General features: G+C 36.5%; 2 protein-coding genes across 4 annotated transcripts in view; one reads left to right on the forward strand and one right to left on the reverse strand.

Moving 5' to 3' along the window:
* Positions 1–2535: 2535 nt before the first annotated feature.
* Positions 2536–89264, reverse strand: LOC148956496 (2-phosphoxylose phosphatase 1). The gene is made up of 5 exons (XM_089108372.1): positions 89129–89264; positions 55232–55408; positions 49561–49801; positions 31254–31541; positions 2536–3501 (listed from the first exon to the last, which is right to left on the reverse strand). The coding sequence occupies exons 1-5, from the start codon at positions 89184–89186 to the stop codon at positions 2838–2840; spliced, it is 1428 nt and encodes a 475-aa protein (XP_088964498.1). The 5' UTR covers positions 89187–89264; the 3' UTR covers positions 2536–2837.
* A 13605-nt stretch (positions 89265–102869) lies between these two features.
* Positions 102870–144179, forward strand: part of muskelin (muskelin 1) — a 190692-nt gene continuing 149382 nt past the window's right edge. For 2 of the 3 annotated variants that reach the window (XM_089095659.1, XM_089095670.1), the window contains exons 1-4: positions 102870–102991; positions 110529–110741; positions 140285–140483; positions 142115–142307. In XM_089095659.1, coding sequence (XP_088951785.1) covers positions 102921–102991; positions 110529–110741; positions 140285–140483; positions 142115–142307 — 676 coding nt within the window. In that variant the 5' untranslated portion in view covers positions 102870–102920. Of the gene's footprint in view, positions 102992–103661; positions 103743–110528; positions 110742–140284; positions 140484–142114; positions 142308–144179 lie in introns of those variants that run through there. The other variant, XM_089095674.1, reaches the window with a different exon arrangement.

Raw genomic sequence — 144179 nt, forward strand, 5'->3', positions numbered from 1 at the left:
CGCTGAACCTGATGGTATGATTTTCATTAAGCTTCTATAGCTTTTAAGGGGTGTTTCCCCGTTTTTTCGAAAATCGGGCAAATTTTCTCAGGCGCGTAACTTTGAAACTTATAGATTAAAATTATAAACGTAACTTTGAGACTAAACTTAAAGAAACTTATATATTTGAAATCAGCATTAAAATCTGATTCTTTTGATGTATCTATTGGTATCAAGATTCCGTTTTTTAGAGTTTCGATTACTATTGAGCCGGGTCGCTCCTTACTTACAGTTCGTTACCACGAACTGTTTGATGGTTTTCTCCTTCTTTTTTTGATATTATGAGAAATGGGAACATTAAGCTCGAAATAAGGATTGTTTCTGCGAAAGTAAAGAATTTACAAAACTTAGAAAAAAAAACTATTTTTTCCGATGCACATTCAGCTGCACATGCACTTACACTACATCATACAGTATTTTCTTGTTTACTATACATTTTTGGTAGAGATAGTGGAAATGGATACGGAGAGATGTGGAGTAAATGATGTACCACTTTCCTCTTGGCATTTTTGAATACTTTATGACAAAATTCTTGCAATTACTAGCCAGTTTAAATTTCAATTCTAATTTAAACTAGGTTAAATTTCAATTTATTTTATTCTAGTTAGCCATGCAATCTAGTATCTTTTGTTGAAATTAAAAAAGCTTAAAAATACCTAATAATCTGTTGGTTCTTTTTGGTCTTAGTGAAGATTTGATTATTTTTGCAAGTTTTATGCAAAAAAAATGTAAATTGTAATCTTGAATTGATTATTTTTTTAAATTAGAATAAAATTTTTAATATTTTGACACCCAGCAATTTACAATTTGACCATTCAAAGACAACATAGCATTACTTGGACTGATGAGGAATTAACTTAGATTTAATCTGTAGTCTGTTTGACGGCTGTGACAACACAATGACAAACGGATTATTTAAATACTTCTTCAAGTAAAAGCGTCCCAAAATATAAACTTCTTAGAAACCAAAGATTTCACAAATTTACTCTTTACTTACAAGGCAACAAAAAAAAATTTACATTCGGAAATTTGCTATTTGTATAGAGTCAGATTTTAAATCTTTCTTAATTTGGCTCCTTAGTGAAAGGTCAATATTAATTGCTCATTCAATTAGGGCCTTCGGATAAAATCATAAATAACACAATCGTTATCTTCAAGACATTATTTTAGTTCTTCTTCTTTCTTTTTTATTTTCCATTTTTACAGAAATGAACAAAAAAGGAACAGAGATTAAATAAAAAAAAGCTTTTTAACAAAAGTAAATAGTGAAGCCTTGTTTTGAGCAGATAAAAAAAAACTAACAGAATTTTGTAATAAACAATGGACAAAAAGTTAAAAGAAACAGATATTAGACTTAATAAAAAAAAATAAAACCAAAAATAATCTGATAATGAACCAAAAATAAAACTTCTATTCAACTCAAACTCAAAACGAACAGAAACTAATAGATATAATTATATGAACTGGGAAGTCGTCCCAATGTACCCGAATTATAGTTTAAATAAGCAGACATTAAAGAAGAGATATTAGAGTTAAAATACACAGAAAAAAAAATAATGAACTTATAATGCACCAAAAATAAAACTGTTATTCAACTCAAACTCAAAAGAAACAGAAATTACTAGGTATATGAACTGGAAGTCGTCCCCTTTGCGCCCGAATTATAGCGTCGGTTTCATTCGCGCTTTCCTGAAAGTGTCAGATATTTTAAGCGATTTCAAAGCGAAAGCAAAGTAAAAAAAAATGGTGTTTTCTCAAATGAATACTCAAGACCGTATCCTGAGTGAAGGGTTTACCAGGATTCAGCCCCCCTTCATTTAAAGGTTAAATTGTTTCTCAAAAAAGCTACGAAAATGTAAAAAATGACACATTTTGTAAAGTTTTTTTTTTTTGTAACGCCTCTCAAGCAAAATAAAGCATCCGGAGTGAAGGGTATTACCGGTCTTCAGCCCCCTCCCTCCTCCCCCTGCCCAAAATTTCAACTCTACTCGTAAAAAAACTACGAAAATGCATATAAGAAAACTTTGATGCGTTTTGTAATTTTTTTTTAACCCCATCCTCAAACAAATCATACCCTCCCCCCCCCAAAAAAAAATCCTAGATATATCCCTATTAAAAATAAAACTTTCAAAAACATATTGTTCTCCATGAAATGCAGCTTAGAAGCGTGATAATGTAGTAGGAACTATATAAGATACGTAAGGATTTCCATTTTCATCAAGTTCACCAAAATCTTTAAAAAAAAGTAGATTTTAATATCTACCATCCCTGCCATAATTTGCTTCGGTCATTTGAACACAGTACTAAAAGACTTTCACAAAATACCTAACTATGTACATTTTTCTCTATTATTCAATTCCACAATTTCTATGATATAATCGTTAAACAAATTATTTATTTGATAAAGAAACTTTCTTTATCTTCCAAACGACTGCTTTTAAATTCGGCTTATCCATTTTGTAGTATTTAAAAGCAACATTTAAAAATAATAACAGATAAATAGACACATAAATCTTTGTTTTTGTCTGATATAAGTAAAAAATAGAACTAATAAAATATGTAAAGCATAATTATGGAGAAAAAAAACGGCTATTGAGACGAGGGGATTTCAGCTCGCCTTGTCAACGACCTTCTGAATAACTTCTGCGTTTGACTATATTTTACCTCTTTATCTTTTGGCATTTTTTTTAGCACTTCTCGAGATACTATGAAACAAACCCCACGAGCTCTGCCAGTCCTCTTCAGGTATATACAAGGGAATTACCATGACTTGTAATAAACCTTATTTTTTCACGTTTTTATACCATTTCTTCAAATTGTTTGTTACAAATTTTGAGAAAATTTGACGTTCCAAAGACATTCTTAAAGTCATTTTCGTAATTAGACTTCAATTTGTATAGCGAACATGGCAGATCATCACAATAAACAACATTCTCGGTTACTTCTTCAGCATTAAAAACAAACTTAAGGAAAACTTCGAAATTTTCATCTACATAATATTCAACTAATAAATTAGTGGCAAAACTAGGGGGTAAGCCCCCGTATAAACCTAAGGTGGATAGCAAAGGCTCTAATGTCATATCATGCCCAGAGTAAACAAAAAACATTGGACTCTCTAATTTTTTATGAGCATCAAGACTTTTTACACCATATAGCATAATTCGTTGGATTATTCCATATGCCTTCAGTAAGGCCATTTGCTTGAATACATTGCCAGATAGAGTTGCACGGCTTTCCTTTATCAAATAAGATTGTACAGTGGCTATGTTAGCATTAGTTATGCATTTATCGGATACAGAACATGGCAAGGTGATATTATGGCAAATATACGTCAAAAGCCCATCTTTGACGTGTCTTGTTCCCAAATTTTTTGCACCCTCTGTTCCATAGAGAATATGACCCATCCGTTTTAAAGTTGACTTCTCTGCAGGTCCAAGCAGCTTAGTTAACATCAAGGCATGCCTGAAACAGTCACACAATCAGTTCTCTGATTTATTATTGAATATAATTTTTCATGAAAATTTCCACGTGAACAGCAAAACATACCCCAAACTATGAGAAGCTAATGAGACTCGAAACTCAATCAGTCTTACTAATGAAATGCTCAAAACCACCATGTCTCTCCTAGCAAAATATGTAACTATTAAAAGAACTATACCTGATCTTTCCAATAAACATTAAACGTTGGGAGGCTTTGTTGATTTTTTTCTACAAAAACACTGTTTTGCAACTATATTTCAAAATTCAGGGATTGCTTTCTCAAAACATACAAACGGCAAAATTCACTTTAAAATTCATAGAATGCATTATTATCGATTTAGCAGAGATGTGATTATTCTTTCAATAAAACTGACCAGTTCTGATTGGATCATTAGGCGTACAATAGTACTATAAATCTGAAAATAATAATCGCAATAGCAACAAAACTACAAAACTACACTTTTAAAGCTTGAATTTCTGCAGCAAATTCACTGCTTCTTTCTAGTCTTTTTCGTTAATATCTTATCATATTATGTAGCCTACGCATTACACAGAGAATTCTCGCAATCTCCACTAACAGAATATAAAAGTAATGATGCAGCTTCAATAAATAAATGAAACCATTAAAACGACAGTAGTATGCTCTTAATGCTTCCAATGGTGCCCTGTCTTTGGTTTTAGTGCTTCCGACAGCACCTTACCTGTGACTTTAACGCTTCCGATGTCACCCTGACTGTAGCTGCGATGGTTCCGATGTCCCCCCGACAGTGGCTGTATTGATTTCGAAAGAGCCCTGGCTGTGGCTGTAATGCTTTCGATAGTCACCCCTACCTGTGGCTATAATGCTTCCCATGGTCGCATTCTACCTGTACCCATGGAAAATAGCATTTTCGTTACTTCTAAATGTATCATAGTTATCTAGAAAGACATCTGGAATGGTTATATTGATTGTGTAAAGTTTTCACGCTACTAGTGTTGATCTTTTCCTACTTTTCTTTGTTTTTAGAATTCTTTACGTATGTTTTTACAAATAAAATCAAGTTATCGGAACTCTATTTAGTTACTTGAAACATCCAGGCATGGGTATATGTGAACAGTGTAGATAGATAGATAGATGGATCGTGTATTTCCAAAGCCCAAGAGCCATATAAATAGAGTGCATCGTATGGATTTGCTTGAGGCCCCTGGAATCACTGTGCTATTTGCTTGAGGCCCTAGGAACGTCGTTCTATAGAGGCCCTAGGAATCACAGTGTTAATTGCTTGATGCTCTACACCTTTTCAAAGAGAGTGAGTATCCCCTCACACCTATGCTATACTTCTATGGGTTTATGTTCCTTATAATGCATCAATTGATATGGACGGTACAAGACTTGGCAGATATATTTTTTTAAGTTCAATAACCAAAAACTAGAGATCGTCAAATTGCGGATTCAAAGGTGGTCTCTTTGTAAAGATACTAGTTTTGACCCGAAGGCCTTATAATCATATTTTTTCGGTAGAATTGATTGGCATATGGCTTTATATCATTTTGCGTAAAAGCTAACTCTATTTGCAAAAAAGGGTATAGCATTTGCGAATTGGACTCTATGAAAGATATTAATTTTTGATTGAATAACAAGGATGTGAATGATCCTAATTAGTGATCGGATCGTATGAAGGTGGAAAAAAAGGGTTAAACTCATTAGCAGTTAAGGTAATCCCGAAGGGCTTGTTAACTCAGGCAATTTGTTATAAATTTGGAACAACATCAATCTATTAAAATGGTTAACGATGATAGAATGACCTTGTGACTTGACCTAGCTTTACTTCTTATATGTGCTCTGTATAATACACATGTGGCGTTTGAACAGTGTTGTCAATTTAACATAGGGTCTAAAGTTATAGTATACTAAAAAGTTGATACTCAGAGAGATGTAGATGGCAAAAAAAAGAATTTTAATAAAGAAATTTAGAACAATCCATAGAAATCCTTACAAATCAAGTAGTGAGGTGTATATGAGTATGAACCGTCAAGGATCATAAGCACCATGAAGATGAAGCATTTTAAGAAAGTTTGTTCACATGATAGTGTTATTGTAGCATTGAATGCTGACAAGGAGAAGTATTTAAACTATGAAATAAGTACAAGTGGTAACACTATCTGAAACGTATGCGTGCATTGTAATGACAGTAAGGAATTAAATTTCTTTGGAGTACCAAAAAAATTCAACTCTTATGATGGTGGATATGCGAGATTGATATCTCCGGAGATGATTGCACTCAAAGAGAATGCCAACATAAATATAATAGTTGATGAAGAGGGGCATCTTCTTGCTAGTGCTTGTGGTAACATGTTACAAAGTGTTAAACCATATCGTCAGCTTTCGGGTATTAGCATTCAACGGAAGATCCAGAGAAGAAAGGGCTACTCTTCTACTAATATCATAAACCATATCTTGTCTACGTGCCGGAACTGTTACCTATATAAAAATAATGTTGTAATACTTAGTGAAATTGCTGGAAAAATAAAAAAGGCATCGACAGAAAATATCACTAAGGAATATAAAGATGAATCGATGAAAAACAAAGTACCAGTAAACGTTACTACCATTGATCATACAGTCAATGAACCAAATAATACCAAAGACGAAACGCATATTGAACCTGTCGATAACACACCTGTAAAAATTGTGTATGACTCAAAATGGAATAATGATTATTCTACTGATTAAGAACTAAGAGAAGATGATAGCTATAGTATCAAGAGAGACATTTCAATAAAAAAGACATTTCATTCAAGAAATTATGACAAAAATCTAAGTAAGTAACAAACTCTTTATTGTTTTCACCTCTTGGATACACGATGCAGAATTTTCTTTTAGGAAATTATGAAAAAATTGTAAGTAAGTAACGAACTCTTTCTTGAAGTCACCTCTTGGATACACAATGCAAATTTCATTTAAGAAATTATGAGAAAAAAATGTAAGTAAGTAGCAAATTCTTTCTTGAATTCGCATCCTGTATAAACAAAAAAGACATTTCATTCAAGAAATTATGACAAAATTCTAAGTAACAAACTCTTTATTGTTTTCACGTCTTGGATACACAATATGGAAATTTCATTCAAGAAATTATGAAAAAATTGCAAGTAGGTAACAAACACTTTATTTTTTTCACCTCTTGGATACACAGTACAGATATTTCATTCAAGAAATTATGAAAAAATCTTAAGTAAGTAACAAACTCTTTCTTGAAGTTACCTCTTGGATACACGATGTAAAAATTTCATTCCAGAAATTATAATAAAATGGAAGTAAGTAACAATCTCTTTCTTGAAGCTCCCTTTTGGATACACAATATGAAAATTTTATTCAAAAAAATATGAAAAAATAGCAAATAGGAAACAAAGACTTTATTTGTTTAAACTCTTGGATACACAGTGTAGATATTTCATTCAAGAAATTATGAAAAAATCTTAAGTAAGTAACAAACTCTTGAAGTCACCTCTTGGATACACAATACAGAAATTTCATTTAAGAAATTATGAAAAAAATTGTAAGTAAGTAGCAAATTCTTTCTTGAATTCACCTCCTGGATAAAGAAAAAAGACATTTCATTTAAGAAATTATGAAAAAATCGTAAGTAAACTCTTTATTGTTTTCACGTCTTAGATACACGATGCAGAAATTTCATTCAAGACATTATGAAATAATCTAAGTAAGTAAGAATCTCTTTCTGTAAGTCCCCTCTTTGATAGACAGTACAGATATTTCATTCAAGAAGTTATAAAAAAATTTGTAAGTAAGCAACAAACTTTTTATTGACTTCGCCTCTTGAATACACAATACAGAAATTTCATTCAAAAAATTATGAAAAAATCACAAGTAAGTAACAAACTCTTTATTGTTTTCATCTCTTGTATATACAATACGGAAATTTCATTCAATAAATTATGAAAAAATTGTAAGTAAGTAACAAACTCTTTCTTGAAGTAACCGCTTGGATACAAAATGCAGAAACTTTTTATAAGAAACTATGAAAAAATTGTAAGTAAGTAAGTAACCATTTATTTTCTGAATAAGCCACATGGATAAACAAAAAGACATTTCATTTAAGAATTTATGACAAAATTACAAGTAAGTAACAAACTCTTTCTTGAATTCGCCGTTTGGATGCACAATATAGAAATTTAATTCAGGAAATTATGAAAGCAATTTGCAAACAAACTCCTTATTGAACTCGCTTCCTGGACAGACAATACAGCAATTTCACTCAAGAAAATTATGAAAAAAATTGTAAGTAAGTAACAAACTCTTTCTTGAATTCTCCTCCCGGATACACAATACAGATAATTTATTCAAGAAATTATAAAAGAATTGTAAGTAAGTAACAAACTCTTTCTTGAATACACCTCTTGGATACACAATACGGAAATTTCATTCAAGAAATTATGAAAAAATTGCAAGTACATAACAAACTCTTTCTTGAATTCTCCTCGTAGATACACAATACAGACATTTCGCTCATGAAATTATGAAAAAAAATGGTAAGTAAGTAACAAACTCTTCCTTGAATTCACCTCTTGAGTACGCAATACGGAAATTTCGTTCAAGAAATTAGGAAAGAATTGTAAGTAAGTAAGTAACAAAATCTTTCTTGAATCCAACTCATGGATACACAATACAGAAATTTCATTCAAGAAATTATGAAAAAGTTGTAAGTAAGTAACAAACTCATTGGATATATCAGATAACATACATAAGATCCAAGTTCTATTATTTTGACTTTATGCATCATTACGTTGAATTTAGGTTAGACCGGTTATAGATAGCAGCACACCCGCTCAGACACACAGTCATAGTGAGAGAGACATGCAAAAAGTTGGGTTAATTCAGGTTCACTTAGAGTGGCGCCACTCTAAGTGAACCTGAATTACCCCAGCTTTTTGCATATCTCTCTCACTCTGACTGTGTGTCTGAGCGGGTGTGCTGCTATCTATAACCGATCTAACCTAAATTGAACGTAATACTGCATAAAGTCAAAATAAATAGAACTTGGATCTTATGTATGTTATCCCATGTATCCAATGAGTTTGTTACTTACTTACAATTTTTCGATAATTTCTTGAATGAAATTTCTGTATTGTGTATCCATGAGTTGAATTCAAGAAAGATTTTGTTACTTACTTACTTACAATTCTTTCCTAATTTCTTGAACGAAATTTCCGTAGTGTGTACCCAAAAAGTGAGTTCAAGAAACAATTTGTTGCTTACTTACCATTTTTTTATAATATCATGCGCGAAGAATCTGTATTATGTATCTTGGACGAGAATTAAAGGAAGAGTTTGTTACGTACTTTCAATTTTTTCATTATTTCTTGAATGACATATTTGTATTGTGTATCCAAGAGATATTATAATTTCTTGAATTAAATTTCTGTATTGTGCATCAAAACGGCAAATTCAAGAAAGAGTTTGTTACTTACTTAGAATTTTGTCATAATTTCTTGAATGAAATTTCTTTTTGTTTATCCAAGAGGCGAATTCAAAAAGGAATTTGGTACTAACTTACTTACAATTTTTTATAATTTCCTAAATGAAGTTTCTGCATTGTGTATCCAAGAGGTGACTTAAAGAAAGAATTTGTTACTTACTTACAATTTTTTCATAATTTATTGAATGAAATTTCCGTATTGTATATCCAAGAGGCGAAAAAAATAAAGAGTGAATTACTTACTAGCGATTTTTTCATAATTTCTTGAATGAAGTATCTGTATTGTGTATCCAAGAGGTGAAATCAATAGAGAGTTTGCTACTTACTTACAAATATTTTCATAATTTCTTGAATTAAATTTCCGCATTTTGTATCCAAGAGGGGACTTCCAGAAAGAGATTGTTACTTACTTAGAATTTTTTCATAATTTCTTGAATGAAATTTCTGCATCGTGTATCCAAGACGTGAAAACAATAAAGAGTTTACTTACAATTTTTTATAATTTCTTAAATGAAATGTGTTTTTTGCTTATCCAGGTGGCGAATTCAAGGAAGAATTTGCTACTTACTTACATTTTTTTCATAATTTCTTAAATAAAATTTCTGCATTGTGTATCCAAGAGGTAACTACAATAAAGAGTTTGTTACTTACTTACAGTTTTTTTTTCATAATTTCCTGAATTAAAGTTCTGTATTGTGCATTCAAACTATGAATTTAAGAAAGAGTTTGTTACTTACTTACATACACTTGTTTCCTAATTTCTTAAATGAAGTTTCTGCACTGTGTATCCAAGAGGTGACTCCAAGATAGTCTTTTACTTACTTACAATTTTTTCATAATTTATTGAATCAAATTTCTGTATTGTGTATCCAGGAAAAGAATTCAAGAGAGTTTGTTACTTACTTACAATTTTTTTTCATAATTTCCTGAACTGAATTTCTGTATTGTGCATCCAAACGTTGAATTCAAGAAAGAGTTTGTTACTTACTTACAAATATTTTCATAATTTCTTGAATGAAATGTCTTTTTTTGTTTATCCAGGTGGCGGATTCAAGGAAGAATTTGTTACTTACTTACTTACAATTTTTTTCATAATTTCTTAAATGCAAGTTCTGCATTGTGTATCCAAGAGGTGGCTTCAAGAAAGAGTTTGTTACTTACTTGCAATTTTTTCATAATTTCTTGAATGAAATATCTGTACTGTGTATCCAAGAGGTGAAATCAATAAAGAGTTTGTTACCTACTTGCAATTTTTTCATAATTTCTTGAATGAAATATCTGTATTGTGTATCCAAGAGGTGAAATCAATAAAGAGTTTGGTACTTACTTAAAAATATTTTCATAATTTCCTGAATGAAATTTCCGTATCTTATATACGGTGACTTCAAGAACGAGTTTTTTACTTACTTACAACTTTTTCATAATTTTATTGAATGCAATTTCTGTATTGTGTATCCAAGAGGTGAAATCAATAAAGAGTTTGTTACTTACTACCGATTTTTTCATAATTTTTTGAATGAAGTATCTGTATTGTGTATCCAAGAGGTGAAATCAATAAAGAGTTTGTTACTTACTTACAAATATTTTAATAGTTTCTTGAATGAAACTTCCGTATTGTGTATCCAAGAGGGGACTTCAAGAAAGAGATTGCTGCTCACTTAGAATTTTGTCACAATTTCTTGAATGAAATGTCTTTTTTGTTTATCCAGGTGGAAAATTCAAGGAAGAATTTGTTACTTACTTACTTACTTACTTACAATTTTTTCATAATTTCTTAAATGAAGTTTCTGCATTGTGTATCCAAGAGGTGACTTCAAGAAAGAGTTTGTTACTTATTTAAGATTTTTTCATAATTTCTTGAATGAAATATCTGTACTGTGTATCCAAGAGGTGAAAACAATAAAGAGTTTGTTACCTACTTGCAATTTTTTCATAATTTCTTGAATGACATTTCCATATTGCGTATCCAAGAGGGGACTTCAAGAAAGAGTTTGTTACTTACTTAGAATTTTTTCATAATTTCTGGAATGAAGTTTCTGCATTGTGTATCCAAGAGGTGACTTCATGAGAGTTTGTTACTTACTTAAGATTTTTTCATAATTTCTTGAATGAAATATCTGTACTGTGTATCCAATAGGTGAAAACGATAAAGAGTTTGTTACCTACTTGTAATTTTTTCATAATTTCTTGAATGAAATTTCAATATTGTGTATCCAAGAGGGGACTTAAAGAAAGAGATTGTTACTTGCTTAGAATTTTTTTCATAATTTTTTCATAATTTCTGGAATAAAATTTCTACATTGTGTATCCAAGATGTGAAAACAATAAAGAGTTTACGTAGAATGTTACTTACGTAGAATGTTGTCATAATTTCTTGAATGAAATGTCTTTTTTGTTTATCAAGGATGCGAACTCAAGAAAGAATTTGCTTCTTACTTACATTTTTTTTACATAGTTTCTTAAATGAAATTTCTACATTGTGTATCCAAGAGGTGACTTCAAGAAAGAGTTTGTTACTTACTTACAATTTTTTCATAATTTCTTGAAAGAAATTTCAGCATCGTGTATTCAAGAGGTGAAAACAATAAAGAGTTTGTTACTTACTTAGAATTTTGTCATAATTTCTTGAATGAAATGTCTTTTTTATTTATCCAGGAGGTGAATTCAAGAAATAATCTGCTACTTACTTACAATTTTTCCATAATTTCTAAAATGAAATGTCTGCATTGTGTATCCAAGAGGTGGAATTCAAGAAAGAGTTTTTTACTTACTTACAATTTTTTCATAATAACATATCCAACAACAGATGTTGATAAATAAATTATTTATTCTGATACCTAGATTTTGTCAAGGTTATCCCATGTGTGTGACAATAGATGTATGCAAATTCCTTTTCTTACATCTCCTATGTTTTAATAGACATTCTAAACGTTTGATATGCTGGCATACTCTAAAAATAATAAACACATAACCATGTAATACATAATATATTTTTAATGAAATAATGCCATGTAGAATATTAATACAAAAATATATTATGATACATTATTAATATCAATGATCAACTTTGGACATTTTGAATCTGTTCCATAAAATGGTTCACCATGTTCTCTCTTGATACTATAGCTATTGTCTTCTCTTAGTTCGTAATCAGTAGAATATTCATTATTCCATTTTGAGTCATACACAATTTTACAGATGTGTTATCGAAAGGTTCAATATGCGTTTCGTCTTTGGTATTATTTGGTTCATTGACTGCTTGATCAATGGTAGTAACATTTGCTGGTACTTTGTTTTTCATCGATTCATCTTTATATTCCTTAGTGATATTTTCTGCCAATGCCCTTTTTATTTTTCCGGCAATTTCACTGTGTATTACAACATTATTTTGACATAGGTAACAGTTTCGACACGTAGACAAGATATGGTTTATGATATTAGTAGAAGAGTAGGCTATTCTTCTTTTGATCTTCCCTTGAATACTAATACCCGAAAGCTGACGATATGGCTTAACACTGGGAAAAATGTTACCACAAGCACTAGCAAGAAGATGCCCCTCTTCATCAGCTATTATTTTTATGTTGGCATTCTGTTTGAGTGCAATTATCTCAGGAGATCTCAATCTCGCCAATCCACCATCATAAGAGTGGAATTTTTTGGTACTCCAAAGAAATTTAAATCCTTACTGTCTTGAAAACGCAAGCATACGATTCCGATAGGGTTATCACTTGTACTTATTTCATAGTTTAAATATTTCTCCTTGTCAGCATTGAATGCTACAATAACACTATCATGTGAACAAATTTTCTTAAAATGTTCCATCTTCTTGGTGCTTATGATCCTTGACGGTTTATACTTATGTATACCTCACTACTTGATTTGTAAGGATTTCTGTGGATTCTTCTGAATTTTTTTATGATAATTATTTTCTTATTATCTACTTCTTTATTAGTATTAACATATTAGTATACTATAACGCTGGACTATATTAGTAATTGATAACACTGTTCGAACATCTCTTGTGTATTATACAGGACACATCGAAGAAGTAAAGCTAGGTAAAGTCACAAGGTCATTCTATCATCGCTAGCTATTTTCAAAGATTGATGTTATTCCAAATTTATAACAAATTGCCTGAGTTAACAAGCCCTTCGGAGTTACCTTAACTGCTAATCAGTTTAACCCTTTTTCTTCACCTTCATACGATCCGATCACTAATTAGGATCATTCACGTCCCTATTATTCAATCAAAAATTAATATCGTTCATACAGTCCAATTCGCAAATGCTATACCCTTTTTCGCAAATAGAGTTAGCTTTTACGCAAAGTGATATAAAGCCATATGCCAATCAATTCTAACAAAAAAAAAACATGATTATAAGGCCTCCGGGTCAAAATTAGTATTTTTACAAAGAGACCACCTTTGAATACGCAATTTCATAATCTCCAGTTTCTGATTATTGAACTTAAAAAATATGTCTGCCAAGTCTTGTACCCTCTATATCAATTGATGCATTATAAGGAAAATAAACCCATAGAAGTATAACATAGGTGTGAGGGGATACTCACTCTCTTTGAAAAGGTGTAGAGCATCAAGCAAACAGCACTGTGATTCCTAGGGCGTCTATAGAAAGTCGTTCCTAGGGCCTCAAGCAAATAGCACAGCGATTCCTAGGGCCTCAAGCAAATCCATACGATGCACTCTACTCATATACACACAAGAATTTATGAAAAATAAAGAAATCACCAACAGAACAAATTACGAAACACACAGAAACATGATACATAGCAAAAAATACCTAATGGTAATTTATCAAGAGAATAATAGTAATTCCAAATAACAAATATAAATTAAATTTATAAACTTTTCCTTCTTTCTAATCCCTTCTCTATGTACGCACCAATACGAAATATTGTGGTTGGATTACTGCTTTGTAAAATACCAGGAAGCAGCAAAACAATCCCATGTAAGTATTTTTTCCTTAAATCAGAAAGCACCGGGCCCTCTATGATGAGTGCCCGGTGCACGTTATGCATTATATATGCATAACGTGCATGAGTAGAAGCTAAGAGATACAAACTTTCTATCAGTTACACTTCACTGCATTATACAATGTCCTGTTATGGCAACCCCCATTTGTTGTCCTTAACGGTTCCACCCCGCGTCCTGTCTTAAAAGTGTAATGTGACCTACATTTTATTACATGGTTAGAAATAACTATAATCAAGAAACTGTTTTTCATAATTAATTGGTTAAGCTTAATCAAACATGATCAGTCATAACGAATCATAGTTCAGGACAATTAACCATGCATGGAAGAAATATCTGTGAAATTAGATACAATCATTGGACATGGACATCTTAGGCCAATATATGAAATTAATTTAAATAAATAACTATATTGACATATTTCTGAGCTTAAACATCTTTCTTTGGGACAGCCAAGAATCAAATTCGGCAAGGCAGACAATCAAAACCATACATTGTATTTGTAAAATATATTCTGCTCTGAGTAGTAATATTTTAAATCGTTGAAGAACCTTAGGTATCAAACTTGATAAATATGGTAATTCTGTCATAACACAGATTGTTTAGATCATATTCATCATTTTAGCAAATCAGACTTTTCAATTACAATTTTGGATACTTGAAATGACACACCTGTCACACTAGAGGGATTTAGATACAATCAAAATACTTTTATGCTATTATATACAATTTACTTTACAAAGCAGACTTGTCAATAACAATATTATTAAGGTCACATATTTGTCATATTTTATAAAATTATAGGATATCTCATGCTAATATGTAAAATTTACTGAATTTCATTGACTAGATTGACATATTTTTTGCAAACATCGTCGTTTGCGGCAGTCAAGAATCAAACCCAGCAAGGCGTATCAAAATCCTGCCTGATATTGTCAACATCTTCCACAGTATTACCAGAATCTCACTTGATATCATCAAAATACAGTTTCTTAATTATTCAGAAAACCATTAATTTATTTTAAGCCCCCCCCCCCACCCTCGAGCAAGAAACGTATATACTTAGGAAAATGTTCAAAAAAAAGATTTCCACAAATAAGGTTTTTTAAAGATAAGTAAAGAGCTACATAAACCAAGGAAGAGGATATAATAACGTCAAATAGAAATTAAAGCGTAAGACGACTAGAAAAACTATCAAGAAATAAATGAAACCCAAAACGAACAGAAATTACCACAAAAAGCAGTAGGGCTCAGGCCCACTATGACTTAAAGAGATCAGAGCGTCATTTGATTTACTGAAAACAATTTTTATTTCGGGCTATGTGTTTTTACAGTCTCCTCGTCAGTATATAAATCGCCAAATGTGAAAAAAACACTGTTCTCGGTTGTCGTGAAGAATATGCCTCCTGATTTAGACGGTCCAGGAAAGCGCAAGGAATTTCTAACAAGCTTGGCATTGGGTGATAAAGCATTAGCGGATGCAGTGCTCAGACAAGAAATAAGGAATGACAGCTGTCAGTCTCGTCGAAGCAGGCAGCAGAAAAAGTCTCGGCTGCCCTCAAAAGGACCCATAAAATTGAAAATCGACTTTTTAATTCCCAGTTCATCGGTATAGTGAAACGTCTCCCCAGCAACGTGACGGAGGACCTTCTGAAAAGTCTGTCAAAAGACTGTGAAAAAGCAATCCGCAATTCGCAGTGCGGCAATTCACAATCGTTTAGAATATATTACCCCTCTAAAAAGTGTATTGTCCGCTGCCATAACGAACCCGATTAAAATTGGTTTCGAACTATTGCTTCTAGAAGAATTCTGCTTTTTGCCTCGACGGTGTTATCGGTGCCATCGTGTGGGGCACATAGCAGCGGACTGTAAGGAAGCTGAAACTTGTTGCCACTGTGGGGAAACTGGCCACACAAGCTCCCCTGAGAACCCTTTTGAAAATCCTAGTCGGTGCCTGAATTCCAATTCAACTAGGCACACATATTATCACTATGCCTGTCCTGATAACAGAAAAAACTTGAAAGACGGATCAAGCTCTCAAAATGTGTAGTATTCTGTCTTGGATTATAAACGGGATAGCACTTGAGAAACAGCTCAGCTTGATACTATGAGCCTAACAGATGAAGTAATTTGTATACAAGAGCATCTGCTTTCCGAGGACAATACTAACCTGCTCAAGTTTACTCCAGTGCTTTATTCGGCCAGCTGAACGTATGAAATCCAGAGGTCGGCCATCTGGTGGTTTAGCCACTTTGATGAGAAAGTCTCTTCAGGCTGAACTCTTAGCATCAAGTAAACATTTCCTCGATGTTAAACTTCGCGATACTGTGATTATAACGTCTATCTTCCTACTATTTATAGATCTAGCCTCTCGGACAGCAAGGTCACGGCTGCGTGTACTCAGCTAAGCAGTTTTGTGAAGGCTCAAATTTCTGGGAATACGAAAGTTCTATTAATAGGGGATTTCAAATGTGACCTACTTAATACCGAATCTGAAAGGACTGAAATCGTTATAGGTTCTCTTCCTGATCAGTTAAATGTCGTTTTTAAGGATAAAGCTTATACATTTATCAGTGTTGCCAACACCGTCTCAAATCTTGACTATGGGTTAACGAACTTCTCAGTGAGTGACTAAGTAAAAGTTGCAGCTGGTGGTTCATACTCTGGCCATTTGCCTTGGTCCTTGTCCATGACACTGACTGTCCAAAGTTGTCGAGTCCGTGCAAATCCCAATGGAGAGTATACACTGACTGGAAACAAGTGTCGAATGATCTTTTTGCGGCTACTTGTGACGATATCCTGAGTAAAATAAAAGTTCCCTTTCATCTGAGGCAGAGAAATACAAACTGGTATTGCAGTGAAAGTGAAATACGTCTGCAGATAAACATGTACTGTGAATAAATATCACATGCTCTGAGTGTCGCGGAGAGTGTTGCAGTGTCACATCCGTAATAGATCGAAGGTGAAAGGGTGGTCTAGTAATCCGGAGCTAGCGATGGCTTATGCATCACCGAAACTGTGGCTGAAAGTTTGGCATGCTAGCGGGAAGCCACGGAGTGGAATAGTGAACGAGATTCGAATCCATACTAACGAAAGTTCAATAGAGCGTTAGATGCCCACCGTGGAACCATCAAAGAAAATTTTGCGCAAAAGCTCAGTAAGAATCCGAACCTTGTTTGGTCGCTTCGGTCTAAGCCTGAAGAAGCTAAGCCTACGTCTAATACTTCTGCTAATCAGTGGAGTGCTTACTTTGATACCGAGTTCAAAGCGCCTGATCCAGTTCTGCAGTCTAATTACGAAAATGAGCTGGTTTCTATGCTTACCGATACCTTCAACGATTTCTGAGTGTCACCGGTCTTAATTTTCCAGGCCGTTAAGAAGCTGAAAAAGGTATACTCGAAAGGCTGCGATAGTATTTGTGCTCTACATCTTTCTTTGGGAGGTTATATTCTTTACCATCACATTGCCCTTCTGTTTCAGATTATTTTCACACAAGGTATAGTCCCGAGTTGCTTTAATGTGGGTATGGTTATCTCGATATTAAAGAAGGGGAAGCCAGCCGAACAGCCTTATTTGTATCGGCCAGTAAAGATATCTTCAGTATTTTGTAAACTATTCGAGATTGTTGTGTTTGATGAGATTTATGATAAGTGTGAGATGCCTCCACACCAGTTTGATTTTCGAAAAGCATAAGGCCTCGGGTGTACCCATGTACTTTATCTTCTTGCTAACATATTACATGATGCTCATCTCTCGCGAGAAACTTTCATCTTAGGTCAGTATGATGCCAGGAGAGCTTTTGACTCTGGGATTCATGCCCAGATTTTCGTAGAGCTGTGTAAGCGAGGTGTGCGTTCTTCTTTGTAAGGTCACTACGTGATATGTATAGGAACCTCAAGCTTCGTGTTCGTTTGCAAGATGGTGAGCTTAGTGGGGAGATTTCCGTACAAAAGGCAATTAAGCAAGGGGCTATAGCGTTTCCTACTTTTTATAATAACAGTGTTAATGATGCACAACAGGTTATTTCTCTGAGTTATATTTTCAAGCATATTGACTTGTCACTCTGGGTTTTGTCGATGATCTTTTAAATCTATCTCGGTTGCTTTCTCCATTAGAAAATAATTTTTCGCGCCTTAGAAAAAGTTAAGCTGATATTGGTTTGCAGTTTAATGTAGAAAGGTCTGCTGTTTTGTTTTTTAATTGCCCTGAAGATAAATGCTACAGTCAGGCTTGGTGGAATTACCATAACACCGTCTAGTCACATTACGTACCTTGGCCTGCTGATTGCTCGTAATCTCCGAGAAACCCAGTCTATGCTTATTGAACACCTTTCTAAAAAAAGTGCGCATCACCTATGCGGGTGTTGTCACTACCCGTGGCAATTCAAGCCGTAAATATCTGGTTCGTCTTTATAATGCAGTAGCTTTGCCCCACGTCTTGTACCTCTCTCCTTTTTGAAAGCTCCTGAGTGCACGAAACAAGAAAGACGTATGGTCGGTATTTTTCAAGTATGCCCAATGTCTGCTTCAAGTGCTACCTTTTGTTAGAAACTGCCATATTGTTGCAAAATATGGAATTTCTTAACCTCTGAGTGCCGGGGAGGAGGTAATTCAGAATTACGTGAAAAACCTAGAGCTGCTGGACCACGAGTGGGCCCACCTTCTCAAACTGTAATGTTATTACGTAGTTCGTTCTGTTTGTAATTGTTTTTTCTTGTCAGTTTTGCTTTGTTTTCTTTTCTTGTTTGCTCTGTCTTTTTCTGTTGATTGTAAGACGGATTATTAATAAAATTCATTCATTCATAACATATTATTTATGGATATTCATTCCTGACAGTCTCAAATATTTTGATGTAATCAGAGGCAACGCTGTAGCGTTGCCTATAGTAAAGGCCATAAGGCTCCAATGTTTTATTATTTTTTTTCCCAGAGGCACTTCATGCGGAAGGGGTCGTCGTGGAAACTTAAAAGGGGTCTCATTCGATTGGAAATCGAGAGTTCTAGTGCCCTTTTTAATAGTTGAAAATGATTGGAGGGCAACTAGCCCCCCCCCCGCAAATCATTCCCCCAAACACATCCAATCAAAATTTTTAGATAGCCATTTTGTTCAACGTAGTTGATTTCCAGATAAAAAATATATTTTTGAGGAGGACAATCCCCCACAACCCTCAGGGCAATGGTTTTAGGTTATGCCCTGGGGGCAAATAAGGTTTTTATAGAAGGCGTTGTCGTAGAAACTTCAAAAAAGGCTCATTCGATTGAAAATTCAAAGAGCTAGTGCCCTTTTTCACAGTCGAACGTGATTTGATGTCAACTGCCCCCCCCCTCTCCACCCATCATTTCTCCAAACACATCCAGTCAGAACTTTTAGATAGCCATGTTACTCAGCATAGTTGATTTTCAGATAGGAAATATATTTTTGAAGAGGAAACTCCCCCACAACCCTCAGGGCAAGGGTTTTAAGTTATGCCTTTAAGACAATCCCCCACAACCCACATCCCTCAAAACAGGCTCATTCGAAGAAAATTCAAAGGACTAGTGCCCTTTTTAATAGTCGAAAGTGATTGGAGGGCAACTAGCCCCCCCCCCCCACGCCCATCATTTCCCCACGCACATCCAATCAAAATTTTGAGACAACCATTTTGTTCAGCGTAGTTGATTTCCAGATAGAAAATATGTTTTGAGGAGGACAATCCCCCACAGCCCCCAGGGCAAGGGTTTTAAGTTATGTCCTGGGGACATGTAAGGTTTTTATGGAAAGCTTTGTCCTAGAAACTTCAAAAAAGGCTCATTCGATTGAAAATTCAAAGAGCTAGTGCCCTTTTTAATAGTTGAAAGTGATTGGAGGACAACTACCCCCCCCCCCACCCCCATCAGTCCCCCAAACACATCCAATCAAAACTTTGAGATAGCCATTTTGTTCAGCGTAGTTGATTTCCAGATAGAAAATATGTTTTTGAAGAGGACACTCCCCCACAATCCTCAGAGCAAGGGTTTTAAGTTATGCCTTTAAGATAATCCCCCACAACCCTCAGGGCAAGGGTTTTAAGTTATGCCCTGGGGGCATACAATGTTTTTATAGAAGGCGTTGTTGTAGAAACTTCACAAAAGGCATATTCGATTAGAAATTCAAAGGGCTAGTGCCCTTTTTAATATTCAAAAGTGATTGGAGGGCAAGTAGCCCCCCGCCCCCCACGCCCAACAGTTCACCAAATACATCCAATCACAATTCTGAGATAGTCATTTTGTTCAGCTTAGTTGATTTCTAGATAGAAAATATATTTTTGAGGAGGACACTCCCCCACAACCCTTAGGGCAAGGGTTTTAAGTTATGCCCTGGGGGCATATAAGGTTTTATAGAATGCGTTGTCGTAGAAACTTCAAAAAAGGCTCATTCGATTGAAAATTCAAAGGGCTAGTGTCCTTTTTAATAGTCGAAAGTGATTGGAGGGCAAGTAGCCCCACCCACATCCATCATTCCCCCAAACACATCCACTCAACACTTTGAGATAGCCATTTTGTTCAGCGTAGTTGATTTCTAGATAGTAAATATATTTTTGAGGAGGACACTCCCCCACAACGCTCAGGGCAAGGGTTTTAAGTTATGCCCTGGGGGCATAAAAGGTTTTTATAGGAGGCATTGTCGTAGAAACTTCAAAAAAGGCTCATTCGATTAGAAATTCAAAGGGTTAGTGCCCTTTTTAATAATCGTAAGTGATTGAAGGGCAACTATCCCCCCCCCCTCCCGCCCATCATTCCCCCAAACACATCCAATCAAAATTGTGAGATAGCCATTTTGTTCAACATAGTTCATTTCCAGATAGAAAATAGGTTTTTGAGAAGGACATTCCCCACTACCCTTAGAGCAAAGGTTGTAAGTTATGCCCTGTGGGCATATAAGGTTTTTTATAGATGATATTCTCGTAGGAACTTCAAAAAAGGCTCATTCAGTTGAAAATTCATAGGGCTTGTGCCCTTTTTGATAGTCGAAAGTGATTGGAGGGCAACTACCCCCCCCCCACGCCCATCATTCCCCCAAACACATCCAATAAAAACTTGAGATGGCCATTTTGTTCAGCGTAGTTGATTTCCAGATAGAAAATATGTTTTTGAGGAGGACAATCCCCCACAACCCACAGGGCAAGGGTTTTAAGTTATGCCCTGGGGGCATATAAGGTTTTTATAGAAGGCGTTGTCGTAGAAACTTCAAAAAAGGCTTATTCGATTAGAAATTCAAAGGGCTAATGCCCTTTTTAATAGTCGAAAGTGATTGAAGGGCAATTAGCCCCCCCCCCGCCCATCATTCCCCCAAACACATCCAATCAAAATTTTGAGATAGCCATTTTGTTCAGCGTAGTGATTTCCAGATAGAAAATATGTTTTTGAGGAGGACAATCCCCCGCAACCCTCAGGGCAAGGGTTTTAAGTTATGCCCTGGGGGCATGTAAGGTTTTTATAGAAAGTGTTGTCGTAGAAACTTCAAAAAAGGCTCATTCGATTGGAAATTCAAAGGGCTAGTGTCCTTTTTAATAGTCGAAAGTGATCGGAGGGCAACTAGCCCCACCCACACCCATCATTCCCCCAAACACATCCAATCAAAACTTTGAGATAGCCATTTTGTTCAGCGTAATTGATTTTCACATAGAAAATATGTTTTTGAGGAGGACAATCCCCCACAACCCTCAGGGCAAGGGTTTTAAGTTATGCCCTCGGGGCATATAAGGTTTTTATAGAAGGCGTTGTCGTAGAAACTTCAAAAAAGGCTCATTCGATTGGAAATTCAACGGGTTATGGCTCTTTTTAATTTTTTAAATTTTTTAGATGGTAGCTAGCCCCCTCCCCCCCCCACGCCTAGCCTCCCCACAGACACATCACATCAAAATTTTGAGATATCCATCTTGTTCAGCGTAGTTGATTTCCAGACAGAAAATATGTTTTTGAGGAGGACAATCCCCCACAACCCTTAGGGCAAGGGTTGTAAGTTATGCCCTGGGGGAATATAAAGTTTTTATAGAAAGCGTTGACGTAGAAACTTCAAAACAGGCTCATCCGAATGGAAATTCAAAGGGCTAGTGTACTTTTTAATAGTCTAAAGTGATTGGAGGGCAACTAGCCCCACCCAAGCCCATCATTTCCCCAAACACATCCAATCAAAACTTGGAGATTGCCATTTTGTTCAGCGTAGTTGATTTCCGGAAATAAAATACATTTTTGAGGATGACACTCCCTCACAATCATTTGGGCTATGGTCTTAAGTTATGCCTTGGGTACATAGAAGGTTTTTATAGAAGATGTTGTCGAATACACTTCAAAAAAGGCTCAATCGATTTGAAATTCATACGGCTAGTGCCGTTTTTAATAGTCGAAAGTGATTGGAGGGCAACTCCCCCCCCCCCCACGCCCAACATTCCCCCAAACACATCCAATCAAAATTTTGGGGTAGCCGTTTTGTTAAGCGTAGTTGAATTCCAGATAGAAAATATGTTTTTGAGGAGGACAATCCCCCACAACCCTTAGGGCAAGGGTTTTAAGTTATGCCCTGGGGGCATATAAGGTTTTATAGAATGCGTGATCGTAGAAACTTCAAAAAAGCTCATTCGATTGGAAATTCAAAGGCCTAGTGTCCTTTTTAGTAGTCGAAAGTGATTGGAGGGAAACTAGCCCTACCCATACCCATCAGTCCCACAAACACATCCAATCAACACGGTGAGATAGCTATTTTGTTCAGCGTAGTTGATTTCTAGATAGTAACTATATTTTTGAGGAGGACAATCCCCCACAACCCTCAAGGCAAGGGTTTTAAGTTATGCCCTGGGGGCATACAAGGTTTTTATAGAAGGCGTTGTCGTAGAAACTTCAAAAAAGGCTTATTCGACTGAAAATTCAAAGGGCTAATGTCCTATTTAATACTCGAAAGTGATTGGAGGGCAACTAGCCCCCCCCCACGCCCATCATTTACTCAAAAACATCCAATCACAATTTTGAGATAGCCATTTTGTTCAGTTCAGTTGATTTCTAACTAAAAAATATATTTTTGAGGAGGACACTCCCCCAAAACCCTCAGGGCAAATGTTTTAAATTTTGTCCTGGGGGCATATAAGGTTTTATAGAATGCGTTGTCGTAGAAACTTCAAAAAAGGCTCATTCGATTGTAAATTCAAAGGGCTAGTGTCCTTTTTAATAGTCGAAAGTGATTGGAGGGCAAGTAGCCCCACCCATATCCATCATTCCCCCAAACACATCCAATCAAAACTTTGAGATAGCCATTTTGTTCAGCGTGGTTGATTTCTAGATAGTAAATATGTTTTTGAGGAGGACAATCCCCCACAACGCTCAAGGCAAGGGTTTTAAGTTATGCCCTGAGGGCATAAAAGGTTTTTATAGAAGGCGTTGTCGTAGAAACTTCAAAAAAGGCTTATTCGATTATAAATTCAAAGGGCTAATGCCCTTTTTAATAATCGTAAGTGATTGGAGGGCAACTATCCCCCCCTCCCGCCCATCATTCCCCCAAACACATCAAATCAAAATTTTGAGATTGCCATTTTGTTCACCGTAGTTGATTTCCAGATAGAAAATATGTATTTAAGGAGGAAAATCCCCCCCCCAAAACCCTCAGGGCAAGGGTTTTAATTTATGTCCTGAGGGCATATAAGGTGTTGTCGTAAAAACTTCAAAAAAGGCTCATTCGATTGGAAATTCAAAGGGCCAGTGTCCTTTTTAATAGTCGAAAGTGGTAGGAGGGCAACTAACCCCCCCCCCCCACGCTCATCATTCCCCCAAACACATCCAATCAAAACTTGAGATGGCCATTTTGTTCAGCGTAGTTGATTTCCAGATAGAAAATATGTTTTTGAGGAGGACAATCCCCCACAACCCATAGTGCAAGGGTTTTAAGTTATACCCTGTGGGCATATAAGGTTTTTATAGAAGGCGTTGTCGTAAAAACTTCAAAAAAGGCTTATTCGATTAGAAATTCAAAGGGCTAGTGCCCTTTTTAATCGTCGAAAGTGATTGGAGGGCAATTAGCCCCCCCCCCCATACGCCGCCATCCCCCACACACATCCACTACCTCATTTGCGAGAGACCTGTTGGTAAACATAGTTGATTTCCACATAGAAAATATATTTTTGAGCAGGACACTCCCGCACAACCCTAAGGGCAAGGTTTGTAGGTTATGCCCTGCGGGCATATAAGGTTTTTGTAGAAGGCGTTGTCGTAGAAACTTTGAAAAGGGCTCAATCGATTGGATATTCACAGAGCTAGTGTCCTTTTTAATATTCAAAAGGGAGTTGAGGGAAACTAGCCCCACCTCCACCCATCATTCCCCCAATCCCATCCAATCAAAATTTTTAGATTGCCATTTTGTTCAGATTAGTTGATTTACACATAGAAAATATGTTTTTGAGGAGGACACTCCCCCATAACCCACAGGGCAAGGGTTTTAAGTTAAGCTCTCGGGGCATATAAGGTTTGTATAGAAGGCGTTGTCGTAAAAAGTTCAAAAAATGCTCATTCGATTAGAAATTAAAAGGCCTAGTTCTGTTTATATTAGTCGACAGTGAGTTCAGGGCAATTAGCCCGCCCCAGGCAAATTAGCCCTCCGCAAACATCCAAAGACAATTTACAGTCAACTATTTTGTTGTGCTTAGTTGCTTTTTTGACAGAATATTCATTTTTGATGTGAACAATCCCCCAAAGCATTTGGGGTAAGGATATATTGTTAAGTTCTGGGGGCAAACCAGGTTTTTATAGATGATGTTGTAGTAAAAATTTAAAGACAGGCACCATCAATTTGTCGTTCTATGAACTCGTGCCCTCGCTATTTTCCAAGGATGTTTTAAGTTCAACTCGGCTCCCCCAAGCCCAACATTGCCCCAAACCCATCCAATCAAAACTTTGAGATGGCCATTTTGTTAAGCTTAGTTGATTTCCACAGAGATAATAAGTTATTGAGGAGGAGACTCTCCCACAACCCTTAGGGTACGGGTTTTGAGTTATACCCTGGGGGCAAATAAGCTTTTATAGAATGCGGTTTCGTAGAAACTACAAAAAAGGCATATTTGATTGGAAATTCAAAGGGCTAGTGACCTTTTGAATAGTCGACAATTATTGGAGGGCAACTAGCCCCCCCCCCCCGCCCCTCCTTTCCCCCAACACAACCAAAACAAATTTTGAGATAGTAATTTTGTTAAGAGTAGTTGATTTCCAGATAGAAAATATGTTTTTGAGGAGGACAATCCCCCACAACCCTTAGGGCAAGGGTTTTAAGTTATGCCCTGGGGGCATATAAGGTTTTATAGAATGCGTGATCGTAGAAACTTCAAAAAATGCTCATTCGATTGAAAATTCAAAGGGCTAGTGTCCTTTTCAATAGTCGAAAGTGATTGGAGGGCAACTAGCCCCCCACATCCATCATTCCCCCAAACACATCCAATCAAAATTTTGAGATAGCCATTTTGTTCAGCGTAGTTGATTTCCAGATAGTAAATATATTTTTGAGGAGGACAATCCCCCACAACGCTCAAGGCAAGGGTTTTAAGTTATGCCCTGGGGGCATAAAAGGTTTTTATAGAAGGCGTTGTCTTAGAAACTTCAAAAAAGGCTTATTCGATTAGAAATTCAAAGGGCTAGTGCCCTTTTTAATAATCGTAAGTGATTTGAGGGCAACTAGCCCCCCCCCCCTCCCGCCCATCATTCCCCCAAACACATCCAATCAAAATTTTGAGATAGCCATTTTGTTCACCGTAGTTCATTTCCAGATAGAAAATATATTTTTGAGGAGGACAATCCCCCACAACCCTTAAGACAAGGGTTTTAAGTTATGCCCTGGGGGTATATAAGGTTTTTATAGACGGCGTTGTCTTATAAACTTCAATACAGGCACATTCGATTGGAAATTCAAAGGGCTAGTGCTCTTTTTAATAGTCAAAAGTGATTGGAGGGCAAATAGCCCCCCCCCCATGCCCATCATTCCCCCAAACACATTCAATCAAAACTTTGAGATTGTCATTTTATTCAGCGTAGTTGATTTCCAGATAGAAAATATATTTTTGAGGAGGACAATCCCCCGCAACCCTCAGTGCAAGGGTTTTAAGTTATGCCCTGGGGGCATATAAGGTTTTTATAGAAGGCGTTGTCGTAGAAACTTCAAAAAAGGCTCATTCGATTAGAAATTCAAAGGGCTAATGCCCTTTTTAATAGTCGAAAGTGATTGAAAGGCAACTAGCCCCCCCCCCCACGCCCAATATTCCCCCAAACATATCCAAACAAAATTTTGAGATAGCCATTTTGTTCAGCGTAGTTGATTTCCACATAGAAAATATATTTTTGAGGAGGACACTCCCGCACAGCCCTCTGGGAAGTGGTTGCAAGTTTTGTCCTGTGGGCATATGATTGTATCGTTTAAAGTAGTGCTATGGAAACTTCAAAACTTTTTCATTAGGGTGAAAATTGAAAGAGCTTGTGCTTTTTTCAGGGGTTGAAAGTGATTTGAGAACCCGTAACCCACCTCACACCCATCATTCCCCCGAACACATCCAATCAAAATTTTGAGATAGCCATTTTGTTCAGCATAGTTGATTTTTAGATAGAACATATGTTTTTGAGGAGGACAATCCCCCACAACCCTCAGGGCAAGGGTTTTAAGTTATGCCCTCGGGGCATATAAGGTTTTTATAGAAGGCGTTGTCGTAGAAACTTCAAAAAAGGCTTATTCGATTGGAAATTCAAAGGGCTAGTGCCCTTTTTAATAGTCGAAAGTGATTGGAGGGCAACTAGCCCGCCCCACTCCGATCATTCCCCCAAACACATCCAATCAAAATTTTGAGATAGCCATTTTATTCAGAGCAGTTGATTTCCAGATAGAAAATATGTTTTTGAGGAGGACAATCCCCCACAACCCTTAGGGCAAGGGTTTTAAGTTATGCCCTGGGGGCATATAAGGTTTTATAGAATGCGTTGTCGTAGAAACTTCAAAAAAGGCTCATTTGATTGAAAATTCAAAGGGCTAGTTTCCTTTTAATAGTCGAAAGTGATTAGAGGGCAAGTAGCCCCACCCACACCCATCATTCCCCCAAACACATCCAATCAAAACTTTGATAGCCATTTTGTTTCGCGTAGTTGATTTTCAGATAGAAAATATATCTTTTGAGGAGGACACTCCCCCGCAACCCTCAAGGCACGGGTTTTAAGTTATACCTGGGGGCATATAAGGTTTTTATAGAAGGCGTTGTGGTAGAAACTTCAAAAAAGGTTCATTCGATTGGAAATTCAAAGGGATAGTGCCCTTTTTAAAAGTCGAAAGTGATTCGAGGGAACTACCCCCCCCCCCACGCTCATCATTCCCCCAAACACATCCAATCAAAACTTGAGATGGCCATTTTGTTCAGCGTAGTTGATTTCCAGATAGAAAATATGTTTTTGAGGAGGACAATCCCCCACAACCCTCAGGGCAAGGGTTTTAAGTTATGCGCTGGGGGCATATAAGGTTTTTATAGAAGGCGTTGTCTTAGAAACTTCAAAAAAGGCTTATTCGATTAGAAATTCAAAGGGCTAATGCCCTTTTTAATAGTCGAAGTGATTGAAGGGCAACTAGCCCCCCCCCCTCACGCCCACCATTCCCCCAAACGCATCCAATCAAAATTTTGAGATAGCCATTTTGTTCAGCGTAGTTGATTTCCAGATAGAAAATATGTTTTTGAGCAGGACAATCCCCCGCAACCCTTAGGGCAAGGGTTTTAAGTTATGTCCTGGGGGCATATAAGGTTTTTATAAAAGGTATTGTCGTAGAAACTTAAAAACAGGATCATTCGATTTGATATTCATAATGCTCGTGCCGTTCTTAATAGTCGAAAGTAATTGTAGGTCAACTAGCCCCCCCCACTCCCATCATTCCCCAAAACCCATCCAATCAAAATTTTGAGATAGCCATTTTGTTCAGCTTAGTTGATTTTTAGATAGAACATATGTTTTTGAGGAGGACACTACCCCCCAACCCACAGGGCACGGGTTTTAAGTTATGCCCAGGGGGAATATAAGCTTTTATAGAATGCGTTGTCGTAGAAACTTCAAAAAAGGCTCATTCGATTGAAAATTCAAAGGGCTAGTGTCCTTTTTAATAGTCGAAAGTGATTGGAGGGCAAGTAGCCCTACCCACATCCATCATTCCCCCAAACACATCCAATCAAAACTTTGAGATGGCCATTTTGTTCAGCGTAGTTGATTTCCAGATAGTAAATATGTTTTTGAGGAGGGCAATCCCCCACAACGCTCAGGGCAAGGGTTTTAAGTTATGCCCTGGGGGCATATAAGGTTTTTATAGAAGGTGGTGTCGTAGAAACTTCAAAAAAGGCTCATTCGATTGGAAATTCCGAGGGCTAGTGCCCTTTGCAATAGTCGAAAGTGATTTGAGGGCAACTAACCCCCCTCTCACGCTCACCTTTTCCCTAAACACATCCAATCGAAATTTTAAGACAACCGTTTTATTAAACGTAGTTTCAAGTTCTGGAAATTAGGTCTTTGAGGATTACAACTCCCGCAAAGTCCTCAGGGCAAGGGTTATAATTTAAGGATTCTCTGAATCCTTCATATTATTTCTTATGGAAGGGATGCTTGTATAAACTTTAGAGAGGGCTCATTTGATTGAAAATTGAAAGTTCTTGTTCACTTTTTAAGAGTCAAAAGAGATTGAAGGGCAACTAGCCCCTCTACCTCCTCCATGCCCTAAATGCATCAGATAAAAATTTTGAGATAGAGATTTTGTTAAAATAGTTCAAAGTTCTGATAACAAAAAACTCCGGTGTCGACACAGCCCACCAGGGCCCAGGGGTAGGCGTTGTAAGCAATGCCCTGGGGCATAACTTATTAAAGGGGTTTATAACTTATGGGAAGGGGTTTTGTATGAGAAGAACACATAGGAAATCTATCATGATTATCCAATTATAAGGTTAAAATACATACTCTGTGATACATGCAAAATTGTTTTGGCACACAAATTCCTATTAAGGTCAATTCCAAACAGTCGTGATCTCTTTGTGTCAGCAAGTGAAATGGTCTAAACCCCCTTATTGGAGCTATTTTTTCAATCCATTCATTATTGTGAATAGCTGTCCACAAGTTATGCAAGCTGTCTATTGTTCATATATAAGGTTTTTATCAAAGAGGTAATCGTATAGACTTTGAAAAAAGCCTCATTCGATTTAAATTGAAAGTTCCAGATCCGTTTTTTAAAGTCAAGAATAATTGGACAGTAAGAACCCCCCCATGCCATAAAAACTTGAAACTTTTTGCAATCAAAAACGAACAAAAATTAATTAAAAAAAACTTTCCTAAAAATAAGTTTTTCAAAGAAAGGTAAAGGCCATTTGAAACTTAAGATCATCAGATACAAATACCTCTTAAAATTCAAACTCAATACGACCAAAAATCACTCTTAAAGAATAAATGAAACCCAAAACGAACAGAAATTAAATAAACAATCATAGCAAAAAACATACAACAAGTAATAATATAAATGAATAAATAGATCTTAAAGCGAGTAATGCTTAGATTGAATATGAAAATCAAGCTTAAAACGAAAACAAATATTTTGCTATTAAAGTATAAATGAAACTTAAAACGAACAGAAATTAAATAAACAATCAATGCGAACAAACATACAATATATATTAATGTAAATGAATAAATAAATCTTAAAACGAGTGAAACTTAATTGAATATGCAAATCAAGTTTGAATCGAATAAAAATAACTATAAACAAGAGTTAGGGTATCGTCTCACTGCAGAAGCCTAAAACCTACTGCGTCATTGGCGCTTTACTGAAAACAATTCTTTGAAATATTTTCACTTTTTTAACTTTTAAAAATCAATAACTACTTAATATATTAGGGAATAAATATCAGCATATGTATATTAAATTGACAATGTACATTTATTTCAGTAAACTCATTTGAATTTTTTTCAGTAAAATACAAATTGTATTCTGGGTTTTGGAAAGCAAAGGTACTTTAAACCCTTCTCACATTAACCTATGCTCGTTTCGAGTTTGACTCTAATATTTATTTTAATTTTTGTTCGTTTTGGGTTTCATTTATTTATTAATACTGATTTGGGGTAGTTGTATGCTTGGTAGATTATATGATAGTCCGGACGCCAGGTGTTGAAAATGTGAACCACACCACGACGGAATGGGGCTGCTACGAGAATTAGCCTACCCTGCACCCCCTAAATTGACCATGCGGATTGAAAAATACCAATGGCACTTGCTTGAGAAGCGCCAATGACGCAGTAGGTTTTAGGCTTCTGCAGTGAGACGATACCCAAACTCTTGTTTGTAGTTATTTTTATTCGATTCAAACTTGATTTGCATATTCAATTTAAGTTTCACTCGTTTTAAGATTTATTTATTCATTTACATTAACATATATTGTATGTTTGTTCGCATTGATTGTTTATTTAATTTCTGTTCGTTTTAATTTTCATTTATACTTTAATAGCAGAATATTTGTTTTCGTTTTAAGCTTCATTTTCGTAGTCAATCCAAGCATTACTCGCTTTAAGATCTATTCATTCATTTATAATATTGCTCGTTGTATGTTTTTTGCTTTGATTGTTTATTTAATTTCTGTTCGTTTTGGGTTTCATTTATTCTTTAATAGTAATTTCTAGTGGTTTTGAGTTTGAATTTTAACAGGTATTTGTATATCCTGAGCTTAAGTTTAAAATGGTCTTTACTTTTCTTTGAAAAACGTATTTTTCGAAAAGTTTTTTTTTAATTAATCAAGCGGAAAAAACAACAATATTAATTACATCATAACCAGCCTCAAGGATAAATATCTCAAATGCCAGCTAAAGCATTCATAAAAGCCCAACCAACTAACCCTCCTAGTGCTTCATTTCTTTTTTTACACATACTTCCGAAATTTACTAGGGCTATATTACTGACCATGAGATATTAACCTTTCGGGCAGAAAAAAAACTCAATCAGCAAAGTTTTAGAACTCTGACTAGAATGATTAATTGGTCATTTTACTACCCTGTCTTCCGGGCCCTTAACAAATGGGACAACTTTTTAATTGACTTTCTGGGTGTCTAGTCAATGTTCACCTGCTGGGTGTCTAGCCAATCAAACCACATCATGTTAACAAAAAGCCGGGTTACAACACCATCTAATGAAAATCGTTCGGGCAGCATCTTTGGTAACATAAACGTCAATCCTTTATATTTAGATTTAGAACGCTGGAATAGCTTAAAACACTAAAATAAAATACCTACCTCGATTCAAGCTGAGACGCCAAGGCACATTTGCAATAAGGTTCGCAATAAGTAACCGCTTGATTTTGCTGAATATCAACTTTCATTGATGACATGTTATTTTCGCCGATGAACCCATACAAAAAGGCCCAAAGACTCTGAACAGTTCTTCTATAACGCGTAGATAAGGCTTTCAACGATATCTCTGATATGTTAGATGATTGTGAGATTCTCTTGCTAGCCAATTGCCCTATAGTGATTAATTGGGAAACACCAAGACTTGTGAGATCATTTAATGAGCACTTTGAACTAAAAATAATAAAAGTAATATAAAAACTAGGTCAGATGCAAATATTTGACTAGATGCAGTTAACAGAAGCTTTGATTAGAGGGTTCAGGGATGTTCTCAATGCGAGATGAACCATTTCAAGCATATTAACAAGTGGGGTATTCGTAATCTTATGGCTTTGTGAGAACTATGTTTGTAGCATTTCCTATAAACGGGTCCCTAGTTGTTAGTTAATTGATAAAAGCTGACTAATCAAACAAATTCTTCACTTCTGAAAAAAAAATTTTAATGGTTATAAATTATAGCGAAGAAAGAATCTTATTATTAGACGATATTATTTCCGAAGTCCGGTTGAAGCAAACAACAAATAAAAATAACAGAAATCAACACATATGGAATAAAAAGTAACTCAAGCAAAGAACAAACAAGGAAAGATCTTTTTAAAACATATATCTAGAGAATAGTCCTAGTGTTAAAACCAGAGATGGCAAGTTAAAGAAGATAAATCATAGGCAGTGCAATAGCGCTGCCTAGGTAAAGAACGATGTTGGCACAATGTATTATTATTTTTTTTTTGGATTTAGACCATGGCAATTTGTATCAAAGAAGTTGTTGCAGAAACTTCGAAAAAGGCTCATTTGATTGGAAATTCAAAGGGCTAGTGCTCTTTTTAATAGTCGAAAGTGATTGGAGGGCAACTAACCCCCCTTTAACACCCACCATTTCCCAAAACACATTCAATCAAAGTTTTGAGACAGACATTTTGTTCAACGTAGTTGAAAGTTCTGAAAATTGAGTCTCTGAGGATGACAATCCCCCCCAGAGCCCTCAGGGCAAGGGTTGTAAGTTATGCCCTGGGGGGCATACAAGGTTTTTATAGAAGACGTTGTCGTAAAAACTTCAAAAATGGCTCATTCAATTGGCAATTGAAACCGCTAGTGCCCTTTTTAATAGTTGAAAGTGATTGGAGGGCAACTAACCCTTCTCTCACGCCCACCGATTCCCAAAACAAATGCAATCAAAATTTTGAGATCCTTTTTTCTCAACGTAGTTGAAAGTTCTGAAAATTTTGTCTTTAAAGATGATAACCCCCCACAGAGCCCTCAGGGCAAGGGTTGTATGTTATGCCCTAGGGCATATAAGGTTTTAATAGAAAGAGTTGTCGTAGAAACTTCATACAGGGCTCGTTCGATTGGAAATTGAAAGGGCTATTGCCCTTTTTAATAGTCGAAAGCGACTGGAGGGCAACTAGCCCTCCTCTCACGCCCACCATTTCCTCAAGCACATCCAATCAAAATTTTGAGATAGCCGTTCTGTTCAACGTAGTTGAAAATTCTGGAAATTATGTCTTTGAGGATGACAAACCCCCCACACCCCTCCGGGCAAGGGTGTAGGTTATGCCCTGGGGGCATATAAGGTTTTTATAACTAGTGTTCTCGTAGAAACTTCAAAAAGGGCTCATTCAATTGGAAATTGAAAGGGCTGGTGCCCTTTTTAATAGTCGAAAGTAATTAGAAGGTAACTAATCTCCCTCTCACGCCCACCATTTCCCCAAACACATCCAATCAAAATTTTAAGATAGCTATTTTGTTCAACGTAGTTGAAAGTTCTCGAAATTAAGTCTTTCGGGATGACAACCCACCCACAGCCCTCAGGGTAAGGGTTGTAAGTCATGCCTTGGGGGCATATGAGGTTTCTTATAGAAAGGGTCGTCACAAAGCTTCAAAAACGGCTCATTCGATTGGAAACTGAAAGGGCTTGTGCCATTTTTAATAGTAGAAAGTGATTGGAGGGCCACTAGCCCCCCTCTCACGCGCACCATTTGCAAAAGCCACAATATAATTTGTACTTTACTGAAAAAATGCTTTTAATTGTTTTCGTTTTTATAACTTTAAGAAATCAAACATCAACATATGTTTATTGAACTGACAATGCACATTTTTTTCAGTAAATTCATTTTGAATTTTTTTCAGTAAAGTACAAATTATATTCTGGCTTTTAGAAAGCATAGGGTTTTATAACCCTACTCATATTAATTTATGTTCGTTTTGAGTTTGACTCAGTTATTTATTTTAATTTCTGTTTGTTTTGGGTCTCATTTATTTATTGATACTGATTTGGGGTAGTTTTATGTTTCGTAGATTATTTGATTCTCTTTTTGTTCATTTTTGGTTTAATGGAGTTCTTTACTTTTTTTTGAAAAACTTATTTTGTGGAAAAAGTTTTTTTAATTAATAGGAGGTAAAGAAGATAAGTGGCAATATATTAAAAAAAATTGACCAGTTATTGGAGCAGCAACAAATCTATATATGCGTCAAATCGGCATTTTATTAATTTGTCATTTAACTGTATCAGCTTCTCCTAGCTTTTTCATTCCTCTGAAATTTTTTGTTCTTATTAAACCCCTAAAATACAATGAAAGTATTAAACAATGAAAGGGTCATAAACCACTAGGAATCGCATATCAGAATTTACCGAAAAATTAGTTACCCTCCTCCAGATTTCTTCTTTCTCCCTTTATTTCACATCTTAGCCTGTATTAGCAAGTTACATATTTTATCATGTCTCTATTTGTATGATTTCCCTTCTTTTTGCATGTATGAATACTATTTTTCAAACTTAAAACGAAACGAGATTACTATTAATGTATAAGTGAAACACAAAACAAACAGAAATTAAAATGAAAAATAAAGTCAAACTTTAACGAAAAGAGATTACCACCAAGCAGAAATAAGCTCAGCATCAGATCTACAAACGGCGTTCATACACCACGCAACTCCTGGAAGTGATTAGCAAATGAAGAAGTTTTATTTAATTGTATTTATATTGATTTTTCCAAATATTTGACAAAATTTACATTCAACTTTTGATCAAGAAATGTCATTTATGTGTAACTGGCCCACGAACTGAAGCATGGATAGCATATTACCTTACAAATAGAACCCAAGAAGTTGCAATAGGAGATGCTTTGTCATCCCTTATGCCTGTGATAAGTAGATAAGCAAGGTGTTGTCTTGTGTCGGTACTCTTCGGCCTTTTTATTAATAATTTGAAACATGTTATGAAAGACTCGACAATGAAAACGTTCGCAAATGACGAAAAGGAATATAGTCCAGGAAGGGAACGGTTTGACCGGGTACAAATTGTAAGAGAAAAGATTCTTTCACTGCCCGACTCAAAAAAATGTGCTGATTCCAAATATAAAAAGTTGGCTCATCTATCTGTTTTATAAATATTTTTTTTAGGTTGAGGTTGATTTTGAGGGGGTGAATTTCGTGTTTCATATATAGGCATACAACAACAAAATTGATGTCTAGAATAGTGTAATAGGTCACGGTGATTATGAAAATCCCTTTTATTTGAACGTAAAATTAAAACTTAGGTTTTTTGAGTTTGAGGTTGATTTTAAGAAGCTGAAATTCGTACTTCCAAGTAAAGGCGTACAACAACAAAAAATTATGTCTAGAATAGGGTATTAGATCAAGATGATCATGAAAATCACCTTGATATGAACGTAAAACTAAAAATCAGATTTTTTTAGATTGATTTTGAGGAGGTGAATTCGTTTTTACGTATAAAGGCGTACAGCAACGACATTGATGTCTAGAATAGGGTACTAGATCACGGTGATTATAGAAATCACCTTTATTTGAACGTGAAATTAAAACTCATTTACATATTCCACTAGTGTGAAACCACGCTTAATCTGAAAGAAACCGGTCTTAAAATGTAGAATGACAACTATCACCCAGTTCGATGCTTTAACTAACGATTAAAAAATTCTCGACTTTTTAGTTATATAATATACAAATGGTATAAAAAATCGAAATATCAATATTCGTAGATCTTCGTTATCTTCCAGATCATCAGCTCCGAGAAACTCAGTAGTAACACAGTTAGCACAAATTGTTCCCTTGCAAGGTCCATAGGCCCCGGTGCATTTCGCGTCATTTCTTTTGCAAGTGCATCGCATATTTGAGTAGTCTGTTTTGCAGTTACAGTGAAAAACTGCAAGGAGAGAGTTGTGGGCAGCTGGGAGTTCACCAAAATAGGGCAATATAGTCCATTTTGAATTACCCAACCGAACTGGGTAGGGTCAAGATTGCATCTCAGGGTGAACCATGATCTAACTTGCAAATAAAAAGCAGGTGCTGTAACTTTCTCGATTAATTTGGGATAACAAAACTGATTGAGGGTTGAAATTGAACCTGGGCACTTATATATAAGCATCATTGCTTTCTCCCCAGTCGCTGAAATCTATTGCTTGGTAAATAAAGGCTCCATCGAAACTTTAGCGGAATCGTAACACTCATTGTTTTTTTATCCGAAGCCGTAGTCCCGCTGACTTCCCAATGCCGTAGATATGAGAACTTGAATCGCACCCAAGGAAGGCGTGAACATACAGGATTGTCCTACATATACGAGATCCAAGTTGAGTTTCGTTGCATTTACATACGAAATTCTATTCTTTGAGATTCCGGCTAAAGGCTCAGAGTAAACGTAGATCGCTTGGCTACCTGTCTGGGCTTGATAACACAGGAGTATAAACAGATCTGTGTCGTCTCCAACCAGGACAGTAGGTATAAAAGAAGCAGACCGAACTACAGTTAGAATATTGAGAAGATAAGGGTCACCTTCTGCCTAGTATACCTGGCACTCAGCTTTGGTCAGGTACTCACTGGTCATGGCTATGATTGCTTGCTTATTCTTGAAGTTGCTTAGAACCACTTCCATCTTTGTAGAACAGACCATATTTCTGTTAAAATTGATCTGCGGGCACGATCGTAACCCTTTCCGTCTCTATTCGGTGATATCTTTGATTGAAGGTGCTTGGTTGCATCCGTTGAAAACCACCAACGTCCATTGCAACCCGTATTTCCTTGCAACGTAGTCAGCTTACTTCCGGCAGATACTATCAGAAGTTGAGTCATTTTCCCAAGGGATTCACTGAAGCAATACCCCACCATCGATAACTATATGCTTGTCACTGATATCTTTGACAAAGTCTTCAGTTTTTGGCTGCTGCTCTGCAACTAGACGCCACATCGCATAGGTGAGGGCAGGCTTATCGGCTAATCGTGGAAGTCCGTTTGTTTCAACAAGTGACGGAGGCAGCGAGCACTATTAATACTCAAAGTATGACTCCAAATTATCGTCACTATTTCCAGCGATTATCACCAGCCGCTGAAACATTAATGCTGATTCAACTGCAATTGACTGTCCATTAATAACTGGTGCAGCTTTATTAGCAAGGGTTACGGCCACCAATTTTTTCTTAAATGTGTACGTGTTGACGTTTTTCCTTGTCATGCTATCCATGATTTCTTGTCCGATGGATCTAGCTGTGTCGACGTTGAATTTTCATGAGCCGTAACTCCAGAAGTAATGTTTCACAAGCTTGGGTCTTCTGCGAAAGGGGAATTCTCAGCAAGAAAGCAAACAAGCTTGCTAGTGTCATGGTTATCGTGTTCAATCCTCGACTCTGTAACTTTTTTGTGCTTTTTGCTTGTATCGTATTGGACCTTAGCAAAATTTTGTATCGACAAATTAATTGCACTAAAAGTTGGTGCTGAAAGTAACCAAGTCAGCCTCTGTAACTCATTCATGCCGCTTCCCCTTGTAAGACCACGGTAAGTTTTCAACGAGCGCATTAGTACCTGCTCAATGACTAAATCTGACGACCGATCCGCTAAAAAAATTTCGGATCTGCGGATAACATATCTTCCGTTCTAAAATTGTCAAACACGTCGGGATTGGTAGTTTCCAGCTGTTTCATGTTTTGCAAGTACACCCTGGCAAACTTCTCATATAGGAAGTGTTTGGACGCTGCAAAATAAGGCAACATAGCTTCAACTGCCAGAAGATGAAGATCCCAGTTCCCCGTACGGTCTGCTTGGATAAACTTCTTCAGTATGTCTAACGTTTCCATATATTGTATCCAAAGTTTTGCCATACGCAACCTTTTCGAAAGTGACTGTTTAAGAAACGAAAATTTTTTGGCGACTTCTGCCAAGAACAGATTTTCCTCTACACTTTGTATGTCTGTATGACCTTCCAGTGCACCAAGAGAAATAGTAAAGAACTCCTTAAACGCGTAAGAGGTACTGAATAGTTTTTCCATATCTGCTGAATCAGCACCATCTTAGTGCCGTAAAGCAAAGTGAAGAAAAGCGATTTCAGTGCCCAGTCAATCAGTATGTGTCCCCGAAAAGCTCTGGAATAAGCTTTCCCAGAAATGATATGTTGAACAGCATTTGGCGCATAAATTATTTTCAATGTCTTTTGAAGTCCAACATCTGATCTGCCCAACAGCCCCAAGGTAACTCATGAGTGTGTGGAAACCACCCAGCCGAAGGACAATTTTTTGATAGGACTTGCATCAATCTCGGCAGAGATAATAGTAAGAGCTATCCAGTAAAGTGGCTGATCAAAGGTCAGTACTGGGAGTCACACGGTATCTGGAACACTGTTGGCAAACAAAGCTGTGTGTACAGTAGATACAACTGGGGTCACTTGGTCTCATATCTATCATGGGAATGAAGAGAATGGAGGATTTCCCTGTATAAGAGTCTGACTGCGTATCAGCATACAGCTCACTCATAGCTCATTGCCAGCTAGACAAGGGCGCAGGAAAAAGTCTGGACATCTTTCACTGCAAGTCTCAATATTTTGAGGCATCCAGAATTGAAACTCGTTGTAGCGGATCGTGAATAAGGTTAGGTTGCCCTAGTGTCTGCCTGAGATACTTAATGGGAATTCGGTTCGGTTCAGTTATCTGCCTAGACATAACAAACTTTCTTCTCTCTAGTACTGTCGAAGACCTCAATAGTGGCGTCACAGAAACAATTATGCCCATGCCGTGAAAACTGGCGTTACCATCAAGGGTACAGACGTTGTGGTCAACGTTATCAGCTATGTGTTGCATGTAAAAAGTTCCTTCCGGTCCTTCTATGTTTGTGCTGTCAGAAACCGCAGCGTTACGCCTGAAGAGCTTCGTCTCGTAATATGATGAGCTGAAACCCGTAGCATTGAACATATTAATTAGAAAGCAGCTGCTAAACTGAGAGAGAGAGAGAGAGAGAGAGAGAGAGAGAGAGAGAGAGAGAGAGAGAGAGAGAGAGAGAGAGAGAGAGAGAGAGAGAGAGGGGGGGGCATGCGTGATCTGGCAAGGTCAGATTAAGCATGGTTTAATACAAATGGAATATTTACATGGAAGTATTAATTTTACGTTCAAATAAAGGTGATTTTCATAATCACCGTGATCTGGTACCCTTTTCTAGACACAAATTTTGTTGATGTACGCCTTTATATGTAAAAATGAATTCACCTCCTCAAAATCAACCTCAACCCCTCAAAAGACCTAATTTTTAGTTTTACGTTCATATTAAATGATTTTCATAATCACCGTGATCTAATACCCTATTCCAGACATAAATTTTGTTGTTGTACGCATTTACATGGAAGCACGAATTTCACCTTCTTAACATCAACCTCAAAAAACCTAAGTTTTAATTTTATGTTCAAATAAAAGAGATTTTCATAATCACCATGACCTATTACACTATTCTAGACATCAAATTTGTTGTTGTACGCCTATATATGAAACACGAAATTCACCCCCTCAAAATCAGCCTCAACCTAAAAAAACACAGAATTTGTGAAACATTCAAATGAGCCAACTTTGTATATTTGGAATCAGCACATTTTTTTAGTCAGGTAGTCAAAGAATCTTTTCTCTTGCAAATTATTCCCGATTAAGTCACTTTTTTCACACACTTCCTGGGCTAATATAGATCAGTTATAAATGCGCATTTTTCGCAACTTCAGGGACGATTTCAACTCTCTAGGTAGGTTGTGTAATTCAAACTCTATGTTTATTAACGAAACTAAGTGCAATTGTATGCATTGTTTGCGCAAACTCTTTTAATATTATCATTATTTCAGTTATGGTGGCAATCTCAAGTATGGAGTATTTTCGAGACCTTGGGGTTTGGTTCGACTCGAGTCTGAAGTTTGATAAACATGCTTCAGATGTTCCCGCCGGGCAAAGTACCAATTAATACGTCTAAGACGCACCTTCTCTAAGCTTGAGGTTCGTTTCAATGGCGTCACTTTATGTGTCAACTGCACGTCCAATACTTGAGTATTGCTCATCAGTAAGGTATCCTCTTAATAGGAGAGACAGGGCAAGAGACGAGAAAGGTCAACAGAGGGCCACCAAACTCACACCTTACCTGACATGTCTACCATAACAAATGGAGAGACTGTAGTTACCTAGTCTTCAGTTCTAACGTGACAGAGTTGACCTAATAAATACACTCGGCACTGTTGGGAACATTAACAATACGAATACAAGTCACTTCTTCATCTTCACAGAATATAACACTACCCGTCAGCCCCAGAACGAAATATACCAACCAAGTCCAAAGAAAAGATAAGGTAAAAAATTCTTGGTCCGGCCGCGCGGAACCCTTGAGTGCATTACTGCCATAAACAGTTTCAAATATCATAGTACAGTCTTTCAAAAGTTGATTATCCTCCGCAGAGTTCCATTTAGGGAGGGTTCAAGCCCAAACTAAAAAATATTTTAGGCTCTTTTCAAGCCCTATTTTCGGGAAAAGATTTTCTTTTCAATTTTGACTTGAAAACGGGGTCCCCGTGTTGCAAGGACTTAAGGATAACTTTCAAGTTGATAAAAAAAAATATGTTCCTTTTTTGGGGAATCTGGATAAGGTGGGAGGGCATGTCCCTAAACTAGAACTATTTCTGTATACTTGGGTCTCTGTGTCCCATTATCTTACACTTCCAAAGATTCAAGCTGTGCAAAAAGCGGAAAGTTAGTAATTTATGTCCCAAGTCGGACGCTCGTTTTCAGGGGAAACAAAATTTTTTTTTTTTCTTTCTTCATAGAGGTCCCATTTGCCCAAGGACTTAAAAAAATATAAATTCGAGGTGAGCAGATGTAAAAGTTTTGGTCCTTTTTCAGAACCCGTTTTTGGAGCCTGTGTCCCTAAACAAAGTATTATTTTTGTGGAATAGGTTCCTTTTGGCACAAGGACTAGTGGCTGTAAATTTCAAACGGATCAAGGGCGGTAAAATTCTTGGCCTATTTACGAGCATCCTAACACGCTCCTCCTTTCAATAAAAGGCTTGCTCTACTGAGTCAAGGAAATGATCCAAAAAACATTCGATCCAGTCGGACACCCACAGTGAAATTTGATCTCCCTCCCTTCCTGTATAAGAACTATGAGAAAAGAGTTCAATTTACATAATTTATGGCCCTTGCCAAGAGTGGGTAGGGGTCATGTAATCCCCAGAGGCAATCGGGTCTTTCAATTTCTCTTAAAAAATGGCTTTCCCTTTCAGATTTTTGAATTGATATCATTATTATTATTATTATCTATTACCCGTCAAAAAAAAAAGGTACAAAAGACGGAGGATCACTAAAAAAGAAAAAACACAAACAACAACTCAATTATACACTGCACTGCAGGTCCGTAACATATTTTATTTTTTAAACTCCCAAGTACTGAACAAATATAAGCAATATGAACATCGTTGCATCAAGCCGCAATTGGTAAAAAATTAAACCAAATAATCCTCAGTGAATTAAAAATATACAGTAGATAGTCATATCAACTAGTCTAAATATTACATGAGCCGGTAAAACAACTAAACGAAACTTTCGTCCGCTTGTCTTGAATTCATATCACTCTCAACAAATGGTTCATTTACTCAGATATGAATACAAATTAGAAACAAGGAAATTAATCAATCACGGATTTTTTTTACTTCATCACATAAAACAGAATGCTTAAAAGAATGGATAATTAATAAACGGTTAAATTATTAGTAATATACGCAATATATTATCAGAGAAAAATTGACACCAAGATTGAGAATAACCAGCGTCACATAAATTGGACTCATACGAAAAGAGACTAAATCATCACTCAATAATTGCAACAATTAGAATGTTAATGCAATTACAGCTGACTTAATTAAATAAGCAACCGACGATAAAATTATAAACTCTCACTTCCTAGATTTAATTCAGGAAAGGCTTTCCCCATTTTTAATTAAGTCTTTATTTATTTGTAACCCGTCAACAACAAAAGGAAAACAGACCGAGTATAAACGAAAGAAAAAAGAAAGGAAAAAGGCACTAGGGCTAACAAAATTAAATGGACAGCCATTCACTGCCGTAGCAAACGGTACCAAGGGTGGGAAGAAACTTTCTCGTTTTACCGTTTAATTTGTTCAATTATAGCTGCCGTCGGGTCCGCAATTTTAACATTTTTAACAAGGTGCGAATTTCTTGTCCAAAGCGGGAGCCGCAACAAGAACTTCTTATGCTTAAAAAACGCGGATCTCAGCTTTCTTTTCTCTGGCTCGTCAAAAATACTCCAAAATGGGCTTAGATACAGGAAATGGGGAAGGGATACTGCGTTATAAAGTCGAGCCAGAATTAAACGGTCGAAACGGATTTTAGATGAAACTACTCTATTGTAAGCAAAAGCCAGGCGTTTACGGAGATGATCAATAAGAAGGGAGCGGGTAGTTTTGAGATACTTTCCAATTGGTAAACCAAGGTAAATAATTTTTGGGACAAGGGCTACAGACAGTTCTCCCAGCCTCACAGACGAGACCTCTTCCTGGCACCAGTTGAACAAAAGAATCTCCGACTTCTGTGGGTTAAATTCAAGGCCGATGCGACTGTAATTTTACAGTAGTGTGGAGAAGGTGGTCTCGGTACCTGCGACTGTGCGGCTGGGGTTCAGAATGTCATCGGCATAGGCTATAATTGTAACGTCTATGCCGTGAGCTAAGCATGTTCTCTCGATACTAGACTGTGGCTCAATATTACAATTATTAAAGGCACAAGGAGATGTGACTGATCCTTGTCGAGCACCCTTTTTTACTAGGACTACAGGATTTCCTCCGTAGGAAACGATCACGTCGGATGCATATTCAGTGAGGGCTCGACCATGGCCAGGAAGTAGGAGTTCAGCCTGTAGGTGGTCATACATGTCTTTACTGGGTAGTTGGATGTCCTTCTGTACACCTCTCTTTCCCATATCCAGAATGAGTTGGTCATGGGAAGTGAGTCGTAGGCACGACGGACGTCATGTAGACCTATAACACAATGAATTCCTTCGATTCATCAGCGTCAATCAAGACTGAAGCCAAGCAGAAATGGCGTGGCCACAACCAAGACCCTTCTGGAGCCCAAACTGGGAAGGGGGAGTCCAGCAATTTTCCTGGATTTCATCAATGACCAAAAGTTCGAAGACTTTGCAAAGCGTTGGTGCCAGTGTGGTTGGTCTGAACGAAGGACATTCTGAAGTACTTTTTCCTTTCTTCGGAACTGGTCTAAGGGACCCAGTACTGGATGCCGATGGTACGAGTCAAGTGGTAAAGATCATCTGAAAGAGAAGAGTTAGGTATCCCATGAAAGTTGGGCTGCAATGGCTATGGTGAAGGGCGGATACACGGTCAATGCCAGCCGACTTATTCTTTTTCAACCGTCGGATCGCGGACGCCACTTGTGATTGGGTAACTAGGAAATATGTATCTGGAATTGATGAGAGGAGGGATGAAAGCTTTTCTTGAACAGAAATGTTAAGATCCTCTTATGGGGCTGAAAAAGCATCAAGGTACTAGTTTATTCATGTTAAAGATAGGATATCTGACTCGGGACCCGTTGACTCCTTCTTATCCAACATTTTCCATAACATATTAGGATTTTTAATTACTTTTTCAGAAAGCTCGGATTTCAACTGCGCGCGGTGACGAGCAAGTTCCTTCCCAAACTTACGCTTAGGTGCAACTCTGATCCCTTTAACTACTCCTGAGCGGGGTGTACCACATTCTTTCCATATCCCGTGCCAGAAGGTAGCTCGGTCGCATACTAATTGTAACAAAGGGTTACAAGACCATCCCTTTCTTGAGTTCCTTGTTTGACACGAGACTTAGGCACTTCCTGAGATCCGGCAAACAGAAGAACATGGGTCAGCTCGGCGTAATAAATATTAAGACGTAGACGCGCATCTCTTTCATCACGATGAGAGAATTTCATTAGTAGGTCAAACGGTACGCGAATTTTTGACAGAACAAGATCACACGAATTTTTAAACTTTTCTTTATCAATTTTACGCCGAACCGTAACCTTATGTCACCTCTGAGTGAATCCCGAAGAATTATTCGCAGCGGAAAACGAGGTAGGCCTACTGATAATACACTGAGCTCGGAAATGATCCGAAGTGAAACTATTCGGGAGGACAAGAACCTCACGTACTGGCAAAGAACTAGAGCTAACAATATGGTCTAGATTGGACGTGGATATTGGGACATGAACCAGATTGGTGGATATACGAAAAGTCCTGGTTTTTCCGGTGAACAGTAAAACGGTTCTCAAGTATTAGAATGCACTCATTCCCTATTAGAATGCAACACCGACTGTTTTGGGCACTAGTATTAACTTCTAAATTACAATTAAAGTAACCCATAATTATGCACTTAAGGGACTCGCACTCGGCTTTCTTAAGACAACGGGCTAGTTTGGCACCACTTATAACAAAAGCACTACCAGATTTGTCGTCACGGTAATCCGTTGGAAGATACACATTTATAACTAGCAGATCATCTAGTCTAGTTAAAAGAAAATTGTCGCTGTTATCGGATACTTCGCACGCGAGACGATTGCTAACCAACGTGGCAATGCCGTCAGACGGACGGCCCAGCGGAGATGAACGTTTTGCAGGCACGGAGAACACAGAGTAGGACGGCCAGAGATTTAGGAGGTTTAGATCAGCTTCAGTGACGAAATGTTCTTGCAGGCATATCACATTATATTTGTTTACAAACTGGTCAACCACAAGTGACTGCTCGGAAAAAATTCCGTTTATATCCCAAGAGAGCAGTGAAATGTCAGAGATTTCGTTATTCAGCATGTTTATGAGTTTTCTTTTGCTGGTTTTCCGGACACTTCACGCTATAGCAGGTATGACCCGCTTTCTTGCACGAAACACAAAACATAACACGAGTACACTTTTCTGCATCGTTCTTTTTGGAGACGTGGTCAGACGAGCACAGAGGGCTATTGGTGCACTCGGCAGCTAGGTGACCTTGGTTGGCACGATTAGCAACGACGGGGTAAGAAACGGATGGGCAGTCTTTCGTAATAGATCTTCATATAGTCCTTGAGAAATTTATCCAAATCCGATCGACAACTGAAAAATACCTTCAACATACGGGAACTGCCAAGCTGTTCAGACTTTGTAGCTTTGGGGATCAGTGCAGTTAGCTCATCCGCTGATACGTCAGAGGGGACTCGTTTCGCTACAGCAATGTAGTTAGGACTCTTTATGGCAGCAGAAATCTGCGACTGGTTGGTCTCGATTGACTCAACAATAGTTTCGGCTGTGTCTTTCGAACGAACCACTAGTTTCCAGACCGATGTGACTTTCCTTAACTCAGATATGTCACTAGTATCCACACATACAGAATCAACAAATCTCTTCCTAGCACTCGGGGTATCAAGCGACTCGGGCAACTTTTTCAGGACGATTGTATTGGAGGGCTTATCAGGCTGATTTGAGGTGATTGGCCATTCAATGGGTTTGTTGGCATTAATAGCAAAATGGTGCTTGATAACTCGAGACAATTCATTCACCTTAATAGCTACGGTTGCTGCAGTAGCTTCACTTGTAGCTGGGACTGAGCAGGGAATATAAATAACAAAGGTCGGCAATTTGGTCTTCTTGACATGAACTTGGTGAATCCATCTGCAAATGTCCGTAAAATTTTCTTCATATTTTGCCTGAATTTTACAGCATGTTGTAAACTGCATTAGTTGATGGAACGGTCTTTTTACTTCTAGAATTTCTTCTGGTGTGAAAACGTTGATGCCTGTATCAACTATCCCCTCCAGTTTTTCTCTTCTATCCAGCATACAAAATTCAGCAAAGTATCCAAGAGCCGTTTTTCCTTTGTTTTCGTCGATAACCCGGAAATGATACAGTAGGCTACTGTCGACGCACCTTATGAAAGGGTTGATAATTGCTTGCAAGATTTGGCTAGTAAAGTTTTATTTTAGTAGCCTCCAATCGATAACACTGAGCTGTAATAATTGCCCCCAGGGGAAATAACACCGGTCAAAATAGTCAAACCATAGATAAGCCGATTATAAAAAATCTTCAAACAAGTGTCCACTGGGAAATTACTCACAATGTAAAACAGGGTTTTATACAAAAAAAGAGTTCTTTACACCACACGCTCAAGATCAAGACATTACATGGGTTATGGGAGACGGGTAGCAAAAAAAGGATATGGGAGGGGGCTGTTTCCTCTCCAATTAGTTCCGACGTAAAAAACCCCTTCCATAAAAAGTGGTCGGGGAAACTCTTTACGTTATAAGTTATAACGCTTTACAGACAGCATTTTTAACAACAACAACCACACAGAGGATGATTGCAAGTGTTTTACGTACCAATTACCTTTAGGTAATTCCTGCTCAAAGCATTTGAGCTGGAAATTCTATAAGAGAAAAGGAAACAGAATTACTACTAACGAGCCATTGCAGCACCATGTAACCTAAGGTCAATACGGCTACCCACACTCCATGTCAGTCTATTCAAAACTTGACTCTTTACCTCTTCCAATAGAATTCAAATTCTTTTAAATCCATTCTTATGACCTCTTCCCAACACATTTGGGGACGTCTTATTTTTTTTTTTTTTTTTTTTTTTTTTATTGCACATGGATGGCCAAAAAAGACCAAAGCTGGGTGTAGTTTATTTCCCCAAATATCAGTATCTTTAACAAATGTTTGACCCGTTTTCAGAGGAATTTTCAACACCCATGGTCGTCAATTTGTGGACAATAGTTTGTTCGTATTTATGTAGAGTAACTAATGAAAAGTTTTTTGAGGAGTTTTTCTGCTATGTATTTGAATTTTCAATTGTGTGTTTGGTGTCCTTTCTTTTATATTCGGTGATTACTCCGCCTATTGTATCTATTTTTTGACAGGGAATAAATGAATAATAATAATAACTAATCTTTGGCAATCAGTCATCCTTCATCCGTAAAATAATCGCCATAGCCATATCAACCTTTCTTTCACCATAGCCCAAGAAAGTGGGATAGAACCAAATTTTTACCATAGCTTGCTCTTTGACCTCTGGTCAGTCAAAAGGGTACCTAGTTCTATACGTAGACAGTCCTCTGGAAAACATTAAACAAATCTTCCTTTGCCTTTCGAAGCGTCCACGTTTCAGAAAGATACTGCAAACTGTCATTTCCGTAGCTTCCAATATTATAATCTTGAATTGCCAGCATATCTTCTTGTTCTTCCACACTCGTTTCAACTGTGAAAGAACACCCTGGAACTTGGCTACTCTACTTTTTACATTTTCACCGCATCCACAATCTTTACTAATAACAATACTACCCACGTGAGTAAAGCTATCCACTTGTTCAGTGTTCTCGTTGACCAACATAGCCTCTTCACCTTCTTTTACTCCTTGTCTAAGCGAGTTATTCTTCTTAAAATTTAGTTTTCAAACCTATTCCTGCACCCTGAGCTCTCAAAGGTTCCAAAAATTCTTTCATTTTGCTAACATTTTATCCCGCAAACTCAAATCATAAGCATAATACAAGTCTAAGAAAGTATAAACTTCCCATCTAATCCCATGCTCTCCCAATTCCATAGCCTTTGACGTGTTCCTTAGAAAAAGTTCATCAAAATAATCCATTCAAACTGGGATATGAACACAACCCTTCTTAACTCGTGACTTCACCAAAACAGCTACTAACTTTACTTTCTACCTTAACCACAGAAGCATTGTTCAAGTAAATAGCGCTAATCACACTAATATACTTATCTGGCATACCATATAAGAATAGAACCTTCACTAGAGCTCTTCTATCAGCCATATAAAATGGCTGTTCATGGTCTATAAAACTGGGATCTCAAACTTTATTTATAGTCAGCTTCCTGTTGCAAAAGCTCAAAAAGCAACAGTATTCCCAAGAATTGATTTGAACACTGCGCAAAGATTGTTGATGACTGTGATTGGCAAAAAAAAAGCAAAATAATACTAAACAACTTTCAAGGAGCATTATGAACAAACCAATTAAAGAAATTCCGGAGTCCACTGAGAACAAGCTTATAAGAAGATTATTTTTTTTTAATATTTGGTGTATAGACGGATGAGAGGCAATGACACTGCTGGAAATACAGTTATATTAGTATAACTGTATGTCAATAGAGTCGATACACTGCACTTCCACAGACATGCAGTCGTATACGGCAGTATTATTAAGGTTTTAAATTCAAATAGAGGACAAACTTTTTATAAATAGTGCTTAAAACTTACACCGCTGTTAGTAAAACTTTGCAAGCTATTGACAATTGTATTGGAACAGAAAAACATTTTAGAATTATAAATGATCTGATATATAGCAAGCAAGTGGATATTTGGATTGATAGGGCGGCTGGAATGGTTGTAAGAGTTAAGGGAGCGGATGAATTGAGTGGGAGGAAATTTTGCCGTCCTTTCTGCCATTTTGCCGTCTTTTAGAACTATAAGGTAGCTAAATGGGTTCTTTGAAAGATAATTTTTCCGTTGGACAGTAGATTAAAGATAATAAATCATGCTAAGAACCATTCATTACAAGCATGACTTATAAGACTAGCCACTGAAGATCTGGCTTAGGGCTATTTACACCAGATACTGCACACAGAAGTCAAGTGGCTATTAACTGGAATCCTTATAACCAGATTGTTCGGATAAAAAATGCACAGCTAGTCCTATATGCAGAAAATTCTGTCATCCAACGACTAACTGATTCTAATTTCAGCCTAAATTGGGATATCTCTTTCTCAAATCTCTTTCTTCTCCTTTAGATTATGACTTGCCATGAGTCGGTAAAAAATCTTATCTTTTCTCTAAAAATCAAATGAAATAAGTATTTTTCTTCAAGAGAAGAAGGACCACAAAAGAGAAAATAGAAGGTCAGCTAAAAATGCATGTATTTTTCAAAGTACGCGGTGTAAGCAGAGACCTCTCTAACTTTGCTTGGTCACAGAATTCGTCAAGAAAAGTGGTTCCAACCTACGAACCATACATCCTTGAAAGTGCTATTGCCCACTTGCAAGGTTTAGAAAGAAGCCAAATCGATCGTTTCCTGGCATCGACCCTGATTATATCAACAAATAGTCGATGAGGGACAGCAAGAAAAAACAAAAAACCCACTGGAATGGTGAATGAAACTTTACAAAATCTGCTTGGGGTCAGCTTGGCAGCATTTAAAAAAAAAGATATCGGGATGGAAGCTAGGAAGAGTTTCGGTCTTTCTAGGTGCACTTCATTAAACAATATTGATTAAAAAATAACAATTAAAAACAAACAATACTGATTGAAATTGATAAGAAAATCTCCAGGAACAAAATGGATGATAATGACATGGAAAATTGAAATGAAATACTAAAACAAAATCCTTTTAACATTTCACTAACCGAAGTTAAGACAACCGTGTATTCAATTAGCACTGATTTTCATCTTTTCCAATAAATTTTTTATTTCGAATGATGGCCACTGAATGATAGCTGTATACTTATTTTTTAGTTTTTTTACCCCGACAAGGGTAACAACAGCAAAAAGAGTATGAGGACCACTGCTCCATACCTTTGATATAAAGTGCTGTCTTATCTTCATTAAGTTTATACTCTTCATTTCATAGTGTGATAAAATTTTGTTTACCAATATCAGGTGTGACTCGCACAAGCATTGCTTTGAGTCGAAATTATCATGTTAATTGTTTCTTTGGTCATTTATTTAAAAATAAAAGGTTGTTTGATTGATTGATACTATCTAAATTACACATTTGCTCTAGATTCAATTTAGCACATTTTCCACATCAAGGGAATTAAATAGGCAAATTCTGACTTGCAGAGAGGTCTTGAACAAAAATCTACCAATCGAAGTATTCAATTTGATACCCTTTCAATAAGGAGGAAGCATTCTGCACAAATACCTGCTAGGTAAAGCGGGATAACTGAGAAATGGTCCCTCAAATTTCGCAAAATAACCAGCCGTTATAAAATCCTTCAAAAATGTCGTATATTGCTTAAAAGCTTGGCTTTGCATCTGATTACAATTGATCTGGTTGAGATTTCGTAAAGGACTCAGAGGTCCCCGGGCACCATGACGGAACACTATCAAGGCTCCAATAAACTTGAATCCATTGAATGAGTCATTGTTTTTAGCAGGACAGCCTACAATATACAAAACCCAATAAGAACATACAAATGCATTAATCGAGAAATGAAGTACTGGAACGAAGAAAGTTAATAATTTCTGTAAAATCCATAAGACTGATAGCAAGAGCAAAAGAGAGAGTTAACCAAAAATACTGAGAGACAACCACACATTACAACCAAATCCCAAGATTTTATTTTTATCCTTGTGGTTTTATTCTGATTTTTCTGGCACCCTTTTCCGTTCTTCTTTCTTTTTTTACTCTTTTTTGTTAAAATAATGTTGCCAATTCGGTCAATCAGTCGTAGCTTACATACCAAATTAACAACAATAAAAATAATGGTTTTTGATAAACATAAAGAGCGAATTGAAACTTAAAACAAACAAAAATCAACTGCCTTCAACCCGTTCAGTATCTATCTGTAAAATTGGCATAAAAATCTTTGATAAAGGCTAGATTCCTTTTTTTTACGTTCTTGTAAGACTAACCCTTTACTATAAGCGCAAAACAAAAAAATAGCACTGCAATTGCTGTAAAACTATCGATCAATCAATCGATTTTATTTCGAAAAGCTTTACAAGGTTGTGAAACGATAATTGTCATAAAAAGATAACGCATTAAACATATAACAATTACAGCCATAGCCATCAGCCATCATCATACAAATTTACACATAGCTAAACAGAAAATTTTAAATAAATAATGAACCACGCAATAAAATAAACAGTCAAAGTATAGCTTAAAATATCTAAAATTTTAACATTCTGAAAAAAAAAATCTGAGGGAAACCAACTAAAGTTAATAAAACATTTGAAATCCAAATTAGTTTAAAAAAAACAAAATTCAAATAAAAAAAAAATAACATTAAAATCAACAATGAATAAAAATAATAAACTAAAACAAATATAAATGTAAAAATTTTTACGAGGGAGCGTAGCATTAAAAACCATGACGAACGAGGGAAAAAAACTATTGCATAAACGCATATGTCGTGCTGTTGCCGGCTGAATTTCAGGAATCGGTTCAGCTACTTGTTACGGGGCCCATCCCCGGGAAGGCGCCCCCTGCCACTGGGCACAGCTTTTTGAAACCATTTTAGCGTCTGATGAAGGCAAACAACAACAATTTCGGGAGTGACTATTTCAAACAAGGTACCCTCTTTAACTGATTGTTCGCCAGCTCTATCTGCTGATTCGTTTTCACTAATTTCATTTTGCCGAGGAATCCACTGGATAGCAACTTGGTGTCTTTCATTTTCAGAAAGTGCTACCATCTCCTTATATGCAAACGCTCCATGCTACTTGAGGATTCAGTTTTTTAAACTGTGTTGAGCATTTGAATAGCGAAACGGTTCAAATTCACAGCACCCTTCCGATTTTCAAGACCCCATAGAACAGAATTAGAACTGTAGATCATCCAGTTTTAACAAGGCTGTTTTTGCTTTCCATCCCCCCCCTGGTTGCAATTTTTATTGTAGCACTGAAAAACAGTAATGCCTGTCCAGCGAAGTGGCCCCCTTTCATGAGCCCCTTTGCAACAGGGAAATCTAGCTTTTTGAAACTGTATTTTAGCATCTGAGAAAGGTGGAAAAATAAAGCTTTTCGTTACTAAAAGCATTGTTCAAAAGACGGTACAGGTTCTGAACCATCGATATGGATGGTCTCTCCGTGTTCATACCCTCATCATATATAATTACTACTTAGTTCTAAAAGAGGTAGAAGGCGAAGGAGCATGCACCGAAAAACACCATTATTTTGGGTCGCCTACCTTCACTAGCATTCTTTTTTTAGACTTTTGTTTTCACAAGAAAAAAACACTACTTTGTCTTTAGCTTTTTAATTTTCTTTCAGAAACCTCAAGTCTACCGTTGCTCTTAGTTCAGAATGCTCACTCAAGTTCAAAGACTCTGGTAACGACTTCAAGTCTGCCGTTACCCGTTGCCTCTAGATCTCACTCAGGTTTGACTACAGAGACGCTACCTAGAACCACCACCGAGGATAACGAGCTGTCACTACCGACTTTTTCCCATGACTACAATACAGACGTTGTTGAAGTGCAATAGTCTGATCACTTGACAGGATGGTCGAGGGAAGATATAAAAACCATGATGCAGTAGACGTAGACGACACAGCCAAGCAGCAGTACTACCTCCTCGCTTGATGCCGGCATCGCACCCTCATCTGACTTTGGTTTCGGAGTAATACTCAAAGAAAGAAACCAACTATCGTCGGAAGAAATCGCTTTTTTCTCTACGAAAGACGGAAGCCAAAGAACCAAGCCTAATTTCCAACTTCAATACAAGGGCAAAAGGGGAGTGAAGTTACTTGTCTACTTAATATGGAGCTCCTTGCCCGGTATCCCTGGCTTCTGGTGAGCCGTCACCAAGAGCCCGAGGGACATTGTCTGAGCCATGCCACCAATCTTTCGTACTCGAGATAGTTTCCGTCCCGATTCTACGGAATGCGTAAGATTTCGTACGAGATACAATTTCTCAAATCAACTCGAGTACCGAACGAACATGACTTCTGAAGAAACATCTGGTGTCTGACAATGCTAGAGCAGAGACCCTCATTGGTCTTTGTACCAAAAGATTTGTAGAGAGGCGTGAGTTAATTGTTCAGTTTTGGGATTCCTTCTTGTCGATTATTTCTGCTCTGCAGGAGACGGAAGACTGGCAGAACCGGGAGGCCAGCAGTAAAGCATATTTACTGCGTTCATGCATTGAGAAATCGGAGACGTTGATCATTGCGACTCTTAATCAATGTATAAGTAACACAAGAGGAAATGCAAACCCGTACAGAAACCGAGTTTTGGTCTCTCTGTACAGAAATAAAGAAAATACCAGAAAAAAAAACTGATACTGCCAAAAAAGTCGTCCAACAATGCATAGCCTCGCGCACTGTCCACCAAAAAGGAGTACCGAATATAGATCCCGAAAGTTACTATAGCATGGTGGTATTCATCCCAGCCCTGGATTCTATGCTACTTGATTTCACGGAAAGATTTGGCTCCCATTTTGCTAATGCTGCAAAACTGTCATTATTAATCCCAACAGTTGTCCATAACAAGATCTGGGCTGATCTCAAGGAAAGCTGCAAGAAGTACAATGACCTTCTCAGTGGTACATAGACTTGAAAATGGAATTCCAGATCTGGAAGACCCACTGGTTAAACATTGCAACAGAGAAACCAAAGACGGCCTTTTCGGCTCTCAACACGTATCAGGAGCAGATTTTCTCAAACATCTTTGTTTTGCTCACAATCCTCGCGACAATTCCAGTGTCAACAGGCGAGACAAAAAGAATGTTCTGCAAAGTCGACAGGACGTGTTCTGCAGTGAGAAGCACAATATCCGAGGAAATGTTGGAGCCACTATTGTTTATGCAAACATATAGGAACGAACTACCGAAAACAGAATATGTCGTTGATTCGTTTGCCATCAGAAATGCTCGGACACTGAATTTGCCCTTTTCTTTCTTTTTTGTTTAATTTTGTTTTTACTTTAATTTTCAGTCTTTGAAATTCATAATGAACAACATTTAAAGTGTGGTCTAGGTTGTTGTTAAAGACATGACTCGAACATATCTAATAGACATGTTCCCGTTTTGCTGGGTATCATGATCACTCACTGAAACGTTCTGTCAGACTAGTTTCTAGGTCGTTTCACATTAGCATCACCCACATTCACACAAAAAGACTGGTTTGACGAAAGCGATATCAAAACCCCCACCTAGCATTGGGTTCGAGTCATATTGACACCGTTGGTCCAGTGCCCCCTCCCCAAATAAACGAATTACTTTAGATCTGCCTTCGACCCCCCCCCTAGGAATTTCCAAGACATCGGCATGTCCTAGATAGAGGCTAGAAATTCAGCTCAATGAGAAAAAAAAATTTACTAGACCTCGTCCCCTGGCTCAACTAGAGGCAATTTTATACCAGAAACTTTTGCGGTAGAATAATCAATAACTTCTCAGTCTTCCTTGGTGATCAGATGAATGGTTTAGGAATCCAGAAAGGCCAAATGGACAAATATGTAGAAGATTGTTTTTGTTTTGCGGGGACAACACTTTGGTCGTCTTAAGTCTTTTATCATTTCTATGCCACGGATTTCAGCTTGCTAGGAGAAAAAGATAAGGGTCAATCACATTTTGGAAAGCTCTGCATAATTTTTTCCCGAGACAAAGACGAAAAGTTTTAGATTGTCCTCGAGCCACAGCCGGCAGTTTGTCAGTCTTTAGCTTCTTCAAGCCATGTTCTACTTTTGAGTTGAAAGCTCTGTTCAAACAAGCAAACAGGCACTAATTTCAAATTGAAGTTTTAAGTGTTGCCAAGTCATTAAAATCTAAGGAGAAGATTTTTTTATTTTATTTTTAATTAGGATACAAGCCCCCTCCCCCTAACTAGTGCCCCTGGAAGTTAGACTAAAACCTAGAATTGTTTAAGATTCATACTGGTTCCCTGGCTCCATTGCAGTTTGCTGTGAATTAAATGTTTCATAGTTGAAGCATTTACAATTTTTTCAAAGATTTTACTGATTATTGAAGTGATGCTATTGGGAAGATAATTCGCAACATTGTTCCTATTTCCACCCTTGTGCACAGGCGTACTATTTACTTTTCGCCAATGTTGAGGAACTTGTTTGGTTTTCAATGCTTTTAGAACAGTTTTTTCAAAAGGAGGGCAAGCTCTGCATGGGCGTCTTTCAAAGTCCAAGGGTGAATTCTGCCAGGACCAGCCTACTTATTAGGATTCAGTCTTTTATTTCAGAGAGATAGAGAGAGAAACAAACAAATAATGATAACTTGATAGTCGTTTTTTAGATGCGTGCTAGTCGCACAGCTAGTCATACTGCAAGTGACCCTCCAACCACGTTCAACTCCTGAAAAGAGCAATTTCAATTTTCAAATTGGATGATTGCCTTCTCCCAAGCTTTTACTGCCAACCCTTCTCTAGAAGTTATATCAAACAAATGTATATCATATCAAAGGAAATTGTAATAGAAAAAAAAAGAAAATTCTGGCTGTTTTCACATTGAACCTGAAATTGTAACACTGAAAATACTTAAGGGGTCAATAAACAAGAGAATTGCTACTGTTTTTGAGGCTTATTTAAATCACAAGGTATTATTGAGGGGAAAAAAAACAGTGGGAAGGATCTGGAATGGGCACCTTAAACGATAGTATTATTGAAGTTTAGGAGTTTGAAGTAGAGTTATATTGCCTCACATCTATGGGAGGCAATTATAAGGTAAAGATGTAAGGATACTAGTTATCTTATATGAAAGATTTTTTTAAATAGTACGCTGAGAATATAGCAGACTCAATTTTCTAAGAATCAGAATCAGAAAAGAAAAATTGTTGTACAATCTGAAACAAAAGAGATTTTATCATGTCATACCACTAGTGCTAAATAAACAAAACATAATCAAAGCATGTAGAACAGCTTACTTGCTGGTTTTATCGGTTCACAATGAAATGAAAAAGGTGAAGAATCATCCATATGAAACCTGGTGCATGAGCAAAACTTAGCTTCATTTGCTTTTTTGTGGATTGCTGCCTCTGCCGTGACTTCACTATTATGAGCATAAACATCAATAGAACCTGAGATTTGTAAGATAACCAATACTAGAAATAATAAGAATAGTTTTAATGGAATAACTAAAAACCAGTCATCTTTTTATTGGAGAAATGCTACTTTAAAAGATATATCCCCTAACTGGTTAGAATTAGGATACTTTCAGCAAGACCGGGCGTTTTCCGCCTCACTTGACATTCCAAATTCAGTTGTTACCTGGGACTGGAACTAGAATGTACAGGCAACATTAAAAAAAAAGAAAACCCTACCCGAATTAAAGTGATCATTTTATCTATTTCTTGTAAATAAATTTCAACCTAGCCTTTAGTTAAGTTAGATTGAGTTTTAACCTAAACTGTTGTTTTGACTAATGAACAATAAAGTCTACTGGAAAACTCAGTCATGATCCTTTTTTTATTCTGCAGTAAAACGGGATGAAATTGGACAAAAACTTAAAGCATGCAGGTGGTGAGCCAAGAATATATTTGTTTTTTAAGAATAACTTGTAGAAGTTTTTTAGTCATAATTTTTTGTTGGCTACATCAATTGTCTGCATTCATGTCATAAAGAAACAAATATGAAAGGACAATATGATACTTCTTCAAAACCACCTTAAGATAATTGTCAAAATTAAATTGAAATAAATATCTGTATACACTAAAACTATTTTATGCAGCAACTACTTAACTTGCAGGTTTAGGACACTAAAAAGGTTACAAACCAATGCCTCAGATGGATTAGAAGTCTAGAAGTCATATCTTCTATTCTCTAGTGTTCAAAGAATAACTTGTAAGCGGTAAGGCTAGGAGAAGAAATCAACAAGTGTTTCAAAGGACAAATTTAAAAACAAGATAAGGATGATCCCTTCAGCTTAGCTGATTTTATAGGTTAATAATAACGACTTTTCTTTGAGTTGATATTCTGAAGCATCCACTTAAAGATTAATCAATATTCTCCAGATTACAATAATTTAATCTTAGAAATTTAGTAGAAAAGGAACCCGCTAACATCTTATCACTTTATTTTTATTGCATATATATGGATATTGCAAACCTAAGAATAGGTTACAATACTACAAGAGTGAAAAAGTACAATATTACAAGAACATTATCTTGCGTATTATTTAACCCTATACAATGATGAATACTGCAATCCATAAATACATATATAAACATTTCTTTTAGCTAACAAAAAATGAAAATTTTCAAGAAAAAAAGTTTTACAAAGAAAAGCAAAGAGGTAAATTAAACCTAAGAATGAGCAGAAATAAGGTCATACATTCAGCTTAATAAACTAGAAATTACTATGAGCTGGATAGATCAAACCTATAACAAACAGAAGCTAAAATGAATAATAAAATCGAATATAAAATAATAGACACTACTAAAGATAAATAAATGAGACCTAAAACGAACAGAATTTATATGAATAATCAAGTGAAACTCAAAATTAACAGAAATTACCACATACAAGAGTGGGTTATAGCCCCCAGATCCTCTGGAGGCCATTACACTATTTGCACTTTAAGGAAAAGAATTTGTATCACAAGCAGTGGTAGTCCTGTCAGAATTTTTTATTATTATGAAACTATCCACTTCTCCTCACCCAAAACTCTGAAGTGGTGTCATTCAGCACACAATCCTCAGTCCTAGCCTCTTAAACTTTTATATAAATGATACCCCATTTGTCCCATTAACCCTTATCACTCTTTATGCAGATTCATAACTAGTGGGTAAGGTTAGAGCAGCCCTAAGCCTCTAATCCATACAAAGAGACATTAACAGTCTTGGATGTTAGGCTGACACATTCAAAGTGGGCAAATGCAAAGAGGTAAATTCTGTCAAACACAATCAGTGCCACAAGTTTTACCTTCAAGTTAATCCTCAGTCTGCAGTTTCTAAGGAAGGAGATCTTGGAATCATTACTGATCATAAACTGAAATTCCGAACACAAGCCAAGACTCCATCATCTTCTTTGTTACATTATATCTCTTGGTTTCAAAAATAGCACAATTTCAAGCTGCTTCCATTGATTGTTCACACAAACATAAAAGTACTGGTACACCCTTCACTTGAGGTTGCAATGTCCTTGGCATTCAGAATTTTCAAAAAGGATATAAATGCCCTGTGAATGGTAGAGCTTAGGCAACCAAGATGACCGGTGAACTGCAGATAGTGGTTTACAAGAAAAACCATGTTATTGATCTGAACAAGTATCTTCAAATGTAAAGATTAGTGATTTGGTACAAAACTCCATTCCTAAACTTCCACACTGCATACTACACAGAATTCTTACTTTTCCTATTTATTGGATTTTCAAAGCAACCTCCAACATAGCTCCCCCCCCCCCCCTTTAAGGCCTGGATAAACTCATACTTTATTTGCAAAAAAAAATCTTTCTAATCGACATCGTTTGGCATCAGACACAAACTATTGATGAAAAGCAAGTGCAAAAATATTATAAATTAACAAAATCAGCAAGCTTTTGGATATAACCCAGACTTTTGCAGCACAGTTAGTGGCACCGAGAGCATTGCAACTTTACTCCTCCATGCACACCAATCTGCTGCAATGAGGTGGACCTCATCAACAGTATTGTCAGTCATTTTTTGAAGCTTCTCTGGGCTGCCCTTCTATCTGGTCAGAGGTCTGTCCTTGGGGTTAACCAACCATGCAACAGAGCGTTAAACTCCCAAACATCATTCAAGCAGAGCCTGGTGGTAGCACCTGAAGGATGTACCCAAGCTATCTGAGAGTTCACTGGGCAATCTGGGAAGAACATAGCGATTGGTATGTAGTGGCAAGACACCTTTTTTAGTCATGCAATTGTACCATCAAAGTCCCTTTATTTGATGAAGTTACTTTTCTTTGTCTGACAGACATCTATCGTTTTCAAAATGACGGATTGGAGGGTCCATATATTGGTTGCATAGAAAAGGCTTTGCAATAGAGTTACCAGTTCTGTTTCTATAGACCTTCATGCATCTTTTCTCAACTATCTGAGAAAAGATAGTTGTGAAATTAGCAAAAACTTCAACATGGGCTCCATAAAATGAGAAGTCTAGGAGCATAGCCAGGCACGGCAATTCTATCTCCATTAGCTTTGTTTTTGCCACTTTAGATTAAGCCTGACTTTTTCAGCATCTTGCAGCAGGATATTTAGAGCAACCATCAGCTATTATATGGAGTCAGCAACATGCACTCCAAATTCAACTGCAAGCAATCAGCTGTTCAAGTCATGACATGATCTATTACAGAGCTCAAATATTCATGGGCAACAGAACACCTAGTTGCACACCACCTTCGACGGTAAATACCATGATCTGCTTTCCATTAACTTGAACACAGCTCTTGGTCTCATCAAGTAATTGAGACCAAAGAATTGTAATAGCAGCAATTATTATGCTTGGAACAAGCATTGAATAGTATATTTCTTTTTTCCCATCTTGCAGCATAAATTTACCAACTTTGAATAAAGCCTTGGTATTAGTTTGAATTTTAATTAATAAAACAGAAATCCGATAGAAAAAAAGAAAAATAATCACTCGATCCCCTATTCGGTGTTCATCAAAATATAATAATTACTGTTTTTGCTATCACATTTCACTCCCCCCCCCCGCCTACACCTGATGGGGTCAGATATAGCTCATGGCTATATGCAAAAGTTTGGTGATTTTGTGGGTTTGTTAATATTTTTTTTGAGTGGCTTCATAATGCCAAATACAGACAATTAAATTTTTTTTTAGCCAAAATTCTATATATGGACTTTATCTATATTTGTCCCACTGGGGAGGGGGTTGGCATAGGACACAGTTTGCAACGGCGCTGTTTATTATACTTAAATGGAACACCTTAAACCTTAGTTCCTCCAACGCCATCCAGGGCGCCTAGGGCATCAGTGAGATTTCGCCATTCTTCTCGAAGCTGGGCAGCAGCTAATACATCCGCCCAGTCTGGCACAATAGCAGTGTTTATTGTTGCTCGGTCTTTTTCGTACGTCCGGCGTAGGGTATACATCAGCCTGCCTCTGCGTCTTGAGGCCCCTGGATTCTATTGGAACGTCATCTTCGGTAATCTACTATCCGGCATGCGTAATACTTGACTTTGACTTTACTCAATTTAAACACACAAATAAAACACAACTCCAGGAACTGATCAATGATCCCTAGGGCCTAAATGTAGTCCCTGGAGAACTCGAATATTCATACAAATACTATCACTAATTATTGAAAAACAACAAATTGACAAACAAACAAACTTTGGAAAAAAAAAAAAGACTGATCAATGATCTCTAGGGCGTAAATGTAATCCCTGGAGAGATCGAATATTCATACAAATACTATCACTATGTATTGACAAGCAACAAATTGACAAACAAACAATTTATGTTTGTTAAAACATAAAAACTATTTATTTGTACTACTAAAAAGAAGATGTTTCTTATAATTATATTTAAATGACGAAACTGAAATAGAATCTTTTACTTCCAACGGAATACTGTTCCATAACTTCACTCCAACGTATTTGATAGTAAAGCCTGCTCTTTGCGTGTGACAAATATCTAGGATAAGAGAAAAATGTGTAGATGACGACGTTGGATAAGCATGATAATATGTCGATAAATGAAAAAGGACAAGTTGTGTTAGTCCTGGGGGTGCTAGATTATTCAAGTATTTTACAGCTCTATTTTGTAAGACTTGAATTCTCTTTAAATTATAACAAAAAGAATTAGCCCAAACGTAACAACTACAATGGATATAAGGATAAACAAGAGTAAAATAAAGGGTTTGCAAAACTTTTTGCGGAAAGAAATTTGTATATCTATGAAAAATACCAACTGCTCTTGCAATTTTTATAGATTTTTAATTTACACGCTCTTTAAATGGCAGTAATTCATTAATCATTCCCACTCAATATTAACATTTTGGAACCCTACATAATAAATGTCCATCAGCTGTTCAAGATAGTTCAGTGTTTACATTTTTAATAGTAGAAAAAATCATGTAATTTGTTTTTTTAACATTAATCAATAAACGGTTACTCCTCGAATATTTCATTAGATCATTCAACACGCTCTCCATGGTCTTAAAAAGGGTTTCAACACTTACAGCTCGGAATAATAAAATTGTATCATCTGCGAATGATATTGTCAAACAATCTTTCATAAAATTTCTTATATCCACGGTATAAATGAGGTAAAGGAGTGGCCCTAAAATAGACTCCAGCGGAATTCCGAAAGTTATAAGGTGCTCTCGCGATCTTTTTGGTCCAACTATAGCCACCTGTAACCTATTTGATAGATATGATTCGATCCAACTAACAATCCACGGTGGAAATTTATAATTCTTTAACTTTATAACTAAAAGGTTATGGTTTACTGTATCAAATGCTTTCGACAGGTCAATAAATAAAGCTGGGTTATAAAAACCCTTATCTACAAAATATTTCACTTTACAAATACAATGGGTAATAGCGTGACCTGTCGAATGCCCCTTCCAAAATCCATATTCGCTAGGTTGTATTATTTCAATTTCCTCCGCAATTTCACTTATTTTATCATGTATTATTTTTTCAAAAATCTTCGAAGTAACTGGTAAAACTGAAATAGGGCGGTAATTATTTATCTCTTCCTTATTTCCATATTTATATAAAGGTATAACGCGATTGTTCCTTAGACATTTTGGAAAGAATCCCTTTTGAAAAGACAAACTGATTAAAAAAGTCAAAATATTCGATATAATTCGTAAAACATGTTTTAGAACCAGTTTCGACGGATGATCAACTCCAGAAATCTATGACGGACCCAAAGAAGTCACTATCTTCTCCAAATCATTTGTGGAAACTAGTTCAAAAAAAAAAATACTTCCATTATTATAAAAATTTGAAGAAATTTTACTTCCGTCTTCTATGTCAATATCATTATCAAATAGTGATGAAATATTTTGACTAATTTCAGTAACAAATTTACAAAAACTATCAGCAATAGATTGATAATTTCCTATTATTTCCCCATTCGGGTTAACTATCTCCTTAGGGATCTCATTATCTTTATGTTTATTTGGCCTCAAAATTCGATTAATAATTTTCCATGTTGAAAATACATCATTCTTCACAAGTTCAAAGGCATTAAAAAAATAATTCTTCTTAGCATCTCGTTTTTTCTTATTGACAACATTTCGATAACTATCATAAATATATCGATTTTCATTCGACTGTTTCTTCAACATTCTACTATAAAGCTTGTTTCTTAATTTTATCATGTTTTGTAATTCCTTTGTTAACCACGGAGGTTTAAAATTATTTTTCTTCCTCGATCTCTTCTCACGTGGTTCCTCAATCTCACAACACTTGTGAATTACTTCACGAATCTTATCAAAAAACAAAACATAAACTACTTCAAGGTCATTCTGACTCAAAACATTGCTCCATTCTTGTTTTCTTAAATGATCTTTTAATTTATTTAAATTTGGTTCATTAAAAACAAATATTTTCTCTTCAATTTTATGCTGTACATTTGGATATGATGATAAATCGCTAAACGAAACTGCTACAAATGCAAGGAGATGATCCGAACCTGGCGCAATTAGCACATTTGGTGATTTCAGCCGGTCACAAATATCTTCACTAATTAATATGTTATCAATAAGTGTGGCTGTGCGTTCTGTAATTCGTGTCGGGATGTTAATCGACGGGAAAAAACTAAATAATAGCATAGTTGTTAAAAATTCCACATTCATATTATTTCCTAGCTCCAATAAATTATGGTTGAAATCTCCCATTAGCATACACGGCTTTTTACACGACCCTAAATTCTGACAAAGATTCTCAAAATGCTGAGACATTTCCGTGGGGTTAGAACTAGGCGTCCTGTAAATAATAGCAATCAATATTTCGACATCATACTTTTTTACATTAACAACAAAAGACTCAAACCGACCTTCAACCCAGACACATAAAGTATCTTCTACAATTACAGAAATATCATTCCGCACGTAAATTCCTAATCCACCTTTCCGCATCTGCGTTCTATTTTTATAATAAAATGAATAACCTCCTAGTGAATACAAACTTAAAGGAGGAATTTCACTCAAGAAAGTCTCAGTTAGTGATATTACATCAAAACAAAGATTACTTTCATTAACTGTGGTAAATAGTGTATCAAACGCAGTTTCAAGCCCCTGACAATTATACGTGGCTATGATAAAATCACTCGATTATTTGATTTGCCTCAGATCATAGGGATCAATATACTTAGATACCGGAATATTCAGGTCTGAACTCACTTTTTCATTCCCACCATCACGTTCACAAAGGCCTCGTTCACATACCTTAGCTAAATTAAAGTAATTTCCTGTAAGATCAGATAGTCTACTAGTCAGCAGAGACATCTTGAAACAAAAAGTTCACCTTACTGTCACTCACAAAGCAGTTTAGTCACTGTCTTGTCTGTTAGCTAGAACCCTGGCTTCTTGAAGACGGCTCAGCGATACAACTTCTGATAGGTCCTTAATTCTAACTACTTGATCGCCAGACTTTGCAAGGATACGGCCCTGTACTGACCAAGCATTTCTCATACCCACTACAACCCTAGCAGCATTTAGAACTTCCTGTCTACGACGAGTAAGACTTTCACTTGCAAAACATTTTGATCCCTTCTGCTTGCTCCTATTTTTCAATACTTCTCTTGCAATTGTTGGGTTTTTAAATCCGACTTCAACTGGGGGGGGGGGGGAGGTTCTGCTACCACTGGGCTGTCCCAAATATTAACATCCACAATGCCAGACTCGAACACCGATCGTAGACCTAGTTTGCTTGTTATTAAGTCTAGCACATTATTTATGGGATGCCTTGTTGTTTCATTCAGACCAGGTAGGTGGTAAATAACTACGTAGGAAGACTTACTAGCTTGTTGCATTTCATTGAAGTCATACTGCAGTTTTGACAATGCTTGTGCTAAGAAATCAACTTTAGACTCCAGCGCTCCAATTCGGTCGACTAATGTTTCATGGCTACTTTTAAATTCCAGCATAACGGATGAATAAACAGTTTGTGTTATTTTCTCAAGGTCATCTTGTGAGAGTTTGACCTTACCGAGCTCCTTTGCTATATTTTTCTTAAAAATATCACTAATTGAGTCATTAGCCTGCGAAATCTCCGCTCTCAGTTCAGAAATCTCAGGCCGTACTTCCTTCTCAATTCCAAGGCTAGCAGCAGTTTCCATGTAACAGTTTGGATTTTTATTCAGGTCAGCCATTGCTTTTTTGATCGATGCATGTTTACTAGCACCGCATGCCAGTTTATTAGTTTCAAAGTCCAACATGTTTTAAATCGTAACAGTTGCTGTTTTACGATCCCCGTACTTGAACACTAGAAATTTCTTTCCGGGACTAAGACTAAGAAAGCGCCAGCGTCTATACTTGATTACTTTAGTGACGGGTGGTTGCATGGTGCAGGTTCGTATTTGTTCATTGGTAACTCGGTGGTACCAGCGGACGTACAACAATCGTCGGAGACAGTAATTCTCAAAGGCTAGCAGACGTTTCTCTAGAGTTTGGTCGAGTTTCCAGGTTTCACATGAGTAAAGCAGTATGCTCATCACGTTGCTGTTGAAGAGTCTCATTTTGAGCCTTAATGAGAATTTTGGAGATTTCCATATTGATGAGAGCCGATTCAAGTCATTCTGTGCCATCCCAATTCTGGTCTGGACCTCTTTAGCTATGTTACCTATCTCTTCGACTATGCTGCCAAGGTATCGAAACCATGATACTTGCTCGACTCCTTCGCCCTTATGGAAGATCTCGAGAGGCTGATTGCTACAAACAACCATACATTAGGTCTTCTTTACAATAGCGTGTAGCCCCACTTTTTCGGCTCGGTCTGTTACATGGTTAAATAATTCTTGCAGGCTAGCCTTGTTTTAATCTAGGAGGGTTAGGTCGTCAGCAAGTTCTACATCTGAAAGTTGTTTTAAGTTACTAAGTCTTACTCTTTTGCCGTTAGCATTTCGGAAGATGAAGTCGATGACAATGATGAACAGGAGGGGAGACAACAGGCACCCCTGCTTAACCCCCGAAGCGATTTGGAACAATCTTGTGTCACCAGTACTGGTACGAACGCAGCATTCTTTTTCTTCGTACATGGCTATGATCAGATTTACTATTTTCTCTGACCATAGTGGGATACAGTCTTCCGCAGTGTTTCTCGATCGATTGAACCAAATACTTTTTCAAAGTGTATGAATAAGATAAGCAATTTCCTCCTCCGTCCATTGCTCTCTTTAATCAGCATTCGCATAATGAAGGTAAGGTCAGCGAACACTCTCCTAGGTCTAAAGCCACTTTGTTCCTCGAGGAGGTTTCAGTCGACCTGATTGATGATTCTTTTTAGTAGTATCAGACTGAACAGCTTAGCAGCTGCAAATGAAAGGGCGATTCTTCTCCAGTTTCCACAGGACTCGACATCTCCTTCCTTAAATAGTTTTACTATAATGTCTTTGCTCTAATCTTTGGGATTTCTTTCCGTTTCCCAGACGGTCCTGAAAAGGGTGAGCCAAAGTGTCATAAATATGCCCAATAAAATTCTTATAATTTCAGCCGCGATGCCATCAGCACCAGATGACTTGCCATTTTTTAGCTTCTTGGCTGCACTTAAGATCTCAGTGGGAGAGATTGGGTCTAGGTTAATCGCAGAATCGAATAAAGGTACTTCTGGGATACGGGGTGTCTGAGGCAGTCTAGGCTGATTAAGAATATTCTCGAAATGTTCTGCCCAACGTTCCTTAACGTTCAACGTCCTCTTTCAATGAACCTTGGGCAGTTTTTGCACACCCCTCAATACCATTCGTTATTTTTTAGACGACCCTTGAGTCACCTTTCTTGGCAGCTTCCTCTGCTTGTTCAGCTTTGGCTTCCATGAATTTATGTTTGTCAATTCATGTCTTCTTCTTGACTTCCTTCTGCTTCTGAAGGTACATGACTGAGAGGCGCGTTTGGTGATCACCTTGTGCGCTATTCTTCTGTCTCTTTAAGGCGGTGCGTTCAGCTGTGGTCTTCCATGTTTCATCAGAAATCCATCTTTCTTTAGTTCTCTTTCGGACGTCTAGGATCTCTTTCGTTGATTCTGCATAGGCAGACAAGAGTTTAGTCCATATCGATTCAACGCTTCCTGCGTAATCGGTGTTGGGACTTCCCAGTACTTCAAAGCGTTTTTTAGAGGCAAGCAAAACTTTCTCTTCGTTGCTGCTTCGTTCAGCTTGTCCACATCAAATATCGACTGAATATGTCTCCTTCGTTTCTGAGCCTCAAGTTTTGATCTGGACCTTAGCGATAACTAGCTCATGGTCTGAACCTAACTCAAAATTTCTCATGGTTCTTACATCTAAGAGACTTCTTCTTCGAGCTTCACTCCAAAGAATATGATCGATTTGGAAACGTGGTCTGGGGATGTCCAATGGTATTTATGAATGTTCTTATGTAGAAATAACGTTCCACCGGTTAACAACCCGTGTTCAATAGCAAGATCGATCAATAGCGAGCCGTTTTCATTAAGGTTATCGACGCCATGTCTCCCGATAACACTGGATGCGTATTCAGTGTCGTCGCAAACTTTGGCATTAAAATCTCCGAGAACACACATAATGTCAAGCCGAGGTGCAGCTCTTATCACATCTTTCAAGGTACGGTAAAATTCATCTTTGATATCGCTGTCTGCGTCATTTGTCAGAGCATAGACTGAAACCAGTGTAATTTTAGCGTGTTGGGAAGCAAACCCGGCTGTGGGGATACGGCTGTTAACTGGTTTCAATTCTAATAAACCTTTGGAAGCTTTTGTGTTCAAGAGTAGAGCGAGTCCCTCACGGTGGTGGTCATCCCGTCCAAAAAATAGGAATTTATGTCCTTTCAGTATTTCTGTCCCGAAGCTGAGCCGACGAACCTCGCTCGTAGCTAGGATTCCCAGCTTAAATTGTAATGCCTGCTCGACAAGTTCATCAAGTCTACTATCCTTACGCAATGTCCTTACATTTCAGAATCCAAGGCGTAGGTATTTTTTTTTTTTTTGCAGTCATAAAATCAGTCCTTGGGCATGCAGTGTTTGCCATCAGTCAGAAGTTGGAGCTATCTATCACTGATCTTTCTGTAACCATTAATTTACCCAGGGAATGGGTGGTTAGCCCATGGCCCCCACCCCTCCTCCTTTCTCAACACGGGCTCAAACTTCAGAATTGAGAAATCTTGTGTAACTGGCAGGTAGTTGAATCTTTGACAGGGACATTAAACTCATCACAGAGCATCACAAGAATGAAAATCATTACATTTACTCCAAGATGTAACTTAACAGCAAGACAGTTCTCAACTTTCATTATCAGTCTTATGATTTACTCCCCTGAAGGAACACTATAATGACAAAAGTATGATAAGCCTACAAATCAATTCTCTATCCAATACTGTTTCCTAATTCAATGGTTATTGCTAGGACAAATAAGTCCTAACCAACCTCCCCCTGTTGAGGCAAGATATAATCCTAGACTATATACAGAACATTGCTGATTCTGTTGGTTTGCATTGTTTTTTGCACTTATTTCGCATCAGCAGTTGGTTCATCAAGTAAAATGATGACAATTTGAATGAAAAAAAAAACAATCAGCAAAGTTTTATATACAGCCTACAGGTATATCTGGCTACATTAGTGGAACAGGGGAGAAGGCTACACAATTTTCATGTTAGAAACCCCTAGGCCTATATTTGGGAAAAGTGTTGAATAGGTATAGGACACAAACCATATCGAAAAAAAGAAATACTTTTTGCAAATGAGAAAAAAGGAATTGTAATTTTTTAGATGGGAAAATACTCTTTTAAATACTTCATTCAATGTTCTTCGTAAATATAATAGTTTGCACCATGATCATTTCATTCAGCTTCCCACTGCAGTGCCAGACATTACATAAAGGTTTACTGACTGTGTTCATTTTTATTCAAACAGTCTTTGGTTACTATTAGGATCCAATTTTTGATGAGAAAAAAGCAAAAAGATAATGGTAAATCCACGAAAGTCAGCAAACATTGTACACGGTCTAGGGCTTTACCTGGCCCCATTAGGGGGGACTCGGGTGCAATTATGGTGAGAGAAATTACTATTCTTAGAGGTAGTATTGAACAAAGAATCTAATAAAACGTTTTTTCTCCTATCTGATTTCTACCCTACACTGTACCTTTACCTAACAGAGAATCAAACAGCACTACTCGTTTGCTATTATTAATTTAAAAAAAAAACTTTCCGAAAAAGAAGTTTCTTAAAAAAAAGTAAAAGCTATATTACACTTAGAATCAGAAGAAATAGAAACCTACAATAACTCAAACTCAAAACGACCATAAATTACACAATCATAGCAAAAAAACATACAACAGGTACTAATATAAATTAGTAAATAAATATTAAAATGAGTAAAGCTTATGTCGATTATGCAAATCAAGCTTTAAACGAACAAAACTACTTTGCTATTGAAGCATAAACGAAACCCAAAACGAACAGAAATTAAATAAACAATCATAGAAAACAAACACACAATAGGTACTAAATGAATAAGGAAATCTTAAAACAAGTTAAACTTAAATTGAATATACATATAAAACTTGAAATGAACAAAATCCCTACAATCAAGAGTTTGGGTTTCGCCTCCTTCTCTCACTGTAAAAGTCGAAAACATGCTGCGTCATTGGCGCTTTACTGATAGCTATATATGTCTTGAACAGTCTTGGAAAGTACAAATAAAATCAAACTGAATATTTAATACATAATGATATTAATTGTTGAAACATTATCAGTTCAAAATTTTATTTCACTGTAATTATTATTTTCATTTCTGTAATAACTGGGAAAGAAAATATTCGTGATCTAATTCGTTTTCAGTGAAGCACTAATGACGCAATTGGCTTTAGACTGTTACAGTTAGGGAAGGAGGCAGCATCCAAACTCTTTTTTGCAGTGAAACTATATTTTTCTTGAACATTCTTGGAAAGAACTAATAAAATTAAACTTAATATTTGATATATAATGATATTAATTGCTGAAAGCTCATCAGTTCAGAACTTAATTTTTATGTCTATCTTCAATATTGTAACAAATACAAAACAGAATATTTGTACTGTAATTCGTTTTCAGTAAAGCGCCAATGACGCAGTACGTTTTAAACTTTTACAGTGAGAGGAGAAAAACCCAAATTCTTGTTAGTACTGATTTTTGTTCGTTTCAAGCTTGATTTGCATATTCAATTTAAGTTTAACTCATTTTAAGATTTCCTTATTCATTTAGTACCTATTGTGTGTTTGTTTTCTATGATTGTTTATTTAATTTCTGTTCGTTTTGGGTTTCGTTTATACTTCAATAGCAAAGTAGTTTTGTTCGTTTAAAGCTTGATTAGCATTATTCAGTTGAAGCTTTACTCGTTTTAAGATCTATTTATTCATTTATATCAGTAAATATTGTATGTTTTTTTTGGCTATGATGGTTTATTTAATTTCAGTTCGTATTGGGTATCATTTATTCTTTAATAGTAATTTCTGATCGTTTTGAGTTTGAAATATTGTAGGTTTCTATTTCTTCTGATCTCAAGTTTAATGTGGCCTTTACTTAAAAAAAACTTTTTCAGAAAGTTTTTTTAATTAATTTGTTTCCTTTTTCATTGCCAAAGTTTCAAGTTTGTCAAACTCTAAAATATTTTTTTATTCCAACATAAATTAACAGTCTTGGCAAGAACTAATAAAATTAAATTGAACATTGGATATATAATATTAATTGCTGAAAGCTCACCAGCTCAAGATTTTGCTTCACTCAGGGCCGGATTTAAAGTTTTACGCTTCTAGAACCAAGCGTTTTTGCAGGTCCGTTTTTGCAATATTTTTAGGAAAATCCCCATAACTTCGACGGTGGTGAAAGCTAAAGGGCCTAGCATACCTATTGGTAAATCCTTTCTTGGTTTCACTGCAACTTTCATTTCATTTCCAATGTTGCAATGTTGTTCCAAATTATTTCCAAAGTACAAAAGAAAATACTTGTAAAATAATTTGATTTAGTTAAGCGCCAAAAACACAGTAAGCCTTATGTTTTTATAGTTACGAAAATGGGCAGTAGCCAAAGTCTTGTTTGCAGTGAAGAATAAAGCCTTGAACAGGTTTGTAAAAAGCTAATAAAATTAAACTGAATTCCCATGATTTTTGGGATAAATATCGTTGTTGGGGTTCCACCCCTGTTTCTTTTCTTTTTTTCAGATAAATGACCTGTTTTCCGTTTCACAATTACATTTGCTTAGATTTGCCTATAGTATAATGTTCAAGTACAAGTCAAAGTCCCGTTACTAAGATAATAGTTCTGCAATATATAACTTTCAAGCTAAATTCTATTTTTGTCTTCCTGAACTTAGCCATTGATAGTTAATGATATTCAAAATGCCTTTGAATTTGTAGCTTTCATTTATAGGATTGGTCAGGGTCAATCCAGGGTCCACCTCTACAAAAAGTTCCTTGTATAGAAGTGGTGATTTTATTTTAGTCTGTTTTCAGAGTTGATACATGTATGTTTGGTTTAAGTGACTGTCGGGAGATATACAAGTGAGTTATTTTCTACAGCCATGTAAGGCCCCCTTTGCCTAGAGTTTGGCCCTTTTGGACGTTCGATCACGCTACCATACTCTAGTACAGGGTATACCATAACAGGGTATTACCATACTCTATATATAATTTACAATAGTGGTGGCCATGAGGCATTCCACTCCAATAAGTGGTGGCAGCGACTAAATTAGCTATCAAGAGCACTGGTAGTAAAGGAATCCGCGATTTCCGAAGAGATGATTAAACTTGGCCGACACAGTAGCCTATTGTGATTTCATATAAAAAAATCGCGGAAAAAAGACTAAATCAGAAATATTACAAAAAAACTGAATGTGCGTTGCCTAGTTGGACTTTAATAAATTTTTGCGAATCAATATATCATGCAACTACGGGTGGATTTAGCCTAGAAGTAGTAGGCTACAAAAATTTGCATGGAAAGACACATTTGAAGTATTGCAAATTTAAAAATTTTATGAGCATGAGCCAAGCTTCACCTAAGAACGACGCATTGTATGAGCGAGGGTACCTTTGACAAGAGGGTTTAGGTCTTGCCTAATTACATATACAAGTTTGAAAAAATACGCAAATCGACCATTTTTCACCGTGATAATGAGACAGTTGTAAGATTTTGAGAATAAAATGAAATTAAGGGAATAATTGAGTCTTGAGTTTACAGTGGGTGAATATCTCTGTATCAGAAAGCATTACAGGGTATAAAAACAGATCAGAGAAAGTGAAAGTTGGGTTATTGTTTGAGGGAATTGGCGAAGTTGGATTTAATCTTCAGTGGCGAAGGTTATAAGATTATTAATGACGGCAAATTAGGAAAATGTGTCAGTGTTGTGCGTACATTTGATAAGGAAGGTCAGAGGCACCTTTCCTATTGAGTAACCGGTCTAAGGATATTACATTTGGAGTACCAGTATCCGGGGTGGATACGTGATTTGTTTTGCAGGGTAGTTTCCTTTTTGAGTTTTAGTCCAGCTAATTCACTAGTGGAATATTCGCGAGGTTATTCAGTTTATTTTCTCGTCCAACGGAGGAAGAAAGAAAAGAAAGGGAACGAAGAGAAGAGGCAGCCGAAAGAAAGCACCGAGAGTACATGGAAAAAATACAGGATGAGAAACACAAAATTAAAAAGCTATTCAAGCATATGAAATATATCATCAGGCGCGTATGGATATAATTGAAAAAGATAGGCAAGCTAATGAAACATATCATCAGGCTCGTATCGAAACCTTTACTAAAGCTTTCAAAGCCCGTAAGGGAATGTGAATGAGTAAGAGATTATCAGACATTAAATGCTAAGACGGGAAAATATATAACTTCGTTGACAAGGGGGGAAGACGGACCGGCCCATAAAACAAAATGGGAGGCTAAGCAACCCTGTCGAAAAAAAAACGAAATGCTTGATACTCCAGTTCAAAATGTTGATAATCCGGAAAAATGGAATGCAGAAGTAAAGAGGCCATGTAATATTGAAAATAGGACGTGCGAAATTGATTTTTGTAAGAATTTTTAGAAAATAACAAAATTCAAAACACATGTACCGAATATGAGCCGCCGAAAATTTCATCCCAAATGAAGCACTAATTGCACCCGAGAAAAATTAGAATAAACTCATCGTACGTGCTTTTTATCGCAAAGTACGAGAAATTTTAGCACAATATGAAAAACCAAATGTGGGAATCCAATTCCCATTTGACGGAGATTTATTTAATACTACGACAAAATTAAACAAAACTAAAATGGAGAAAAGAAATATTAAACGTAAATACAATAAAGAGATGCAGTCAAAGATGGTGGACACTGGAGTCCAATTCAAATTTAAGGATGATTTATTATTTCGCATGATTCGAAAGGTTGAGAAAAGAGAAAAGAAATGCAAAAAAGAGACAAAAAATTGCAGATTCAACCTACAGTGGTGGAAAATAAAAATTAGGAGAACAAAATAACGAGAAGAAAAATAGCTCATGGGGGACAAAGAGGTTCAAGAAGCAGTGGGAAAATTACGAAACTACAGTAAGACGAAGAAGCTTATGAGGGAGGAGAAGGTCCATGACCTATTAAAAAAAACTACAGATAATCACAAAATAGAACTAAATGGACAACAACGGGTTACAGAAGGATTGGGAGATATTGAATTTCGGGTTGGATCGGAAAAGCTTGGGAAGGAACCAGAGATTAGTCCTATCAACTCTAAGGGAGACTTGGTCTCTTGTGGGGGGCGGGGGGCCTTTTCGGAGCCATGAATGATGAATGGTTCGCTTAAGGGACAACTAATTGGCCAGTTGTGACCCTGTTACCGAGATTTTGTCTCTCTGATATGGAGTCCTTGGGGGATACTCTCTCTAGTCACTCCATATTTCACCGAAACATTTGTCCAGTAACCCTATTCGCGTATTTAACTCTTCCTGGGAATCGATAATTATTTCCTGCAAACCTTATTCCTCAAGTTACGCATTCAAATTTATTCTTCAGTTGGCATCGAAGAGTGTTTTTCACTCGACTATACCAGGGGAGGGGACCCAGAAGCAATTGATGCATGATTTGTTGAGATTCCTATCTGATTTCCTTGTATCCCTATCGTTTTCAAAGGCCTTTGTTTTTTCGGCTATGGATTATTTCAAAATATGCCAAGGGGTAATTCGCGTTTTAACTGAGATGTGATGTTTATTCCACCAATGGAGATTACGAGGCTAGTTCAGCCAATTTTTCATGATGACTGGCATCATCGAATGTGCCAGAACCTGATTCTACGCTTCTTTCAAATGTAAATTCGTGATAGCGAAAAATCTTTTATTTAATAATGCTAAGAACGATTATTTTCTACAAAGCTTGTGGATTTCAATTTTCAAAGCCTCGTGCGGATGCCTACACGATTTAGACCATGGTGGTTCTGCAGTAGAGACGTGTGGATTACGACAGATGCAGAGCCAAGTGGTGGGACCAGTAGCACAGACGCTGGTGAAAGAAAGAAGGCAAACGGATGTTATAAAGTTCAAGTTCAGTGTTTATGTTTGTAAGGGTGGCCCAGCGCAGCACATGGTGGTCATTTATCTTACTGGGGGAGGTGTTGGGGTTCCACCTCTATTTCTTTTCTTTTTTCAGAAAAAAAAAACCTGTTTTCCGTTTCATAATTAGATTTGCTTGGATTTGCCTATAATATAATTTTCAAGAACAAGACAAAGTCCCTTGGCTAAGCTTGTAGTTTTGCAATAAGTTAACTTTCACGCTAAATTCTATTTTGTCTTCCTGGACTTAGCCATTGATAGTCAATGATATTCAAAATAACTTTGACTTTGTAGCTTTCATATATAAGATTGGCCAGGGTAAATCCAGGGTCCACCGCTAAACAAAGTTCTTTGTACAGAAGTGGTGATATTATTTTAGTCTGTTTTCAGAGTTGATAGATGTATGTTTGGTAATGAGTGACCGTCAGGAGAATACAAGTGAGTTATTTTCTACAACCATGTAATATTATTTTCCGTGGACCCAGGAATATAGGAAAAGAGTCGCAAGAAATACCGTCATTAGTATATTGACAGGAGGGCCTGTTTACCCTCAAAAGAGATAGCTAGAGGTATTAGAGGTGACCCAGGTGGTGGCAACATTGGCCTAGAGTTTGGCCCTTTTGATCATTTGATCACGCTACCATACCCTAGAACAGGGTACACCGTAACGGGGTATTACCATACCCTATATATATATATTTTACAATAGTGGTGGCCGCGAGAAATTCCACTCCAATAATCGTTAATTAGTTTTTTAGCTTGGGGGGTATAATTTTTGGCATAAAAATCTTTAATAAGCTTTTTTGGGGAGGCGCCAGATCATGGAGGAAGGGCCAGGCGTCAGGTTGCATGATTCATCATTGATACTTTACTTGGGGGGGGGAGAAGGATTATCAGGCCATGGAGGACCAGGGGTTAGCTACCATTGGTTTTGGAATACAATATTGTTAATAAGTTGTTTTGTTTGTTTGTTTGTCTTGGGGGGGGAGAGGGGGGAGTCGGGCCATGGAGGGCCAGGAATGAGTTCCCATAATTTTTGGAATAATATATCTTTAATGAGTTTTTTGTTTTGTTTTGTTTTTTGGGGGGGGGGGAGATGCAGAGGACCAGGGGTCAGCTCCCTTAAGTTTTGAACTAAAACATTGCTAATAAGTTTTTTGAGTGGGTTTGCAGGGTCAGGCTTATCTAATCTTTGAACAATTTTAAAAAGCCTCGCACAAAAACCTTATACGCTCCCAGGGCATAACATACAATACTCGCCCCTGGGCTCTGGCGGGGGGAGGAGGGACCCTGGAGTTTTTGTTATCTGATCTTTGGACTTATTTTAACAAAACGACTATCTCAAAATTTCGGTCGGATGGATTTGGGTAAAGAGGTCTCGGCGCCTAGTTACCTTCCAGTCCCTTTTGGCAGTTAAAGAGGCAACTATAACTTTCAATTTCCAATAGAATGAGCCCACTCCAAAGCTCATACGACCATTCCTTCCAAACAAAGCTTACATGATACCGGGCCATAATTTACAGCAATTGCCCCTGGGTTCTGAAGGGGGGGGGGAATTAACCCCGGAATCTTTATTTTATTTTGGACAAAATGAATGTCTCAAAAAATCGATCAGACGCATTTGGGGAAAAGAGGGTTTGTGAGGGGGAGGGCGAGTTGCCATTGGATTAATTTTGAACCTCAAAAAGGGAACTAGAACTTTCAATTTGTAGTCATTTGAGGTGCCACCGAGGTTTACCTCTTCCATAAAAACCTTATACAAGGTGCGTCCAATAAGTAATGAGACTTACTCTATAAAGAGGAATTTATTCATCCGATTTTAATAACACTTCAAAATTCTTCAAAATAGTTCCCTTGGGCGTCGATGCACTGCTGCCAGCGCGATTTTCATGATTTATAGGCTCCCTCGAAGTCAGCTTCTGAAATTCCTTTTAAAGAGTTGGTTATGGCCTTCTGGATGGCAGCAACGTCATCAAACGGCGACCTTTCAGGGCGGTTTTCAATTTGGGGAACAGAAACGTCTGCCAGGCTTAAATCAGGGCTATACGGAGGCTGTGGATTACAATAATCCAAAATATACGATATATATTTTGGATTATTTAAACTGTGAAGCTTGCTTTCATCCTGAATTGCAGCTGTTTTGAACTTGACCTATCATAACATTCGTTAACTCAGCGCTTTGAACTTAATTTAATTCAGTGAATGCTATTTCACAATATTTTATTGTGGATTAAATCCTATGAAGCTTGGCAGAGTTCATTGACCGTTATTTTGCAATATTTTGTTTTGGATTAAATTGACCTGGCCTAGATTCAAGCTATCAACTTGCAATTTGGATGATTTATGAGTTTTGTCACTGGACTTACCGTCTATGGACTCTGATTTCATTGCATTCTAACTGGTTTCAAGTGTTAATTTAAGCCTAAACATAGTATACATAGTGTGCAAGTTGGCAACCCTGCTTACAACGCAACTACGCCATTTACACCTATATAAGCTTATTGGGTTATTTACATTGGATCATTTTTTGGTGATCACCACTGTTTATGGTGATCGTCACTGGTTTTGATGATCGCCACTGTTTACGTGGTCCTGCCCCACTGAAAGGTATGAGTATTTGTTTCGACAATTGGAAAACCACTGGGATGTTTTAGGAGTTAGCTAATTTGCGGATTATTGTTACATTTATGATAGAAAACATAAACCAGCTCCAACTCGAAGAACTTAAAGGGCTAATGGTGTCAAATGGTGGAAAACTTGAATAAATCTTAGCTGAACAAAGGCTCAGTCTGATGCGCTAACCCAATTGTCTGTGGAAATTGAACTTTTGGGATCTGAGGCTACAGAGTTTGAAAAGAGGATATCGAATCTCGAGGGATCCCTATTACTAGAGACTGAAAGAACTGAGAAGCTTGAAAAGCAATTGCTCTTTCTAGATGTTAAGGAACGCAGCACGAATGTGATTATTCATTATCTTCCTACAGAGGCAAATCAGCCTACTGAAGAAACAGCCAAGAAATTGCTGATGAATTCTCTCGGAATTAAAACTGCAGTTCATATCGTGAAGTGTTTCAGGCTCCCGGTACCGAAGCCCAATTCATTTATTACAGATCGTCGAAGTCGTAAAAACCGTATCGCCCCAGATCCTGCCTTTGTTAAATTTTCTAGTGAAGCTGATTCTCAGCTTGTCATGCAGTGCGTCGGTAAACTATAGGGTTCGACCATTCAGCTTTGTACAGGTTTGCCGCCCAAGCTGAATCCTATATGAAACGAACTTTTGGCAAAAGCTAGGCGCATGAAGGATCTGTGCACGATAGTAAAATCGCGAGTTAAGCACCGTGGTATGGAATATGGCTTGAAGTGAAAAATGCGGATTCTTCGCCCAGGGGCGAGAGATCACGATAGTGTTTAGTTTTTTTTTTTTTTTTTTTTTTTTTTTTTTTTCATTTTTTTTGTTCCGCAATAGCTAAAAGAAATTGAGGAAATGTTTCTCTTATTTTTTCACTTCATTCATTTATTCTTGTCTTGTTTTCGTTTTTTTCTTTTTCTTCTTTGTCTGCTTCAAGAAAAAAAAAAGGTTCAGTTTTGCTGCTGTTTTCTTGTCTCTTACAGGTATGTCATTCATTTGATTGCTGCGACGTCTACCACCTTTATTGCCTATTTACATGTCGGATCGGAGACTCATCCAGAGATTTTGGTTGGTAAGTTTTAAATGCAAATTTAAATGTGGGTGGAGTTCAGACCGGCCGGCTGGATGCACTGGAGCCTTCTCCATTGTATTTGTAAAACTTTTTATTTGATGATAGTAATGACGTTGAGAATTATGATAATGCGTTGAAGCTTCGTCCGCGAATAGTTTATTCAAATCTTTGTAAAATTAAGAATAAAATGAATCCATCTGATCTGAGGTTGGGAGCGATCAACTGTCTAGGTCAATTAAGCAGTTTAGATTATCTATCATCGTTTTTGCCTTCGGCGGGGTTTGATTTGGTAGGTATACCAGAAACGTTTCTTGATCATATATCTAGTTCATTTGTATCTATGAGTGGATATAATTTTTTTCGTAAGGTATGTACTCGTAGGAAACGTGGAGGTCTTGCTTTATCTGTAAATAGTAGTATACTGGTTCGATTAATTAGTGAGTTTTATTTATTTATGTAGAAATAGTTTTTGAATTTTTGCTTGTGGAGTTAAATTCAAATTTTAAGTCAGTCCTGTGTTGCGTAATTTATTGTCCACTTAGTTCTTCTGTAAGTGGATTTGTCCAAAAACTAGATGCATTTATTCCGCAGCTGAAAGAGAAATATAGGAATCTTATATTGATGGGTGACTTCAACATCGATCTGTATCCAAACCATGATGGTGACCTGTCTGGTGGTTTGGAGTTGGTGCAATTCTTATCTACTGTTCTAGCCTCTGATTTACTTCCTTCGTGCAATATCCCCACGAGAGTTACAGAATCGTCAGCATCATTCATTGATATTATTTTCACAGACTTTAAGATAACTGAAAGCAGTGTTGCTGTCGACGATACTTCTGATCATTTTATTGTTTTAACAAGTATTGATATTGGACGGTCAAAAAATCAAACAAAAATGAAAAAATGTAGGAAGCTGGATGAATCGTCTATTTAGAAGCTGAAAGTTACACTGGAAGAACGGGGTTTTTCTGTGGTGTATTCTTGTTCAAATGCTAATGAGGCAGGGCAGGTGTTTGTCCAAGATTTAAGGCAGTTCTGGATGAAATGTGCCAGTTGAAACCGTTAACGTACCGGAAGCATAAAGCCCGTTTAAACCGTGGATTATGAAGGGAGTTTTAAAGTCAGTAAAGACAAAAAATAAGCTATATAAGCTTTTTCTCCAGTATCCTTCAATGAAAATAAACGGATATTTATAAATTATAAGAATAATTTAACAAAACTCCGCCGATCTGCAAAGAAAATGTATTACTCAAAAGCTTTCAACTATACCCAGGGATGCCCTAAAAAGATATGGATCTCATCAACTCCTGCCTTGGAAAAAATAATGACAAATCACTTCCACATGAGATGATGTCTCTGGATGGGGTAAACAGAGTTTCAGGCAAACAGGAGGTTATTAGCTTGCTTAACAGCCATGTTACAACTATTGGCGAGAGAACTGATACACCTACCCCAGCTTCACCCTCTTCTAATTCTACAAATACTGAATCACATAATTTTCCAACTTACCTACCTTCCCCCAGTCAAGACTCGATGTTTCTTACCCCGGTAACAGCACAGGAACTTATTAGCATAACAAAGCTGCTAAGAAATGGAAGTTCCAAAAGAACAGATGGGTCATCAACAAAGCTGCTGAAGGCAATAATTGACAAGGTTGCAGATGCACTAGCCCACGTGATAAATTTACGTTTTACCACTGGATTACTCCCCAGGATGTTTAACTCGGCCAAGGTCATCGCCTTGCATAAAGGACGTGACCCCCTAGACCCCACAAATTACCCCCCAATATCTATCTTTTCAGCATTTTAAAAGTTGATTGAGCAGTGTCTATACAATAGGATAGTATCTTATCTGTTGCCGAAGGACTTTTTCTCTCCGTCCCAGTTCGGATTTCGGAAAAACCACGCGACTGAGCACGCAGTTTTAATTATTACCCAATTTATTCATGATGCTCTTGATAATAACGAAATCCCTGCTACTATTTTTCTTGATATGAAGAAAGCATTAGACACCATTTCACACTTTATTTTACAGTGTAAACTTGATAACTGTGGAATTAAAGGCCCAGTGAAGATTTAATCATGTCGTACCTAACAGACTGGTCTCAATTTATGAGTGATGGTGATATTGTTTCCTGTGAAGTGCCCCAGTCGAATGTAGGTGCGGTGCCCCAGGGCTCAATTTTGGGTCCTCTTTTATTTCTCATTTACGTGAATGATATTTCTAGTGCTTTAAAAGAGCTTGGATTAACTGTGTTATTCATTGATGACGCTGCTTGCAGGGTTAAAGCTAATGATGAATCGGAACTACACACAAAAATCGAAAGAGCTGTAAAGCGCCTACTCCAGTGGTTCAAAGAAAACAGGCTAGTGGTGAATTGTTCAACGTCAAATTTTGTGATTTTCTCTCGAGTTGGAGTTTGCCTGCCAGGCCTGCGGTCTGTGGTCGTTGATGATCGCAATAGTATTTCTAGAAATGAGAACATTAGGTATCTCGGTATCCAGCTAGATCATTCAAATCTCATATAGATAAAGTGAAACTGAAGATAAGCCAAAATTCTGGAATAATGTATCGCCTTAAATTTCTCCTACCTTATCATGCTATGCGTTTTGTGTATTTTTCCCTTATTCACTTATACCTTAGTTATTGCCCACTCGTTCACTTGAACACCTTCACTAGTCATCTGGCTCCTCTACAGAGGCTACAAAATAAGGGAATCCGTATTCTAAAAGTTTGTTCAATCTCTCTCGTCACTGCCAGATTTGTCTCCCACGAAGAGTGCCTATAAGTTTCTTTATATCTTGCCTGTCTCTCAATTTCTTCAGTTCTTTTTTATAGTTTTTTAGGATGTTACTTCAAAAAAAGATCTGCCTTCAATGATGTATTCTCTCGATCTGCTTCCTATTGACCGTGTCCATCATCATAATACTCGTAATGGTTCTAATTCTTGTCAGCCTCTGATCAGATGTGAGCAATCTAGATTTAGCTTACGTAATTGCCTTATTAAATTTTATTTATCATTGGATGATAAAGAAATCGTTCACCTTTCCCTTCCCTTTTAAAAAAAAGTTTGAAAGTGAATTTACTTGATTAATATTAAAAGCTGGTCGAACGTTTTCTTTTAATATATTGGTTAAATATATTTTTTTTTATTATTGTTAGTGGTTTGGCCTATGATTGGTTTTGTCAGGTTTCTCTGATACCCAACCTAAAGATGTTTAATTTGTGTGTTTTTAGTCTTTGATCCGACATAATAAGTCGCGTTACGTCTTTTTTTTTCTTTTTTTATATATTTTTTTCATTGTCTTTTAATTTAGTATGCCCGAGCATTTTTTTTTAGTGTCCTTGCTGCCAGGCAAGTTTATATATTTAGTTGTGCTTTATTTTGAAGATTAAAACCTTGAAACTTGTGGTAAATTTGAAACCCCTATCCGGGCCAGGTAAGATGTCACATGGAAGGCAGTGTGGCTTGGAGCGTTGTTGTGGTGGAGCTTCCATCTATCGGCAATCTCTGGTCGCCTCCTCTTCACGTTCCAGTGTAGTCACGCAAGGATGTATTTGTAGAAAGCAGCGTTGACAGTTTGTCCTTGAGGCACAAACTCGCTGTGTACTACCCCATGGTTGTCAAAAAAAAAACAATGAACTGGGTCTTCACCTTTGACTTCGCCATTCTTACCTTCTTGTGGTGCAGCAGACCCCTTTGTGTGCCACTCAGAACTCTGGCGTTTGATCTCAGGGTCGTACTGGAAAACCCATGTTTTGGCGCCTGTTATTACGGAATCTAAAAGGTCTGCTTCACCTTCCATAACCTCCACTATTTCATGGCACAGGTCAACTCGTCGTTATATCTGTTCATCACTCAGCACTTTTGGCACCAATTTTGCACAAACTTTTCTCATTTTGAGGTTCTTGGTTGCAATGTTGTGTACTGTTGACTTGCACATCTTACATACTTCCACTATGAATTGCAGACTCAACTGACGGTCGGAGTCAAAGAGTCCATTAACTTTTGACATGTTTTCATCCAATGAGCTCGTCGAAGGGCATCCAGATTGATCTTTGTCCTGAACTGTCTCCGCCCATCTTTGAAGTCCTTGTGCCAATGAAAAACATGGGCTTTCAACATGGCATGGTCTCTGTAGGTCTGCTCAATCAAGGCAAGCGTCTCTGGAGCAGTTTTGACCAAGAGAAAGCAGAATTTGATGGCGTATTGCTGCTCTGTTGTCCGCTCCATTTTTTACTTTTTATCCTGAGACCAAAATCAAAAAACATACTTTGTGAAACTATTGATCCTCACTCTCTCACTGTCAAGAAGCGACTGCAGCGGGGTGTCATGCTTTGGTAAGACCCCAATCACCAATACCACCTATTGAGAGCACTCTGGTGGCTATTGGAAGGTCGAGCGTTGGCCAGTCTCATTTCTTTTTGGACGCACCTTGTATGCCCCTGGGGCCAAAGTTAAACCCTTCCACAAGCTCTTGAAGGAGTGATGTTGACTCCAAATTTTTATTTTATCTGATTGTTGGACTATTTCAAACAAAATGGCTATCAAAAAAATTGTGATTGAATACATGTATTTTAAACAAAAGGGTTATGTAAAAAATTTAATTGAAAGCATTTGGAAATAAGAAGGTTAGTGGGGAGGGGGGCTAGTTGCCATCAGGTTCTTTAGACTCTTAAAAAGGGAACTAGAACTTAAAATTTCTAATCAATTGAGTCCCCTCGAAATCTTGTACAATCACCTCTTCCATAAAAACCTTCTATGCCCCCAGGGCATAAGTTACAACCCCTCCCCCAAGCTCTGAAGGGGGGGGGGTGCATTAACCTGAAGCTTTTGTTATCTGACTGCTGGACTATTTCAAAGAGAATGGCTATCTCAAATTGATTGGATGGTTTTAAGGAAAAGAGGGTATGTGTGGGGTGGGGGGGCTTGATACCCTCTGAAAACTTTTTACTCTTAAAAAGGTAACTAAAACTTATACAACCATCCCTTCCATAAAATCCTTATATGCCCCTGGGACATAATTTACAACACCCACCCCCAGCTACTGGGGGGGGGCTATGTTATGCCTGTAGACTTTGTTATATGATCTTTTGTCTATTTTGAACAAAATTACTATATAAATAATTTTATTGGAACCATTTTGGGAAAAGAGGGTTGGCAGGGGAGGGGGCTAGTTGCCATCAGATCATTTTTGACACTAAAAAAGGGAATTAGATCTTTCAATCATCTGAGTCCTCTCTGAAGTCTATACAACCACCTCTCCTATGAAAAACCATATATACCCCCAGGCCATAAATTACTACCCTTCCTCCAAGCTCTGGGGGGGGGGGTTGTTATGTTGACCCCAAAGCTTTTGTTATCCGATTGTTCGATTATTTCAAACATACTGGCTAACCTAAAATTTTTGATTGGATGCATTTGGGGAAAGAGGGTGTGAAGGGAGTAAATGCCCTCTGATCACTTTTGGCTCTTAAAAAGGTAACTAGAACTTTCAATTTCCAATCAAATGAGCCACCTCTGAAGCTTATACAACCACACCTTACATAGAAACCTTAAATGCCTCCAGGGCATAACTTAAAACACTTGCAGCAGGCTCTGGGGGGTTGTGTCAACCCTGGAGTTTTTTATCTGATATATTTGAACTATTTTTAACAAAATGGCTATCTCAGAATTTTATTGGATGGCTTTGAGGAAAAAAAGGTGTGTCTGTGGGGGGGGGGGGGGTTGCTAGTTGCCCTGTGATGTCTTTTGACTCTTAAAAAGTGAACTAGAACTTTCAATTTCCAACCAAATAAGCCCCCTCTGACGTTTATACAACCACCCCTTCCATAGAAACCATATAAAACCCCAAGGCATAACTTACAACACCTGCCCTAGCCCTGGGGGATTGTGGCAACCCCAGAGTTTTTCTTAACTGATATTTGAGTTATTTTTCACAAATTGGCTATCTATTTTAAACAGGAAACTGATTGAATTGAATATTCTTTTCTTATCTAAGTGTATCAGATATAGGGTCCACGTTTTGCATTGCCAAAATTTAACGAAGGCTTCAAGAGATGGTATTTAGAGTCACAACTAAGCACAGTTATCCTCTTTTGAAGGAAAATTTTGACAGTGTTTCCAAAATTGCACTGTTGAATCATTGATGCCTTTACACTATAAGGTTCCTATGGGCGGGATGGTTGTATAAACTTTGGAGGGGGCTCATTCTATTGAAAATTGAAAGCTCTAGTTCCCTTTTTAAGAGTCAAAAGGGACCGGATGGCAACTAGCCCTCCCCTGCCGTCTTTACCCCAAATCCATCCTATCAAATTTTTTAGATAGCCATTTTGTTAAAATAAGTTCAAACATCAGATAACAAAAACTCCAGGTTCAAAACAAAGCCCCCCTCCTGATCCTGGGGGCAAGTGTTGTATGTTATACCCTGGGGGCATATAAGGTTATTATGCAAGGGTTTTTAATAGAGGCCAAATATCCAATAAGCCCAATCCCACTCAAAAAAAACTTATTAACAATATTTTAATTTATGAAAGGGAGTGGACCCCTTGCCCTCCCTGCATAGCCTAATCCCCCAAATAAAACAAAAAAAAATATTAATGATATTTTATTCCAAAAATTATGTGAAATAACCACTGACCCTACCCCCCCCCAAAAAAAAAAACAACTGATTAATGATATTTTACTCCAAAAATTATGGGAGATGACCCCTGGTCCTGCAGTGCTCAATCCCCCCCCCAAAAAAAAAGATATTATCAATGATAAATCATGGGAGTTGACCCCTGGCCCTCCCTCCATGGCCTGACATCTCCACAGAAAACAAACTTATCAACAGTATTTTATTCCAAAAATCAAGGGAGCTGATCCTTGGCCCTCCCTCCATGGTCTGAACCCCCCCCCCCAAAAAAAAAAAACTTATTAACAATATTTTATTCCAAAAATTAAGGGAGCTGACCCCCAGCCCTTCCTCCACGGACCGACCCCCCCCCCCCCCGCCCAAAAAAGATAATAAATTATCAATATTTTAATCCAAAAATCATAAGAGTTGACCCCTGACCCTCCCTCCATGGACCGACCCCCCCCCCCCCACACAAACACAAAAAAAAATTATTAGCAATATTTATTCCAAAAATCCTGGGAGTTGACCCCTGGCCCTCCCTCCACGGCCCAAATCCCCCACTCCAAAAAAATTATTTATATTATTTCAGGAACCATGGGAATTCAGTTTAATTTTACTAGCTCTTTCCAAAACTGTTCAAGACACCTACAGTCTTCACTACAGAAAATAATTTGCTTGCTGCCTGTTTCCCTAACAGTAAAAGCATGAGGCACTAAAGCTAGCTTAAAGCTTAGACTGAGTAAAGCTTAAACTGAATACATAAATCAAGCTTAGAACAAACAAAAGAAAACCAGCATTTTTTTATCACAATTGCTTTCAACCAAAAGCAGTATGCCCAAAATTGTCTAAAATGCTGGAAAACTGCATGTTTTAACTCATAAATTTTAAGGCTTGAACAAATGATGGCATTATTAACTTTATAATAACAAACCAAAAACTATCACTGACTATTTTTTTAAACAATCTAGTTGCTTTAACAGAGAGAGCAGTCCCCCTTCCCCAGAGAACTACTCTTTGTTTAAACAACTGTTTTAAAGGAAACAACTGTTTTCTGTCTTTACATAAAAAAAAAGAAAAGAAACAGATCTTCTGTTGTTTGTTGACCTCACAGTTTATAGAATTAGCGGTATGATCATTCCCTATCTCACCCATTATAAAAACCCGGACCGGGGTGCGAGTGCTCCAGAGAACGTTTTTGCAGATATAAATATAAGCGGCATCAGATCTTTTCACGGGTAGACAAGTCAGATTTCTCTTGGACGCGAAACTTGGCTTCAACGTTGGAACACTAATTTTGAAGAAACTAATTTTAAATTAATTTACTCCAATACATAAATGAAAATCGGTAGTTAGTAGTGTATTTGTTATTATTAGATGTTTTTAGGAATTAAAAATAGGTTTTGAAGTCTCAAGTTGGTTTCAAAGGCATTTTGAGAAAGTTTCTGCCAAAATACGTGTTCCAGGGTAATTGGACTGCTGATGGCAGATCAAATGAGAGGAGCTGTTTGTACGCGCCGATATAAATATATATATATATATATATATATATATATATATATATATATATATATATATATATATATATATATATATATCAGATGTTTATAGGAATTACAAGTAGGTTTTAAGTCTTGAGTTGGTTTCAAAGGCAATTTTACGAAAAACACTTCTTAACAGACGTTTGGTATTTTCTTAATTAGAACCCAAGTCCTAAAATTGGTCTCAATCAGGAACCCTTATTGCTATCTAAATTCAGAAAGTGCAAAGATTTTCAAACAGAGGTGTTTATTGTTTAAAGTTCAGGAAAGGTCTGCCCATTTTATATGAAAACATTGATTGAAAACAAAACTAGTCTTATCTAGGCTCTCTGCCAAAACAGGTAACTAGACTTTTCAAATATCACAGGAACTACAATCTGAGAAAATAAATATCACGACGTGAAAAAAAAATGATAAACTATCTAGTTGCGGATCCAGAGGGGGGGGCGAGGGTTACCCCCGTAAAGTAGTCTAAAGTAGTGTAATTTACCTAATTAACGCAAGTTTGCATTAATTAAACTTGCTCCTAACGTAAGTTTGTCGGATCAACCTGCTTTGTGCCCCCTCCCCTAAAAAAATCGTGGATCTGCCCCTGAAACCATCATACCTCTTCCACCAGTTATTAGAAGAAAAAAAAATACTTATTTTCACAAATTTCATCAACCCCCCACCTCCTTTTTTACAAAATCCTACATAGGCCAATCATTTGAGTCTACTGTATGTAAATAATAGATTAAGTCATAATTTGTATATAAATTAAGTCATACCTGTGAGATGGGACAGTTGCAAACTACTTGGCTGGCTCACCAAGTTTTTTTCTGCTTTTGCTATTACGAATAATGCAATTTGTAACCATTTCTCATTGATTGATGAAAACACACTAACCCGCTAATGCAGAAATAAGTGGGAGGAGCTTTTTGTTCACACCGAGAATGAAGACCAGAAATGATCTGCGATAAACTTACTGGATAATTCTATAAACTGTGGTTGACCTGTTCTATTTCATTCAAGTCATGTTTATTTATTTTTTTCTGTTCCTTCAGAAAAACTGAACAGTGTCCATGGTTACTTTGGAAATTTGTTACATTAGAGTAATAATAATAATATTTTATTAACCATCAAAATCAAACAAAAGAGACAGAGTACATAAAAAATACAAGTTTTAGACACAATGTAATACTCACTAGCAGGAAAAGACTGGTTAAACCATAGAGAAAACAAAAACACACTGAGTTCTAGTGGCGGAGGATTTCAAACCACAGATGGCTTTTAACATTATTATTGAACTTTGAGATCTGATTAAGGATAGCTGAAGTTGGGTCTGCTTTATTATAATTCCTAATATTTTATAATCTGGATGCTGATGCAAGAGCTTAAGATTGGCTTTCAGATTTACATACATATCTTTTAAAGGAAGAAGGGTTCCTTTTTTTACACCATGCTTTCCCATATCCAATATCAACTCATCATGAATCAAAGAGTCAAAGGCACATTGAACATCATATACCACAAGAGCCAAACTTTCTCCAGTTTTCTTGGTATCAACAAGAACAGATGCTATGGCAGACAGTGTATGGCAACAACCCAGACACGGCTGGAATCCAAACTGTGAGTCCAGGCTATAACACTTATTTCAGACTTCATTAATTATCAAAAGCTCAAATATTTTACAGAAAGTTGTTGAAACCATGATTGGCCAAAATGATGAACATTCCCGATGACATTTACCTTTCTTGGGGATTGGATTTAAAGCCCCAATACAAAAAGATGACAGAACTATTTTGGTGACAAAAATCCTTTGAAATAACAGTGTAATATGATGAAGGAATAATTGACTACATATTTTGACATGGAACATGGAAATATTATCTGAACCCCTGGATTTCTTTCTCTTTTTCAGAGGCTGAGAACACGTTCTCATAATATTCGACCCAAGTTGATTCAGGGATGTCATAATCCAGTATATTATTAAGGCAATTACTCTGTGGTTTTAGCACCATTTTCCAAAGCTCATTTGGATTACTAAGAACTTTATCAGAATAAACTGACAGAATTGAGCTCCTATGCTTGGCAAGCTCATTCGCAACCCGTTTTTTAGTCTGCAATCTTATCTGGTTTACAGTACCAGACCTGGGAGAGCCACAGTCTCTCTAAATTGTCAACCAAAATTTTGCCCTATCAAATGCTTCACAAAGTTCTGGGTTTTTTGACCACCCGATAATTTCCGTGCCACTTTTAATATGCTTAGTAGGAACAGCCGGAAGTTTGGCAACATGCAAAGAATGAATCAATTCCACACAGTATACATTTAGCTTCACTTGCGTATCAACTGAGTCTGCAGAAGCAGACTTACAAAGTAGATCATAGGCTCCTCTTCCAATTCCAAACACTTTACACCCTCATAGGAAGTTCCCCTTTCCTTTAATCTTTTCCTATGACATTTTCCCACTCCAACTGAGGATAGTCTGTATTCTCTTTAGCCCTAGACAGTTGGCCAAAAAGGACAATCTTTGACAACCTGTCATTATTTATCTTCAGAACAAACCCTAACCATCCTAACCTTTCTCTCATTATACCCCTAGAGAGGCAAGAATGAACCACACTTTTCATACAGCCTACTGTTTGAAATACAGTCAGTCAGTTTGATATAAAAAACAATCTGTAGACAATTTCTCTAGAAATCATCTAGCAAATCTTTCTCCATTTTCTGAAGTGTCCATCCTTAAGAACCATTCTTTACCACAGTCATCACTGTAGCCTCCAATATACTAATCTTGGTTCACAGAATTACCTTCCTATTCTTCTATAATTTTTACAACATTAGAAAAACACCCTGGGCCTTTGCTATTCTACTTTTAACATCTTCACTGCTCCCACTATCTTTACTAATAATTCTGCCAAGGAAAGTGAGACTGTTCACTTGATTAATCTTTTTGTGACACCACTTTCTCATCTTTAAATTGGACTATTCCTAGCCTTAGACTTAGTCTTCTAAACATTAATTTTTAAACCTCTTTTAGCACCCTGAACTTGCAAAACATCATCAATACAATCTAAGTCTAGGGAAATTTTTCCTCCCTATTTGATTCTGTGTTTTCCCATTGCCTTTTCTTGGCTCCTTAAGACAGAGTTTACCAAATGATCCACATAAATGGAAATAGAAAATAACCCTGCTTAAACCTGACTTAATACAAAATGAACAGCTAACCTCATTTCTTACCTTAACCACAGCATTGTTATTATTGGACACAGCACTAATCACTTTAATGTATTTGTCAGGTATACCATAGAAGGATAAGACCTTTTCTAAAGCTCTTCTATTAGCTGAATTGAATGCTAGCTCATAATCTAAAAAACTGAGGCCTAAAGGTGTTTGATGCCTCAGGCACTTCTTAATTATTAACTTAAAAATGAAAATTTGGTTTAGTGCATCCTCTATTGCTCCTAAAACTGTACTGTTCTTCTCTTAAAACTTTGTATACATCATCTTTAACTCTGAAAAGTATCATCACACTAAGTAATTTGCTACCTAAAGAAATTAGGTGAATGCCTCTATAATTACCAAACTCACTCTCATCTCATGTTGTGATTGGACTGTGTATGTATTGTGGAATAAAAAAAAAACCTTTCTTATAGGTCTACAGGAGTTTAATTAGAATTTCCATTGAATTATGAATTTTAAACTAAACATCATAGTCTGAAACCATGGACAAGATAATAAGTTACATTTTAGGGCCCCCTTAAGGGCTCAAAATGAAATTTCCCCTAGAAACCATTATTATATTTGGGTCTGTCTTTATTTAGCTCTTTCTGAACATAATAATTGCCTTTGTTGTAAATTCAATTTCAACCTCATCCAAATATATAGCCTATAGGCTATTATAAATTCCCTGTATGTGCATTGATTCTTGATTTTGTCATGATCAATTCAATTTACTGGTATACTGTTTAACATGAGTGGCACTAACAGAGGAACATGAACTATATCTAAAATAAGAGATAAGGTAGCACATCCTCTTTGAGGGTCTGTAAAGGGCTTAAAATTGAATTTGCAACAAAATCAATTAGGCCTACTACAGTCAGAAAGAACATTAAAAAGGCATCCTGGGCTTAAGGACTAAATAGTTCTTTTTGTTTTTAAGTAGTTTCTGAATTTTCGGGGGATTTTTTCAAATACTTTCTGTTGCTTCGGGATTTACTAAAGGTATTTCCATCAATTGATCTGCTGTGGGTAGGCTATCTTTAAGTGAAGCAACACTGTAAAAAAAAGTAGGCTGTGACCTAAAATTGACTCACTGTAACTTCCTATCAAAACAATGAAAAAGAATACATATTTGAGAAAAGTATTGGTCATAACAGGGGCTGTAGAATCTACTTTGAAATAGAAGATTTCTTCTGTATGGGTTTCAAATATGTCAGTGTTACACCCATGTCAAAGCTGTTTAAATATTTACAAATAAATACAGGGTTGCTCAAGCGCTAGTTGACGAAAATACGGATTGCTAAGGTAATCTGGGATTCCAATTGGGCAGAAAAATTTATTTTGGACCTTTACAGGAAGACCCCAACGCCGCGCCGGTTTTCTTTTTGGCGGTGAATAGCTGGTTTTTAGTGAAAACGGCGGCGCGTCGCCAATTTTTTCTGATGGCACGTTGCCAGCTGACGGCTATTTTTCTTATTAGGGAGGAGTTTCAAAACTGTTCATATGACCCGAAGTGACTTATCATTCAAATTCGAATAAATAGACAAGTTTTTTAAAGACCTTTAGAAGTTATAAATCACCTAGTACATAAAACACACGTAAAATCTAGAAAAATGCAACCCAGGAAATAGCATTCAAAAATCTGTAGGATCAAGAGTTTTTTAAAACTTTTTAATCTCTTGGTTTTCAATAAACAGTAGCGTTCACTTCCCTCGTGTTTTTGTTTTCGTGATACCTGTTGTTGTATTTTATTCAATATAACCTAGTAATCACGGTAGCATGCCTTTGGCTGCCTTTGAACCCGGTGTGTGTCACATTGGCAAAGCAGCTTTTGTTCTTTGTGGGTAGAAGAAGTTCGGACTCCACTTATGCCTTTCCAAGGCCAGAACATAATTTGCACTTTACTGACAAACATACAAATAAATGTTCATTGTCATTTAAAATACATATACTGATATTTAGTAATCAAAATGCTAATATTATTTGATTTATTAAAGTTGTAAAAGTAAAAACATATAAAGTAAAAAACTAAAAACATTTTTCAGAAAGTGTAAATCATGTTCTGGCCTTGGGAAGGTGTAGGGGTTTTGAGCCCTAGTCATGTTAATTTCTATTTGTTTTGAGTTTGACTCGGTTATTTATTGTAATTTCTGTTCGTTTTGGGTTTCATTTATTTATCGATGCTGATTTGTGGTAGGTTCACGCTTGGTAGATTATTTGATTTTATTTTTGCTCATTTTTGGTTTAATGGAGTTTTTTTTACTTTTTTTTTGAAAAACTTATTCTGTGGAAAAAGTTTTTTTTTAATTAATTTCATGTATAAGGCGGACTATCCTCTTCTCAAGACATCGCTCTTCATGCTAAAGTTTTTAATAACTTGAAAAAGCTTCTTACATCTAATTAAACATAATATAAAACTTTAGCTAAAGAGTGCATTATTGAAGCGAAGGCAGCCCCCCTCATATACGTAATAATTTCTGTTTATTTCAAGTTTTAATGTTGCTTTTTATTTTCAGTTGCAAAAAAATAATCCAATTTCCGATTGTTTTTCAAATAATTCCTGGAAATCCATCTCCCCCGTCATATAAAATTCTACCATCCCTCTGCAAAAAAATTCTCCAAGGATAGCTCCTCTCGTGTATAACCCCCCTGGAAAATTCCTTTGAACAATTCCTTCCTGCCTGAAAACTACCCCAGGGAAGATTTATCGGACAATTCTACGTCAAAAATTCTCCCTAGTCTACTTTCATCTGTAAAAAAGACTATTTTTTTTTTAATTTTATATCGTTTTTTCAATCATGCTGGAAATCTCCCTCAGTGGAAATTTTTCCCAGAAAAGATATTTCCTTTAGGAATTGTGGCAAATTCCTAACCATCCCCCCACACCCCTGTAAAATAAATTTCTGGATATTCATCCCCGGAAACTACTCTCCCCAAGTTAAACTCTTCCCTTGGAAAATTTTCCCCACGATAAAAATACTTCTTCTTCCCGAAAAACGTCTATATACATCCCAATGAAAGCACTAGATTTAAACAATGGACAGCTTCCATCACTTACAGCCATTCATCAGAGGCTCGTGGGTAACGTAATCCCCAGAGGCATAGTTATTGGATCTTTCAAATATGCTGAACAAAATGGATATCTCAAACTTTTGATCGGATGACTTTGGGAAAAAAGGGCGGGTGAGGGGAACCGTTTGCCCTCCTTTCACTTTGGTCACTTAAAAAGGACACTAGAACTTTGTCCGTTCTAATGAGGCTTCTCCCAATTTCTTAGGACAATTGGCTCAATAAGACCACCACTTAAAAAAAAAAACACCAATAAACCCGCATCCGTGATCATTCTTCTGGCAAAAGAAAAATACAAAATTCAAAGATTTTAGCAGATGAGAGCTTAAAAGCTCCACAATAGATTTGAATAATAGCTTAACTTGATTGTGCGCTTTCCATTGAGGTGTCTTGAATTTTGGGGATGTTTCCCTCATTTTTCGAAAATCACGAACATTTACTTAGGGGCTAAGTTCTTAACGGGGAACATTAAACTTAATGGATTTTATATATCTGGAATCAGGACAAAAGCCAGTCCTTTGGATAAATCTTATGAAAATTGGGTCTTTTAGATTTACAGTTACCATTTTCCCGAGTCATTTCTTGCTTGTAGTTCGTTACCATAAAGTGTTTGAGAATCTTAGTTGGTGTATAAAAGCAAAATAAGATCTGTAAGGGGGAAACTTTTGTTGCTGTCATCCCCTTCAAATAAATTATCATACTATGCTGCAAAAAATCAAGAGGACTGCTGCCGTTAAGAGAGTAAGCTCTTTAAAAATAAATCTTGAGAAATTTCTGGGGGGACCAGACTCCCCGTTTGCCAATTAAATAAGCCACTGCCTTATTTACCTGCTAGCTGTTATTCCCATTTTCCGGTTACAACTCTGTAACTTATTATGCTAGCTTGCTTTTCACACATAAATTGGCAAATCGCTGCAAAACATTAAGGCCAAATATAGACAAATTGGTGGTACCAGGGGTGCTGCCGCAATTTTTCTCCACGCTAGAGCGTATTTCATGGGCGGCGCCTAGCAGATAAATCGATGATTCAGCTCCCGTACTGTGAACATCTATCTATATATCAAATAAATAGTATTCGTAATTGGAATATATTTGAGGTGACAAAAAGGATAATTTATTGCGCAATTCAAGTGTATTTCATAATGAATGTTTGAGAAGTTTTCAAGCTGGAAACACAGGCGAAAAATATTAGCTGAATTTTCCTGACAAATCTGGAGGAGATATTTGAAAATGTGGGGCCGTAGGAATTTTCCCCTTGCGAGTAAGTTTCCGTCTCATGCATTAAAAATTACTGAACGTGCGGTATATTGCAAAATTATTGTTTTTAAATATGATGATTGATGCTACAGCGCTCGATCGATCTGTCAAGGAGCTGATCAGGAAATAGAGGCAAAACTTCAGTCAGTTACGATCTCTAATCAATCACTTTCAGACCAAGTCCTTGGTCTGACTAGCGAGATCCAGTCGCTTTGCACTCAAATCCCTCAAAAATACGAGAAAATTCCTGAACCTGAGATTAAATTGGGTGAGCAGAGCCTAGAACTGAGGCGAGTGAATCAGAGGCTTCTACAGCTGTAAGTTAATGATCGTTGACTTAACCTTGTAGTACACGGTCTGAAAAAGAACGGCCAGGAGAAACTCTTGAAAGGAAAGTGAAAGATCTAATCAAAAATAAAATTTCAGTATTGGAGAATATTGTACTTTTTTGGTCATACAGGGTTACCCCAAACCCGACAATGCTTCTAAGCGCCCGTCGTCTGCTAGAAAACAAGCTCCCCCAGTTACAATATCGTTTGTGTCAGAGCGTGATGTACAGACCGTTTTTAAATCCGTCGGCAAGCTGAAAGGATTGGAAATAAGGTTATGTACTGATCTACATCCGGCCTTGAATGCCATAAGTGCTGAACTTTTAAAGAAAACAAAAACAATCAAGGACTCGAAAACTTATAAGTTCGTTCATCTGCAACAGAATGAGGCTGATTTAAGGATCCAGTCAAAGAATAACGAGCGTGATGCTCGGGCCAGTATCGATAATAAGTAATGTATAGTATATTTGATAAGTTAGTTTCAGCAAGTTGATATGAATATGTGTAGTTACATCTCCATTTGTGAAATGCGCTGGCAATTGAGTGAAGATGCAGAATGCCTTGCCTGCAGAAGCTTCGCAGGTTCTTTCTTGTATAAATTTTCTGTGTATTTATGTCTTTTTTCTTCTTTTTCTTTACTAAGTTCTTTCCCTCATAAAGTGGGTGTAGTGCATTAATATCCTAAAATTCCAGAATTGGCCAGTGTTTACTGTTCTTGCGACTTTTCTTTTATCAATATTTATTTCTTTTGTGTCTAACTTCTAGGTTTTTTCTTCCTTATTTTTTGTATTACTCAAGGTTCAATTTTTGGCGTGTATTTTCTTTTTTTTTAGGAACACAACATGATACTGATAGCGAGCCGTTGACGATATATCGATCATATCAACTATCTTCTTCACTCACTGCTCCAGACTCCCATCCAGAATATTTCGTAATTTGAGTTTAAGTAAAAGTAATTCAACTCGCCGGTAGGGGATAGAGAGGTTTGATTCTCTTCAGAATAGCCCGCTTGATCTTAATGATTTTTTCTAATTCGTCTTCTAAATCAGACTACCTGGATTTGGAAGTAATTAATTCACCAAGTAACAAGTATATTTTCCCAAATGATTTGTTTAGTACACATTATTTTCCGAGTGATTTTCGGCTGGCGTTCCTGAACTGCCGTGGTCCTGTTAATACATTGGATCACATTTTTTCTTTGATTTCCTTCAGTGAATTGGACGTATTTGATTTGTGTGAAACATTCTTAAATTCTATAATTGAAACGTTAGTTAATCTTCCCCGTTATACGTAAGTTCGTGTCTAAGAACCGCCAGAATAATAGTCCAGGAGGACTTGGACTTTTTGTCAAGTCATCAATACCTGTTAAAATTATTACTGATGCTGAACAATTGAATGTAGAGATGCTGTTTGAAATATTAGCGCTAGAAATTGAGGTTAACCATGAGCTAATAGTTTGTTGTGTGTGTTACTGTCCTCCAAGTGGAAGCGCCAAAAGGTATACTGAAATTTTACAGGAAGGTCTTGATATATTGTCGCATAAATACCGTAAGTCTATCATTATGGGTGATTTTAATGTTGATATATCTTTACTACGTAACCATAGTAGGAGTAATCTACACACTTATGACGTAGCATCGGAAATACTGTCTACATTTTTAACCGCCGGATGTCTCCCTGCATGTCGTATACCGACTAGAGTTACCGAAAGTTCCCAGTCTCTTATTGACAATATTTGTTCGAATGTTCAAGTTCAAAAATGTAAGGTCGTCGTAGACGATACATTAGATCATTTTATGGTGGTGGGTGATCTAACTACCAGGCAGCAGTGAAAAGTAAGAGTTATGGATTCAGCTAAACTGAAGGGGTTGCTGAGGGAAGCCAATTTATTACCCTGTTATGAGTCCGAAGACCGGGATGAGGCTGCGAGGAGGTTTTTAGAAATATTTAAAAATGCGCTTGACCCGGCGTGCCCTTACCGTTGCATTACAAACAGAAGACTTAAACTGCCTACTAAACTTTGGATTATATCAACTATACTCAAGTCTATAAATGTAAAGAATAAGCTGTATCGGAAATACTTATCAAATTCAACTGAAGAAAATTAGCAAAGTTATATGAATTATAAAAATATATTAACAAAATTAATTCGGGCATTGAAACAGAGTTATTACAAACAAACATTCCTGGAGGCGAAAGGGTCGCCGAGAAAGACATGAAATTAATTAAGAATTGTTTGAATCGGACGAAACAAAATGAAATCCCCGAAGAAATGACAGCAACAGATGGGACAACTGTGAAAGTGAAAAAAAGAAGTCATTACAGCACTTGACCACAGCTTTGCTACTATTGGTGAAATTACTTCAGTATCATAAACTTTATTGTAGTCAGCTGTAGATACCGATTTCAAGAAATATTTGCATCCATCAAATGGCCTATCAATATTTCTTTCTCCTGTATTGGCTTCAGAATTATTGGTTATTTCCAGGCTTTGGAAAAACGGAAAGCCAGAAGGGCCGGTTGGATCTAGCGCAAATTTACTGAAGACGATTATCCCGGAAACTGCGGAGTGCTTTGCTCTTACTATTAACCTTTGTTTTAAGTACGGAAAATTCCCTGATTGCTTTAAAGCTGCTAGAATAGTTGCGTTACATAAGGGAGGTGATTCAAAAGATCCAAATAATTATCGTCCAATTTCTATTTTATCGGCTTTTCCTAGACTTATTGAACGTTGTTTATATAATCGTCTGGTTTCGTTTCTAGGGAAGATTAATTTCTTTCTCATGTCACAATTTGGCTTCAGGAGAAGGCATTCTACCCAACATGGAGTTTTAGTTGTTACTCAGTTTATTCATGACGTTTTAGATAAAGGTGCTATTCCAGCAACTGTGTTTTTTTTTACATAAAAAAAACATTAGACACGATTTCCCATCGTATTTTGGAACATAAACGGCATCATTATGGGATCATAGGACGAGCCTGCTCTTTCATTATGTCGTACTTACATGACCGGACACAATTCGTCGCCGACGGTGACTACACATCAAGAACAGTGCAGCAGTCGAACAACGTTGGAGTCCATCAAGGATCTGTACATGGCCCCTTGTTTTTTTTTATTTATATCAATGACTTGGGTGAGTCGTCAAAGGCTCTCGGACTTACTGTGTTGTTTGCTGATGTTACGGGGTCTAGTGTCTCTGGACCCCATAATCTGATACTTCGGCAAAATATATGTAAGTCAATTGATAGAATTCAGTTGTGGTTTAAGTCTAATCGTCTGATAGCAAATTTTAAGAAGACGAAATTTATTATTTACTTTTAGACTGCAAATTATTGTCCTGGGCTCCATTCAGTTGAAGCTTCAAACAACTTGCTTATTGAGTGCGTTAGCTTTGTACGTTACTTAGGAATTATCATCGGTGAAAACATGTCATACAAGCACCATATTAGCCATCTTCAGTTGAAATTCAGCAGAAAAGTTGGAATAATGCGTCACCTGAAGTTATGTTTATAACTTCTTGTTTATTCCAATACAATTAGGAGCCGCCTACTGTCATTCCAAAGACAACAGAATAAAGGCTTATGAGTACTGAAAGAATATGTTCCATCTCCTGTTTTGTTACCAAAGAAATCAAGTACTCAGAGTATAAATGTTATATTGAATATCCTTTCAGTTAACCAGTTTGTAATTTTTCAGTCAGTTCTGTTTATTGTTCAGTATTGTAAGAAGGCATTGCGTGTGTATTTTTATGAATCTGAGCTGGTACAGCTATTGGATGAGGTGGATTCATGTCGACAGTCCAGGCGGTGGATGGTCCGTCAGCCGCTGGTTAAATCCGAGAGATGGTGTTTTTCACTAAGAAATAGTTTAGTTACAGTATGGAATAAGTTTGATAAAAATTGTAATCTATATGCTCTCCTATCAACACTAAAAAATTAGTTAAGGAATGCTTAATGAAGATGTAATTTGTTAAGATGTATACGTATACATCTGTATGTATACGTATGTGTACATATATGTATGTGTATATTGGTATATGTGTGTGTGTGTGCTTGTACATACATCTGGACGCCTCCTTTTGTATGGTGTGTTTGGGGAGGAGTTGGTCACTCTTCCCCTGTTGATGAGTTGATTAAAGTTAGTATTTTCTTTTGAATTTTTTAATTTATTTTTTTGGTGGGTTGAGGAGTCTGGAAAGGTGAGTTATCTATTGTTTTATATTTTATTTCTAAGAGTAGTTTGAAATAGAAAATTGAAGTTTGGTTTATATCTCTATAACTAGAATATTAGTAGAGGTCCAATTAATTTAAATCTATGTGTTGAATGTTTTTTGTTCCCGACTCTGTCGAGTTTTCTCTCTGTCGTGAATTTAATATGTTGTGTAAATATGATATTAATAATAAAACCTTGAACCTTGAACCTTGTTGAGGCGTCTGGATCTACTCTTTTTATTATTTTTTTTTTTAACTTTTCAAAAATAGAAGCCTTTCAAAGAAAATTAATGGGTTACATTGAACCAAAGACTAGCAGAATAGTCAAATAATTCAAGCGTAAAACAACGATAAAAACACTATTAATTAATCTTATTCCTAAAAATGTATTCTAAAATATCTACCCCTTTCCCCATCCACAACAGCTATTCGGGTATCTCCCTCCCCCCTCCCCCCCAAAAAAAATTTCGTGCGGGTGCCGCACGACATTTTATGGTCGTTTTACGCTTGAATAATTATTTGACTATTTCGGCTCATCTTTGCTTCAATGTAGCCCATTAATTTTCATTGAAAGGCTTCTTTCGTGGAAAAGTGTGTATAATTAATAATACACACAGCGGACCCAGACGCCGATTGGTCGACGGCGCGCCACCAATGATACACGCTGCAGTGTGAAGAATAATTTCGGTGGCACGCAAGGCGTCACCGGTCTGTCTATAATTAGCCTTATGTTTTCCAATGATTTGTCAAGTGCGATGTGATAAGCAAGCTAACTTGCTCAGCAACTTGGTAAAAGTGTATCCATATTGGGTTGTAATAAGAAAATGGGAATAAGAGCTTGAAAACATAGTAGGCACTGGTCTATCTAAGGAAAGGAGGAGAATCTGGGCCTCTCACAATTTCTCAAGATTTTGTAAGGAGCTTATCTTCTAACTGACAGCAGTCCTCTTGATTTTTCGCAGATTTTTTGCAGTAACCGAAACTCTAAAAGATAGAGCATTGATTACAATAAATACAACAGCAAAATTGGCTTTTTGTCTTGATTCCAAAAATATAAAATTTGTTAAGTTCAATGTTGACCATCAAAAGCTACCAGCCTGAGAAAAATTTTGTGATTTTCGAAAGGGGAGGAAACATCCCCGAAAGATCCAGGTACCAAAATGAAAATCGCACCATCAAGTGCAATGTATCATCGAGCCCTACTGTAAAGGTTTTAAGTTCCCATCTGCAAAAATCTGGAATTTTGTAATTTGTTTTTTAAACGAATTATCACGGATGCATGTTTGTTTGTTGTTGGTTTTTTTTTTTAAGTGGTGATCTTATCGAACCAATAGTCCTTAAAGATTCGGAGGGGCCTCATTAGAACAAATATTAAAAGTTTGAGTGCCCTTTTAAGTGACTAAAAGGAAAGAAGGGTAACCAGCCTTCCTAACACGCCACTATTTTCGCCAAGTAATCCAATTATAATTCTGAAATATTTATTTTGTTCCAACAATAAGATTTACAACAAGAACAACATTAAGAACAACAATAAGATTAGTCGTAAGATCCAACAACATGCCTCTGGGGATGACATGACACACAGTCTCTGGGAAAACAACTGTAAGCTATGGAGTTTTTTCATTGTTCACATATAGTATATGCTAATGGGATGTACATAGACATCTTTCGAGAGGGGATGGCTTTTTTTTACATAAGCAAGATTTTCTAAGGAGAGAGTTTTACTTAGAAATGGCAGTATCCAGGGATATACTTTCAAGGGCACTTTTGCTTGGGGAATTTGCGACGATTCCTATACGAAATTATTTTCCAGGAAAAATTTATATGATATGGGGAAAAAAATATCTAGCATGGTTTAAAAATGATCTTAAACCAAATAAATAACAAGTTTTTTTCCAATAAAATTATCCTAGGGAGAATTATCCAGGTAGAATCGTCCGATTAAGTTTCTTGGAGTAATTTTCAGCAAGTATGTAATTTTTGAAGGAATTTTCCAGCAGGATTTGACATAGGAGGATCCATCCTCGGAGAAATGTTTCGTGGAGGGAGATTTCATGAAGAGGGAGGTGAATCTCCCAGCATTATTTGAAGAACGATGAGAAATTAGATTAGTTTTTTTTTTCAACTGAAAGTAAGAAGCAACATTAAAACTTGGAACGAACAAAAGTTATTCCGAATATGAGGGGAGCTGTCTTCTCATCAATACTTTGATCTTTGCAATAAAGTTTGATTGTTTTTAATTAAATGTAAGAAGCTTCTTTGAATAATTAAAGTTTTAGCATGAAGAATGAGGGATTGAGGAGGGGGTATTTCTAGTTATATACGGAATAATTTCTGCTCTTCTTAAATTATAATCTTTCTCCTTACTTTTAGTCGAAACAAACTCGTTTTTTTCTTATTTATTCAATTTATTTATTCAACCACAGCTATTCGGGTGTCTGCCCTTCTCCCCTAAAAAATGTCGTGCGGAAGCCGCACGACATTTTATGGTCATTTTACGCTTGAATAATTATTTGACTGTTTCTGCTCGTCTTTGGTTCAATTTAGCCCATTAATTTTCATTGAAAGCCTTCTTTTGTGGAAAAGTGTGTAAAATTAATAATAGACACAGCGGACCCAGACAGTCGACGGCGCGCCACCAATGATACACGCTGCAGTGTGAAGAATAATTTCGGTGGCACGCCAGGCGCCACCGGTCTGTCTATATTTAGCCTTATGTTTTGCACTTATTTGTCAAGTTCGATGTGATAAGCTAGCTAACTTGCTAAGTAACTTGGTAAAAGTGTATCCATATTGAGTTATAGCAAGAAAATGGGAATAAGAGCTGGCAAACATAGTAGGCACTGGTTTATTTAAGGGAAGGAGGGGGATCTGGGCCCCTCAGAATTTCTCAAGATTTTGTAAAAAGCTTATTTTCCAACTTGCAGCAGTCATCTTGATTTTTCGCAGCATAGTTTGTTTTTATGTTTGAAGAGGCTCACACCAATAAAAAATTTCTCTCTATCTATCTTATTTTGCTTTTATACATCTGTTAACATTACCAAACAATTTGTGGTAATGAACTGTAAGAAAGGAGTGACTTGACCAAATAGTAACCGAAACTCTTAAAGATAGAGTATTGATTACAATAAATACAACAACAAAATTGGCTTTTTGTCTTGATTCTGAAAATATAAAATTCATTAAGTTCAATGCTGGCCATCAAAAGCTACCAGCCTGAGAAAATTTTTGTGATTTTCAAAAAAGGGAGGAAACATCGCCGAAAGATCCAGGCACCAAAATGAAAATCGCACCACCAAGTGCAATGTATCATCGAGCCCTACTGTAAAGGTTTTAAGTTCCCATCTGCAAAAATCTGGAATTTTGTAATTTGATATTTAAACGAATGATCACGGATGCGTGTTTGTTCGTTGATGTTTTTTTCAAGCGGAGATCTTATCGAACCAATTTTCCTAAAAGATTCGGAGGGGCCTCATGAGAACAAATATTAAAAGTTTTAGTGCCCTTTTAAGTGACTAAAAGGAAAGGAGGGTAACCAGCCCTCCTAACATGCCATTATTTTCCCAGAGTAATCAAATTATAATTCTGAAATATTTATTTTGTTCCAACAATAAGATCCACAACAAGAACAACATTAAAACCAACAATAAGATTAGTTGTAAGATCCAACAATATGCCTCTGGGGATGACATGACACACAGTCACTGGGAAAACAACTGTAAGCTATGGAATTTTTCATTGTTCAGATATAATATATATGCTAATAGTAAGTAAACAGACATTTTTCGAGAGGGGATGGTTTTTCTTACATAATAAGGATTTTCTAAGGAGAGAGTTTTACTTGGAAGTAGCAGTATCCAGGGATGAAATTTCCAGGGCAATTTTGCTTGGGGAATTTACTACGATTCCTATTTGAAATTCTTTTCCAGGAAAAATTTCTATTGGTATGTTGAAAAAAATATCTAGCATGGTTTAAAAAATGATCTTAAACCAAATAAATAACAAGTCTTTTTTCCAATAACAGTAGCCTAGGGAGAATTTTCCAGGTAGAATCGTCCAATTAAGTTTCTTGGAGTAATTCTCAGCAAGGATGTAATTTTTGAAGGAATTTCCCAGCAGGAATTTACACGGCAGGATCTATCCTTGGAGAAATGTTTTGTCGAGGGGGATTTCATGAAGAGGGAGGTGAATCTCCCTGCATTATTTGAAGAACGATGAGAAATTAGATTTGTATTTTTCAACTGAAAGTAAGAAGCAACGTTAAAACTTGGAACGAACAAAAATTATTCCGAATATGAGGGGCACTGTCTTCTAATCAATACTTTGCTCTTTGCAATAAAGCTTGAATTTTTTTAAATTACATATAAGAAGCTTTTTTGCAAAATTAAAAAGTTTAGCATGAAGAATAAGGGATTGAGGAGGGGATATTCCTAGTCATATATGGAATAATTTCTTCTCTTCTTACATTATAATCTTTCTCCTTACTTTTAGTCAAAAAAATTTTGGTTTTTTTCTTATTTTTCAATTTTAAGATCTATCTCACAACACTTGATCACTAGTCGTAATTTGTCATTTCCTTGGTCATTCAATCCCTGTGTCAAGTTTTTGGCATATTTTACAGCAAAATTAGCGTTTTTTTTTTAATTTTAATCTTGAATTAAGGATTATCCCTTTCTATCTTTCATGTACCACAGTATGCTGTGAAGCGAAAAGATGTTTGGAATTTTAAAAATTTCAAAGTGTCCTCTTCTGCAAACTTTTTTTGCTTCATAAAAACAGCTCACAATGTTATGTTTTAACAAAGGATTTTAACTAATTCTTCGTAAGTTAGTGCTGAAAGAACCACAACTGTTTTTAATTTGTTTGCAATTTTTTTAACGTAGTAAAAAACTTTAGCTCAGATCGACGGTTCTAAGCTAAAAATATTTCTAAGCAGCCGAGAGTTAAAAACATATTTTTGAACTCTTGCAACCAAGGCCTTATTTTGTTTATTTGATTGTATTGCTGACTGTTCAACTTTGGAGAAAATAGATGAAAAATAAAAAAGCCAAACTAATATAAAAGCAGTTTATTCGGTAAGAGAATAACTTATTTAAGGCTGAATCTCGCGACACCCCTTTCCATTACAATGGACATAGAATGCTTAGCCAACTTCCTTTTACATGCATTGCGGCTTCTACTGTTTAAACCCTGTTCTAATTAAGGCGTCCAACTGGTTCCAGCATAAATGCTATAAGATATTTCCAGGAAATAGTTGTATGCTGTTTTCCCCCAATTTCCCCCAAACAAACTGAGTCCGAATTTCTTCTGTGTTCTACTGCACACATAAAACAAAAGCTATTTCATACACTAAGTTAAAAGGTATGATGCTGTGATTTCTGGGTTTTATTGAGTACAATAACAGGCATCACGAAAACACAAAAGCACAGAGGGAAGTTAGCGCTACCGTTTATTGAAAATCATTAGATTAAAAAGTCTAAAAAAACCTTAATACTATATATTTTGAGTGTTGTTGCTTGTGTTGCGTTTTCCTCGAATTTATGTGTGTTATTATGTCGTGGGTGATTTTGGAGTTCTATAAGGCCTTAACAGACTTGTCTGTTTATTTGAATTTGAACGATATGTCATTCAGGGTATTTTTAACAGATTTGAAACTCCACGCTAATGTGAAAAATTGGCGTCACCCGGTAGCGTACCGCCGGAGAAAAATCGACGGTGCGCCGAAAATTTTCCGTGACATGCCGAAGCTCACCGCTGTCTTCTCTAAAAATAGACTATTTGTCTTCAGGGTTTTATATAAAGCCCACTTTGTTCTTTATTTAGGCAGCATTATTTTGCTCTTTATAATTGGGAAATCCATCCAACTATGAAAATCAAATTTCAGTGAAAATCAAATTATGTTAGATTCTGGCAGATTGTTTTATTTTTTAGCTGATTTCTCGTCCCGTTAAAATTTTCATGAGACAGCGCTACATATACATGCAAATAAACAAAAGATTTGAAATAATCAGAACCAGAAATGAATAAATCAGAGAAGCTTGGTGTTACAATTTGGAATTATTCAAGCTATTCTCCACCTTACGAACCCGAGTTAGTATATACCAGCTAAAATTCAGTCACTAGGTCTGGTAAAACAGCATTTAGCAAATATATTTTTTTTTTCTTAGGACCTAAGGAAGTGTTGACTCCTTATAAGTATGAGTACCATGTTTTGCAAGCTGGTTACCCATAATTAGTCAGTTAATATCTACCAAATCATATTATTGAGTTAGGATTAAAGTGAATACACTATTCAATGCCTTTTTTTTTGCTGATTACGAATAGGCCTATAATAAGCATTTCTATTGGAAATGAATTTCAGCCCCCCCCCTATATAGGGCAATTCAGGGTTAGGTTAGGTATAGCCTATATAGGGGGGGGCTGAAATTCATTTCCGATAGAAATGCTTATTATATTCATAATCAGGTCAATATATACCAAATCATATTATTGAGTTAGGAATAAAGTGAATACACTATTCAATGCCTTTTTTATGCTTATTAAGAATATAATAAGCATTTATATTGTAACGTGATTATTGCCCCCCCCCTATATATGCACAGTACGGGTTTGGTTTTGGTTATCCGCGAGAGGGGGGGGGGGCGGAAATTACTTTACAAGAGAAATTCTTATTATATTTGTAATCATCATAAAAAAAGGCATTGAATGGTGTATTCACTTTATTCCTAACTCAATAATATGATTTGGTAGATATTGACCAATTAGTTAACTAGATAAGTCACCCTTCAAGTACATATGGATTAAGCATCTTTTTATTCTTTGTCTGCTTGCATGTTCACTGGTAGGCTATAGTAGTTGTCTGTTCCTGATGCTTAGATCCATAAGGTAGAAATAGTGGTAAATTTCTAGTTGGCCCTATAATTTAGCTAGGATAAAAGTGAAAATATCATTTGATGCCTTTTTGGTAAAATTCTACTTTAGTTACTTTTGGCTATCTTGGAAAGGGGTCAATATCTACCAAATCATATTATTGAGTTAGGACTAAAGTGAATACACCATTTGATGCCTTTTTTTATGCTGATTACGAATATAATAAGCATTTCTATCAGAAATGTATTTCAGCCCCCCCCCCCTATATATGCCAATTCAGGGTTAGGTATAGCCTAAATAGGGGAGGGGGCTGAAATTCATTTCCAATAGAAATGCTTATTATATTTGTAATCAGCATAAAAAAAGGCATTGAATGGTGTATTCACTTTATTCCTAACTCAATAATATGATTTGGTAGATATTGACCGGAAAGGGGTTAGGCCTAGGTTAGGAAAATAAAATTTTCAGTGATAAGTCTACAGGCTCAAGTATGTTTAAATTTGTTGCAGTTCATATTATTGACTTAAAAGTAAAGTTAACATGGTATAAATTTAGAATTCTGTCACCTGACAAGGAGACATATTTTAAAGTAAGAATTGTTTTCTTAACATGTCTCCTTATCAGGTTACAGAATTCTAAATTTATACTGTTAACATACCATGCTGTGCCTTTTTTTGTGCTCTTTCCAGATATAGTAATCATTTTTGCTACAAATGAGTTTCACCCCCACCCCTATATATACCAATTCTGGGTATATATTTGTACATTAGGGGTGGGGATTGGACTAAAGTTTAAAATTACCTCTCATTTACATCAGTAATGAATTTTACCAGCCCCTCCTAGTTTGCAAATATATACCCTGAATTAGTATATATAGGGGCAAAATTTCCAGACCCTCTAGAGGGAGAAAGAGTAGAGGTAGGTACTTCAAAAATACCATCCTGGGACATACTTTAGCCTGTAGACCCATCCCTGAAAGTTTAATTATCCTAACCTAACCCCTTTCCAAGATAGCCAAAAGTAGCTAAAGTAGAATTTTACCACCTTTTCTTTCATAATTAAAGAATTGCTTCTGGGGCTAGTTGCATTTAAGGTTAGGTTGTATATCTAAAAAATACTTATTTATAACAATTCAAACCTCATTTATTAGGCAAGAAATATAAATGTTTTCCTACCATTTCAAGTTTTTTGTATGTCATTTACAAAAATAGTGCTGAATTTTGCAATTCAAAACTTTGCTGTATAAAGTTCAGGATATATTCCAATTCAGGGTATATATTTGCACATTAGGGGGGTGGGTAAATTTCATGGTAAATTTGCAGTTGGCCTTATAATTTAGCTAGGATGGAAGTGAAAACGTCATTTGATGCCTTTTTTAATGCTTTTTCATTATTCATATAAAATACCATCAGGGCCCCTTTAAGGGCACAAGATACAATTAGCCCCGGGAGCAATTCTTGAATTATGAAAGAGCATAAAAAAGGCATCTAATGATGTTTTCACTTTCATCCTATCTAAATTATAGGGCCACATATAAATTTACCAAAATAGTTCTGCCTGTACAATTTGTTTGACTTCATGACAATCCTCTATAGCTCTTAGAAATAAAATTCTAGACAAGCTAGTTTTTGCTATCTTTGAAATTGGTTTGGTTAGAAAAATGAAACTTTCAGGGATGGATCTACTAACTAAAGTATATCCTGGAAAGGTATTTTTAAGTAACTAGCTCCAATCCTTCTCCCCATGGAGGGCACTGCTCTTTGATGACCTTCAAAAATGCTTGTTTTATAAAAGTGAAATCTTGCAAAATATGTCTTTGCTTAAATGAAGTACAAGAAGAGTATTTTCAGCTTCACAACTTAGCTCAATCCCAATTTCTGAGGTTTAAAAAAATCTCCAAATACATTTCCTAAATTTAGAGAAAACCCTATTCATGTGGCTTAAAATTCTACTCAAATAACAGGACTTGCATTTTCAAAACTAAACCAGAGAAAAAGAAACTGACAACTAAAAATTAAGATATAATGTTGTTTTTTCAAAATTAGTGCAAGGAGGCTTGACACCACTTCATGTTTTGAAAGATTCTTACCACTGCTTGCATATGTCAGTTATGTGAATGCTAGCTTGAGGTGCTGTTGAACACAGTTTCTAGCCTACTTGCTGGTTGTGTGGCCTTCAACCATGGTACTTCAGGGACTTGAAACACCCTTTAAGCATGGTGCATTGGTACTTCCAACATTATCCTTCAACAACTGAGCAATAAAGTATGTCATGAGACAAAGGAGACAGAAAGAAAGGATACAAAGAGAAAGGAAGAGCGAGACTTGACACAAAGGGTATTAAGAAGAACAGCCTTATACACAGAGAAAACAATTGTTTGTTTTTTAATCCTTCTGCTAGAAGGTATAGGATGGAAGCATGATGGAAGATTTCTGTAAAATAAATTCTTTATTCAAAAGGTTTTAACAAGAAATGAGAAAACAATTTTAGCTAAGATGGTAACTCCTATAACTTGTAGATATTTAAGGAAAGAAAAGATGTACAGAGATAGAGAGAGACTTCACATGAAAGCTAGTAGAAAAAATATATTTGTTGAACATACATGCATCCCTACAGCCCAAATGGGAATACTTACTAGCTGCAGCACACCTCTGAGATGACTGGAGGCTTTTTATGGATGCCCTGGGTGGCTCTGGAGGCACAGGAGGAACTAAGGTCTAAGGTAAGAAAAAATATGCATGGAGAATATTATCACTTGATTTTTTAGATGTTGCCACATGAACATGATTTTGAAATAGCACAGAAAGTTCATATTTTCACCCAGGACAAAGAAACATATCACAGGACTCCTTAGCCTATTCATAATGTGCTCATACAAAGGCAAAATAGGAAGATCTGTTGTCTCTGTATATAATAGGGGTTAGACAAATGTCAGTCACAGAAGGATTATTTGATCAAGATGGTTTGAGTTTTCAGACTACCAAAAAGAGATTAAAAACAGGTGTTGGGTATGTTGGATCATCTGAGAGAATAAATATTTATTGAAAAAAAAAACTCACTGGACAGAACATTGCACCATTTGTGAAAAAATAATTTTTACCTTAAAAAACCTCACATATTGATCAGCACCAATTCTAGTAAGGTATTTTCTGTACCATAAAAAATACAATATCAAAAGGTATTGTAGTAATGATTATTGTTTTAATTGGGTTGTATCAGATCACTTAACCTTAATCAGTGATGTTTTAGAATTTAGCTAAAATCAGTGGATTCATTAAACTAAGCTTTTTTTTCTAATGGTCTTATATTAGGTGTTTTGTTGGTAAATTAGAATAAAGGTAACATCTAATACTCTAGTTATGTTTTCTAATACTTAAATATTATCAGAAATTTTTAGAGGAAGTTCATTCTAAATCCTCTCCCTTTAGCCAAATACCAAAATTTATTCTGCGTTTTCATATGTAACTATTGCACTCAGTCCATCTAGCTTACAAAAATTTTCTTGTGTTATCTTTTGGAAACTGGATATTTTTTAATTAATTAAAAAAAAACTTCCAAAATAAGTTTTTCAAAGAAAAGTAAAGGGCAATATTGAAAGACAATCAGCAATTATTGTCAGAGAATAGTTGAAACCCAAAACAAACAGAAATTAAAAGAAACAATCACATCAAATGTAAAGGTAATGATATAGATGAATAATTAAATCTTAAAATAAGCAAAAACGGAAATGAATATATAATTATATACACAGGAGTTTGGTTACTGCCTCCCTTGTAACCATTAATTTTCTGAAGTATATTGCATCATTTGCATTGTATTGAAAACTACTTGTATCTTTAGCAGTGTGCTTCAATTTTTCAAAACATTTGTGAGAAATAAAACACTAGGGTAAAGGCACCAATGATTCAACAGTTTTTATAAAAAAAACTGCTTTTTCTACTTTGGAAGGCCTAACTTAAAGACTTGGTTTGAAAAGGGTTTCTGTATGTAGAAAAACATCTAGGAATCTTACTGTATGATTAGAAGTTTGAAGTTTTATGAAAAAAAGGATACAAAACCCCAATTTTCTGAAATTGTATTGTTTTAACCTACAAATTTGACAGAAGAAAAAAGTTACCTGTTTTCAACACTAGTTGGAACCCCATTCAACATGTGTTGAAATACTTGTGGATTGCTTGTGGGCAGATCCTTATACATTTGACATGCCTATTAGACATAATAATCATCAAAATCGAAACATTGTTGAGAAAGTACCAGTAAATTCGACAACTGTTTTTGTCATAGGACCCTTGGATTTCAACACCAATTGTTTCTCATCTTTTTTACATGTTCAGTGAAGTTTCAACAAAGTCACCTATATTTTGACAGGGCATGTTTCTGTCTGTCAAAAATTTCAACAAGGTTACTACAAGATATTCTCAAAAAAAGAAGAAAAAAGAATCTCATGATGGAAGCCAATATCTACCTTTGAATTTGGCTGAAGGAAAATTTTTAGTTGGCCTTGTATTCCACTACATCAGACAAGAATTTTCAACACTTGGAAAAATAGTTTTGTCAATATAATATTAGCTGCCATTTTAATTTGATTTTATCAAGAAAAAGCCAATGTGGCTACATTTTAGAGAAGATCAGATGTATTTTGATGCATTGGAGTAGATGCATGGAGTAGATTTGAACGTTATATAGTTAAAAAATTGTTGGTAGCTCATTTTATGTTGAAAACAGGAAACTGATTGAATTGAATATTTTTTTCTTATCTAAGTGTATCAGATATAGTGTCCACGTTTTGCATTGTCTAAATATAATGAAGGCTTCAAGAGATGATGTTCTAAGCAAGGGCAGATCCAGGATTTTTTTCTTTGGGGGGGGGCAAAATAGGTTGATCGGATAAACTTGCATTAGAGGCAAGTTCAATTAACACAAACTTGCGTTAATTAAGTAAATTACACTACTTGAGACTATGTTAGGGGGGCGCCCCCTGGCCCCCTGGATTCGCCACTGGTTTCAACTCACAACTAAGCAGAGTTATCCTGTTTTGAAAGAAAATTTTGACAGTGGTTCTAAAATTGCACAGTCAAATTATTGGTGCCCTTACCCTATAATAATCAAGATGACTAGAAAGAAGTAATGAACTGAGTGTTTATCATATAATGATAATAATTACTGGAAGTCTCAACAATTCAAGATTTAAGATTCTATTTAATGGTAATTTTTTATCTTTCAATGTTATAATTATTAAATTTAGTTTCAAATATATCTTGTAAAGTATCCTCAACTTTCAGGGAAGGCTGAGGGGGATGTTGAACAAATCAAAAGACACTATGTATCTGTGTTGTCAAAAGAGTATATCTGCAGTATATTAGGAATGCTAAAGGTATTATGTTGAAACTTTCAGGGAATATTGAACTAAATCAAAAGACACTTTCTGTATTCAGATATAGTGCATCTGCTATATTTTAGGAACTTTTATGGTATCGAGTTGAAAATATCAGAAAGTATTGACAGGTATGCTGAAATAAATCAAAGGTCACTGTTTTCATCAAGGTTTTCAATTCAATATACCAAGAACATTTAAGGATATTAAGTTAAAACCTTCAGGGGATGTTTAACTAAATCAAAAGAGAGTATATGTATCCAAGTTTTCAAAATGTTACATCTACAATAGCTCAGTAGCAGCTAAGGATATTGAGCTAAAACTTTTAGAGAAAGTTAAAAGGGATGTTGGGTATGACAGGCAACTTTCTATTAAAATCTTGAAACTTCGAGGGGAGGGGTAAGAGACACCATAGATCAATTTTTTTTGCCTCGAATAATACAGTAGAAAACTCTTAGCATGTTTTTACTTCAAGCAAGCTTCAGTATGTCCATCTTCCTGCTTAAAGTTTGATGGTGAAAGGGGGAGGATGTTAGAGAGCCGACAAATTTCTTTCTTTAATCAATCATGTAGATCCCAGTTCTTTGAATGATTACAGTTTAAATGAGGTGCAAAATCCCCATGTTCTCTACAGGGACCTTACATATTTTGTGGCCTTGCTTCTGATCCTGCCCGTTTGTTGTTTACACTGGATGGCAATGTTTTGGATCTTTCAATATTCTGAGTAAAATTACTATTGTGGATTTCTATTCAATGCCATTTGGTGCTACAGGGGTGCCTGGGGAAATACAGGCCAACGAGAGGGATCAGTTTTCTCCTAATCACTTTTGACCATAAAATACAGGAAGTAGAACTGTAGTTTTCCTATCAAATTAACCCCTTTCCAAGTTTGTACAGCTGTATTTTTATAATAAGTGACCAGATAAAAACAAAGAAACTAGGAGACATATTGCTCAGGTTGAGATAGATTGTTATGTTACAGGTTTAGATAGATTGTAAGACCACGAGTAGAACAGTTGAAAAGTTGGGACCATATAAAAAAACAATAGTATATTTTTCAGGTCTCATGGACAGGGAAGTATTATTGGGGGCTAAAAAAAGTTGAACAAAAAATTAAACTCTAGTTTCACTTAAGGTCTCAAATCTTGCTCAATCTTTTATGCTATAAAATAGTGGGTAAGGTTTTTGTAGTTTCGAAGTTTTGTATAAAATGCAGAAGATAGATGCAAACAGAATCACCTGGAAAGTCTGCCAAATTTAGCCCTCAATCATAAGTTTCTCTAAGATTGAGTCCCCTCTACATCAATTTTGGCAGGTATGTGTTGCTTGCGTGTAATCATATTATTTTCCTTATTTTTTGGTTGATTCATATTTCTTTTTAAGTAATATACTTCAAGATAAGGCCCATGACCAAACATCAAGATGGTCTTCAGATTCAAATGTCCCGCCTCAGTTCATAACACTGAAAATCGAAAAACCTGCAATTGTTCAACGAATTACATTTGGTAAATATGAAAAAAGTCATGTTTGTAACCTTAAGAAGTTTAGAATTCTTGGAGGAATGGTAGAGGAGAAAATGATTGTTCTTCTTGAAAGGTAAATTTGCTTTTTCCTGTTTATGTGATAAAAAAAAAAGAAAATAGAAAAATCATAATTTTTGGTTCTATGAATTTGTTTTAGTACCAGCTTATCTACTGATCATCAGAATTTTCATTCACGTTTTTTAACTGAACCAGCATTCAGACGTATTTGTTAGAATTCTCCCTATTTTCCCCTTGGATAATTCTGGATGTTTAATAAAAGGGAAATCAACATTTCTGCTCTTCTGTTTAAGTCAGGGGTAATCGTATTGCACTAGGTAGGTACAGGTTTATTCATAAATCTGTTTTGTAGCACTTGCTAAATTACACAGATTTTTACAAACTCAAAAACAAAAACAAAAAAAAAAAAAAGGGTAAAAACATCAGCTTTTTACCCTTTGTTTTACACTACCTATAGTAAAGACCCATAAGGGTTCTATGTACTAATTTATCCATTAATTTTTCCCCAGAAACGCTTCATATGGAAGGAGTGGTTGAATAAGCTTAAGAGGGGGCTCAGACAATTGGAAATTGAAAGTTCCATTGCCCTTTCCTAAGATTCAGCTTGCTTTTCAATGAATTGCAACCAAATGAGTTGTTACTGTCAACAGTGTCTAAAAGAGATTCTTATTCTAGTTTAACAGCCCTTGTGTTCCAGCAGTTGTTTTGAATGAATCTTTGGATAAATACAGAATTAGCTCTAAGGGAGAAACAATGGGAGGGTGGAGGTAGAAATTGATACATAATCCTCTGGGCCGTATCCAAGACTTTTGTTGGTGGAGGGAGGGCTTTGGAATAGGCACGGTCACCTGAATAAGAATAAAAGTCTGAAGGAGCGGAGCTACATTTGCAAGTAAATCCTGCTGAAGACAGTTTTAATTACTTTGAAAGTGACTGAATGTTCGGCTTTTATGATCTAGTGGTAAGTTAATCATAGTCATCAAAGTGTTACAAATCAATTTTTTAATTGCATTCGGTACTTTTATTCATAAATGAACAATAAAATATATATGGTGTGAGGAATGTAGCTGAATACGGCTATTTAGATATGCAAGGCTGTTAGGGTAACATTTCTTAGGATTAAACGTAGAAAAAAATGACAAATATAATTTTGCTCCCAAATAATAGTAAATTTAAATTAATTATTATTTTTTTATTTATTTTCTTTTTTACAAAATGGATGTCCGAAATCAGGCACTGTCCGAAATCAATTGCTGAGGTATTACTCTAGGCACAAGATTACCAAAGGGAAAAACAACAGTTAATTAAATTGATGAGACTAGATGAGGGGGAATTACCTTTTAAGCCAAGGAAAATCATAATCATTAAAAAATTTTCACCGCTTTTTGGAGCGGCCATGCTTCAGAGCCATATTTGACCACTGTCATCACTGTACCTTTCAATATTCTAATCTTGGTTTGCAGACTTATCTTCCTATTATTCAAAAGTTTTTTTTAACTGTGAGAAAAAAAACGCCCTGGGCCTTGGCTATTCTACTTTTAAGACATTCACAGCTCCCACTGTCTTTACTAATAATACTACCAAGGTAAGTGAAGCTGCCCACCTTATCAATTTTTTCGTTAGCCAACGTTACCTTTTCATCTTCACTTATTCCTTGCCTTAGTGACTTTCTCTTCTTAACATTAATTTTCAAACCTATGCTAGCATCCTGAACTCACAAAACCTCTAAAGTTCATTCTAAGTCCAGGAGAGTTTTTCCTCTTCATTTGATTCCGTGGCCTCCCATTGCCTTTCCTGTGCTTCTTAAGAAAAAGTCCATCAAAAGATCCATATAAATGGGGATAGAACACAACCCTGCTTAACTCCTGATTTAATACAAAACCTGCTCCTAACCTCATTTCCTACCTTAACCACAGCAGTGTTATTCTCGTACATAGCACTAATCACTTTAATGTATTTGTTTGGTATACCATACAAGTATAAGACCTTTGCTAAAGCTCTTCTGTCAACAGAAGCGAACTCTCGCTTATAATCTATAGAACTGAGGACCAAAGGTGTTTGAAAACTCAGGCACTTCTCAATTACTAGCCTAAGAGTGAAAATTTGGTCGACACATCCTCTACCTTTTCTAAAACCGCACTGCTCTTCTCTTAAATCTTTGTCTACGGAGGGAATGGTTTCCCCCCGTCTAAAATGTCTACGGGGGTAATGGTTAAAAGTAGAATAGCCAAGGCCCAGGGCGTTTTTTTTTAAAAGTTAAAAAAAAATTTTTAAGAACAGGAAGATAAGTCTGCAAACCAAGATTAGAATATTGAAAGGTACAGTGATGACAGTGGTCAAATATGGCTCTGAAGCATGGCCGCTCCAAAAAGTGGTTGCAGATTTAATAGATGTTTTCCAGAGAAATTGCCTATGGATTGTTCTGGGTACCCGGCTGACTAACCGTATTTCCAATAGTAGGTTGGACGAAAAATGTGGTTCAATCCCCTCTTCCTAAGGCTATAATGAAAGAAAGGTTGAGATGACTAGAGCTCGTTCTGCGGATGAAGGATGACAGATTGGCAAAGATTGTCCTCTTTGGCCAACCGTCTAGGGCTAAAGGGAAAGCAGGTTGTCCTCGTCGAGGGTGGGATGATGTCATAAAAAAAGATTTAAAGGTAGTGGGAACTTTGAATAGAGTAAGAACTTTGAGGGAGGCTTTGAATAGATTGATATGGAGGAGGAGCGTGCGTTGCTGTGTTGATCTCAGGCTAGTGTTGTAAAATTACAGTTAAATAAAAACTCGGCAAGTAAAATTAATAAAATTAGGTAAAATTGGTAAAATTAGGTACTCCCTAGGAAATACGGGGTAAAATCGGTGTTTTAGAGTGACCTTGTAGCTACAAGACCAGTTGAGCATTTCTTTCTAAGCATTACTTTCAGCTTTTAATGAAATTTGTTAATGATCCCGATTTTCCTGTGCTCAAAAAAGGTAATTCCCCTTCATCTACAGTCTCATCAATTTAATTAACTGTCGTTTTTTCCTTTAGTAATGTTGTGCCTAGACTAATACCTCAGCAATTGATTTAGGACAGTGCCTGATTTCGGACATCCATTTTGTAAAAAAAAAATAATAAAAAAATTAAAATTACCATTATTTTGGAGTAAAATCATATTAGTCTTTTGTTTCTACGTTTAAACATAAGGAATATTACCCTAACAGCCTTCCATATCTAAATAGCCGTATTCAGCTGCATTCCTCATACCATATACATTTTATTTTTCATTTATGAATAAAAGTACCGAATACAATTAAACAATTGGTTTGTAACACTTCGATGATTTGATTAACTGAGCACTAGATCATAAGAGCCGAACATTCAGTCACTTTCAAAGTCATTAAGCTGTCTTCAACAGGACTTGCTTGCAAATCTAGTTCCACTCCTTCAGACTTTGATTCTGATTCAGGTGGTCGTGCCTATTCCGACGCCCCCCCCCCCACCAAAAAAAGTCCTGGATACGGCTCAGAGGATTATGTATCAATTTCTACCTCCACCCTCCCATTGTCTCCCCCACAGTTTATAGACAGTAAGCTTATCGCAGATCATTTCTTGTCTTCGTTCTCGGTGCGAACAAAAAGCTCCTCCTGGTTATTTTTGCATTGACGGGTTAGTCTACTTTCATCAATTACTTAGAATTGTTTACCAAGTGCATTATCGTAATTGCAAAAGCAGAAAAAAACTTGGTGAGCCAGTCAAGAGGTTTGCAAGTGTCCCATCTAACAGTTATGAATTAATTAATATACAAATTATGACTTAATCTATAATTTACATACAGTGGACTCAACTGATCGGCCTACGTAGGATTTTATAAAAAAAAGGGGGCGGGGGTGTCGATGAAATGTGTGAAAAAAAGGAATTTTTTCTTCTTCTAATAACTGGTGGAATCGGCGTGTAGGTTTCAGGGGTGGGTCCAGGATTTTTTTAGGGGGGGGGGCGCAAAACAGGTTTAGACGATTAATTTAAGGTAGAAGCAAGTTTAATTTAGACTAAATTGCTTTAATTAGGTAAATTACACCACTTTAGACTCATAAAGGATTGCCCCCCTTGCCCCCCCCCTGTGGCTCCGCCACTGGATGGTTTATCATTTTTTTTTTCACGTCGTGATGTTTATTTTCTTAAACCAATGTTATATTTACCTTTTGCATTATTACAGCCCACTATATATACATTCATATAAATTTATATGCAGTGTTACCGCCATACCAATTATTCTCTTTTCCTTTTTCATTCTTTAATAATAATTTCTGGTCGTTTTGAGTTTGAGTTATTTTAGGCTTCTGTTTCTACTGATCTTAAGTTTAATATGGCCTTTACTTTTCTTTAAAAAAAACTTTCTTTTTCGTAAAGTTTTCGTAGTATATATATATATATATATATATATATATATATATATATATATATATATATATATATATATATATATATATATATATATATATATATATATATATATATATATATATATATATATATATATATATATATATATATATATATATATATATATATATATATATATATATATATATATATATATATATATATATATATATATATATATATATATATATATATATATATATATATATATATATATATATATATATATATATATATATATATATATTTATATCGGCGCGTACAAACAGCTCCTCTCATTTGATCTGCCATCAGCGGTCCAATTACCCTGGAACACGTATTTTGGCAGAAACAAACTCAAAATGCCTTTGAAACCAACTTGAGACTTCGAAACCTATTTTTAATTCCTAAAAACATCTAATAATAATATTACACTACTAACTACTGGTTTTCATGTAGGTTTTGGAATAAATTAATTTAAAATTAGTGTCTTCAAAATTAGTGTTTCAACGTTGAAGCCAAGTTTTGCGTCCAATAGAAATCTGACTTGTCTGCCCGTGAAAAGATCTGACTTGGCTTATGCTTATATCTGCAAAAACGTTCTCCGGAGCACTCGTACCCCGGTCTGGGTTTTTATAATGGGTGAGATAGAGAATGATCATACTGCTAATTATATAAACTCTGGTCTCCCCCTTAGAGCTAATTCTGTATTTATCCGGAGATTCTTTCAAAACAACTGCTGGAACACAAGGGCTGTTAAACTAGAATAAGAATCTCTTTTAGACACTGTTGACAGTAACAACTCATTTGATAGTAATTCGTTGAAAAGCAGGCTGAATCTTAGAAAAGGGTACTGGAACTTTCATTTCCAATTGACTTAGCCCCCTCCAAAGCTTATTCGACCACCCCTTCAACATGAAGCGTTTCTGGGGAAACATTAATGGATAAATTAGTACATTGAACCCTTATGGGTCTTTACTATAGGTAGTGTAAAACAAAGGGTAAAAAGCTGATGTTTTTACCCTTTTTTTTTTTTGAGTTTGTAAAAATCTGTGTAATTTAGCAAGTGCTACGAAACAGATTTATGAATAAACCTGTACCTACCTAGTGCAATACGATTATCCCTGACTTAAACAGGAGAGTAGAAATGTCGATTTCCCTTTTATTAAACATCCAGAATTATCCAAGGGGAAAATAGGGAGAATTCTCCGCAGGGGGGGGAATATTCTGTGGGGGGTATTGTTTTTTTTTTGGGGGGGGGAGGGGGATAAAAATCAGCTCTCGGGGATCCAGGAGAGCTTTTCCTGTCCATTTGATTCCGTGGTCTCCCATTGCCTTTCATGTGCCCCTTAAGACAAAGTCCATCAAAATGATCCTATATATTGTGGGATAAAACACAACCCTGCTTAACTCCTGATTTAATAAAAACCAGCTGCCAACCTCATATCCTACTTTAACCGCAATAGTGTTATTCTCGTACATAGCACTTATTGCTTTAATGTATTTATCTGGTATACCATACAAGGAGAAGACCTTTGCTAAAGCTCTTCTATCGATAGAATCAGACGCTTGCTCATAATCTACAAAACGGAGGACCAAAGGTGTTTGACAGCTCAGGCACTTCTCAATTATTAACCAAAGAGTGAAAATTTGGTCAACACATCCTCTACCGTTTCTAAAACCACACTGTTCTTTCTTAAAATTTTGTCAACAGCATCTCTCAGTCTAAAAAGAGGCAATTCCCCTTTTTCAAAAATCATATTTACAGTCTTCAGTAACTTATTTCTAACTCAGAGCCGCTATCTTTCAGAAACTCATTTACCACACTATCAGCACCTGGAGCATTATTATTTTTTAATCCTTTTAGACTGTCACTAATTCTTCCTTCCCCACAAAACAAATCTTCCTTCACATCCAAGGTGTCACAAACTTTTTCATTTTTTCCATATTTTTTCCTGCAACTTTATCTCGGTTTAGCACAATCTCCAAATGGTCTGCCCATCTCTTTTTAACTCTTTCCTTATGAGATACTTTAACCCCATTCTTATTTTCCACTGGGACAAGTCCTGATTGACTACTTCCTCTCTGTTTGTTAACATTCCAGTACAATATTTTACTATTATGCCGTCTAGCTGCATCTTCCAGATCCTCGGAAATTTTATCTATGGCCTCCACTTCACGCCTCCTCAGTTCATATTTTAATTCTTTCTCCACTTTCCTTACATTCCTTTTGTTTTCATGTGATTTACTCAGATAAATTCTTGTACAAGCTCCTTTTCCTCTTTATTAAACATAAAGCTTTTTCACTAATATTCTTAGATGCAGTCCTAACTTTCTTCCCTAAGACACCATCAGCAACTTCACAAATTGTTTTTCTAAAATTATTCCAACCATCTTCCACATTGTCAAATTTTAAACTCTAAAGTTTAGTATTCAACTGTTCCTGGAAAGTTTTCCTAAAATTTTCATCCTGGAGTCTACCAACATCATAACTTCCCGGGAAGTAGTTACTCTTCCGATATGTCAGCTTTAAGTTAACCCTACACTATTAAATGGTGATCTTTACTTTTAACATCAATAACAGCACTCCTATATACCCTAGTACCTTGTATTGATTCTGCCAGTCTCCGGTTTACTATAACATAACCAATAATGCTTGCTGTCTTACCATCACGTGAATACCATGTTAACTTATGGGCCATTTTACGACCAAACACCGTATTGGTTATAACTAGATTGTTATACCTAAAAAATTGCAAAAGTCTATAGCAATTACTTTTTTCTTTTCCTACACCAAATTCACCTAGGCTAGGATACCATCTATCCCTATTTCTACCGATCTGGGCGTTAAAATCTTCTATGAAAAACATCATATTTCTACCTGGGACCCTGTCTATTTGCTCCTGTAACTTTAAGTAAAATTCACCCAAGTCACTAATATCTCCGTCAGTCGGTTCTACAGGGGCATATATTACTATAACTGATACCTTGAACCTTTTCGTCATAAAATGAGCAATAAGTATTCTTTTTAATTGGAATGATTCGACTGATGTATCTGTTAGACTTGGTGATATTACCGTTAAGCCAGTGACTTCGTTAACTTATTTGGGCCTCCCTGTCGGAACTTCCGTGCGAGCTACCCGCTCGCTCATAGTTAACCACCTGCAAAAGCAAATTTCGGCGTCATATGGCAACATTTTGGCAAATAAACTCCGTTTTAATCGCATGATTTTAACTAGGTTGTATAACGCAACTGCTCTGCCACATATTCTATATATTACACCTTTCTGGAGAATGCTCCAGAAATCTGACATTAAGCAAATTTGGTCTTACTACTATCGTTATCCAAAGTATTTGTTGAGATTACCTATGTGGATGCGTAACTAATATATTATCCTTCATTATAAAGTTAAAGAACCATGTCAGACCGTAAGAATACAAATTGAATATTTTAACGCAAGGCTATCGCGCGAGTCGTCGTCCTTCCTGCGGCAGTAGTGTCGATGTAGTGCTTTTAAGTACTTGTTCTGTATTGTTTTTTTTTGTATTATGTTGTACTCCGTCTTTTTGCTTTTTTGTAGTGACGGGTTAAAAAAAAAAAAAAAAAAAATAAATAAATACCTTCCCAGCCTAAACAAAACTTAGCAACTTCCTTATTCATCATGAGCCCTGTTCCTGGTCTATGTTCCCCATCCCTCCTTCCTGAGTAAACAAATCCTATATCACAGAATTTCATGCTTCCTACCCCTGGGATATGAGTATCTGAAACTCCTAATAAGTCCAGTTCAAATCGTCTGAATTCGTCTGTCAAAATGTCATTTATGATATTAGTAGGAGGGTCATTCTTTCAATTTTAAAGCAAGACTTCCGACTTTTGGGAGTTAAATCTCAGACCGACTTTCTCGTAATTGGACTGCAGACATGAGAATATTTCTGAAAGGCGGTTAAGCGTCCGGCTGAGATTCAGCGTGTCATCAGCATAGGATACTAGGGAGATGTCAATGGAACTGAGAGAATGCATGATGAAGGACAGCTGTCTTGAGGCTCAATAATGTAGTTGTTGAAGAAATTGGGGGATAAAACTGCCCCCTGACGGGCACCTTTACGGACTGGTATCAAAGCTGACCGTGGGGCTGGCGGTAGGCCTTTATCGGGAGCTAGCTTGAGTCGCACGCGAAGGCGAGAGTAAAGATCACGGAAAGCCCGGATGATATTTGACTTCACTCCTCTTTTATCTGAGTTTAGCAACATAAGCGCATGAATCAATGAATCAAACGCTCTCTGCAGGTCTAAGCCCCCGATCACTAGGCTTTCTCCTGATTTGTGTGCATCCAGGAATGCATATGCAACGACATGGAGCGCTTCAGCACAACCAATACGGCGTTGGAAACCAAATTTTCTTGGTGGACTGCAACACAGTTTCTCAAACTTATCTACGAATAAAAGTTCAAATAACTTGCAAAGAGAAGTAGCAATCGTGATTGGACGGAAAGAGGAGCATTTCATGGCAAATGCTATGAAAGGGATGCTCGTATAAACTTCGGAGAGGGCTCATTTGATTGTATATTGAGAGTTCTCATTCAGCTTTTAAGAGTTCACTTCATATCTAGCTGTTATGGAAGTGATGCTCTTATAAACTTCAGAGACGGCTCATTTGATTGGAAATTGAAAGTTCTAGTTCAGTTTCTAAGAGTCAACAGAGATCAGAAGGCAACAATCCCCCCACGCCTTTTTTTCCAAACCCATCCGATGAAAATTTTGAGATAGCCATTTTGTTAAAAATAGTTCAAAGGTCGGAAAAGAAAAACTCTGGTTTCGATACAACCCCCCAAGGCCCGGAGGCAGGCGTTCTGAATTATGCTCTGAGGGCATGTATGGTTCTTATGAAGGGGATGCTCGTACGTATAAACTTCATAGAGGGCTCTTTTGATTGGAAATTGAAAGTTCTAGTTTATTTTTTAAGAGTCAAGAGATTGGAGGGCAACTAGCCCCCCCCCATGATATTTTTCCCCCAAACGCATCCGCTACAGATTTTGAGATAGACATTTTTAAAAAATAGTTCAAAAATTAAATAACAAAAACTCCGGTGTCGACACAACCCCCCAGGGCCCGGGGGGTAGGCGTTGTAAGTGTTGTGCTTGAAGCGTATATGGTTTTTATGAAAGGGATGCTCTTATAAACTTCAGAAAGGGCTCATTTGATTGGAAATTGAAAGTTCTAGTTTAGTTTGTAAGAGTTGAAAGATATCCAAGGGCAACTAGCCCCCTCCCCCACACATACCCTTTTTTCCCAAACAAATCCGATAAAAATTTTGAGATAGCCATTCCGTTAAAAATAGTTCAAAGGTCAGATAATAAAAACTCGTGTGGAGACGTTACCCCCAGGGCCCGGGGGCGGTCGTTGTAAGTAATGCTCTGGGGGCATATATGGTTTTTATGGAAGGGATGCTCGTTGAAACTTCTGAGAGGACTCATTTGATTAGAAAATGAAAGTTCTCGCTCACTATTTAAGATTCAAAAGAGATCGGAGGGCAACCAGCCCCCCCCTCCACGCCCTATTTTCCTCAGGCCCATCTGATAAGAACTTTGAGAGAGCCTTTTTTTCAAAATGGTTCAAAGATCATATAACGAAAACTCCGGGGTCGACACAATACTTCAGGGCCCGGATTAGGCGTTGTAAGTTATGCATTTGGGGCATATATCGTTCTTATGAAAGGGATGCTATATAAACTTCAGAGTTTCTTTGCATGTTGTTTGCATTGATTGTTTATTTAATTTCTGTTCATTTCGAGTTTTATTTATACTTCAATAACAAAATATTTTTATTCGTTTTAAGCTTGATTTGCATATTAAATTTAAGTATTACTCGCTTTAAGATTTATTTATTCATTTATATTATTACTTGTTGTATGTTTTTGCTATGATTGTTTATTTAATTTCTGTTCGTTTTGGGTTCCATTTATTCTTTCATAGTAATTTCTGGTCGTTTTGAGTTTGAATTTTAATAGGTGTTTATATATGCTGATCTTAAGTTTAAAATGGACTTTAATTTTCTTTGAAAAACTTCTTTTTCGGAAAGTTTTTTAATTAATTAACAACAATTAAACAGCACTCCTGTATACCCTAGTATCTTGTATTGATCCTGCCAGTCTTCGGTTTACTATAACATAATCAATAAGGTTTGCTGTCTTACCATCACGTGAATACCATGTCAACTTATTGGCCATTTTGTGACCAAACACCGTATTGGTTATAACTACTATACCTACAAAACTGCAAAAGTCTTTAGCCATTACTGTTTTCTTTTCCTACACCAAATTTACGTAGGCTAGGATACCATCTAGTCCTATTTCTACCAACCTGGGCGTTAAAATCTTCTAGTAAAAACACCATATTTCTCACTTTTACCCTGTCTATTTGCTCCTGTAAATGTAAATAAAATTCCTCTGAGTCACTAGTATCTCCGTCAGCGGTTCAACAGGGGCATATACTACTATAGCTGATACCATGAACTTTTTAGTCATAAAATCAGCAATTAGTATTCTATTATTAAGGTTAAACTCCCTAAATCCATTGTAATGTTAATTTTCCTATGCTATGAAAAGAGATCTTGCTCTCTGACCCGGCATGTCAGCAAAACAAATTTTTCCACAAGGGATCTTTGAAGAAGGATCTAAAATTTGGTCATTTCGTTTTTTCTGATTTAATTCCCAAGAAATAGAAAAAAAATCTAAAGTTAAACTTGGTTGCTTTTTTTGAAAAAAGTCTGGAGCGTAAAAAAAAGAAAATTTTAAAAAATTTAAAGCGCCATAAATTAAGAAAAATCTTTTAAAAGTAATTTGCCCTTTTGAAAATTCTATTTTTTTTTAATTTATTCCTCCACGATTGTTTTTACGTTTTCACAATTTAGACTCTTGTAAGACTTGTCTAAAAGTGACGAAGTCGAAATTGACTTCAAGTTGTAGCTTTTTTTTTATTTGGTATATTCCAAGCTTTTCAGCTTTTTATTCCCAGTCGTTAAATTTATATATATTTATAAAAAAGATTAAATTTTTAATGTATTTATACGGTTATAAAAAAACCCACAATACACCCACAAGATGGAAACATAACTAAGGCTAACAGGGATCAAAAACATTTTTAATTCGAGTTTGACCGCTGAGAGAATCGTATGAAAACGACAAGGAGAAAAAAAATCAAGAAAGGATGGCTTAATCTAAAACATGTGCGGTAAGTACATAAATTATACGTAATTTATTGTATAAAATACGTAATTTATTTTATGAACTAAATATGCTCAGAGAGCATACTTTGAAGTTGAAATTTTCACTGTGTTTCTCATAAAGCCTTATATTTTCATCATGTTTTTTTCATTAGTTTTCATTGGTTTGGTTAAGTTAAAATAGGTGTATTTTGGTTATGCGTTTCATCTCTGCTCTGCTTTACCCCCCCCCTACCCTAATGTCCAAATATATAGCCCAAAACTATTATATTTGTTTCTAAAATATTACATTTTCATAATAATTTTGTTTTATTTCATTAGCATTCACAAAACTTCACTTCTCGAGTGTGTTTTATATAATAGATAAGTACTAAAAACGGTGTTATTTGTCTTACTTTTTCCTTGCGAACTCTATTTTACATGTTGAGGTGTTCTGAAGACATTTTCCGGAGAAATTTTCACCTGGGTAAGAACTGTCTGGAATATGTTTCTATTAGAGGGGGGAATATCCGTGAGAAAAATACTTTATTGGGAAATTAACCATGGAAGCACTTTTCGACTGGAACGGGGGGATTCTTTTTTTGTCTGATTAAAAATTTTGTATAATATTTGGTTATTACCAGCCTTAGACTTCATAATCTGGGAGGGGGGGCAAGGTATGCCACAGGAGTATACAAATATAAAACGAAAGCACTGCCCCTCCCTGTCCCGGCCTATAACCGCCAATGTATTGGATTAAGCTAATGAGGGTACCCATTAATTAAATTTAAAAAAAAAATCTTAGGGGATAAGATAGGAGTAAGGAGTACTCATTTTGCGATGACCAGCCTGTAATGGAAGGAACTAACCAAAACCTGATTCAAGGTTAAATTAGGCTTATATGGGTGGTATGCAACGTGTAATGTATGGGTAGCAATATATATAAATTACAAAACGACACAATCATTCTCCTAAACATAATCATACTTGAAAGGGTTTATGCGGGCAAACTGTAACGGTGGAGAGGGGGGGAGGGATACTGGACCTGAAAAACAGAGCGACTCGGCCCAATAGTAATCGAAGCTCTAAAAAGCAGAATTTTTATAACAATAGACCCATAAAAAAGTCAATTTTTATGCATATTCCATATATATAATACTCCTTAAGTTTAATATTTTTTGTTTTTCAACTTTTTCCTCAATTTTTTTTTGGTTTTTATCTGAAGGTTCAAATGCAATTTTTATTGAGGGTTCACCAACCAGGTAACAAGAGGAGCAGTGATTCAGTTTGCCTCTGGACAAGAGTGAATAACACTTACAAGTCAGCTGGCCTAGATAAACAAAATGAATACTTTCATTTCTTTTCAAGAGGAAAATGGTTATCTTCTAGTTATTTTTCTTATTTTTGCCTCTGATAGGTTTTGTTTTGGAAGTGGTTGCAAATGTGCTCTACTTTACTACTGTGTTATAGAGACTTTTTTTAATTTTTTAATCGGAATTCATCTTCAGAGTGCCTGATCCCAGTCAGAAAAATAACAAATGACGTATGGTGTTATCCCTGATATAAACAAATAAAATTTGACAAGAACTTAATTGACAACTCTGATTTGAAACAACAGGAGCCAACTAGATTCACTCAAGAACTCAGTTAATTTTTCAGCCCCCTTCCCTCTTTTACACATAAATGATTATTGATAATTACACTATTCTAAATAAATTTTGCGCGCCAAAAAGTTTAGCTAAAGTGGTACTCCTTTAAATTAGGTTTTCGAAAAAACATAACATAATTAATTTCTTTTAAAATTGCTTGTTCTCTCACTGCCTGCTTCGATTACTAACTTACTTTTCGTCTTTCAGGTCCTTCCTTCCAAGGGAAACTTCTATTGCTAATTACAGATGATACGAAGGATTCAGTATCAGATGCAGGACCAGCTCTCATTGAGAAACAGAAAATAATTTCCGAGGGTGTTGATTTGGGGAACATTCTGAATCTCTACTGCATAGCGAACCTTCCATTTTTCGTTCAAGAGCTTGCTGAATTTTTACTGCACAAATTTCAATGTAGAGAAAAAAGCCCGGATATGCGCATCGTTCGTGTATATAATTTTGGCTTAAAAATTACACTAGTGACAGAATGTACTGCCTGTAAGTGGAAAAAACTAGTGAAAAATGAACCTGACCCACCCGTGATAAAGATCAAAGATTATTTAACATCTTTTTCCGAAGAAAATCCGAAAGAATCGATTGAACGTTACACAAATGTGCATGGAGAACTCAATTTGAAGGCTAAGTCGGGTATCATGGGCTCAGGGGGAGGCTACACAAAATTTTGTGCGATTATAGGTGTACTAGGTGTGCAAGGCATGTCACAAAATTTATTTTTGAAAAATGAATTTTCTGTAAGGAAAGTATGGATGGATACTTTGACAGATGTTTTGCTGGAGAATGGAAAAGAATCCCTGCACCGTGCAATTCACGAAGATCGATATGTCGATGATACATACTGGACCAAAGTGGTTTGTGATGGTGGGTGGAACAAATGGAGTAAGGGGCATGATTATACAGCTACGGGTTTTATGGCTTTAATCATTGATGCTTAAACAAAAAAATTGCTATATGTTGGCATAAAAAATAAATATTGTTATATTTGTTTTTGGGTGAAAAAAAGAGGTAAAACCTCAGCGACAAAATGTGTGTCTTATGAATTATGATGACCCAACATATAGTATGGAGACAAATAGTCTTACTGAAGGTCTTATTACAAGCAATGAACAGCTCGAATTACAGGACAGTCGTTTTATTGGATAGTGAGACTCGAGTGTTTTATACAAATTGAATACGATCCAAAAAATAGGTAATATTAATGAAAAAGAAGAGGTTTACGATCAAAGTGAGAACACAAACGAATCGCATCTGTTAAAAATTGGGACCATGAAGAAGAGTGCACCGGTGATATCCCTAAAACGAGAGATTATACAAAGTCTTACAAAATACCTTCCTGGGGCAATAAAAAAAAAATGCAGAAGAGGAGTGTACAGCCAATAATTTAAAAAGTTTGCTCCACAAAGGCCCCGATCATGTCTTTGGAAATCATGTCAAGTGCAATGATACTTGCCCCCAAAAAAGTCAACTACCCAATAGCTTTATAGAGGATCCTTGGTGCAACTTGCCAGCACAGGTTCTCCAGGATGTGAGAGATGGGGTGGAGAACGTGTGCAAGAAAGCAGATTTCCTCCTTACCGATGTAACAACTAACCTCTTGCCGATAATTACATGTCAGTAGCTGCCAAGTTTTGCGGAGGCAAGCAAATTAGTAGGTCAAAGCGAGGGTCATATCATGCCCGAATTGGTGGTGCAAGCTTGTCCTACGCACATGGTCCAAAGTGGCATGCTTATACATGGAAAAAAAATATTTAATCACAGTCCAACAAATATAATGAAGAAATTCTGTAGTAAAACCGCAAACCACCGAGCTAAATCCAAGCGAAATCTGATACGGTATTATAGTAATAATGGAGGTAGATTCCAGGCCAAAAGAAAATGCAATCAACAACTCTCTCTCTGGGTAACTCTGACTATGGACCCAGCTGCAATAGGCCTGATATGAAAGAAGAGGAGCTAAAAATAGCTATGGTTACATTTGAGGAGTCCTATCTAAAGAGTAGTGACACCACTTTGAAGGAACTTTACGAGAGAACCAAAGGCCAATCTTCCAATGAAAACTGGATACATGAAAGAAGTAATAGAATAACCAGCACGTACTTTCACAGAATAGCTATACGCAAACAATCAACTAAAACTGCACCGATTATGAAAGATATTAGAAGTGGAGGTTGTGGTTACCGCTCAACTGCTATGCTGAAAGGTAGTCGGTTAGAACCTATTGCTTTAAGAGCATATGAAGAAAACATTGGCGCGGAAATTACGAAAGGTGAGGATATTGGTCTTTTGGCTCACTCAACACACCAGTTTCTTGGTACTTCATTAGACGGGATTTTGCCAGATGGGACACCAATAGAGGTTAAGACTGTCCACAATATTCCAGAAAACAAAACTATAATTGATGCAGCTCGTACGAAAGGCCTTGTCAAAGACTTTTTTCTGCAGAGTATCGGCTTAGATATTAAGCTCAAAGCCACTCACAAGTATTATAGCCAAATTCAAGGACAGCTTGAAATTTCAAATCAAGAAAAATGTTCCCTACTTGTCTATAATAACAAGAAGGATTCGGAAGTCCTTACAATTGAACGCAATAGAGAGCATTGGACCCGATTAGTCCCGAGCCTTTTAAGCTTCTGGCAGAAAAGTCTTTTACCAGAAATAATCGATTCGCGCCTACTCAGGACTCTAGAGCACCGAGAATCAATATCGATTGGAACAGCTATGAAAACGTTGGGCTATAATAGTGGTAAGAGGCAGATTTTGAACGCAAATAACACACACCACAAAAAAACAGAGAAAAGAAGAATTAGCAGCTGAAAAATTTTTGCCAATTATTTGGTCTGACTCTGAACCTGAGCCGTAGTTTTTGCTTGTATTTCTATATTTATTTTTATTACAACTTACTGGGCGACCAACATATAAATCATTTATAAGTTTACTTAATATGGTTTTGCGAGGCCGTATCCAGGGGGGGGGGTACCTGGTTTGAACCCCCCCCCCCCGAAATTTTTGACCGAGTCGAAAATAAGTCGAAAATTAGTAAAACCTAGGTAAAAATCAGTAAAATTAGTCAAAAACTGAGTCAAAAATTAGTAACCCCCCCCCCCGAAAATACATCCTGGATCCGCCCTTGTGGTTTTGAGTCAAATTTGATGAAAAGAAAAAAAATCTTTGATAAAAATTCAAGGCTTATCAGATTAATGATTCTTGGTTGATTTGTTATGGTAAATACATACCCAAAGGACGCTCTGGCTTTTGATGGGTTAAGAAGACAGGTGGTCAAGGTCTTATTTGTGACGACCTGACTTTTCATTTTAATGCTTGGACCTTATGGGTTCCTTCTTTTATAGATCATTTATTTGATCATATCAATTTATGTTCATATTAAGTTTGATGTTTTATATGACTTTATTTTGGGTAATTTCAGGTTATATTAAGGCTCTTTACTTTTCTTTGGATAGCTTGTTGGAAAATGTGTTGTTTTTTTATTCGCATTCACTAGAAGAGTTTCATTGAAGGTTAATCGTCGAAGTGCTTGTAGATTTTTCCACTGCTGGATTGTATTTTTTTTACCAAAAATATTTGAATGCAACAAACATTTTCAAAATTAAAAAATTTAAACATTTTGTCAAAATTTTCGATCATCCGTAGTTTTGTGCAATACCTTTTTACTAATATTTTTTGCACGGGGAGGATGGGGAGGCTTATAATTATACGTATTGAATATTATATTTTCAGTTTGGCACTGAGGCCGTTTCGACCCTTAGCTAGTAGAAGGCAGAAAAAGGCAGGCGGTCAATGTATTATTTGTGATAAGACCTGACTTTTCATTTTAATGCTTGGACCTTATGGGTTCCGTCTATTCATCCAAAGTAGCATCTCTTATATTTATTTTTTATTTAATTATTCATTTAATTGATATTTGTTTTATATTTCATTTATTCGATCATAGGAATTTCTGTTCATATTAAGTTTGACTTTTTATACGAATTTATTTCGGGTCATTTCAGGATATATTATGGCTCTTTACTTTTCGCTGAAAAGCTTTTTGGAAAATGTGTTTTTTTCCAAGTTTTGATATATTTTGTAATTCTAATTGAAATTTATTTTATGTTCTATCTATTGTTTAATAGCAATTTGTGTTAATATTAAGTTTGACTTTTTATATAATTTTATTTCGGGTCGTTTCAGGTTATAGTATGGCTCTTTGATTTTCGTTGAAAACTCTATTGGAACAGGCTTTTTTTTTGTTACTTAGCCTAGTATTCGCATTAATTGAAAGAGTTTCATTGAGGGTGAATTGTCGAAGTGTCGGTAGAGTTTTCCACTGCTGGGTTTGTCAATTATTTTTTGTTTTTTTACTCAAAATTTAATGGAATGCAGCATAGATTTATAAAATTATAAAAGTACAAACATTATGTCAAAATTTTTTTTCATCCGTCGTTTTGTTTAATACCTGTACACTAATATTTTTGGCATGGGGTGGATGAGTAGGAGGATTTATAATTATACGGATAGAGTATTATAATTTTCAGTCTAGCACTGAGGCCGTTTCGACCCTTAGCTAGTAGAAACCCTTGAATATACTTTTATCTTTTTCTACTATTTATCAAAAGAATTGTTTCACGTACTGTTTTGTCAGAACTATTAGTTTTTTGTTTTTTTAATAGATGCATGACAATGTGATTTATAAAAAATTCTGTTTTGTTGTATTTAGATGAAATAAAGAATTCGAAATTTGCAAAAAATTCAAACTATTGTTTCTTGACTTATTTTTCTAATTTGAAAAAAACTACGTTTTCTAAAGAGTTAAAGAGGCTGAGTTACAAGGTCGAACCTTAAAACGTACAGGGATTAGGAGGCACAGTTGGGGGGCTGCCGCCCCCAAACCCCCGCTTTCGCAGCCTTTAAATAAAAAAAAAATAATTTAAAACTGAAAGTAAGGAGCGACATTAAATCTTAAAACGAACAGAAATTATTCCGTATATGAAAGAGGCTGTGCCCTCCTCAACGCCTCGCTCTTTACGCTAAAGTTTGACTTTCTCACAACTCTTTTTTTAAACAATAAAAACTTTAGCGTAAAGAGCGAGGCGTTGAGGAGGGCACAGCCTCTTTCATATACGGAATAATTTCTGTTCGTTTTAAGATTTAATGTCGCTCCTTACTTTCAGTTTAAATTTTTATTTTTTATTTAAAGGCTGCGAAAGCGGGGGTTTGGAGGGCGGCAGCCCCCAACTGTGCCTCCTAATCCCTGTACGTTTTAAGGTTCGACCTTGTAACTCAGCCTCTTTAACTCTTTAGAAAACGTAGTTTTTTTCAAATAATTTCTGCACGTTTTTGTACAGTTTATTACTTATTATTGCTTGACTAACTGTTACCTGATCGTGTCAGGAGTTGAAGTTGGGGGGCTGCCGTCCCCCAAACCCCCCGCTCTTGAACATTCTTGTGTTAAGGCTTTTAATTCCTGAATACTCAAATCACGTCGTACAGGGTGCCTCCTAATCCCTGTACGTTTTAAGGTTCGAACTAGTGACTCAGCCTCTTTAACAGCCCCCCAACTGTGCCTCCTAATCCCTGTACGTTTTAAGGGTTGACCTTGTAACTCAGCCTCTTTAACTCTTTAGAAAACGTAGTTTTTTCCAAATAATACACATAAACAGGTTAGACATGCTTTGTTATGAAATTTGACGCGCAGATATTTTCATAACAAAGCATGTCTAACCTGTTTATCTGTATTATTTGAAAAAAACTAAGGTTTTTCGTAAATGTAAATTCGGGGGATGATTTTTTCGGTCTGCAAATATCAAAAGGCCTTAACAGATCGGATTCTGCTTCGACTGAGTCCTCATTCAACCGGATCCGTTGCCAACTGTGGCCTGTAGGCGTGGCTAAGAAAAAAAAGAAATGATGATGAATTTTAAGTGGCTATATTTGGTTTTTTGAAAACAGGGAAGGAGGGATCGGATTGAGCTGTAATTTCGAGGATAAGCTCCCTGGCCCTAGGAAAGCTTAACCTCTAAATTTCAGCCCAATCGGACAACATTAAAGGGGAGCTGTGGTGGGAGGGTCGAAACTTCCGGCCCAGTTTACCCCATGAAGATAAAGTCGGAGGAGGATGAAATTTTGCAAGTTTCTTAGTTTGAGCTTGGGCTACAAAATGCGATTGCCGCCGTCTCTCTGCGACCTCTAGGACCTGAAATCGCTTAACATTGTGGTGGGTCGCCTCTTTATAGAGGCACAAGTGTGCCTCCTTGATTGAGGTTCCCATGTTATCATTTACGTTCAGTTGTTTTGTAGTTTTCAAACGAATTAGCTAGGAAGAATGCTAAACTTTGTCTTACTACGAATCGATATAGCCGAATTTTTTCTTCTAAAATTCGTTATTTTGATTTAATTTTGTCTTGACCCGGTCTTATTGACTGTTTGATCAATATCAATTAAGTTGACAGAAGGAAAATAATGTCTGTCCCATTTTGGGGTTTGGCAAATCAATACACAACAACTGACTTTTTCAAAAATTAATTTAAAAAACTTTTTCCACGAAATAAGTTTTTTTTTTGTTTAAATTAATCCATTAAACCAAAAATGAACAAAAATAGAGTCAAATAATCTACCAAGCATACAACTACCACAAATCAGCATAAATAAACAAATGAAACCCAAAACAAACATAAATCAAAATAAATAACAGAGTCAAACTAAAAACGAGCAGGAATTAATGTGAGTAGGGATCTAAACCCCTATGCTTTCCAAAAGCCAGAATATAAATTTTACTTTACTGAAAAAATTCAAATGATTTTACTGAAAAAAATGTGCATTGTGAGTTTAACATACATATGCTGATATTTATTCCTCAAAATCTTAATTAATTTTGATTTCTTAAAGTTATAAAAATGAAAACATTTAAAAGAATTTTTTTCAGTTAAGTACTGAATTTCTGAATATTGTGGCTTTTAGAAAACATAGGGGTTTTGATTTATTTACCTTCGTCCCTTTCTTATTCCCTGTAAGTTTCAAGCCAAAAAGAGGAGAATTTAAGGTTTTTAGAAATTAGTGTGTCCCCACTTGATGTAACCAGTTTTTATTCATACTTTCTTTATCTTTATACGCTGATTAAAGGGGGCCTCCATTGGTCCTGTCTATATGCCCTGTAAGTGTAAGGCAACTGGGAAAGGTTTTTTGGGCAGTTTTAGGCACTTAATATTGATGCAACCAAACTTCTAAAATGTTATGTCTCTATTAGGATCTAGTTGACCTTGTTTCACAAATACTGCAAGTTTCAAGACTATTTGAGATTGAACTAATTTTGGGGTTCGTGAGTTGACACAGCCAAAACTTAGTCTCGATCTGGGTAATAGTAATAATCTTATTTTTTATGTCTTTTTTTCTTTACTTTCCAGAATTGTTTTTCTTTTCGTAGAGACGAATCAATTAAGTTTAGTTAACTTTTTATTCCCAGGTTCTTTACAAAAACTGTACGGATGTAAGTGATCTCGGGACCTGGAAGCTGAAATCCTAATCAACCCGAGGCCTGATATCCTTTTTTTCCGGAAATTTCTGCATTTTTCTTATCCAAATTATTATATTTTTGTATTTTATTTTAGAGCCTTACCCAAGAAATATTCATGCACACATTCTTTTTACTAAAAAAATCACCACCCTGATTTGCCTAAATCTATATATGATGGTGGGGGTGCATAATAGAACTTATAAATTAACCGAACAAGTATGGTTTGCTTATTGATTGATTCTGCATACAAGACTTAATTATATTGAACCAACGGGATAAAAATTATATTGGGTCAAGAAATTTGAGTGGATTATAATTCAGAAACATTTAAATGGAACTTCAATTTCAAAATAAAGTGAACAAGAGGTTTCCACACCCTTGCTAATTTATAAACTAGATAACTGAATGACGACCATATTTTCATTGGCAGTCTGTTGCTATTATCTGGTTTTCGATGACTGTCCTACTATTTATCATTGCTTTGATCTGCTTTCTGGAATTATTGCTTTCTGGACTAGACATTATACTTGCAAAAACATGGGACCCATAGATTCGCATTCAAAACTATTCCCATATGCAATGACTGCTACCGTGATAATACCGTATCCCAGATCCCCTCCCAAATATGGTTCGATATAGCCCTAGTCAAACAGTTCGTGGTAACGAACTTTAAGTAAGGAGCGACCCGGCTCAATAGTAACCAAAACTCTAAAAAACAGAGTTTTGATACCAGTAGATATATCAGAAGTTGAATTTTTATGCTTATTTTAAATATGTAAGTTTCATTAAGTTTAGTCTTACCCGAGGGTGATCGTATCGACTCATTGGTCTTAGAAAATTTTGATAGGGCTCATTAAAACGGAAATTAAAATTTCTAGTGCCCTTTTTAAGTAACCAAAAAAATTGGAGGGGAACTAGGTCCCCTTACACGCCCCTTTTATCGCAAAACGGTCTAAACAAAATTTTGAGATAGCCATTTTCTTCAGCATAGTTGAAAGGCAGGGGCATAGCTCCAGCATTTTTATTGAGGGGGCAAACAAGTTCCGCATCCAGAGAGTCAAGGAGCATGGGCTATATAATAGCTTTTTTCAATTTATTGGGGGGGGGCAACTGCCCCCCTTGCAATTCCCAAACGCCGCCCCTGTTGAAAGGCCAAATAAATATGACTTTGGAGATATCTGGGCCCCCCACAGCCCATGGGAAAAGGTCTTTACGTTACAAAATTTGCCCATTATTCACGTATAGTATTTGTTATTGGGAAGTTTGCATACATTTTTCAGGGGGGGGGGGCCTGCTGGTGGGATTCTCCATGGGGAGGGTAGTTTCCATGCGGTAAATTTTTCAGGGGAAATTTTAAACTAGGGGAATTTGGCAGAATTCCTATACGAAAATTCTTCTTAGTTATTGCTTTCTTATTGTCGACTCAATTTTACGTGTGGAGATGTTAAGGGTACTTGTCCGAGGTGAATTTTCACCAGGTTTGAATTATCTAGAGAATAAATCTGTGAGCAAGAGGGATTTATCCGTGGAGATGTTGCCAGATTTTCTGGCATTACTTAAAAAACGATCAGAAATTAATAGGGCTATATCTTGGCTCCTAGGGGGGAGGACGCAATAGTCACGTTAGTGACCATGGGTAATAGATCGGTGCAATGCATGCTCTTTTGTTGCTTAAGTGATGGATTCAAAAGAGGCCGTGCAAGATCGTGCTCATAACTCACCATCCCCCCCCCCCTCAAAAAAAAAATTTACGCGGGAATGCGTCAAGCGGTTTTGGTCCCTTCGAGTCAACCATCTTCAAAGCATGAAATAAATATAAAGCATCTATTCAACATAATCATAAAACACAAAAAGACTAAAACACCTAAAGGGGTGAATCTATTAGTCAGCGGGTTGTAAATGGGCGTGTTTCAAATTCGCCTGGTCTGTGTCTTCAATGTTAAGAATTTAAGTAGATTAACCTTAATACCTTTCCAGCCTAAACAAGACTTAGCAGCTTCCTTATTCATCATGAGCCCCCCTCACTCTCTTTTCACCCCATCCTTCCTGCCTGACTAAACAAATTCTATATCACCTAATTTCATGATTCTGACCCCGAGGATATGAGTTTCTGAAACTCCTATTAAGTCCAGTTAGAATTGTCTGAATTCGTCAGTCAAAATATCGATACGATAGTCCCTTTTTAACGTCGTAACATTCCAAGTTCCACTTTTTATATTCTTTAAATCATTGAAATTATTTTGGCCTCAGGAAAAGCAATGATCCCGGATACCATTGCAGGACGGGATCAACATATCTTCTCAAGTCTATACTGAATCGCTTAAGTCGGCTTAGAACCGGACAGCAAGACGTCCCTGGGACCTCCAGTATGAATGGAGGCTTTGTGCAATCATGGGCCCATTTTGGTCACAACATGGTTTTCAGCACTTAACGATGCCTTTCTATCAATAAGAGTCTAAATTTTGCACAGACAGTTCCAAGCCTATTACCCCCGACTCATTATATATTCATGCCTACAAATATTATGCTACTACGGGGATGCAATCCATAGTAGATAAATTAGCTAGCACGAGGTTTTTCAGCCTGAAAACGCCCGCCAAAACAGACCAAGCCCAAAAGATTTATCCACTAATCAGAGTCCTGTGCAAATATTGTGTCGTTACTAGGCTATGATTTCCTCGAGGGGTGCCACTTTTCGCGAGACACTATTTTAGGCGAGGATATTGAGCTTGCGTTGTATGCTCAGAAACTCAACTTGGCAGAATGGCAAGGGTTCAGTCAAAGGGCACGAAGGCATTTCAAGGCAGTTACTAAACACTTGATCAAGAAGTGCCCCGTCTTTTCTGATAGCCTTCTCAAAGCGCTTAGGTGCCTATATCCTATGGAAGATAAACTAGATAGAAGTCCATCAGTGATAGTTTTGCTTGCTCGAAAGATCCCAGTAGGATTAAGTTTTTACTCTGTTAAAAGTGATTGGATAATGCTGCAAGGTTAAAACTCAGTAGACCCAATGCCATCACATCTTCTAAATCTTCTCCATGCCGGATGCTTTTGGGGGACAAAATTATACGCTTTTGTTGAAGTTTGTAAAAGCTGCGTCAACATTATGGCATGGCAATGCTTCCATAGACAAGGGTTTTTTGCTCTCAGGAAGACTTCTTGTGTTGGACAAACCCAAAAAGAATTCGTATCAAAAAATTGTAGACTTTGGCTAGGTCAGCTTGGTCAAAATACGAAGACTATGTGATGAAAAAAAAAAAAAAAAAAAAAAAAAAACATTATGCTGAACAATGGGAAAAGACCAAGACAAAGAAATTGAGCTGAACCTAGCTTATATCTGTAACAAAAATAAGAGCTAGATATACTTAAGCAATCAATACAAGAAAAGTGGGTTTTTGAACAATGAAACACATATTTATTGATGGTCTCTTGAAAGAGGTCACCAATTGCTTACAGAGAGTGGTGGCTCTAAAGAATCCCATGGATATCGCCTCGGCCAATTTCCTACTAGAGATTTCTATTAAATCGCAAAAAGACGAAAAAAACAAAACATATGAAAATAGCAGGCTGAAAAGGACTTATGAAAGAGGAATCACTCAAAGAAGTCAAAGAGATGAATGAGTTACCTTAGAAGCTGAAGGCTTAAGCGTTGTTTTTACTTGTTTCTAGTTTTTGAATTTTCTTCTTTTGTTTTAGACAGACTGACCCATATCCATGGAAAATGAATTCCTTCCGAGGCTTATGAATATGATGATTCTTAGGGTGATTTGACCGCCGTTTCTGATCGTGAGCAAAGGAATGTTTTGATCGTGAATGGCAATCAAATCCCATCCCGGTCTGGTTTTCACTCCTATAAGTTCTTTGAGTGGTCATCAAGTGCCTTTTTTAATTAGCAGGGATCGTTCCTGGTCTCCCTCCCTGGTCAGTATTTTTCCAGACACCCCTGAAGCTCCCGGTGGCATTGATTAAAGCAAGCAAAATTAAATGACAAACTGAGACGAAATATAAATAGATCATAGACGGTACAATAGCACTGTCTGAGCAAAGAGCAATATGGCTTCAATGTGCTTTTCTTCTCCGGACCACTATGTATGGAAGGAGTTTTCATCGGATTGGAAATTGGAAGTTCTAGTGCCCTTTTTAGAGTCAAAAGAGACTGAAGGGCAATCAGTCCCCCATCCACACCTTTTTTATAGTTGAAGTTGAAATTATTATTAGTTGAAATTTGTGGGGAATGCTGAGGGAGATATTGAACCTGATCCAAAGACTTTAATTTCATACAGGTTGTAAAAATGGCATATATTCCATCGGTCGGGAGGCTTAAGGTTATAAATTGAGATTTCCAAGGGAAGTTTCTGTAGTATCTCACGAACACGTAAACATATCAAGTTAAACTTTCAGGCCATGTTCAGTTAAATCAAAAGACACTGTGTGCATCCAGGTAGTTAAAATGGCATATCTACAACATCTCAGGAGCAACCAAAGGTGTTAAGTTGAAAGTTTTTTGGACATGTCGAGTGGAAGGATGAACTACATCGAAAGACAGTATGTGCCTCCAGGTGGTCTGGACATATATGCACTACTTCAGGAATGGCTAAGGGTTCCTAACCCTTCGGAGATAAGTTGGATCTTCTGGCAGGTCGTATTCCTAGCTAAGGTGGCGAGTGTGGGCCACGTGGCTGGGCACAAGCGTACTGTCCCCGTCTCTATTTTCTAATAGGGATGTCCCTAAGTACACCTCAAACCGGTAGAAGGGTGGACCGCCCTACGAACTCCTACATCCAGTTCAAAGGGTGCTAACGCACTAGGGTGACCAAAGGCCTTGGAAACATTCGGTTAACGAAATTCCCATGAAACATCATGAAAAAGTTGGACCAAAAGAGATCAAACTGTGCTACGCGTTCGCGGTAGGTGATGCACCAAGGAAACCGGCGACCTTGGTGAAAAATCAGCAAGCCGATTATGAGTCAGTGAAATTGCTCAAAGAAAGCCTGAAGATAGTTACCTGGAACGTGTGTTCTGTGAAGTTTAAATAACGCAGGCTCTCACAGCCGCAGAATTTCATCGTTATAGCTTGGATGTTTTATGCCAGACGGAAACGAGGGTTAATGACCAGAGCAAAAAGATCATTCACGAAATGTCACTGACAAGAAATGTCATCTCTACAACTCTAGATCCTGTGACGGATCCGGCCTACATGGGGTTGGATTACTCATACATGAAAAGGCTGAGTCAGCTTTGCTCGAATGGGAGGTGATATCAAACCGCATTGCGCCGATCAGGATGCTTGGGCATCCCTTCAATATAACAATCATAGTTGCTTACGCACCCATTCGCGACTCACCTGACCTGCCGAAAATATTTTTGACGACCAGCTGCAGAATACAATTGATGAATGCTCAAAATGAGTTGAGCTACTGCTTCAAGGAGACTTTAACGCCAGAATTAGCATCCGACTGGACCCTTCTGAACATGCTACTATTGGACCGCATGGATGTGGTGCTCGATCTCCTAATGGCGCTCGGCTGCTTCAGCTTGTAATGCATAGTAACCTATCCATCATGAACACGTTCTTCCAGCACAAGAATGTCCACACTTTTACATGGAAATCCAGAGACGGCCATACCTTTGCTCAGATCGATTACGTATTGATCCGCCAGAGATTAAGATCATCGGTAGTCAACTGTCGAGTGTTGAGAGGAGCCGACACCGGGTCAAAGAACGGCTCAGACCATTTCATCCTTGCTGCTACATTAAAGCTGTAGCTATCCAACCGCAAGAAAGCCAGAATACCCCCTAGATATAACACTGAGAAACTCGAGAGCCCAACAGTCAGGGCTGAGTTTGAAATGGAGTTGAGGAACCACTGTCTTACCCTGGAACAAACACAGCAAGAAAATGAGATTTCAGAAGAAGCCATAGAGAAAAAATGGGCGAAGCTCATACATATTATGCAAGATATCACTGCTCAAGTCCTTTGGAAAGAGAAAAAAAAGGCACTAAAAAGGGTTGCCCCGGCGAAACACTCACTGTTCTGTATGATAAAAAACGCATCGAACAAGACGGTATTCAGAGAGCTCCGTCAGAAAGCTCATAAGCTGACAAGGGGATATGAAAGCGCCTACTGGTCAAAACTGGCCACGGACCTAGAAGAGGCTGCAGCTAGAAATGAGACGCGTAAACAATATAGGATCCTCGGAGAGCTGAATTTAAAAAGAAAAGGAATACCACCACAAAAAAAAATTTGAAAAGATCAGATGGGACTATCGTCATAGGGCGACTAGAAAGAATGGATCGATTGAAAGAACATTTCAAGGATTTGTTAAATAGGAGAGGCCAGGATACACTACAAACTTCCTTTTTCCACTCCAGCCAAAACATGCGACCAGCAGCTCTGTCACTCGTGGATAAGTATGCTTATGATGTATCTCCACCGTCGATGAGAAAGTCAGAAATGCCGTGAGGTCTTTCAAAAATATAAAGCCCTGGGTGAGGACTCCCTACCGGCAGAAATATATAAAGCAAGTCCAGCGCTTGTTGACCCAGCTTTAAATTGGTACCTGTAGAAATATGGGGAAGGTAAACAGGAAAGGTGTGCGAAAGCACAGGATGGCTGGCCCCCTACCCCCCATCGCACTTCCTGGCTGATTGGCCGAGAAATAGAGATCAGCACTGCCGGTAGGGGTTGTAAAGTCCAATGCCGTAGTCTTTGCCTTCTTTACCTTTAGAAAAGAGCGAGAACAACGGACAATGAAGAACCAGGTAATTTTTCGTCCTGGAATGGGGTGTGTAGACCATATCTTTACCCTACGACTTCTTCTTCACCAACGTTTAATTTACGGATTTGATACCTTCACAGTTTTTCTTGAATTCATCGCTGCATTTGACTCGATATTACCACCCTTGTTATGGAAAATAATGCTCTATGACGGTGTTCCGACGAAAATAGTCTCACCTGCTAAAAGCGTACTGGCCGGAGTTTATTCGACCACTCACAGAAGACAGAACCCGATGGAAGCATTTGGTCCAGCAGCTTCTTGATGCCGAGTTGGGCTGAATAGACTGTGCTTCGTCTAAATAAGTAAGTAATTACTTTGAATTTCCAGGGCATGCTGAGGGGGAATGTTGAATTACATCAAAAGACACTATACACATCCAGGTTGTCTAAAGGGTTTATCTGCAGTACTTCAGAACAGCTTGGAGTATCAAGTGAAGACTTTTGAGGTTTACTTAAGAAGTGTTAAACTCAGTAAAAAAATATTTTTTGTGCGTCTAGATTGTCGAAAGGGCACATATGCAATATTTCAGGAACAGCTAAGGGTATTAAGTGGATACTTTCAGGGTATTTTGAACTGAATCAAAGGACACTATGTGCTTTCAAGTGGCCAAAAGGACACATATGCAATATATCAGGAATAATTAAGGGCAATGAGTTGAAAGTTTCTACCATGTTGAGGGGGATGTTGAACTAAATTAAAAGACATTCTGTGCATTTCCATCCCAACTCTCATTGAGCCTTCAGATGAATATGAAATGGGTTTTTCGGAAGGGGGGGGGGAGAAATAAATTTTAATCCCTTTTGATTTCCGGGAATATTTCTGGTCTTTGTCTTTATTATAAAAGTGAAGAGTGACGTCAAATCCTAAAACGAGCAGAATTTATCACGTAAAGGAGGGTGCCTTCTCCTTCCTCAAACCCCCCTCTTGGTCATAAAAACTTCGGAGGATGTTCATTCGATCGGAAAATTCACATTTAGTGCCTTTTTAAAAGTCAAAAGTGATTGGAGAGCAACAAGCCCCTGTCTTAGAACCATTTTGATGTCTGGTCTTTTGTAAGTCAAAACGTAATAAAGATCAGAGCAATTTCAAAGTACTGATTGGATGTCTTCAAAGATCACGATAGGGTAGGGTAGTAAATAGGATACAGAAGGGGGATGGATGCCCTCTAATCACTTTCGACTCCAACCAAACGAGCTTGAGGTTTCAATTTCCAACCGAATGAGCTTGCTCTCAAGCTTTACGAGAACCTATTTTATGGAAAGTGGCTGGAAAAAATATTAATAAATAGAAGGCATACGGTTCTTTCATTAACGTTTACCAGGTCGAAGGTGTTCTTTTCAGTAAAGCGTGAAATGCCCTCTCGCTGTTAAGGGGCTTAAGATGTTGGTACTCCCGCATAAATTCTTGGCAATGATTTGTCCTGGTTTGTCTTGATTATTCATTTTGATTTTTGTTCATTTTAGTTTTCATTTATTCATTTATAGTAATATCTTTGTTTTTAACTTTGCAATGTCTATTTGTTTTAGTTTTTTTTTATTTATTTATTCACAGTAATTTCTTTGTATTTTAACTTTTACTTACTAGACCACTTTATTTTTACTCGTTTAAAATTTATTTTAAATAAAGTTCCAATCATAGCCAATTTTGGAAATCAACCAGGGAAGGTCTATCAGAAGTCGTTTGTGATTAAAACAGGTAAAGGAAAGTCTAAGATAGTTGTTTTAATTAAAGCTAAATAGTGCTGAGAAGGAATTTGACCTGCTGATTAATCATATTTAATCAATAAGAGGACAATTTTCCATTTTTTGAAAATTGTTCCGAAAAATTTTGGTGTCTTCCCATTTAAATGTATGCATATGTTGAACAAAATTAAGCCTGTTATTTCGTTCCTTTTGGGGACAAATATCACTCGATATTGATTCACAAAGTACACTGCTACAATGATTTGGAGTTACATGAATTTGTATGAATTCACACTACATTGAATTGTATTTGTTGTTTGTTTTTCCATATAAACCTCTCATGAAAATATTATTATTTTTTTTCAGCGGGCTAAAGAATGATAGCAGGCAAGAAACGTTTACACTGAGACATGAAGTTGACGGTCACTGTTTTCCTTGTCGGTTTCTCCAAATATTGCCAATTCAGTCATGGGGACCAAGCTTTAATTTTAGCATTTGGTATGTTGAATTGAATGGTATCACTGATTGGAACGTTGTGAAACCATGTCTTGACTGGTACAGTACGGTATGTATTATAACCATTATAGCTTTCACATCTCAACTCTTTTATTCTTTTCAGTATTACAATCAGATACTGTCATCTATAAGAAGTAACAAACACCTCCGTAACTTTCAAAAGATTTAGTAAAGAAGACTAACGATTATCTATCAAAACGCATCAAAGCTTCAGTTATTATAGATAGTTCTGTCCAATTTACTTAATAGATTTAGATTCAGATTTTGCGCTTAGAGGTAGTGTCAATTAGCCGGTTTACTCCTTGATAAGGTCATGTGCATTTTTTAGAATTCCTTGGTAGTAACTCAGTAAAGAGTCTAGAAGGAACTCTGCATATCTGCTGCTGCATTCACATTGAGGCTGATGAGCTTGTCAGTCGTAGTTTCAATATTGACGTCATCTATTTTAAGCTGATGTTCAACAGGGAATGTAGTACTTCCGTTTATAGTTGATTTTAAAAATGTTAAAATCTAAAGAAAAATTTGAAGGATAATTGTAAGCTACTATGAAACGTGCATCTACAAAGAGCATGTTTGGGGAAACTGGAGAAACAAAATATAGCTAAATGAAAAATGCACATTATCCTCCACTAGAGCTGCAAGCTTCTGCTGTTTGAATTCTGCTGCAACATCAGTTATAAGCTATCAGAAACGATGACATACAACATGAATGTAACCACTCCTGTGACATCGTCTATGTCTACATTTCTTAGGCGATCTGCGTTAAAGATATCCATTTTCATACAGGTGCATCGAAGCACGGGGTTTCCTTGCTAAGAGTTTTGTTTTCTCAGCTTTAACATGTTCAGACATGGTTTTTCCTTAAGTAAGCTCCTAAAAGGTCAAAATATTTTCAGTTTCTAACGAACTTATAAAGAAGGAGCAACATATTTTTACAAATTGGTAAATTCGTTGCTAAGTCCAATAAAGGTTCAAATCGTCTTACAAGTTTTGCTCTCATTTAAGCTTACAAATCAAACTGGATTCTGCAGTTTACTTTATTTGGTCTGACAAGATTGCAAAAGCTGTTACCAACACAAACATTCCAGTGGGATATCCACCCTCAAGAGATATATTTCTGGTTGGCTTTTGTCAGGGTTGGCCATTCATAACATCCCTCTTAAGCTATCTCTATTTTCCTCTGAGACCCGTCCTTATGTCTATTGTAGGACTATGGAATGCATCATTGGCCTAAATTTTCAGGTTTTTCTTTCCTAATCCTTTTAGCCAGATTCATCCCCTTCTCCTCGTGTCGTTTGCGCAATGGTGCCAATAAAACAGCGCCCGTTTGTTGACTTTTGAATTCAGTAAAGCAGTTGCATTTAAAAAAGCTTTCTAACTGTAAATTTAATTTTTTGAAAACCTAAATAAATCAAGTTGGCTAAAAAACAACATTCAAAAGCTATGAAATAATAAAAATTATTTTAGCATCATTAAATTTCGGATATCATTTAAAATCTCTGCATTACAAATTGGGCATGATCCATTAAGACAAAAACTGTGTGTTGAACAGTGCAGGCAGCCAATTTAATGTAATATATCGGAATTTATATAAGGTTCAGTGTCACAATATAGGTAATGCATAAAGAAAAGTCACTCAAGTGTTTATCCAACCAACTACAGTTATCGCTTCTTTTGTAGTATCGAGAGCGGCTGGCTGTTCGTCTCTGTTTAAAACACCTTCGACAGCTTGGATGTTTAGATGCATTTGAGGCCCTGAAAAAGAAAAAAAATATCCGTCTAGAAGACCCACGACTCACTGAGCTCCATGACGTTTTGGTGCTGCGAGGAGATTTTGTTGAGACAGAAAGAGTCCTTGAAAGAGCTATGGATGGTAAAGTTTATTTTAGTATTTGGACTTATTTTTTTTCTCCTTCGATAATTAAATTATGTCATTGGTCATCTTTTTAGTTTCTGGGCATTATGAATATATCCGTTGGAATATCGACAAGATTATCTTACAGTGAATATATATTTGTGAGTATTTTATTTTATAAAATAGTTCGTGGTAACCAATTGTAATGAGAAACTCGGGCCAATCGTAACCAAAATTCTAAAAAAAATTGTCTTTTTACAATTAATACGTCAAAAGAACTGGGTTTTCAAGCTGATTCCAAATATATAAAAGCTACCTATCAAAAGCTACGAAACTGAAAGATTTGGCTGATTGTCGAAAGGGTGGGAAACACCCCCAAAAAGGCAAGTTTTCGTAATAAAGATAATTCTATTATACCCAATATAGCACAGAACCCTACTGCAGATGTTTCAAGCCCCTATCTACAAAAGCGTGGAATTTTGATTTTTTTTTCAGAAGAAAGGTCACGGATGCGCGTTTATTTCTTTTTTACCAGGGGTGATCGTGATGAACCGATGGTCCTTGAATATCGGGAAAAGGCTCATTCGAACAGTTATTAAAAGTTCCAGCGCCCTTTTTAAGTGACCTTGGTGGCACATTCGTTCCTACCCTTTTTGAGCATTGTGATGCATTCATTCCTGAAAAGTCACGTTGATTTTAATTGAAAATCAAGTATTTTGCAGTAGGCATCAAGACATGGCTAATTGTAGGAAAAAAGCTAAGACAGATAGTCTGAGTAATTGAGAGGCAAAAATGTTTAAACGGCACGGGTATAATGGTGGGAGTAAGTATGACTCTCTTATTGGACAAATACTTGTGTTTTAGTTTTTGGAAAGGCACGCCTGCCTTGAGTCACAAGCAGGTTCACCACGAATTTAAAATTGATATAGGACCATTATATTGCCTGGAATGATAGGCAAACAAGGCACGTCGCCTATGGTGTTAGGAAGGTTGAGCAAGAATTTGGAATTGACACAGAACCATTAACATGGTTAACATGGACATTTATCTAAATTCTTGATTTAAACAAGTTCATTCGTTTGATTTTTCATGAATTTTTTTTTAATGATGCATAATTGCATATCAGCCAATATTAAGGTGGGTGCTGGGTTATAGGCAGGGGGAGGGGTGTAACAGATGCCTGAAGAGTGGATTGTAATGCCCAAATTGTATAACTCTCCATGAGCCATCGGATAGATATAGAAAAGAAGTGTGGGAGGGGAGTTAAAGTTTATATTTCATCTCTCTACGTTTAGATTAAGCGTAAAAGGGTTGCTGCATGGTGACGCCTCTCTTCTTAATGCAGACTTAACGTTTCTCACATTTATTTTAAAATTTGATTAGCGCTAAACTTATTTGCTTCACATTTCGTAACATCATATACAGTGATGTGTAGTTGCGCATAGGCTACTACGAAGGGAGGGGGTTGGACATTTTGTGGGTAAGGAGGGAGGTAGAAGTTAATATCTAAACTCTTTTGATTCCCAGAAATGGTTTTGGTCTATGCATTTCTTATTTGTTTCGGGTAAGGTCGGGGGGTAATAGTGCCCCTCCTATTGCGACAATCTTTCTCTATGTAGCATAAAATACTACATTCGGATGCCTACCGACCGAGGGCTGGAAAAGGTGAGGTCGGGCATCATGAACCTCGCCACAAAATTTCGTTGGGAACTAGCAAGTTCTACCAGGGCCTATATTTTTCAGCAATCTATGATGTTAAAATTTCTTTATATACAATTGTTCAGTGTATTTAAACTATACAATGTATTTAAACATCAAAGAACCCTATTGTATAGGTCGTGATGCCTGCATCCGTGTAGAAGATAAAAAGTTGCGCAAAATTTACATCCA

This window comes from Artemia sp. Qi Xiang Cuo, chromosome 1 (assembly GCF_049724085.1).
Source record: "Artemia sp. Qi Xiang Cuo chromosome 1, ASM4972408v1, whole genome shotgun sequence".
Lineage (NCBI taxonomy): Eukaryota > Metazoa > Arthropoda > Branchiopoda > Anostraca > Artemiidae > Artemia > Artemia sp. Qi Xiang Cuo.

Bases quoted from the DNA above. Each gene is read 5' to 3' on its own strand.
- LOC148956496 (XM_089108372.1), bottom strand. From the start codon at position 89,186: ATGACCAATACTTTTCTCAAATATGTATTCTTTTTCATTGTTTTGATA. The intron at 31,542-49,560 runs GTATTTGTGCAG...TATTATTTTTAG, and splicing joins TATCCCGCTTTACCTAGCAG to TTCAAAGTGCTCATTAAATG. The intron at 3,502-31,253 runs GTAGGTATTTTA...TGACTGTTTCAG, and splicing joins GCGTCTCAGCTTGAATCGAG to GCATGCCTTGATGTTAACTA.